This window comes from Sturnus vulgaris, chromosome 1, assembly GCF_052056855.1.
Source record: "Sturnus vulgaris isolate bStuVul1 chromosome 1, bStuVul1.hap1, whole genome shotgun sequence".
Taxonomy (NCBI): Eukaryota; Metazoa; Chordata; class Aves; order Passeriformes; family Sturnidae; genus Sturnus; species Sturnus vulgaris.
This window is the reverse complement of record NC_142243.1, coordinates 122,226,359-122,334,477: the sequence shown is the minus strand read 5'-3', so window position 1 is coordinate 122,334,477 and position 108,119 is coordinate 122,226,359. Positions and strand designations below refer to the sequence as shown.

The 108,119-nt window shown below is 41.4% G+C and overlaps 3 protein-coding genes across 11 annotated transcripts; all 3 read right to left on the bottom strand.

The window, feature by feature from the left end:
- Positions 1–1,512: 1,512 nt before the first annotated feature.
- VXN (vexin) lies at positions 1,513–20,369 on the bottom strand. 4 transcript variants are annotated; one of them, XM_014873095.2, is made up of 7 exons: positions 18,177–20,369; positions 16,640–16,812; positions 13,669–13,724; positions 7,177–7,324; positions 4,480–4,541; positions 2,749–2,834; positions 1,513–1,969 (listed from the first exon to the last, which is right to left on the bottom strand). In XM_014873095.2, the coding sequence occupies exons 2-7, from the start codon at positions 16,704–16,706 to the stop codon at positions 1,783–1,785; spliced, it is 606 nt and encodes a 201-aa protein (XP_014728581.1). In that variant the 5' UTR covers positions 16,707–16,812; positions 18,177–20,369; the 3' UTR covers positions 1,513–1,782. The 4 variants fall into 4 exon arrangements, with proteins under 4 accessions (XP_014728581.1, XP_088031885.1, XP_088031875.1 ...); XM_088175759.1 differs by having other exon boundaries at positions 16,640–20,369; XM_088175749.1 differs by having other exon boundaries at positions 13,669–16,812.
- Positions 20,370–23,723: 3,354 nt separating this feature from the next.
- On the bottom strand, positions 23,724–48,607 carry ADHFE1 (alcohol dehydrogenase iron containing 1). 6 transcript variants are annotated; one of them, XM_088175724.1, is made up of 15 exons: positions 48,187–48,605; positions 47,537–47,618; positions 45,643–45,680; positions 43,354–43,397; positions 43,126–43,179; positions 41,820–41,974; positions 41,453–41,649; positions 40,970–41,047; positions 39,703–39,808; positions 38,275–38,427; positions 37,018–37,116; positions 36,014–36,092; positions 35,776–35,872; positions 32,497–32,654; positions 23,724–28,900 (listed from the first exon to the last, which is right to left on the bottom strand). In XM_088175724.1, exons 5-15 carry the CDS (start codon positions 43,177–43,179, stop codon positions 28,817–28,819), a joined length of 1,260 nt encoding a protein of 419 aa, XP_088031850.1. In that variant the 5' UTR covers positions 43,354–43,397; positions 45,643–45,680; positions 47,537–47,618; positions 48,187–48,605; the 3' UTR covers positions 23,724–28,816. The 6 variants fall into 6 exon arrangements, with proteins under 6 accessions (XP_088031850.1, XP_088031836.1, XP_088031851.1 ...); XM_088175710.1 differs by lacking the exon at positions 47,537–47,618 and having other exon boundaries at positions 48,187–48,607; XM_088175725.1 differs by lacking the exon at positions 47,537–47,618 and having other exon boundaries at positions 48,381–48,605.
- On the bottom strand, positions 47,721–49,800 carry RRS1 (regulator of ribosome synthesis 1). Its single transcript, XM_014872995.2, has one exon. The coding sequence runs from the start codon at positions 49,724–49,726 to the stop codon at positions 48,638–48,640; it is 1,089 nt and encodes a 362-aa protein (XP_014728481.1). The 5' UTR covers positions 49,727–49,800; the 3' UTR covers positions 47,721–48,637.
- Positions 49,801–108,119: the final 58,319 nt, after the last annotated feature.

The window sequence follows — 108,119 nt, the reverse complement described above, 5'->3', positions numbered from 1 at the left end:
TTCAGTGGGTGTCAGCGTTGCTCCCTCATGCCAGAGCAGAGAACACAGGGTTGATAGTGGGTCACCACTGCCAGCACGAGGTTCACAAGGAACTATGCTCTCCTTCTTTCCCAGGAGCAAGAAATAAAAGCAGAGCAGATCATCCCTGTCTTGGGCAGCTGGGCCAGAGAAAGACTTTGACCACGGTAATGAAGAGGGAGAGTCTGTGTGGTTTTGAGGTGCAAAGTTTTCCTCTGACCAGTTGAGCACCTCTGAAGGAGGAGCCTGTGCGTGAAGCAGTGATGGACAGCTGAACAGGAGGGCTGACAGGGGTATTTCATGAAGGTACAGCGCCTCTCCTTGGCAGACTCTGGACTGACGTGACTCTAGCAGCACGAAAGGCCACAGTACCTTTTTAAGTTAGAACTTCCATCCCCATCCTACTACCATTTCCACCATGTCCAGCCCTAAACAGGTTTTCCCTGTCGCCCTCCTTGCAGCCATCAGGACCATAAGGTCTGTCAGGCTACTGGCTGCAGGCAAGCAAGTTTCAGATGAGAGCTCCTTCCCTCTGCTGCTGTCACAAAGTAATAAAGTAACCTTTATTTTTAATTTATGCTTGGGTGCACTGGCGGTTAGATAAGAGGCCATCATTACTATAAACAACAGGAGATACGCCTCCTCCAACTTTAAATATGAAGTTCTATATTTAGGGAAACCAGTGTTTTTTATGATAACTAGGAGAGCACTCACAGAAGGCAAGTACTGCTCATGACTAATATAATATTGTCTATAACAGTGGTGAAAACTTTTGTTGTAAAACTGTTTTGTCCTTTTTTGAGAGAAAAACTGAAGAGGACCTGACCAGCAATTTCTAAATTCGGAAAAAAAAAAAAAAAAAGAGAAAAAATGTTTTAAAGCAAATTCCTTTAAATCCATCTATTCATAAGCACAGTACTCTTACATGCAAATATCTTATATTTTGTTACCTACTTGCATTATTTACATACTTTCCTTCCTCCTAGTATTTTGTGCACTCAGCATAATATCCTTTACCACATGGGTAGAGGGCAAATTGCTGACTACCATTTCACTCATAAGCAGGTTCTACAGCAGACAGTATCCCTTGAGGTTACCCTGTTGCTCATAGTTTGATCTGGCAGGACACCTTAAAACACAAATCACTTGTCACATTGCAAAGTTTTGTATGTATGTTTGCAAACTTGCTCAGTCCCACTGTTTTAGAATTTTTGCATCCTTTACTACTCCTGCCTTGAAACATCAAAATTGAAGGAAAAGAGATGTTTAGGATGAGTCATTCAGCCAAGCATATCCCAAGATGAGGTTTTTTATCTCATGATATGGGAGGGGAAAGATGACAAGCAGTGGTGCACAACAAGTAGATCCCTGGGATTTAATGGCACTCTGTAATCAATCTGTTGCCTTGCAGGAATACACAAACCTCTTCGTAGGCTTCTCTTGTTGCAAGTCCAAGCTCATTTAGACAGGACACAGAAAATGGTGAATGGGTCAGCAGTAGTCTCAGCATTGAGTCAAGATGTACAACTAGTGGGATAGTTGGGATTTTAATGTAATGCAACAAGGAAAGGCCATTGAGTAACATCATATTCACCATTTTTACCTTTGTTAGCCTTTCTCTCTCTGTTCTGAGGCAATGGCATCAAGTAATAGAAAGGATATAATTTTCCTGGATGAGCTGTGCTGTGTCTGTTCCCTCATTGATCCTAAAGCACCTTGTCCTGCTAAAGGACCTTCTGCCTTTCCAAGGGACGCTGAGCCTTATCAGTCCGCCTCAAAGGCACTGTTTGTTGCCCCCAGGTACTCTGACTTCTTCTTGTGCTTCATCCACATCTTCCTCAGGAGGCTGGGTGTCCCACACAGGTTGCCTCCTGTCAGTGGTAGGGAAGCTTCTGCTCCTGGTGGCAAGGCCAGGTCATACTCTGCTGTCTTCCTCCAGCGCTGCCTGTGGCTAACAAACAAAACACAAGGTGTGTACAGAGTGCTCCTCCCTGGCCCTTCCTCCCTGCTGATGGCAACCAGCCACTGAGAACCAAGAGCTGCCTGGCTGAAAAGGTGTGCCTGTGCCTGGGCCACCCCTGGGATTGGCAAGTGTGGAATGAGCAGGGGCTCTGTGGGTCAGGGGGCTGGGATGCTGCACTGCCACCACTCAGCTTGGTGCCCTTGTTCCCTCACTGTCGGGGGGACACTCACACAAGGGGACATTCTGAGTGCATCCTCTCTAGCAATTGCCACCCAACAAGGAGTGAGGGATTGCCCAAGGAGAGAGCTAGGCCCTTCCACCAAAACCCCAGGGACCGTGTGGCAGTGCTGAGCTCCAGTGGCTGAGGGGAGCTTACATCTCTGTGTATGGAGTGTGAGGACACTATGACAATGAGCTAGCTACTGTCCCTCAGGTGACAATGGTGGCATCTCAAATCCTACCATGTCTGGTGATGACTGCATTTGTACTATGGTCAAGCTGTTCCTTAACTGGACTTTAAGACATAAATTTTTTTCTTCAATTAATTACATTTTCTAATTATATTTTAGGGCAATTATTACAGACTTCTTAGGGGGAAAAAACTTTTATTTTGAATTACGATGATTTTTTTTTCTAGTGATAAAGTAGAGCTGTAATGGACACTGAGATAGCTGTATAAATGGCCATGGCTGATAATAAAAGCAGCATAACCTTTGCCAATCTCTTCCTGCCTTTGAGGCACGTCTGGAGGGTGGGAAGGGACTTACTCTTCCATAGAAGTGCGGTCACGTGTGGGCGAGCCTGTGACAGCCACAGCTTTTACTGTGATATGGGCAACTGGAGACGGAGGAATCTGTGGGAGGACAAAGCACATCATTAGGAAATGCCACTGATGAGTGGGGACACCGGTTCATCTGAGGAAAGAGGCTGTTTTAAGCAACCCAATAAATGCTGTAAATCTCTTAACATGAGAAAGCAGGTTAAGGATTTGACTGCCCAACTCTCACCCACACAATTATCAGTTGCTCACGTGAATATTCTCACTGAGCTCAGCACAGGACTTGTATGAGAGAGAGTTACACCTCCTATCAAAGAAGGAATACTTGCAGAACTGTTTATTCCCTAGTTTTTATGTTTATCTTCCTGAGGCAGGGAGGTTTTGTGCAGAGCTGCCTGGGAAGCAGATGTCTCAGCCATCACAGCTTCTTGAGCACACAGAGATGTTGCCCTGGTTTGTTGGGTGCTGCTCTGTGATGTGAGGGCACCCACTTGGTTATGCTCCAGTTCTGCCATGGCCCCACAAGTGCCCAATCATCCACTTCCTTCTTATCTTATTTGATCATAAATTGCTCTCCAGAACTGACTCATGTTTTCCCATAAACAGATCTCTGAGAATAGCATATCCTCCAAGATGGTAAGTTAAAGTGTGAGTTGCCCAGAAATAGAAAAAAAATGTCAAAAATTGTGAGGTGATCTCATTATTTCAGGCAATAAGCACACTTATTGGTTTTACTGGCAATTCTGAAAAAAAAATGTTCATATTACTGTCATTACCACAACTGGTCTTAAGATTTCTAGGGATATTTTTATATTTTTCCTAGGATTAATCTCAGACTGGGTACATTTAGGTGTGTTTTTCAAGTATCCTAAGACTTAGAGATGTTTGAAATCACTTTTGTAAGCATCCTTTGAAATGTAACTGTGTTAATTATTGGTAAGTTCAATTAGATTCATTACACTGAATAGCATTAGTTTTAACCATCCTTAAGTATTCCACTGTCACTTTTCTTAAGTGTAGCCCAGCTACCAGCTAGCAAGCTTGCTTCAGCCACCCAAAAGAGCCCCTGAAACCACAAAATGACAGCATGGTCTGGTGTTGGCCAGAAACTATTCAAAATAGTTTTTTCTCCTTGAAAAGGTTAGTTTTTATTAAATGTAGGGACTTTGAAAATTAGAGGAACATTGTAAGACAAAGAAGAGAGGCAAAACATTTTAGTAAAGGTGAGTATTTTTAACCAAAATATTTTTTTCTTTCTACAAGAGAGCACATTTTGGGGGATCATATGATCATTTTCCCATCAACTCTTTGTTTATGTTTCTGACTTCGGGGATTATTGTGTCAGTTTGGCATTCTGGAGAAAACAAATTATTTGATGCTTGTTCCACTTGAGAAATTATTTTTTCCCCAATTTGTGAAATTTCATGAGAGACAAGAGGTTAATTTCTCCCAGTTCTAGCAGGTGGCTGAGCATCCAGAACAGGAGCCTGCCTATTTCTGTCCCTCCACTCTTCTTGGCTCCTGAGGGGCAGCTCTCTGTCCTATGCCAGTCTCTGCTCCCAGCTAAGGGATCTTCTGGTATAAATTATGTTTCAAGCTTTATCAAAGACTGTGAAATCTGCAGGTGGTGTGACAGACTGACATGCTGTTACTGTGGGACATGCTGACGGGTGCAAGGTTTTAAAATGCATTGGTAGCTGGTCTTGCTCTATTTGCTTACCAAAGATTTTCTGTCCAACAGATGATTATAGGACTTGGATGACTCTTGTTCAGCAATTCCCACTGCAAAGCATAGAAAACATGATATTAGGTGCAATTATCTCATTGGCATAGCTTGTGTGAAAAGCTTCCTTCTGTGCAGTGAAACCCAGATATGGACAGAGCCCACATACAGGTTATAGTCTCACCAGATTTGATTATAGCCAAAAGAGCAGAGTGATCATCTATTGTGATGTCAAAATAAGTGATTGTGGGACTGCTTAAGTCATTCTGGAAAGTGTCTCAGCTTGCTCCTGGATTTTTCAAATGAGATGATGAGCTGCCCTTAACACACCGAGCTAAGCGGGAGCCCTTCCCTTTTGTAAACACTCACGTATCTCGACAGGCAAAGAGCCCAAATGCTGCTCCTCAGCCCCACTGCAGATTTGTCCTGCCTAGGAGGTCATTCTCTCCTTTCTGTATTGCTCTGGAGAGTTACTTTAACCTGGGCAGAGATGTGTGCTATGTCTACCCTGTCACAAGGAGAGATTTCCACCTTTCTGCCTGTGGCTGAGTGACATCTCTCTTTCTGCTGTCCTCAACTCTGAGGGCTACCCTTCACTTTCAAGTAATTGCTCATCTGATAACTTATCCATGGATAAATGCTCACTGACATTCCTATTCACTGTGCCAAGGAAACAAATGAGTGAGGGATGCCAGACTTTTTCATGAGGCCAAATCCTCCTATTTGGCTTTGGGAATGTGGAGCTACTGCTGTGACCAATGGAATATAAATAATGACAGCAAATATGGAAATAGCCAGGATGCTGCTTATAGTGCTGTCTCCAGCATGACTTAGCAATCAGAACTGTCTCCTCCTTGTGGGGGCAATATTTGACTTTGATAAATATCCTAACGAGCTTCCCACTTCCCCCTCCGCCCCCCTCCAGTAATTCCATTAGGTACCTTACTGTATCCCTCACGTCAAAGTTAATGCAATTACCTCCTCTCATGTTGCATATTAGGCACTAACAGTATTCAGCAAGTGGATCATCAGTGCTTCAGCTAATGCTCATATTTTTTATTTTTATTTGGTTTTATTTTCTCTTACTTTGATTATTCCCTTCAGTCCGTCCCTCTTATTAGATACAGAAAATATTCTTGCAAACTTTTAGCAAAATATCTAAGCAAAAGAAAGTCCTCGTGGCTTCAGGTTTATAGTTGCTGCTCTCAGGGAAGTGGTGGCTGGATGCAGTGTGAATTCCACTTCCAGAAGTGCTCTGTCACAAGCTGGAGTGGACTGTCCTGCTTTGCTATTTGTGGAAGATTTCAGATGGTAGCAATAAACACACTAATGGCCTCATCTGTGTTCTTTTGTTTCTTTCTTTGTTTGTTTGTTTTTGTTCTTATTTAAACTTAGAAATTACGTTCTGCCTACTCATTTCCCTTTCTCCCCCTATGAGACCTGCTCCCCCCTTTTCTGCTCTTCTTTTTAGATTTCTTTTCTCTTTCCCTTTTCTCTTGAAAACCTCAAACAAGCTTTTCTCTTGTTTGCACCTATCTGTCATCTTTTCCCCTCATCTCCCCTAACAGCAGAGGCCAGCAGTCCCTCCTTTTTACCTCTCTGGCTCTCTGCCATCCTTTGCCCTGTAGCCAGTCCCAGCCACTCCTCCTCCTGTGCCTGCTCCAGTCCTGAAGCTCCAGTTCGTTCTTCAGCCATGTCTTGGCTCTGGTCCTGAGATCTTTTTGAGATCTTTTCCTATGGTCCCAGGCTCAGTTTCTTCCTTTCCAGTTTCCCAGGCCCTGCTCTTGTCTGGTTTGTGTTCTTAATGGGATAGCTTATGTGCAGTGTGGTTGTAGATCAGTGATGTGAGGAACATGGACCTTCATGGACCTGCTTTAGAGATTTAGCACCTTTTAACATCCAAGTGTCCAATGTCTCTTGGAAAAACATGACACTTGGGACTTCTTTACAGGCATATGACTTGACTGCATCTGGGTGATTTTTCAAAGGAGAGCAAAAGATGTGTTTTTGATTAAAAGGCCATCTCATGTTAAACTGCACAGCCCTGCTCCAGCTTCAGTTTTCCAAACATAACACACCAGTGTTGGAGGAGCTGAATGGCCACTTTGTTTATGTTTACTCATCTCCTTGGTTTTGTACTGGCAAGCTCTATTTTTCCTTCACGGTTTCTCACAAATATGCTGAACAAGCTTCAGTTGCCAAAAAATCAGGTCTGTGGCTGACATCTAGAGCCTTGAAAATCCATCCCAAATGATTATATTCTGGCTAATTTTAAGCAACTGAACAGGGATCTTACATAATAAGATGACTCAGGCAAACTCAGTAATTTACAATTTATCATCTCTAAAATATTGTCAGGAAGTGTTTATGTCTCTGAATAAAGCAAGTTTAAGAATAAATTGAGCAATGCCACGGTCATTACCTCATTAATTCCACTGGATATTTTAAGCGTGGAATTATCCTCCAGGTACATAACAAAGTGCCTGCTTTGCTGGAAGAGTGCAATATCTAAAGATGTTCTACAGCCACATAGATAATAAATAATTAAAAAAAAAAGATAACAAGTAAATAAAAATAATAAATAAAATTATTAAAATAAATGAAAATAATAATAAAAAATTAATAAAAATAGAAAAATAAAGAATAAAGAATAAAGAATAAAAAATAATAAATAATAAGTAATTCTGGACTTACCGTGCTGGGCAGTGCCCTTGGTGGGGCAGGCTCCCCGCTGCCCACCCTGCAGGCAGTGCCCTCCCCGTGCCTCCTCCTCACCCCTGGCCTGGTACAGCACATGCAGGAGCTCGCCCTGGTGGGGCCGCCGCTCTGATATGGTCACCACCTACAGAGCAGAGACAAACTGTTGGAACCCAGAAGCCTGAGAGTTTTGAGCTTTCTGTGCTTTCTGCCACCGACCCCCAGGAGAATACTGCTTTTGCCTTGAGGCCTTGGAGAAGGCTTCCAAATTTGAGTGATAGAGTTAAGAGTCACAGGTGTGTAATTTCACATGGTGAAAGGTTTTGAATTTGAGGTTTTTAGAATATAGGAATAGGTATGGGACAAGATGGATGTTTTTGGATGTTGTCTCTTTCTGTCTTCTTCCTTCTTCTTCATGATTTCAGGTAGTAGTTTTTGGTTGGACAGTTAGTGCTGCACTGCAGGTTACAGAGGTTTAGTTAATGGGTAAAAAGTATAAATAATATAGGTGTCAGTTCTCTATTGGACTGTTTAACTTTAAAAGACCTTGCAACCAGCTAGAATCATGCTCCATTTTGTTCACTTTCAGCTGGTAGCTAAAAGTGTTGCAGAACTCTCTGTACTTTAGATAAGATTTAATAAAAAACCAAGTCTGAACACGAGAAATTAATCTCCATGTTTTTAATCCTGACTCTGAGTGAAGACAGAAACAAACGAAGACAAGCCACTAATTAGGTGGTGCAGTTAACCCCATTTACTGCAAACCACTCTGTTACACCTAGTCCTGGGGATTAGGTGGTCTGTCCAGGCAATGGGGGAGCTGAAAGGCTGCTTGTTCTTCCTACTGCTTTGCTGTCATCCAAAGGGGATTTTGTCAGGTGGGGACTGTGAGATTGGTAGGATGTTGTTTGGCTTCAGCTTCTATGCTTGCACAGAAGTATGGGAAAATCCTGCTGGGTCTTTCTGGGACCCAGCTGCTTATTTGCACCTTTCTGTATTCTCCTCAGGAGACTGAAATGTGGTCCTTTCCAAGCTCTAGTGAATAGGATATGCCTCTGAGACAGCTCAGATTTATTTTCTTATTGCATCACATCTTGGGCAATCATTCAAACTTATGCAATGCAAATTACAAATGCTGTTTCCTTATGGTCTCTCCTGTCTTTTGAACTTATTTACATATTGCACCTGATGAATGATTACAGAGAATACGAGGCAGAGAGGAATTGTACTCCTGGAGATTAATTTTCACAAACATTAGCTCACACAGACAAAACTCACAGACAATTGCAACTTTGAGCATCAGCCCCCCCGATATCTCCAACAGTCCCTGAAAACAAGCATGAACAAAATCAAGTTCTTTTCCAATCAATTATGACTAAGCCATGGCACTCACTGTACTGCCACAGGCAGCTGGGGAGGTCAGAGCTAATGTGAGTTTGGAAAAACAGGGATACACCTCAAAGAAGTGGATTCATCAGGACTGGTATCCAAGATGGTCTGGAAAGAGTTTTCTCAAGAAGATCAAAGTTCCAACAGCAGGGACAGAGTGTTTCATACTTAGTTGTTTTTTTCTTATTCTTTCCTAAGGACTTGCTGCTGTCATACAGAGAACCACTGAAACAGGGTGAAAATCCAAACCAGCAAGGAAACAAGACATGTGGCAACTATTGAGACTATTTCCTATTAGACTTACTTATGCTGGAAGATCATGAGAAAAGCAGTTAGTTGCATCTGACTGATGACTGGTAGTTGCTGTCTAAGTGTTTTAGATATAAATATAGTTATTTTGTCTCAAGACTAAGACCAAGAACTGGCCAACATACTGTTGGCATAGAAAAAACCCTTAATTTTGTCTATTGCTCTACCTTCTAACACACGCTCAAAATAAAAACAAAACCCTATCCAAGCATGTCTCCCCAAGTTGTCCATTTTCTCTAATTAAGTTTTAATTCAGTTTGTCATTAATCCACAATATTCTGTGTATATGATTTTTTACACAGACATAACAACACATGCAAACCCATGTTTTCCAAAACAGGAAAGAAGAAAAATCCTAACCTAACCACTTTTAATTCTTTTGTCTCCATGTACCCTCAGGAGTTTGGACAAGGCTACATTACCTAAATCCTACTGACTGGTAGGATGAGGAGCAGAAACTGCCCAACAACAGGCAAAAATACTTCTGGAAAAGGCGGGTAAGGCAACCAAAGCCTAATCCAAGGCTGAACAGGGGTTTTTCCCTATTTCTGCAGATTTTAACACACAGCCTAACACGCTCCATGTGCTGTAAGCTACTTAAAGACATACTGAGTGTTCAGTTAAAGGGACTACTGTGCCCTTGAAGACAAGCACATGTTAAAGGAGGCTGCAGCTGGCTCCCAGCTCTACTGATCACAAATTTGGAGCTGCCAACAGAGCCGAGCCTCAGCGTTGCTCTGATGTTTCAGAACAAGGGTGATGCTGGCTGTGAGAGGCCTCCTGTTGCTGCTTGAGCTGTTGGCATTGGCTCTCTCCCTGCTGCCCCTGGAGCAGTTCCAACAGCTCCCCATCCCTCTGCAGCAGCTCCTTGCAGACTGCAGGCTCCTGTGTCCACACAGCCCTGACCACACAAAGCTTACAAGCTGCTCACCAGGGCATCACCCCCTTCAGCACGGTGACACCAGTGGAGACACCTGCCTTCAGGACTAATATGATGAGGCTGTGCCTGGCAGGGGTCTCTAACGACAGCCTTTGGAGTCTGCCTCACGTGAACCCAACTCTTCCAGCTTCCAAGGAATGCCACAAAGCTCAGCTTTTCCCACCATCTCTAGAAAAATGTCCAGTGGTCTTGGCCACACTCAGTCTTTGCTGGTGTGTGAGAGAAAATGTCATCAACCCTCTGCTACTGAGACACCTTATTTTGCATTGTCATGGAAAGAGCATTTTTGGTAAGTAGGATGCCGGCTGCAGTCACCTCTAATCCTGAAAGTGGCTTATTTGATCAGTGTAAACCACCATGGACTTGAAACTTAACATTCTGCCTATGTGTTGCACAGGATGAAATACAGTTTGGGGAAAAGAAGATGATTTTATCTGGATTAATAGCAATAATTATGTAGGCACAATGTCTGTGTTTTTGAGATTCCTTGTTACATATGATATCAGTAATGCCAAAATACCTTCAAGCAGCAGAACCTGTATAAATAAGTTACAGTGCCATTTTCCATTACATCTGGAGATAGCAGTGCAACCTCTATAACATATTTTCAGTGAACATCTTTGCAGCATTTGGTTGTAGCACACTTTGGGAGTTCTTTATCTCCTAATTCAAGATTTCACAGTGACTTTGGCTACCTCACCCATTACTGTAATATGTAAAGACTTATCTAGGTCAGGAAACTAAACCTGCTGTAGCTCGGTTTTGATCTAAATTGGAGCTGACATTTCTCTAGGGTACCTAGGGTAAGGAAGAAGGATCAACTGGGAGTCGCTTTTCTTTTCTAGACATACTAGGGAATTTAAATCTGTACAAATGGCAGAGTCAGCCAAACTATGCAGAATTAGCAAACTGCTCTATAAAAACCGACTTTTTTTAGAACCTGTGAATCCTTTGAGCAGGCCAGTCTGTTTGCAGGACACCGACTCTGAAATCAGAGCTCAGCAATCTCTCTTTTTATGGTCTTTGCCATGCACATGAGAGCACCAAGGCCTGGCATACCCACTGCTGGAATTAGCTGTGTTAGGAGGGAAGGGGCACAGAGGACACAGGACAGTCACAGAGAGGCTGTTCCAACCATCCTGATCCTGGACTTAAAATCCCACTGCCAACCAACAACCATCCATAAAAGGTGACAATTAAATATCTGGCTTTGGATAAAACTTTGACAGTTAGAGTCTGAACGAACAACAATGTGCTTGTTAGTGGAGAAAATTCCAGATTTGTAGAGTAAGTTATTTTGATGGCCTATTGCTGAGTTAATTTTTAAGGTGGAAGCTCTAGCATGAACAGGGGTATTTTCTACTTTCTTGCAAAGTAGACAGGTACTGGTGTCCAGTCAGTTCTACCCAAGGGATTTTGAGGCTAGCAGAAGAAGAGAAGGGAAGGATCTACTATCACTGGAAATAACTCTTAATAGGGCAATAGGAACTGCAAATATACATATTGGTGAAACACTCAGCTAAAAAAAAAGGTGCTTCCTCCTTTCTGGGAGGAAATCTTGTATGTGATGAAAGTTACCCTCCACAGTCAGTAATTTGAATGTTAAATCACTTAATGCTACACTGCTTGAGTATTTCTGCTGTGAAAAAAAAAGGTCTGGCAGATGTCCACGTTGGTTGCTATTTTTGTCCTTGCTGAGGATTAAAGTTGTGCATCCACTGCAATCACCAGAGCAGAAGATTTTATGTTAGCTGAGGCATTTCTACAGCTCTGACTGCAGGTGCAGATGTAAAAGTGAAAAATAAACAATCATTCTGCGACTTTTCTGTGGGTCTAGAAATTGGCAATCACAGCTTCCTCACAGGCACGTCTATTCCAGTATGTGCCATTTACTTCAGTGCTTGCTTACGAGCTGTAAGCAGCTGCATCCCACTGAAGAAGGGGAATGTCTAAGAGTTGATTGTGCCAGTCCCTTTGGTTTGAGAGCCATCCTTGTTTTTGTAGCTGGAGCTGCAGATCATTCCTCAGGCTTGGTGTTCCCACTGCTAATATGATGCTGCCTGCATCATGACTAAGAGCCAATCAAAAGGCATCCTTAATTGGGGTCAGGAAAGCCCCAAAGGAAAAAAACCCAATCCTCTTAAAATACAGCAACAAAACAGGGACTTTCTTATCTTATTTTCTTAGGCCTTTATGAGTACAGTGCTGCTACAGCAGCTGATCCAATCCAAATTAAATATTAGATGCTTCCATTTAGTTGAAACAACTATCTACTGAGATTTGGAACAAGATAACAGGCATATAATTTCCCCTGTTTTTGATGTAAGTCAGCTGAAATTTTTCAGCTGAATAGTTCTATGAGAAGTACTGTCAAAAAGAAAAAAAAAAAAAAGATAAATCAGCTGAGCATTTTGTTTCATCAAGTCAGAATAGTTCAATTTTGGTTTGGACTTTTCTACTCTTTTTATATTGTATGAAAAACAAAATATACAAAAGATTTAACAAATAAAAGTGGGGTATCTCAAAATGGCTTATTTTGAGTAACACTCCAGAAGTCTGATTCATCTTCCTTTGGAATGAAGAGTAATTTTGAAATCTCTGCCTGAGCTATGGGACAAAACCAACCAAACTAAGACTGACACACTTTGGGAAAATATACACATGCACAGTTTCTACCCAAAAAATGACAGACATGTGACTGACTCTTCCTGGGGACCACTTCAGGTGTCCTGTGACACATTGGGATCCTGTGATCTGCATTAATAACCAAAAGAGAGGGTGGGAATTAATGTGATGAGATTTTTTTTTTCCAGTGCACAAGTAAGCGTGGTAAGCAGGATGACCTACAGTTCTGTGGGGAGAGCAGGGAATCAGGAATACAAAGAAAAGGCCTTCTGAAAATGAAGATGGATCTGGAAAATAGGAAAGGACACGGAGAAAGGGAAGGCCATGGAGCAAAATACTTCAGCAAAGTGCTAGAGAAGAAACAGGTCTGTGGTGAGAAGAAATACTTTGGCAGAAGAGTCTCAAACTTGTAAGAAGTGCTTTGATATGCAGAAGAGACTGTCATTCCTGCAAATCAGCTAAAAGGACTGTGGAAGGGGTTGTGAACGGGTCAAGTGGATTTAAGGAGGAAAAACTGTCTCTGAAGACAAGAAACCTCACACCCATGTGTGAAAGCACCTGAACTTGCAAGACATTTACTCAGAGCATGACAAATGTTCAGTTATTTTTATTTATTGGGGGGTACCTCATCTGCAGGGAGTGGGTAAAGCTTCCTCTTGCCCTCTGCACTGAGGCTGAGGCGAGGGCAGGCAAGCACTGCTGGGACCAGGGGACAAACATCCACACTGGGTCTCTCAGTGCCAGCCTTAAGGGTCAAAGTTACAGTCCATTGCTTGGTGTTTTTCTCCCAAATTCCCTAGGATACTGGCTACTTGATTAACATGATTATTATTATTATTACTTGATTAACACTTATATGATTTGGTATGATTTGATGACTTTTCATTCCTGCATGTCTCTCTGGACTTACTGTGAAAGCTCTATGGATAATAATTAAGTCTGTGATTCCCTTAGATGGCCAGTGTTGACAAACCACTATGTTCTTTTTGACTGGCTCTGCATGGCAAGACCATTTTTTTTTTGTTTCAAAGCACTTCTGTAAATAAACTGCAGCTTTACAAAAACTCCCTCTTCTGTTTCCCACCCCACTCCCTGCATCAGACACGGATGCACTTCTTTACCCTGGAAGATCTGCTTCCCATTTACACACAGCACTTTCAAGGGTATGAGTGGCCAACTGGTATGTTAAAAAAAAAAATAGGGAGAGGGAAGTAGATTTTTCTTACACTCTTCGTTAGGATGTGCTGCGTAGCTTTGGCTCGTCTTCGGGCAGGACTACATGCTGCAAAAAAAAGAACAAGAACATGGTCAGGGTGCTGTGGAGGTGGACATGTGCCTCCAAAAGTCCTCTGTAAGAATTCACTGGGGGTATGGTGGGAAGAGGGGGAAGAAGAAAGCTGAAACAATCCAAAAGAAAGTCCCTTTTTATGTGATGTCAGAGACCATGCTCTAGCTATACAGTACAGAAATCCATGGCCACAGCCTATCCTGAGTTTCTGCACCACTCCCATAGGCTTCCAGGAGGAACAGTCCTCCTTTCTCAGTTTTGATCTGGCCCCCACCTGCCAGCATTTCCAGTATTTCAGTAGTGTATACATTAACTTGGAGACCATTATGATTTTATCTAGTTAGGGACCTTATCAATAATCTCAAACTCTCTCATGACATTATTTCACTTTTACTGCACGATGTCCAAAGCACAACATTTGCACTAAGCCTTCTTTTTCAATCCTCAAAATGACCTATTCAGCTCCTTAGCTTGAGACATTTTGCTTAAAGTCTGTTTCTCACTTTTATTTTTTAGACCCACGAAGACACCAAAATCATAGAACCACTAGCCAATAGACACACAGGATGCCAGGGCCATAAGCCAAGCTTTTGTCTGGACTGAAGTGATTGCTTTTGGGTGATGGTTTCACTGGACTAAGTGAAGGCTCTTTAAACTTTTATTGAGTTAGACTTGAAACTGGCCTGAAAGACTGTGATACTCCCAGCACTCCCTCTCATCATATCTTATCCTGCCTTGTGTTCAGGCTACTGGAGCTACAGGATTTAGCCACCGGTGACAGAAACAGGCTTGCAGAAAGCTGCCAAATGTGGAGAATTAGCTCCAATTCTAAAGGCTGACCCTGGGGGCAAGGCACCTGAATGGGGGTTTCCTATTCAGGCTCTGTGTATAATCTAAAGGCTTTGAAGACCCAGGAAGGTTTGTTACAGGATGATGAGTGACTCCTAGTCCCCAGGTGAGCTTTCTTTTACGTTGTTGGCATACATTTAACTTGCAATGCTTATAGCTGCTGTGTATTGCTGTTTACAGTATATTTTTGGATTTATTTTTTTTAAGAGTTTTGGAGCTGTAGAGGCAGCTGAAGGTCATCCAAGGCTGCTCATTACTGCAGCCAAACTCCTCTCCTCAGATGGCAGGAATAATAAGTGACTGGGCTTTCCAGGGCTCTGAACAAGCAGAGCTGGCAGTGACACCAAAGTCACTCTTCCTAGACAGCCTGTGTGTGTCTAACAGCCATCCCTCCACACCCCAGTGAGGATATAAGCACTGAGCATTTGGAGCCCACTGGAGAGGAAATTCTGGCCTATGCTGTGGCTGCAGTGAAACAGGACAGGAAAATGGGAGGGTCCCTGTGAGCAGCCCATTGCAGCACAGGGCACTTCCACACTGAGCTCGTCACAACTAAGTTATCTTCCTGCCTAGAATGTGCTAAGCTGTCAGTATGATTACAGTCTGTTCTACACTGTGTGATATCCTCAGGGATCTTTACTGTCTTCTCCTGCAGGTCACATTTTATATTTTAAACCATGATGAGTGTAGGATGAAAGTCAGACAAACATTATGAAGGTGGTTTGTTTTTTTTTTAATCTAGGAATATGCTGTAAGTTGTTTTCGAAGCTGTTTCTATCACTTTTATTTCTGGAATTTCACTGTGTGAAGACGAAACTAATTGCTCATAAGCAAAACATTCAAGTGCAGAAAAGTTTAGTGATGCAAGGAATTATCTTCTTGTCTCTCTGATATTTTAGGTATTTTACCACACAGTGTAAGGAGTGCAGTTTTTTAGAGATTTCTGCCAGAAGCAAGTGCTCTTGTGCTGTTATAGTTGCTACCTAGGCTAGTGAAAAAGGAATGTGCCTAACAGTAATAAATTCGCCTACTTTCAGAGTACATATGATCCACAGTCTCTCATCCCCTGTTGTCTGCCAGAACGTGTGGAAAAAGGCTCACAGGGACTGAAGAAAGGCAAGGCATGAAAGGGAAGTAACAGCACCAGCAAACATGCAATTACTTGAATAGGCATTGAAAGAAGGGTGACTCACAGAGGTAGCCAGAAGTGACCCACTTGCGTGGGAATACAATGCAAACAGTGCAATACAATGCAAACAGTGGGGCTGCGAGGCTGTCCCTGCAAACAGGAATTTCTGCAGAGAGCTGGCAGAGGAAGAGAAGAACGAATTCTTACAGATGATGTATGTGGATTTGCCTGCAAAAGGATGTTTGTATGTACAGCCCAGATTTCGGGCAACAAATACAATTACAGTGATGGTTCACTTTGTCATTTCCACTTATATTCCAAAATTAAGCAGCTGAGAGCTCATGCTCGCAGCTTGCAAGTAAAGATCTGATCTGGCCCCACAATTTGTTTTCCCTGCTTTTCCCTGCTTTCTTGTTGCTGAAATATGCAGCCATTGAGTTTAAACTAATTTGTTCAATCAAATGCAGGCTGGGCTTTGTCCGGTTCTTACTCTTCATTAGAAGCAATTAATGTTAATCATGCATTCATTTCCAGGGCATGGCTTTGGAAATGTTCCACTTATTGAGCCAGCAGACTTAAATTCAACATTCATGCACTTCACCCACTTCTAACTGCTCGCAGAACTTCATTCTCTTTTCTATTACACAGAAAAGCCACACAGTTGCAAGCTGTCACTTTAGCAGTTACCTCATAGGTACAGCAACACCGATTCCAGATCTCCCAATTTTGCCAGAGCTGAGATTTTGCAGAGCCACAATATTGAAGCACCTGCACGGATTAGATCGAGAAAGCAGCAGCGAGTGCTGGGCTGCAGGCAGAGCACGGCACAGCAGAGCAGATGAGCTGCTCTCTTCAAATATTTCCCCCCGCTACACATCCCATCCCTCTAAAAGACAACACTGTAGCAGTTGTTAGATTTTGATGTACTCACATTTGGAAGAAATCACAGTGGTGAAAACTTCTAAATTTTCATCGCTGCAGCTGTAAATCTGGTGCATTTTCCACCTCTCCCTACTGACTGCCTTTCAGCTTCATGCAACTGCTCTGAACTTCTGGTAAATAGGTTTCACTAATCCAATCTGGCTCTGTGATCATTGTCCAGATCTACAAAGGACAGACTGATGCTGTGATCTCATCTCATTCCATATTCTTCATTGCAACATTTTCTGCTCCCATCTGCCTTTCTATGAATAATATTAACACAAAGATTTAATTTAGCTCTTATTTAAGCCTCTACTCAGATAGGAGCATTTTATTTTACATTTCCTTTTAACAGTGTGGAGAATCCTCTGCAATAAATAGCTAAAAATTAAAGTCTAATCTATTGGCAAATGTTTACAGAAGTACTGCAAAGATTTTTAAATAAGTTGGGTTAAGTGTGTACTTTAACACATTTACCATAAAAATTTGCAACTTACATATAATGAGGACTTGATTCTAGGTGTATTAAGAAAAGCATTTCGTGCTTCATCTTTTCATTCTATTAACAAATACTGGAATCCTGGGTTTTTCAAAGTAAAATTTCAGAAGAATATGTCTAAGAAAGACAAATGTGCATAGATCTCCATGCCCTCTACACGTCTGTGGTTGCAAGGGGAGGAAAGGTGGCTCAGTCATAGATGGGTTCCTGACCTGATGGCTCTGGGGCCTAATCCCATATTTATAAAGGGTCTTCTTACCAAAGCTTTTAATTTCTTAATACTCCCATCAGAATTTGCTCCTTTCTACCTCTATGAATATCAGCCCACTCAACTTCTGGCGACTTAATGCTGCCATGGACACCCAAGACAGAAGATTTTGGCTTGCAGTCTCCAACAACTGATGTAGTTGGAGCACTTTCAAGTGTGAATAATGATATTAAATTATATCAGTCTAATGAATAGCCTTCATTACTACCACGTGTTTTTCTAATTAACACAAGTGTTGTCTTCTCCTATAGATGTCTGCCACCAACAGTCCCAGATGGAAAGTGCCAGTGAACAGGGGCCGTCACTGTCATATTGATGAACGTTTTTTATTTCAAATAATAAATATTGGTCAATCAAACATCCTGAGCCTGGAAGCATTTTGGTTGAGTGGAAGGTGTCGCTGTTTCAGGAAAGCAGTGAGCGTAGAGAAGCTGTTGTCACTTGTCACCTCCCAGGGCAGGCTCCTGCTGTCCAGGGGCAGCACAGCCTTTGCGGGGCTGGGGGCATTGTCCCAGGAAACCGTGCTGTGCTGGAAGCAGGCAGTGGGACGGCAATATAATCACCCAAAAGTTCAATTAGTTTTTGATTTATTGCGCCACATGTTCTGCTTGTATGACTGATGTCATTAACATCAGGCTCGGCTGGCGCATTCATCTGTCCCTGCCCGGCTGCCTCTGAAGGCGCACGCACTCAACAGATGGGGACTGCACGGGTGCGAAGGCAATTGTTTACCCCCCTATTGTCCCTGTGTCAAGCAATCAACCCAAATCCATTACCCACCGAGAAAAAGATCAGCGCACCGTCCATTCAGCGCTGAATGGGGCAGAGGCGGTTATGCAGGAGGCTCTAAAAGCTTTCAAAAGGATAAAAAAAAATAATGAAGACCAACACTGAATAGTCGATTAAAAAAAAAAAAAAAGCTATAACAAATGTAACCCACCCTTTATTTCACCTTCAGATATTCAGAGTCCTATGAGAAGAGGGGCACTTTTGGACCTAAGTCATTGTTTTCCTAATTCTAGGTGTGACCTACAGATATTTTCAAATCATAGATGGGGTTTAACATTTGAACAAGTATCGGGCTCTTCATCTTTTGAGGGTTGGTGGGATGTGGAAACTGAAGTGAGACTCTAGAGCTGGTCTCCAGCTGACATTCACTATATTACAAGGCAGGTAGGCTTTGGACACATCTTTACAAGGAATGGGATGCTCTGGGGACAAATCACCATAACAGAGAGCTGATGAAAGACACTCACATCACTTTCAGATAGAAAAATAGGGCTCAGGAGGACAGGTAGAATATGTGTCTTTTGGGATCCTCATCTGGGAATGAATTCTCCCCTGTCCATGAAAAGGAGTTGGCTTCTTAATTTTGTCCAGATCTTGCAGAGTAGTTGAGCACTATGAATGCTCAGTTTTGCATGAAATCTTGATGTGGCTTCAAGAGAAAACTTCACATATTGGATTACTTTTTTCTACCTGTGTGGGAAGTATTTTGGGCAAATGTCCAATGTTTGGTTTCGCTATGAAATTGGTGTAATTATATCTGCAGGAAGTGTACTGCAAAAGCTCTACTGCATGCTACCTGATAAAGAAGTGTAGACAATAATTTTAGACATAGAGGAGAAACTCTCCACAATGCCCAACCTAGGAGCTGCAGAGCTACATCAAACAATCTTACATGGTATCTACTTCCAACTCCCTACTCACCTGCAAGAGTCTAGTCTGTGGTGGGAGAAGAAAACCAAACAGTTTTTGACTCTATGAATCTTTTTTTGTTTCCCAAACTGCATAAAATGTCTAGAAACTGGGCTCAAATTTTTTCTTCTCTACTAAAGTGAGGAATAAACTACTAACTTAATTCACATGGTGCCACTGCAGCCATGAGAAGACCCTAAGGAATATTTGCCCTGGGTTGTATCTTTGACCCAAGATTCCCAAGTGAATATGCTGAATCCAAATTTCTCCCTGTGGGCTGTGATATCACAGTTTTTACCAAATATCCACTCTTGGTGCTGATAGTAAAGGATCAAAACATTTCTTGGTGCCAGAACAAGGTTACCAAAGGTGATCAGGGACAACTGGGAAAGAGGAGGAGGAGGAGGGGAACTTCACACACGAGAACAGACACATGCAGACACAAACACACATCTAACCTATCTGCAGGTCTGGGACAGGGAAAGTATTTGATTCTTGGGAATGTGGGTAGAAAGGAGGGAAAGGAAGAGAAGAAGAAATGTTTGTTGAAGCTGAAAGGAAAAAAAAAAACGGACTTGAAAACAGCAGAAGTCCCAGCAAACCTTGTGAAAATGGCAGAAAAATCCCATAAACTGGTGAAATGTCCCTCTGGGGAGTTGGCATGGGTGCTTTTTCCAAAGCCTGTATCTGTTAGGACATATTTTGAAGAAACAAATGTAGCTGCTTGTCCTGTTTACCAAATATGCCAGAGCTGGTAAATTTGAAAGGAATCAAATTTTAAAAATATGGTTACAAAAACCGTAATTAAAACTTCGAGTTATTTAAGATAAGAATCAGAAACCTCTAGACATTATTTATCCTGGTGTCTGTGAACAAATACACTTTTCAGTGCAGTATTCTTCCAGTGAAGTTGTTGGGAAGCAACCTGATGCTCTCAACATGTGCAAGGGGTATTGCCAAGGGATTCCCTGGCCCAGGGAGGACAAAGCTCTTCCCAAGGCACGTCTCTGGCTTCTCCCTGGATCTTGTACCTCTTGCATAAGAGGAAAATCTAATCTGTACTGAGCCACTTGAGCCTATTTCTTACTGTTAGCTGGGCAATATGATAAGGATAAACCCCAGGTATTTTTGGACTAGGATTGTGAACCAGAGGGATGTGCAGATACCCATTTAAAAATAAGATGGGATAAAACTGCACATGCATACTGCAGGCATCTACCCTAAACCAGTTCTGCATGATGCAATGCCAGCAGGTTTTTTTTAATTTTAATTTTAATTTTTTTTTTTTTTTTATTTTTTTTTTTATTTTTTTTTTTTGGAAGGAAAATCACTTTGTTTCGGTTGAGGGCCACAGAATTAGAACTGCAAATAACTGAAAAGGAAAACCAACCGTAAGCAAACCATAAAGTGAGTTTCTCATACATAATCTGTTATTTTTCTCTGAATGAAAGGAATAGAGAGACAGATATATTATCAGTAACTTCACCTTACACTCATAGCAGACAGCAAAACTAGTTCAAAATCAAAATAGCACTGCACAGCTTAAATAATGTGAATAAGTGAATAAGTGAATAATTTTCAAAAGTAACGTGAATTTTCATCTGTCTAGAAGCTGCTGTGACAGATTTTTCCTGAATGGGAATAAGATTGAGGCATTCAAAAAACATTTGGAACTTTAAGTTCTCTACAGGGAACCCAGAGAGAGAGATGCAAGAGCTGTGCAGTTTGAAAAGATGAGTGCACAGGCTTCCCTGCTAATCAGGAAAGGAAATACCAGCTAGACCTGGAAGCCAGGCTGGAAGCATCCCCCCACTAGTTACAGAAAGATATTGCAGAATTCTGAAAATAGAAGAAAAAGAAAAAAAAAGAGAAAAAATAACCCTGGTTGGCTTCTCATATAAAAGTTACATATTGATAATTGGGCATTCACAAATTTGCCCTAAGCTTGTAAAACACACTTGATTAAGTCCATATGATGATTAGGTAGAAACACAATGCCCAGCACCACAAGGTTCCAGTCCCACAGAGCTTGTGCCAGCAGCAGGGATTGCACTAAGCCAGTATTAAAGCTAGGGCCAGGTTGAGCACGTGGAGGCTTACAAGCTTTCATATACTGGTCATGTACTGGTAATCCATAGAAAGCATTAAAAATGTCAACAAAGGAGTGATATGTCCAAAGCAGGCTGTGACAACAATAGTTCATTAAGATGCTAATCTTTAACTACATTTGTCTTGGATTTATTAATTTTTCAAGCTAATTGATCAGTGAGGTCTTTATTCCCCTGAAAAACCACAATGATTTTTAGATAGAGTTTTTTCACTCCTAATTTTTTCCTTTAAAACATTTTGAGATTATTTCAACTATTGGCTCCTGCTATAAACATAACCATTTTTGGGCAAAAAAGCACATTAATCCAAGCTTGTCCTGTGGTTCCTGGATTTAGGCAGTGGTAGCCCTCTTGCTGCAACTGCATCCTGTGTCTTGCACCTTATGCAGTAAAATCTACTCTTGGATAACCAGGCACAAAATGCTAAGGATTTCTCCAATGGACAAGTCTAAAGAGTCAGGCAACCTGAACTGTCACCTTACATCTCTCGTGTATCCTCACACAGCCATCAAGCTCCTTTTACCACATGCAATACATGTGCTCCAATGGGGATGAAAGGTCTTTGGAGGGTATCAGATGGCATTGCCTACTCTGGCTTAAGCTCTGTGTGAAAATGAGATTAAATTTAAAACAAGAGCCATCATTATTTGGACTCAGAAACCGTGGGACTAGTAACTTAGAAAGTAGGAAGTTGAAGCTGCACTAAAGGCACAAAGGCAGGATCAAATGTATGAGTCCCCTTTTTGATCCAGACTCAAGTTCTGCAGCCTACATGAAGGAGCAAGGTAGCACAGGAGTTGGCACTGTGACAGAAGAGGCTTCAGAATTGCTGCGTCTTTGAAACGTGATTATTTTGAGGTAGCTTTTGTTCAACCAGTACATCAAATGACTACAGAGCATACAGGTAAGAGCCTGTATGGGGAGGGGGGAAACTCTGATGCCAATTATCCTGAAACAGTTTTTGCTGAGATGAGGTGATTGATCTTCCTGCTGGTTTGGTTTTTGTGCTCTCTACTGACGTTGCCAGTACGGGTGTCAAAGATCTTCTGCTGTAAGCACTTGACTTGTTTGTAGGAATCTGATTAAAGTAGATCACCTCAAGATAACAAGAGGAATTAATGCTGCAAATACATAGGAGAGGATTTTCAAGCTTATAAGCTACATAGAGGTCAGTACTTTTAAATAAGTCACGCAGCAGCCTCTGAGATCTCTGATTTTCGCAGAACTCATAATCTTTACTTGTCCTTTTCCTTTATCCTGTTAGCCTTTACACTTAAGTATTTGTCTTTATTACTTCAGTTCTACCTGTAATCTGATCAGTTGTTCTGTCTAGGGAAAGTACTGTACAGAGCTAACCCTGGGAAAAAAAGAAACCAAAAGGGAACAGGAGAGAGTTTTTGTGGGCCTTGCTATGGACATGGTACCTAATAACTACATAAGTCTAGATTCCTCATCATTCAAGTTTTTATAATATTTTTAAAATGCATATTCTCATCTTAGATGAGAAATCTGTTCCCCTCAACTCCTACATCCTAGCATTCCAACTTTTTCTCTCTGTAACGTGTAACCATTTTATATACTAAGGCTCAACATCTCAGCTGTGAACAACTATACTCATATGTCTGCCAGTTTTTCCCAAAGCCTGGCTTGCTGTGTGCATGCAGATGTCCCTGGTGAGGGACAGGCTCACACCTTTAGTGCCTGTCAGCCAACCCTGTGCTGCCTTTGTTGGGCACCTTAGTGTTTTCAGCTCAGCTCTGTTGGGCAGGCCCCCGAATTGGGCTTTATGGTTGGTGACATTATAACTTCTGACATGAGAAGTCACAAAGAGTTACTTTACAATCAAAACCTGCCTGCCAGCCTCTCTGCTCAGTTTTACCAACTGAGGAATCCTAACTTTAGATCTTCCATTTAAAATACAAGTACAGCAGGTATGAAGTAAACCAGCTTGACCACACCAAGGACTAAACCTGGAAGATGGCTGCATGAAAGCTGTGGGATGTGACATCCCAGGATGCAAGTGGTGACACTGTGAGTGTGCCTGAATGAGACCTGTGTGCTCCAGAGGCAGGAGCAGAGGCTGCAGCCCTCCAGGAGGGAACACTGAGGTGCCACCACTCAGAGAACAGCACCAACACGGCTTCAACCCTTCCTGGAGAGAGGCTGATCCACTGAAACACAGAGACTCTGAGATTGCAGTAGTGCAAGGCAAATGTAATGGAGGCTGTTCATGTTAATTCCCATTTTTCACTGCTTGGAGAAGCACATGGTGACAGCTTTCATGAGGCAGGGACCTGTCCATTGGAAAATGGATTATGACCACCAACTCCTGCACATAAACTGCAGAGCAATCATCCAGTGGTCACTAGTGAGACACCATGGGTCTGTGCTGGTGACCTAGGGGTGAAATGACTTTCTTTGTCTGTCTGAATCCCTGAAGCATTCAGACTCTGATCAGGGGGGATGTTCTAATCTAAACCACCATTAATCTTCCTTAAGGTGAAAAGGTCAGAAGAATAAGTTATTCAATGTTAACTGTTGTTTTTTAATTTTTTATGCCAGCAAAAAAAGTTTTTTATTCCCAATGCTGTCTCAAAACATAACAGCAACACTTAAACATGCAAACTTTCAGTCATTTTTTGAAAGTGATGCCAGCTTTTAGATAAATGACAAAGACCATACACTGTGTCAGACCCCCACAGCTGTGTCCATAGCCATAACAACAATGCCACACAATATTGTCCTTAAATCCCATAAAGGCAAGAAACAATGCCAGAGAATGAAGCGATAACGTATTGGAGCTGCTGACAATCAGTCTTTAACATGTGTTATCCATTTCACTGCAGGTGTAAATCAGCATTTCAATGTCAACTTGCTAATTTAAGGCTGTATGGTCAAACACCCAGAAAAAGCACAAATGCACTGTTAAAGTAGGTCAAAGTCACTGCAAGTCAGGGAACACAGAGGAAAAGTTTCCCATCAATAAACCATTTTGGGTTGTGAGATATATATTTCATGATAAAGTACTACTAGATTAAATTAAGCATTTAATGGGATCTCAGACTACAGTGTCAGCACAACCAATACTCCTTTGCTGCTCAGTTGACTTTGGTGGTATCTGTGCTGCCAGTGTTTGTGGCCAAGGAACCAAGCTGTGTGGCTCTACAGGGTGACACAAATTAACACGTGAATTATTTCCAAGGGATACAAATCACATTTCCTCTGCCTTCACTTAACTATGCCACCACATGGATGTAAATTGATTTTCCCCTTTAATTCCCATGTTCAGAGAAATAAGGAAAATATCTGCTACCATTGGCTGTACTTAGAGTTCTCTTAAAATGGGTACATGTAATTTTTCAATAGAAACCAAAGACTGAAAGTCCTCTCCTATTACTTGGAATGCAGTTAACTTAAGAACCCGATTAACACTCCATTGAGCTGTGTCAAACGGTTCTTCCTCTTATTTTTGGGCTGGAGAATATTTTATACCAACACACTCATGGCAGCTGTTTCAGTACTATGGGGAAAAAAAAGACACTGAATGGCATTTTCGTGGGTTAATGGAAGACTAGAACTAGCAAAGTATAATCTTATAAATGCATCTTAGGGAACTGTAGCCTTCCCAATGATAACCCAGGTGTGGGGCTTTTGTTTTTGGTCTCACTTTCCTTGAGAAATTCAGAGCAAACAGTAGAAGCTTCTGCTTATCCTCATGGACCACTACACCTAAAAATTATGCACTAAACATTTTATAATCAACTGACCCTGTGTGATTTCTCATACATACACTGCAGGTAAACAGAAAAGTTGAAAACTATGCACGTGCAAAGAGAGCTGAGACCTCTGCAAATCTGGTCACTGACAGTCTCGCCACATCACTGCTCAGAGGAATCTCTTCTTCCACAGGCGGCCAGGTGGTATGTCAAAGATGAAATCAGATCTTGGGGCAGGATTAGCAGAGATGGCTAGGTGTGGAAGACCCTCTTCTCACTGCTCAGGGCTGACACTGCAGCAGACAAGCAGCTTGTGCAATGCTGTGTGAGCTACGGCTGCTGGAGACATCAGGAAAAGGGTGGCATCATTTTCTGCATTCTTGCTGGTGCTCGGATTTAAATTAAGTTTGTTTTTATTTAGGAAGCACATAGGGACAGTCTGAGGAAAAACAGAGACCCTACCTTTAAGCCTTGTATCAGGCTGCCCTTGTCCCCTCTGCACAGACACGTTTAATGCAGTGAGGGATTTATTTGGTTGGAGCTGTTGAATCCAAGGCACACTGCACGTGTCCTGGAGCACAGTGATGCTTAAGTAGATTTACTCAGGGGTTATGGAGAGGGCCTAGACAGAGCTTGGCTGTGTCCCTTGACCATTGCTCTTTCTCATCCATTTTTTCAGGTCTCAGGGAGATGGAAAGCCAACCACAAGACGACAGCCACAGCACAAGACAGTTCAACAGGAATGGGCATACACTCTAACCTATGTGTAGTTTCTTCCAAGTTTATTCACACAGGATGCTGGTGCTTGTCAGGTACATATTTTTTGTTTCGTTCTCTTCTTAACCACTGAGAAAATCAGCACTGGTATGGAAAGAAGCAAGGGAAATGAGGGGATGGACAAACTACTGTACCAGCTGCTCTCAAATCTATAAATCCCAAGCAGCAACCCTGCAGGCTCTACTTTGTGAAGTGAGTGAGTTTTTAATTTTGTACTCCAGATAAAACTACACCTGCTGGCAAACTATTTTCACCAGTACTACATATGCACTTGTTCATACTTGCTCCCCAAAGCTAATCTAATCAATGTAAATGGACTGAGTGAGTGATCACACAGGCCAGGTTTTGGGTTGTGTTTACCGGCACAGAGCTCAGAGAATACAGAGTTAAATGCTGCTCTCAAACAAGCTTTTTTTTTTTTAATTTGCATTTCAGCATAATCTAAAATAACAGATCCATCACAGAGGGTTTGAGTAACATAGCAGTAACAGGAGCCACAAGAAAAAGCCTCTCAGATTTCACACACATGCCCAACCACTACTGGGCACTCACAATGACAGCATTACCCCAGCTCCCCACAGAACTACAAGTACAGAGTAATTTAGTGAGATAATACATGAAAAACCCTACATAGCTCTTCAGTTGTGAATAAAACTACCACTGCCCAGGAGCCAAGATGTGACACCCTGTCATATCATCACTATTTGAAAGACAGCATTCTGAGGCAACTTGAGCTCCCTTGGTTTTTCTTCAGAAAAATCTCTACTAGTAACTAATAATTGGTGGTGGAGATTGATGTCCATGGGAGAGATTTCACAACCAGTTTAAGCCAGTTGAAGACCGTGATGCAGCCAAAGGGGTGTGGAAAACAGAAATGTTTCTTCTTACAGCACCATCTCTGCTTGTGTTAGGTTAGGTATTACATAAACTCCTTTGTCTCATCTGTAGAACATTGGTATCAAAGGGGATATGAGGTTTATTTTATAAACCATCAGGAGCTGCAGGTTACCTGGTATAGGAAGTTAAGTGTGAGGTTCTGTCAGTTGAAAATGCAACCTGCCAATAACTGCCATACTGGCATAAAAGGCAGATTAAAAGTGTGCTGGAAGAAGTTATCCTACCTCCCTAAGCATCAAAGTGCTCTGCTGCAGTGATGAAATCACATGCTGCTCAGCTCTCCAGAGAGTATATTCCCCCCAAAGGCAGCATGACTGCCATGAATTAGGCTCCTGGAGAAAAAGAGTGTTTCTTCATGAAACTGTACTGCTACCACAGACCAGAGAAAGACAGGAATGGAAAGACAAAACAGGCCAAAAGTTTATATAGAACCATAGAATGTTTTGGGCTGGAAAGGATCTCAAAGATCTAGTTCTAACTTCCCTGCCATGGGCAGGAACAGTTTTCACTAGACTGGGCTCAGAGTCTCATCCAGCCTGACTTTGAACAATAGCGTGGGACAAGAGGTTTTGACAAAAAGCTGCTTTTTTTTTTTCCCAAACATGTCAGCTTTGCACCAAATAATGAAGTGAATCCCTTGCTATTACAACATCAGCCTTCACGACAGAGGTACTTGTGGGCAATTTCGACAGATGGGAAGGTTCAGAAGGACATGGAAATCACATGTGTATCACACAGTGGCAGTGCAGTTCCATGGCCACCAAACCCATTCTGATGCTAAAACCAACCAGTCTTCAACCAGTATCCATCCTTTTAACAGCACTGAAATGGATCCAGAGCAAATATCCAGTACACACCTGTCCTCAGATTCTAGGACAGCACTAGTTTGATCAGACAAATACACAAATGTAAAGGTGTAAGCACAGAGCATTCTACTTCAACAGGGTGAGTGAAAAGTGCTCCCCAGCAGAAAGAAATATGCACACCACAAGTCATGGGGTTCTTCTCTCATTTGTCTTGTGCTGTGGTAGCAGCAGGAATGAGATACTGAAAGAGTCCAACATGAAGCAGAATCTGATTTAAATGAACTGTACACACAACCACGTGAACTTTTTAAATAAAGGAAAATAATATTAAAATTTTAGTTTTCTTTCTCCCTTCCCCACTTCCTTTTCTCAGTTGACAGTCAACCAGCTGGTTAACTGCTCGGAAGGTGAATGCTCATTCCCACATTTAACCAGTGCTCCCCGTGGGGAACTGTGCAACCAAATGCTTCACCACCACTTTTAAATATTGAACCACAGCACACAGCCACTTCCTCAAGCTGGTGGCTGCACTCTGAGGGACAGCACCTGCAGGAGCTCAGCAGAAGCAATTGATTCACAGCAAAGCAAGATACAGTTGAGAGCTTCCTTCCACAGAACACAGCAGGAAAAGGGAGATGTTGCCTCCAGAGAGACAGAATGACCATGATGGATGCTGCCATGCTGTTATATGGTTCCTGTTGCATATGTGACCATGCTTTACTCTGGTTTTGCTCCTCTGATGAACACCTCATATAGAGCATAAAAGGAAAGATAAGTATATGACAATTATAGAGATTATAAGAGGAAAGATAAATATATGACAATATACGTCAGAATTTTAACCCAAACCAAATTTTCAAGCAGCCTTTTCCAAACAGCTAAGAAGTGTGTAGATTTTTCTTAACCAAACAATGAAAAAGCACCCCAGTTCAATAGCCTTCTTAACACAGCCATATGGTAAAAAGATGATAAAGCAGAATAGAATACAGTAAGCTGACATTTTTTGCAGGGAACTTCCCCTCTAATTAAAAATTACTTTCATTATTTCTTAACTAGCATGACTTTTAGAACAAAATTATGGATAATTTAAATAGAAGCATAATTTGCAAAATGGTTCGAAATATCCCTTAGAAAAATTTTCTACCTTTGACCACCTCTAAAGCACAAAAATGCCTTCAGTAATGCACGAAATCTTCTCCAACTTTTATGCAAGTCAATACCACTGACTACCGAGCAATAAAGAAACCACAGTCAAGTCCTCACTTCAAAGCACTTAAAGATGAATTATGTGACCTTTTGGCAGTGTACAATGGAACAGAAGTCAAAGGTACCCAAATTCTTCCATGCTCTAAACATCGTATCTATGAGAATAGACCTGTGTTAAAATAGACCACAGTTTCCAGAACAACATGTTTGAGCTAATAAAGTTTCATGGAAGCCTCAAAGAGAGCAGACAAGTCTTCCTCTGTCTGGGGACGTGGTGATAGTTTAGTCACTCTCTCCTGCAAGATGAAAGAAAAACTGGATTATAAATGGACACCAATAAAATTAATCAAACAGTAGGTGAACTATGTATCTCTGTACTAACATACTTCACAGAGAATAACAAGGTTTTGCAAAATAAGTAAGCAAGTAATTGAAGTTGAAGCATCATCAACTGTACAGTACTTTCAAGAATATATAAGCTAAAATTCCCAGTAATTAAATACACAGAAGCAAGATCAGAATGCTGTTCAGTTTCAGAGACAAGCACAGCAAACACAGGCCTTCTGCATCTCAGATGTCAGTACACTGGAGGACATGATCCTGAGAATACAGTCCATTTTAAAACTGATTTGTGAGCACTGAACTAGGAATTAGAGTTTTAGGGACCAAGAATTTCAAAATACTACATCTCTCAAGGCACAGGAGCTGCTGTAAATGAGGAGAATAAACAGCACTTGTAAGTCACACTCTGAAAAAGAGACACAGCTAGGGACAGTATGAAACTGCTTAATAAGCACTCCCACACCTAAGAATCAGAATTCAAAGGAGTTGTGGTTGGTCTTCATTTGGACACTGATTCAACAGAATATTTTCAGGTGCTAAAGCCCCACTTAAATGAAACTTAAGCATGTGCTTTAGTGCTCTGCTTGACAAAATAACCACAAAGGCAGGGGCTACAATTTACAGAAGCCCTGTGCTACTGTGGATGAGGAGCTGCATTAGTGTAGGTACTCAGTTACTACAGAAACATTCAGCTGAAAGGACCTAACATCAGTGTACTCGTACTGATTATGATTAGAACTTTCATGCTTTCAACAACCAACGATTTTAACATTTATTGAAATGCTGGGAAGAGTTAAAGATATGTGCAAAGACAGAGTTCAGGCCTACACTAGGAACACATTATCTTTAGATAAGGTGTGTTTTGGCAAAAGAGTTTCTTCTGCTGCAATCTGTTTCAACGTCTCCCTTGTGGAAGATGCTGCCCTCCAGCTTTAAAGTGAGACATATAAGACAGTGGACATAATTTGCTGAGGTTCCTGCCTCAGGCACAGGGTGGCATGCAGGGGAAGGGGCTCCCCCAGTGCCCTGCCTGGGCAGGAGGCTCAGCTGAGCCCCTGGGAGCAAAGCAGAGGACACCCCACTGCCCAGGGTGATGCTCCAGCACAAGGCTGCAGCTGCTGCGCTTCACCCCAGCCCACGGGATGTGCCTTGTGGGCAGGCTGGATGTGGTTACCCAGCAAGTGAGGCTGCCCCACTGCAGAATCAACGTGAAACAGTGGTCTAGCATGGTGAGAAAGCTGTGAGGTATTCACAGTTCATAATCGTGGTTAGCATGGCTTGTAGGGAGTCTGAAAAGTGCAGCTCTGCGTGCATAATTTTACCTACAGAAGAAGCTTTACTGGTGCATAAGTAGCAATCAAATGGTACCTCTTTCCCCATCCCTGACACCAGTGCTGCTAACACAGAGGTCCAGCCAAAAAGAAGACTAAGATTCCTCTATGCAGTTTTGAAACCAAATGAAAAATTCAAATAGCACTAGGGCAATAGTGTGTTGTTTTTTTCAAACTCATAATATGCAAAATATAACAACGCAGTGCTCAAGTATTCATAAATTCATCATATTAGGACCATCTGGGCCAAAGCCAGTTTTACAGCTCTGTGCACCAAGATGTCCAGAGCTATCTGTAAAATCACACTGGGTGACAGGAGACAGCCAGCCTGACAGCCTGACAGACTGGAGCACTTCCCAGCTCTATCGACAGAAGGCTGCAAACGGGTGCTCCTCCCGTATGCCTCGACACAGAGGCACCACCACTACCTCTGCACCAGCTTGCTGGTATTTGCTGGTGCCCAGACAGCAAGGCCCTGGCTCCCTCAGTCTGACTCAGTGCATTCTGGTCTTGTGCCAAACCAAGCAGCTCTGGACTCATCACTGGCTCAGCCCCATTGTAGCTGCCTCCAGGACGTCTGCAGGGGGTGGGGGCACAGAACACAGCCCTTCCACAATCTTTTCTTTTCAGTGTCCCCATCTCGTCTCAAACACCACCACCCAGCCACTTTGAACGCTGAGACAGCATCTTTGCTAGAATAACTGACGTCTGTAAGTAAGATCAATTTCAACAGACTCACTTAGGAGGGGAAATAAAATTCTGTTTTAACTTCAAGCATAGATGTCTGTCCCAACAGAGCTCCCACCCCAAATCTCAACAATCAGATTACGTTTTTCTCTGCAGCCTGCACTTCAGGGTATGAAATATACTTGGCAAACTTTTTAGTGTTATCACCACTGCACCAAATTGCTTTCCTGATGTGAATGGGCCATTGCTGTATTACGAAGCAAACTTACTGCAAGATGAAAAGTAAAAAAATTTACACCAAAACATAAACTGTATTGATTAACCTGTGATTGCTAAGAGATTGTTAAGGAACACTGATACATTTGCATCATGTTACAACTCATACAAAAAAATAAGGGCTGAGCAACTATTAAATCGTCTCATTTTACACAATACAATTAATCACCAATGCCATAAGAAGACAGAAAAACCCTTCAACATCTTTTGGTGAAGAACCCTCCCTCAGCTATGCAAAACCTGCATTCGGTCATTGTTTTAAAGAAACATGTTTATCAAAACTAACCCTCCAGATGCCCCATAACAATGTATGTGCATAACCTACTTAATGGGTGCTCAGAGACCTTAGTTTTCTTCCTGGCTTTGCCACAGCTCTGTTGTGTGTGATCCTAAGTAGTTGCTTTGTGTCACTTTCTCAGGTATAACATAGGAATATTAATATTTACTGTTAATGTAACTGTTCTAAGGTGCTCTGAGATTGATGAGTAAGAAGAACCATACAGGATGTGCTGTAAAAAGTGAATAACCTTTTGGCCTAAAAAATTTTCACTTTCTCTGTAGTATATATTTCCCTTGCAACTTGGTGGAAACAAGTACTAGGTCCATAACACATGAATCAAACTGTCTTTTTACAAGGAAGACTCTGGATTTTGCTTTAAGAGTGGTGTCTTGCTTTTTGCAGTGTCTTTGTAGGCACTGAAACAATAAAAGGGCATTACAAGTTTAATCTATACCATCCCAGGGGACCTTATTTCAAATTCTGATGGGGGTCAATGGAACAAAAAAGCCATCTGCAAAGAAAAATGCAACTTCTCAATATGGAAAGTTTAATGCAAAGTGAGTTTGGTCATTCTTACCATATAGCACTTGGTATTAAGGCTTTATCTATAGACCACCTGCACATATAATTAAAAGAGTTATGAAAAAGCAATATCTACTACAAATATCACAGGCCTATGAAAAACATCCTCTTTTTAAAAACTTAACATTGAAAAAAACCCAAACTAAACACTTAGCCCTTCTTTTCTGAATCCATGAAATATGAAAACTGCAGTATGCACTCCATCCCACTGTCCCACTGAAAAGAAAACCTAAGCTGTGGAGTGAAACAAAATACAGTTGACTATCCATAATTTTCTCAATTTAAATAGTTTTCATGTAGGAATAGAAATAAAACTTGCTGGAAAAGAAGCACTTCTGTTTTTGCCAAAATCTGATCTATTTCACAAGAAAAACTGTTTTGGTCTCTGTCTTACCTGAGGCAGAGTGCCTTTGACTAATGCAGGGATGTCTGCTTTGGAATAACCAATTGCAGCTAAGCCATCATCAACATTCAGATCAAATAGGAATTTCCGGAGTGTGTCTGCCAAAATAAGCCCCGCATCTTTGATTCTGGCAGTGCGGATGTCAGCTCCTAAAATAAGACATAATGCCTTGACTGTAGGGTGGAGAGAGCAGAGGAAGCCTGTCCTGGATTTAATTTAATCATAATATCAGCTGAATACATATCCATACATAACAGCCACTGCCCTAAAAGCAACATGAAGTAAAATGAGGAATCAGTCCTCATTTTACAGTTGGAATAGTTCGTGAAAGGTGAAATAAAACAAGATCAGAAGCAGGTTAACTGCTGCCAAAAAGACTAACTGCCACATGAGGTTAACTTCCTTTCCCTCTGTGCTTACAGGGAGAAGCACTTTTCAGTCTGACTAACTGCTGGGAGGAAAGAAGCATGAACGTCAGTGGTATTTATTTGTATGGACAGTGTGCCAAATGCTAACTTCATTTTAAAGCCTTGAGTTTGCTGACATCTAGAGGACTGTTCCATTCAATTACACATTCACAGAGAGGACTACAGCATGCAGGCTAAAAAAGGCAGGAGACAGCAGGGCAGTGTTCAGCGGGTTGAGTAAATTCTAAATTTATTGCTGTTTGAATATGTTCTGACTCGTGTAAGGTCCTGCAGAACTGAAGAGGAGGAACGGCTCTCTTTGAAACATCTACTGAGCAGTAATGAAAACAGTAACATAAAATGAAAGATTACAAATATTTCTTACGGAATGACTTGAGTTCCCTTCTTCAGTGAAATGTTCAGGACTTTCTTAAAAGTAATAATAAAAGTATGTCCAGACAGGAGACCCAAGTTCCTCCATATGATTTCTTTCAAAGGAACCCGAGCTAAATTGGTTCTCTGTGTAACCTCAATGATGTTACACCAGAACTATGTTAGGTCCCAGTGCCATTCTGAGAGATGAGCAATACATAGCTACAGGAAAAATATCTTCTGTGGTCCTCATGCAGCTCGGTGTAACATTCAAAGGGAGTTAAGTGAACAGGAGACCAACAAACTCACTTGAAGAGCTCAGATATTCAGGTAGTAAGACTGGCAGTAATGTAGCAAATAATGTCTGAGAAAAACTGATAAATAAGATATGACAGTCTTGTATGAAATCTTGTGCTATTGGGGCTATGCCATGAAGTCTGAGTTTATCCTGGCTTTTGCTGCAGAGGGAACATAAACCTACTATCTTCAGATAATAAAGTAAAAGGGAAAGGGAGGAGGATAAAATATGGCAGTAAATGTGATTGGCAGTTTTAAAATATTGCTATAGTTCTAGTACTTTCTTTTTGCTCCACCTAAAAGATACAGCAGTCTTTGATTGCACTTTGAAAATCTCTGGCCACATGCACACGTATTTCAACTGTTTAAGAATCCACTCAGGGAGGTACTAAGCTTTTTCTGGCTGTACCCAAATTCACAGCTGTACATACACACAACATCACTATTTAGTAATCTGCTTCATGTCATAAAATACCTTCTTAGTCATTGCATTTGGCAACATGACAGATTTGAATCAGCTACTGTAGTCAGTTAGAGTCTGGAGTGGATTAGAAGTAAACAACTCACATGGGAATTAATAAATTCAATCCCACGTGACATGTCTTCAGCAGAATCCCTTTCCAGCAAGGCACACAATGACATAGTTAAAATATCTACTGAGAAAATTAACATAACTTTTAGAGACAGAATTTATGGCAACAGGTAATACCACAAAACCTAAAGGAACTGCTTTTCAGTCACTTTTTTTAAAATCAAGAGCCAGAGCTGAAATTCTCTGATATGCTGTGCTGATTAGTTATCCAGACACATTTTCTTAATCTAAGTTTAGTTGTGTGTTATTGCTATAGGAACGCAGATATTTATTAGCTTAGTATGTGATTCCAGCTAGGTTTGTGTTTTGGTTTTGACCATAGACAGGACAGCATACTTCAGAGGAAGCCTGAACAACCTCACAGACTGTTCATGAAGTAAACAGAACTTTCACCTAATGTAGTTTTTCCCACCATGTTGTTTTAAACCCTCTATAAAATACTGTGATATTTCCATTGTCTATATAAAAGTCCCATTCTTTCCTGAGACGTCCCAATGTTTTCAGATTACTTACACGAGCAAGTCATACATGTGACTGGACTGCTGTGACTTGCACACAGAAGACTGACCATACAAGGCACTGGACACAAATTTTCCAAATACCAGGAGAGTTGACCTAACCACTTTTTCTCTACTCCCTGCACTGCTGTGCATGTGGCTGTGACTGCTCCTTAGCCAGCATGGGTAGCAGCAGCAGTGTAGCCATGACACAAAACCTTGTGCAGGCAAAACCCCTGACCTTAGACATAAATAAATTAGCTCAGAGCAGAGCCATGCTGTCACAGCTAGACTTGCTAACAGCTCTGAGATTACATCACTGCAAGCTGGTTTATTACACACAGAGGTATAATAAGGAGCTATCCTTCCTCTTAGGACACCCTTTGGTGAGGGGCTGCACACATAACAATGTACTATATGAGAAAATAATCTTTAAATGAGCTGTCAGCTTGCAACACTTGCTTTTATTCTGCTAAAAAGCAGAAAAGGCCATTTTGTTCATTAATCTCTCCTTGGCCATTACATATGTGTCCACAGAAGAGCTACTCCAGGAAAAGCTTTCCCTTGACATCAGCCACTGAGAAATTCCAACAGCTACAAACAAACTTAGGCCTACATTAGAAAGACCAAAACCCACAGCTGTGTGCCATGGAAAAAGAGTGGCAGTGATTCAGAATATCACTGTTCTAATTCACTGCCCCACAGGCAATTTGTTAGGCAAAATACTTCCTTTTAGCTAACAAATGGCCTGAGAACTGGTTCACTTTATGGTAACTTCTCTTCATAAAGCACCAAGAGTTGTGCCAATCACAGCTACTCCTGTTTGATTTCCAACAGACCTCCAGTTAATTTCAGCTGTCCATTTTTCTGGCCAAGAACCAGATTTCTATAGCTTGCTCCTCTAATAACATCATTCAATAGCAAAATTCAGCATTATTCTATCTTATTTTCATTACATCTAATTCCAGAATCTTGTTTTTTTAAACTTAAACCCTTCCCAACAAGCAATGATAAGTGCTTGCACACAATTTTTTCAATCTCAAAATGCCATTTTTTGGAAAGAATTTCATTTGTACATGAGAACTGTACCCACAGAGATTCCTACCTAGAATGTCTGCAGCTTCTAAATGCCGCTCAGGATGCATCTGTGCTGTGAAAGCAAACACTGCTGGGGATGTCAGCACCACAGAAAGGCCATGTGGCTGGGGAAAAAAAAAGAAAAAAAGAATAAAACACATCAACAGGACATGTACTTTTAACGTCAATGAACTTTAATTCTCATTAATGACAGATAACAGATATTTGAAATGTATAATAAAAACCCAAAAATAAACAAGTTTTACCACTAAAGAGTGATCCACATTATAATCCTTTGGTTTATAAGTTTTCACCAAACCAGAAATAGGGTAAGACATTCCATGGCTGGAACAGAGAGCAGAGAGAGAGTGGTTAGGGCAGCTCTCCCGGTATTTGGAAAATTTGTGTTCAGTCCCTTTTGTGGTCAGTTTTCAGTATGCAAGTCTCTTCAGTACAGACACTCAGAAGGTACTGACTGGTATGGTATGGATATTAGGTACAAGCAACCCTCATCCCTCTGCACCTCAGGGACTTAGCTGTAAAAAACAGTAACTCCTTACTTTGTGAGTGTGAAGTTATATTACTTCACTGACTGGACTGAAAGACGTTCAGTTCCTAAAGTAATGTAGGTATGCCAAAAAAAATCATAGTCTGCATACCTGTGTGCTCACACTGTCTGAGAAAAATAAACTTTAATTTTAAGATATAATTAACAGAGTAGACTTGCTCAAAGAAAAGAAATGAAAGGCAGATCTCTGAAGAGAATGACTGCTAATAATTTCTGCACACAATACACTTTTAGACTTTGCTTCTCTGAGATTTTCATCCAAATGAAACTATATTGCCTTGCAATATTAATTACAGCTCATTTCAGACTGCTGATTGCCTATCCCACAGACAAACTTACAGATAATTGCATCAGTTGAGGAAAAACTCAAGATTACATCATTGCCATCTCACTGTGGAACAGCTGGCATGAAATCTAGCATTTTAAATGTCATTGATTTTTTTACTCTTGTTTTTACTACCAAGGAAGGTAAAGAAGGCTGTGTTTTGTAATTTTCACATTATTGGTTTTGAGTATCAACCCAGAATACACAATCCTTACACACACAAGTGACAAGAGCCCATCAGTTCGTCACAACACACAGGTCCTTCAGCATCACAGGCCAGGCTGTGCTACATTCAGCAACAAGGGCAGCAACATCTTCAACAATCTGAAATAAACACTCTCTGTAAGCTGACCTCAGGTGCATTTCTCTGCACTCACCAGAGATGAACACCAGCATTGCCAAAGCCAATACCAGCAAAAGCACTTGCCAGGTGCATGTTGGCTCTTGCTTCACGGTCTTCAGGGTCTCTGATGGCTCTGTGCATCATGGAGGCAAACGGTACCAATGAATTCACAGATTGGTGATTCAGGAGGAAAAGGGGAAAGAAGGCTTCTTTATGGACAGATATACAAAAAATCTAAAAGATAAGCTGAGATAAAAATGGTGGAAATGGAATCAAGTCATGCTTTGGTAAAAGAACAATCCTGCATCTGGATCACTTAAGAAGATCATACTGGTTCAGTGAAGGGAAAGCTTCCTTTCACTTTTCCAAAAAACAAGTGAATAGAGTGAATTTAACCACATTCAGTTCAGTGGTGAATTAAAAAATTCTACTTGGAATCTTTGGTAATTCCATGTATGGCTCCAAGATCACTCCTGCTTCCTCACCATCTCATTAGGTGGTGCTCTAGACCCCACCACCTGTGTGGGAAGAAGACAAGATTCCCTGCCTTCCTGTGCCTCAGGATCCTTGTGTAGTTTGACAGTAAGGAGAAAATGTCTCATGAATAGATTCCAAAGGAACAAAACCCAACTACAACCCAATAACTAGGTACTGTGAAAAGTTTTTTACAAAAAAACCCCACATTGATCTTTAATAGAAGTCCACATGGTATGCAAAGGCTGTGAAGAGGTTAAAACTTTATTGACACAAATCAAAACCAGCTCCCAGCTAAGTCAATACCTATTCTAAACTGAAGGTCTCCTAAGAATGAGCAGGTTTGCAAAAAATGCATAATTTTGCACATTCGTAAGTGCATGTAACTATCTTCTTGATGGATGTGCAAGTATCTTAATTTACACTGAAGGCCACAAAATAACATCAGCAGTATTTTATTCAGTTTGTTACATATTCCCGTTATACTGTCATAGAAAAGAGATTCTTGGAAAAATGTGTAAATACTGCTCCCATATTAAATGGGCTTGAAATACCTTTAACTGAGCACCTCTAAAATGGATTCACATAGGCATTAAAAAGCTACCTCCTCAAGACAAACTACTAATCCCAATTTTACTTTGAATTTCATTTGAAAAATATTTCACTTCATTTAAGAAAAATCCAGGGTAGAACACAAACGCTTAACCTTGAGGTTTGCCTCATTCTAGCCTGAAATTTACATTCTTGCAAGCATCCCTTTTAGGGCAGTGGGGACTGAACACAGTGAAGGGGAGGTGGCTGTTGAATGTGTTGTTACCTTTTCAGATATTTAGCGACAACACGCAGAGCGTGCAGAGCCCAGACATCGCTGATGGGGTTGCTGCCCTGGTAGGCCGGGCGGTCGATGGGGTTGGAAGGGCAGGGGCTGCGCTTGTTGTAAGGGAGAGCAGTGTATGATTCCAGGGCATGGCTAACAGAAAGATTAAGAAATTAATTATTTAAGGGGGAGAGCTTCATTTTACTGTCCTGCTGTCCTTTGAATGCAGGTTCTTATTTATTTCTGGTGTCCGACAGTTGCTAAAACAAGAAATACAACTCACAGACAACTGGAAGAATGCTGGGCCAGTAGCTCCAGAGCACTTCCTCTCCAACAAACACACAGAAGGCAATCTAAACACAGTCTCTTTCTATCTGTTCACACTGTGCTAAAAGCCTGGTTGGATGCACCAGCACCTGTAGAGTTTATCACTGAAGAGGGCTGTACATGTGCAATGAGCGCATCTCCTTTCTGTAGGACAGGAACCATAAGAGGCTTTAACACTGGAAGCTTCATAAGGTACTGAAAAAATTATGGTTTTTAGAAGCACTTTTCTTTAAGAAGTACTGAAAAAATTATATTTTATGATATATGTATGATATTAAAGCTAAGTGGAACTGTCAATAGTCTAATCTCCCAGATACGCATGAATCTGACCACATAAAAAAGGAGCACTGCCTACATGGCTCCATTAAGATGAACAAAAGTACAGACAAACCATTTTCATTGATGAACAAATGCCTTTTTTCCATTACAGACATTGTAAGCCAGGGTTCTTCACCACGCTTGAGAAGTCAGTTTCATTACATATCTATTACTTTAATATACATAGCACCCAGAAGCAAAGTAAGCTCTGGCTCTCCAAATAGAAATGTCAGTGCATTTTGTGCAGGTAAGCTCTTGATTTAAGATTAATAAAATTTTGTGCCCAGTGAAAAGCAAACTATGAGATTGGTTCCAAAGATGACCGTAGCTGGGTAAAGACCTGCTAGTATCTCACAAGCTTTTACAAATTTTTATTGACACATCATGGCTTTTGTTAGAAAATTCTTGTTCTCTTTTCAATGCTATGTCTGTGATTCATGATAAATGCTATTACAATTGTGATTAATTATCTATCTCCATGATCCCTTAAAAAGGAACATCCGGACTCTCTTCCCTGACAACAGCTATTCTGGAAGCAAACAGTTTTTCAGTGCACTGCAAAAACATTCAAATTTCTGCAAATGCAGAATTTGTTTCCATACATTCTGAGGGAGGCAGGGAAACTAAGGAAGACAAAGACTGACAGAGCTCACCTTAAGAATAGCAAACAGAGAAAAAAAGATCATCCTCTTGTGCTCTCAAAATACATTTTTTCTACAATCATCATAGTAAAAAATACAAAATCTAAATAAATTCAAGTAGCAGCCTATGCAGAAAACTCACCAAAGCACATCAAAGCCACTGTTGGCCACGATTCGTTCAGGCATAGACAGTGTATGTAAAGGATCAATGATGCCTAATGTTGGCTTAATGGCTCTTGAAGCAATACCTGCAATGTGTAAAGGGAGGAAAGTCAGTTAAGGATGACTTGCAACAAGACAGGACAAGGTAAGTTTAATGTTCAAAACATGACAATGAGGAGGGAAAAAATATTTGAAACTATGAACATGAAAGCAAAGAGAGAGAAGGGAGGGTAGAGAGTATTTATGGATGTAAGACTGATGATGAAGTCTCTCTAAAAGAGTTAAATTATTTGAGACTTTTGCCTGAAGTGGATTCTACCAGACAATGTTCTGTCTCTGTTTGCAACCCTCCCTGAGCAGCCTTGCAAAATGTCTGTGGCATCTGCCACAGTATTCTTAGATTTGTATCTTCTGTGTACAGTCAGAGGGCAAAACTGGTTTGCATCTACAATCAATTGCTATTGCCAATTGCTGCCTTCAGCATCTGAAATAACCATGTCTTTGTATTTCGGTTAAGGGTACAAAGATGTAGCTCTGAGAGAGACAGACAGACAGACTGACTGACTACGTATAGACTAGAATACTCTTGAGCAATTGTCAAACCTCCTAAGCACACCCATCTGGGTCTCAAGTTCTGCAGACTGTGTGGTATATAAAACCCACATGTTTAGAAGCAAAAGCTTAAAACAGTTATGGAGCTCAAGATGACATTTTAGCCTTAATCTTTATTTGCCAGGAATGAAAAGGCCAAAGGAAGACAGTGTCCCTCACTCACACAGCATCCCAGGCCTGAGGTTTCCAAAGTCAGGAAAAGGAACATTTGGTTGTAATTACACAACAAAGAAACAGAAATCTTAAAAGTAGAAAGAAAAATACAGAGGAAATAAGGAACAGTTGGTTGACCCTGAATATAAGTAGAAATTTCCTTTGCAATTAACATTTTCTGCCATTTAAGGACTTGAAAGATTTTAGTTTCCTGTTTTGCCTTCAAACTATAATCCATTGTATTACATAGGTATTTCATTATGTTAATATGCTATAAATTTGATTCAAGGAGGAAACCTTTAAACTTTTAAAATCTGCCTGTGGCAGTTGAAGCAAACAAAATGACACCTGAAATGACATGCATTATCCTTTCCTTTCAAGGCAGGGAAATAACAAAGACATTGGAAAAGCAATTGTCTTGAATAACACACAAAAAAACCCACAAAACAAACAGTCCCCAAAATAAAGCACCAAAACCTCACCGGTTTTAACTTTTAGTTCTTTGAAGTCAAAAATGGCAACACCAGTGGTTTCACTTCCAGTGCCAGATGTCGTAGGAACTTAAAAGGAAGAATGGGGATAGCAACAAATAATAAGAAATATATAATATTGCAAAATAAATAATAAAACCACAATAGTAACACCACCCAAAATACAGGACCCAGGAACTCTTGGAGGTATGCCTGATCCAAAGCCAACAGATCAAAGGGAAACTACTACTTTGATCTCTTTTCTCAGTAAAGGAATCTAACTGAGCTAAACAAGACAAAGTAATGATAAAACATCTGACTTTACCTCCACTGAATTAAATAGCAAAATGACTGCTGAATACAACTAGAGGAGAAGTAAGCCCAAAGGAAGCTGAAACAGTCACAGAAAACTGATTTCAGTAGAAATATCAGCGAGTGTAGAATATTTCACCTTCCCCTTGCCCCAACTCTCCACACACTCTCTATATTATTTACCTGCAATAAGTGGCTTGAGGGGCACAGTGACAGGCTTCCCTTTCCCTATAGGAGCATTGACATAATCCAGGAATTCTGATGAAGGGCTGGCTGCATACAGGTTGGCAGCTTTACAGGTGTCCATTACAGACCCACCTCCAACAGCAACATAGGCATCAAACTCTCCCTTTTTAGCAAATTGAATGGCATCCTGGAAACTTAGAACACAAGAGAGATTTTCCAATTAGTCAGGACAAAACCAATACATAGGGAAACTAACTATTAAGACCAGCATGCAGGCCACAAGGAGGTGTTTAAAAAGCCATATGGAATCCTGTAAAGGCCTAGGCACTACTTGGAGGAGTGCACTATCAGAAGTAAATTGTACCTTTGGTCTGTTGGCTCCACACGGACATTATCATACATTTGAAAGTTTATACCATATTTTGCCAAGGAATTCAATACTGCATTTACAGGAGGGAGTTTGGAGAGGTTTTTATCTGTCATCACGCAAACTCTTCTAGCACCAAGATTCTGCAGATCCTACAATAACAAATCAAAAGCCAAAAAACTGGTATAAAATCATACATTTCACTATTAAAACATTAATCCAAATCAACGGAACCATTTGATAATAATAAAACACTGACTTAAAAATAGTTGGTTATTGCAAAATTTTTAAAACCGTATCAGCTGAAGAAAAAGCATTAACCACACACATGTAGACTACAGAAAGCAGAATAAAGTTTAAAGCTGCCAAATTTATATAGTTGAAGTCCTATGATAGAAGAAAACAAAAGTTGTTGAACTACATGGAACCACTTTAAACTATAGTAAAATATAAAAAAATTTAAAAATATTTTTCCTCAGTTCCTGTGAGAATAAAAAAGGCCTTTTCACAGGTTGTCTCCACTAACTGCCTAATAAAGCACAGCATTAAAATCTTGAAGATGTAATGCTGAATATTAATTTATTGATGAAAAATCAAAACGAGGTGGCAAAAGAAAAATAATGCTACATCCTAACCTTTGCTAAATTGTCACAATTGCTATACAATAGGTATAAATTATTCCAGTGCTGTTTAAAGACAGGTTCTGTTTAATTTAATTTACTGTCTGACTATAGTCTTACTTCATAAATTTTCAAATTAAAAAGAGATCTATTAATGCTAGAAATGCCAAAAAGGAGGAAAAATGATAAATTAAAAAAGCCAGTGATAAAAGCATACTGGAACAATATACTTAGGTGAACCATCTCACACTGCTGAAACAAAAATTCTACACTTACACAGGACAAGCTGAGAGCTGAATGAATATTTAGCTAATTTAATAGAAAGTCTCTGATTCATTTAAATGAGCACTAGAAAGATGAAAGTAACCTTGAAAAAATCCTGGTGAGTCACCAGGATACAAAACTTCCTGAATTAAATTCCCTGTCAGACAAAAAACATTGTTGTGTACTTCTAGAAAATTATCAATGACCCAATTATCCCCCGAGCTGCATTTCATATACTGCAGCAGCACTGATACACCATGCTTCTGTTCTTTAACCAACTGTTTGCTCCAGCCTTTCTACATTGATACATAGGACCACACCATGTATAAGCTGTCCTTTATTAAGTGGACTGATAGCACTGGCAGCCCTTTAGAAAATAACTTTTCACCTGTGATGGACTTACAACCATGGCAGCTTACCATGCCAATCTCTTTTGTAACTCCTTCTCCATATCGGATGTTTGAAATGGCCATCTATTTAAAAAAAACCAGAACATTTATTTTTCTCAACAAAAATTGCATCTGCCCCTACTCATTCAAAGTGAAATATAAATATTTAATAATGTAAATATTTGTGAAATGCCATATTTATCAAGAAGTATTGTTTATATTACTGGTAAATGAAATATATTTTATTATTAGATCTACCTCAAATGCATAGTCTGTATTCCCCAGGGTGGGCCGTTCAGGGACTGGAATGGAAATAAAACAGCAGAATTAGGGAACAATAAGTTATTTCAATCTATTTCTCAGAGTTGACAGATTCCCTTGCTTTTAGAATCACTAACATATTTCCACAGGTCATCTTAGCTTGTCTGGATAACAGTTGCCCATTTCATCCCTTGCTCTTTATGAGATTAAATGATGCAAGTACTTGATCTGACCCATATAATTCAATAAAACAAGTGAGTTTTTTCAAGTTCCTTCAAGAATTAAGTATTTCTTATAAAAACTGAATAAATTAGCAGGAAGATTGCATCAGAGTTTGTTTGCAGTCTACAAAGACCAGAACAGCACATAAAAAGTAGAACTGAGTATGTGTAGAGCACTCGGACTGCTACATACAAGCTGAGAGGTGCTAGAAATCTATAGGGGCTACATAATAACCTTCAGAACAACGTTTAAGACAAATTAATGAGACATCCTCTTTATGCACCTGGATAGAAAACACTTTATGTATGCATGGGAGCAATACTTACAGGTGTTTACACTTCTATTTACTTCTGCCTAGTCCTGAACTTGAAGGTGAAACTGAATTATTTGCTAGAAAATTACCATATGTACTGCTAATAATAAATAAGAATCAGTGTGTAACTATTAACTTTAATTAGAAGTTATTTATAAGGACAGTATTTCAGTCACATTTCTTTCTGCCATGTCATTTTTGTGTGAATTATCACAAAACTCAATTTCTGGCATATTCTGATTTTGCCACAGAGTGAAGTAAAATCAACTGAAATTGCCCATTCTTCTCCAAGAAAAGTTCAAGCAAAGCATTCTGCTCTTCCTGCTGAAGCCAGGCCTCATGTTTGCTATATTAATTGGAAATATGCAATTTGGATTCCGATCCAATGAGTGAAGCCATGGTAATGAGTCTTACAGACACGCTGGGGTGCACTGAAGCACTGACCCACAACAGTAACAGATAGATGTATTAAAACCCTTTATGTACTTTCTATTCAAGCACAGGCCAGCTGCTATCAGCTCTTTCATTGCCACCTCTTGCCAGGCTGTACATGTTTGACCTCTCCTGGAGCTGGAGTCTGCTGTACGTTCAGTCATTAATTTGACAGGCTAAGGACATGTCCAAACCATTTACTCTCTTGCTTTCTAATAGTATAATAGACACCCTGCTGTTACATTCTTGAAACAAACTTAACTTTCAGGGCAATTTTTACCGAGTTCAAAAATTGCACTATTTCCTTGAACACTGCCAAGAAACACAAAGAACTTTTTTTTTTTCCCTAGCTATAGTCACTGTTCAATCAATTCCACTATTTAGAGATTTACTGAACTGATATCATCTTGCTACACTATAGATTCTATTGCTGCCTAAAACTTTCAGAGGAGGTTCTTAACTCAGGCTTCAGTTTAGCAAGAGCTTAGTTTGAATTGATAATGACTGAGGTAGGTCATCAAGCAGAAAAGCAAAAGAATGAAATTCTATTTCTCAGCACTATTGTCTTTCTGTATGACGGTCTTGGGCAAAACAAGTATCTGAACATATAAATAGCTTTTCCATATGTAAAATGGCAACGTCAATTCTTTAAGACATGTTCTAAGCATGTGAAACTGTGCTACTTAGAGTAGTACTTAAGAGTTACACATTACTGAAATTGTGGCCCAAACCACTAATTTTCAGTGGATCTGAAGACTTATCAAATATCTAGAGGCTGACAGATGCAAAGAGAAACTCCTCCCAGGGTGACTTGGGCTACTCAGTGGAGCTTCCCTGCTCGCAGTCCACAATCCTGGCCTAAGTGAGATGCATTCTTGGGACGGACCCTATATAAAGCCTACAGATACTTTATTCCCCAGGTCAACACACACCTTTGTGAAAAGCTACTTTTTATCTATATCACTTCCTGTTTCTTTTCTGCTGTAACAGGGGTGTATCCAAAAGCAGATCTAAAGTTGAGATGGTTCAGGGGATGACAGCCAGAGCAAAGTTCAGATCAGCTGGCCCCAGGGTACGGGGAGGGAGGGGACAGGAGGAAGAGACAGTAACTGTGGTTTATGTGGGAGCAGTGCCTCTCTCCAACAATAACCACTACCATTGCACAGCTGCAAAATAACATGTTATGTTTACCTTCTCCTTTAGATTGCCCCTTCCCCCTGTTACCTGCATCCTCTGCCCCGGTTTTATGGATACATACAGCCCTCTGCAGGGCCATGGTCTCCTACAGAATTATTTTTGAGAAACAAACTAAGTCTTACCTTGGGAATAAGTATGGCCATGGCTCGGGCACCGACAACTAGTTAAAATGTTAAAAAAAACAAGAGGTATGATTAAAAAGGGAAAACTGAAGCAGAAAACCAAAGCTTTACGTCCTAAAAGTAAGCACCCATTCCAAGGGCCTGCAGCTGAGCCCGGCGGTGCGCAGCGGGGGCGAGCACGGTGAAGGGGGGGAGTTCGCAGGGGCGGAGCGGCCGCCGCTTTTCGCTTTCCAGCACGGAAAAAGCTGGAAATGTTCCCCCGGCCCGCCGCCGGCCCCGGGAGGGACCCCTGCACTCACGCTGCCCGCTCCAGCTGCCGCAGCAGGCGGGACACCCGCGCCCGCCCCGCCGCCATCGCCCGGATCTGGGCACGGCAGGGACGGGGCCGGGATGGGGCCCGGCACGGGGCCGGGGCCGGGGCCGGGGCCGGGGCCGGGGCAGCGCCTCCTCCCGGGACAGCGCCGCTGCCCGGCCCCGCACCCGGCACACGGGTCACCCAAACGGGCATCGCACCCCTGAGGCCACAAGTGTCCGCAGTCAGCACCCCCAGCCCACGGTTCTACATCGTCAAAACACAACTCACGCCTGTTTTAAGGCAAGCAAAATCTGGTTGCTAAATTATACAGCGCAGAATGCCAATGAAGACCGACTGAAATCTAATTAGGACTAGCCTGTGTTGCATATTTGTCACAGAAAAATACTGAAAGTAATAGAATTGCGAAGTGAAAATAATAAACAATCCCCATGAAATTAAGTGAAATAGTTTTCTGACTCTTCAGTTGTGCCCAGTGACAGGACAAGGAGGAATGGTCCTAGACTAAGACACAAGAAGCTTCACCTCAGCATGAGGAATTTCTTCACAATGAGGGTGACAGAGCACTGGAACAGCTGCCCACGGAGCTTGTGGAGTCTCCCTCTCTGGAGACATTCAAAACCCACCCGGACGTGTTCCTGTGTCACCTGCTCTAGGTGACCCTGCCTTAGCAGGGGGCTTGGATGAGATGATCTCCAGAGGTCCCTTCCAACCATAATAATTCTGTAACTCTATGAAACCACAGTTAATTACAGTGCAGGATGGATCAAAATTTTATAACCAAATTTTTAAGCTGTAAACTGCCAGCAGAGTAGAGTATACCAGTATTAAGCAAAGGAAACATTGGATTCTGACAAAAAAAGCATCATTTTTCTATTTTAACAGAATTATTTTGCCTTTGCATGCTCTTTATGTCTTACTAGATGATCTTTAAGGTCCCTTCCAACCCACACCATTCAACGATTCTGAGCAGATCAGATAAGCCTAAAACTCACGATTTTGCAGGTGCTGAGCTTGGGACAGCAGGTTAGTGGCCTGCTCAGGCCCCCACATGAAGCTGCAAAACCTTTATCCACTTGTGAGAGTCAGAAAGTGGCAACACCATAAGAGCACCTGCACCTCTGCTCAGGTGACCACTTTGCTACTGGAGATGAACATATTTTATGGGATATTGGTGGAGAAAATTGACCAGTAGCCTTGTGAGCAGCACAGAATTCTCATCAGCTGTGTATATGTACGGGAAAAGAGCCCTTCTCTCTGGCTGAGCATGTACAATAAATGCTATATGGAAATGCCTGGAAGATCAGAGGTCTGAAAGGTCTGTGAAAACCTTTTCCCTCTGTCCAAGTGTTTGTTGCTCCAGCTTTGCCTCGATACTTACACTGAAGGGTTCATAACAGAGGGTTGTGCCCACAAGACCATTCCTGCCACTGACAAGCCCAAAGCAGCCTGCAGTGCTGCAGACTGCTCAGCACACGGCCAAGAAGCATCAGAGAGGGGCAGAGAATACACCTTGTGCAAGGCCATAGGTTGGGCACTGGTCAGTCTATCAATGTCTTCCAACCTCCAAGGTGTACTTACCCCTTCTGCCCTCAGCAGCTCCCCTACATAAAAGTTTTGCTTTCTGATGCTTTTTACTGAGGTTGCCATCCCATCTGAAGTGCTACAGAAAAAGACAAGAGAACTGCTAAAGTCACCCAGCTTTTTCAAAAACCCACTTGCAATGAGGCATTACAATATCATTAACCACTCGAAAACCTCAAAGTTTGAAAACCTAATTTAATTGAGAATACTGAAACTTTACTAACTTTCTTATCAGGCAATAGCATCTTCCCTGTAGCTAAGCCACACACTGCGATAGCAAATTCTTTTTTTTCTATTCCAAGTGTACATGTGACACTACAAAATTCAAAAGAATAATGGGAAGAAGTCTGAGAGAATTTCTACTACCTGCTATCAAACTACTAAGTAGACACTGTGAGATTATGTCTATAAAACGATGGATTATTGTTACTACAGGGAGAAATTTGGGTTTTAACCTGTACAATACAAACGTTTTTCTGCTGAACTCAATGGCTGGTCAGCAGCTTTGACTTCCTTTTTTGATCAAAAAAAAATTCCCTAGAAAATCTGTACAATTTCTTAGGCCCTGCAGTAAATCTTAAGAGTAAGTTTCCATGTTTGTGACTGAACCTGAATACCACAGAGCTGAGCGGCAGAAGCTGACTTACAGAGCAAGAGCTCCACCGTCAGGCCACTTGCCCAAGGCAGAGAGCAGCAGCCACATCCTTCAACTGGATGCTGCTACTCCATCAAAACTCCAGGTCACGTCTGCGGTCCACTCCCAGCTACCCGAAAACGGGACAGCTTTGCTCAGCTTTTGTCCTGGCAGAAGTTCTGCAAGCCAACCGTGAAGCAACATTACCTGTGAAACAAAGTCACTGTGAAACACCCAGCTCGGGGGGAACAGGGGCTCCCTTCACAGGACACCGATTTCCCTTGGACGGAGAACACAGTCCTCCTTGTCTACCAGCTAAAAGCCAAACGCAGGATGTTTTAGAAAGGTCAGAACGCATTTATTGACAGATACGTGTGTGAATAGAGCACCGGGCAGGAGGCTGGCAGCGACAGTCCCATCCCACGCCTCGGTGGGCATCCCCAGCCCGTGCTGCACACTGTCCCTCACGCCTTCTTTCTCCTGCCCCCGCCGCTGCCACCTCCCGCAGGCTTCTGCTGCTGGGGCTGCCGCCGGGCTCCGCTCTTCTTGCCGCTGCGCCCGGGCCGCTGCTGCCGGCGGCCGCGCTTGCCCCGCTTTGACTGCTTCTTGCCCTTGTTGGCGGCGGCCGCCTCGGCTTCCTCCTGCCGCATCTGCTTGTTGACGGCGCGGGTGATGTCGAGCACCGGCTTCTTGCTGCCCATGTCCCGCAGCAGCTCCAGCTGCCGGCTGCGCTCGGCCGCCAGGTTGCCCAGTAGCGGCTCGAAGCGGCGCTTCTTGCCGCCGCTGCGGGAAGGCGGCTCCGCCGACTCCTTCGGCAGGCGCGGCTGGAAGCGGCCGAGCGAGGCGGTGGAAACTCGGGCCACGCGGGCCACCCGGCGCAGCTCGTCGCGGTCCTGGTGGCCGGTGGGGTGCAGCGGCGCGGCGGGCACGGCGCTCCCGGCGCGGTGGGCTCGGGCCAGGTTGCGCAGCCGGTTCAGCTCGTTGCGTGCCACCCGCTCCCGCTTCTCCCGCCGCAGCCGAGCGAACTGGTCCTCGTCGGGGTCAGCGCCCGCCGGCACCTCTGCCAGCCAGGCGCGGGACGGGTCTCCGCCCGCCCGCCGGTAGCCCCAGCGCCGCCGCCACTCCTTGGCCTGCTCGTCCCACACCAGCGAGGTTTTCTTCTTGCGGCGGATGCCCTTCAGCCGCGCGAACTGCTCCCAGCGCGTCGGCGGCCGCGGCTTCGGCGGCGGCTTCTCCCGCGGCAGGCGGAACGTGGGCTCGGGCAGCTGCGCCACCAGCGGGCCCCCGGCACCGCCGGCGCGCTCGGCCGGTAGCTCCCAGAGCCGAGACACGAGCAGCTGCGTGTTGTCGCGGGCCAGCGCCTGCAGCAGTGCCTCCCGCCGCGGGCCGGCCCCGCGCAGCGCCGCCGCCGGCGGGGGGTTGCGGTCCACCGCCAGCAAATTGCCCAGGTCGTACTCCAGCTCCAGCTCCTTTTCCACCGTGATGCTCCGCCGCTTCTCCGCCTCCTGCTCCTCGGCGGCCGCCAGCACCGCCTCCACCCGTACGGCCGCCATGGCGGCGACTCCACGTGCAAGCGGCGCCGCCGCTACCCTGGGAGTGCGGCAAAGCTCAGCCGGGTCAGCACGCCGGAAGCGCCGTGCCCGGAAGCGCCCTGCCCTCGGGGCGAGACGGGCGCAGTGCCCGCCGGGAGATGTAGTCCCGTCGCGCCGGCCCGCTAGAGGGAGCCGTGGATCCCACAGACCCGCCCGAGTCCGCGGCCGCCGCTGCGGTGTCACCGCGCCTCGGCCGGGGCAGCCTGGGTCTGCCGGGGGACCCGCCGCCGTGGCTTAGGGGCATGCTCTTCCAGTCACGGAATCACAGAATCACAGAATCAATTAGGCTGGTAAAACTCTCCGAGGACATCAAGTCCAAACTGTGACCAAACATCACCATGTCAATTAGACCAGGGCACTGAGTGCCACCTCCAGACTTTCATTGGAAACCTTAAGGGACAATGACTCCACCACCTCCCTGGGCAGCCCATTCCATTTTTTTCTGTAAAGAAATTCTTTCTAATACTCAACCTGAACCACCCCTTGTGGAGTTTAAGATTATATCCTCTTGTCCTGTCGCTGGTTGCCTGGCATAAGAGGCCAAACCATTCCTGGTTACAACCTCCTTTCACCTAGTTATGGAGAAGGATAAGATTACCCCTGAGCTTCTTCTTCTCCAGGCAAAACAACCCCGGTTCCCTTGGCCGCTCCTCATGGGACTTCTTCCCCTTCTGGACCCTTCACCTGTAATACTGATGGTCACCAATGATACTGGTGTGATCCCCAGTGAATCCCAGGCTGGGGTTGTGTGGGGTTCAGGGTGTCCCCAAATCTGTCTCCTGCTGTCACCATGAGTGGTGCTGAGGTGGAAAATATGTGGGAAGAGTCAGCAACATGAGGGGAGGCAAATGCCAAAAGCAGAGAGGTAGGACCGTCATAGAATCAACAGGGCCCTGTGGCTTCCCTTGCCTTTGCCTGCACTCAGGATGTGCCATGGCATGCAAAAACTGAGGCTGTGACACAGGAACATACTTTTCCTGTGCCTTTTTTTTTTTTTTTTTTTTTTGGTGTGTGTGGTTTTATTTATTTTGTTTTTTGGTTTTTTTTAAATGATTTTTTTAAAAGCATATGATTCTTTCTGATGCTCTTTGCTGTAGAACAGTCCCACTAAGTGCTCCTCGCAGGATCAAAATTCAAGTGCTGCATTGCAACTCCACCGAGACTGACACAGGTGTTGTGGGTAAATCTCCCTGCAGAGAAGGGAGGGGAGGAACAGCATTTGGGAAGCAGTGTCATTTGGCAGATGTCTCAACAGACATAATTATAAGTGAGGTGATTGGGGCGATGTGGTGTGCTCCTAAAGGTCAGCTGGGTCAGAGATACCTCCATGCTATTTTTAAACAAATGGGCTACAGAAGAATCCTTTTATAGCTCTACAGTGATTTGGCTTGTGTGACCATGATATTTTGAGCTGATCCCTGGTGCCCTAAAAACAAGCTTATGATAGCACTTAGCTGTAGTGGAGGGAAATTATGTGTGTTTTTATACAAGGTACAGTTCTCTTCTAAGTTATTATCCCATCTTTACTTTTACATTCCTTTTGGAGTGATGGAAATGATTGAGTGTAATGCCACAGCAGTATTGTTGAAATAAAAAAAATCCGTGTTTGAAGGTGAGGACAAATAGCTGATTCTCAAATTCTAATGGCTAGCATAACACAAATTACCCACAGGCTAATCAGGAAATTTTTTTTCCCCAAGTCAGGCGTTTTGAGTATGATTTGTGTACTAAGGAGCAACAGAATCCCTATGTATTTAAATCCAAGCTGGTTAGCATGGACTATTTTCTTGTTTACCACAAGATGGCAATGGATAATATTTTGTACCCTGTCTTAGAAGGCTCATACTTTCACTTGGAATTTGCAGATAAAATTAATTTAAAAGACAATTCTTTGAAGAGGTGCATAGGCACTCTCCAGATTTAGGCATAAATTTAAACTTTTGAACTTCAAGGTCCATTGTTTTGGCAGTTTATCCTATGCAGCAAACTCTCAGAGTTCTTTTGGTCTGTATTTTTACAAAGTCCAGAATGCTTCAGGTAGATGTCTTGGGCTAAGAGGACATAATTGGTACTATCTAGTGCACTTCCAAAGTTGCTTGAACTGTTAATTATTACCACTGGAATAGCAGAAGGAGTGCATGCCAGGAATGTATCTTCTTGTTTTACCTGAAAACATGTAGAGGAATCTCAGAAAGTAAAAATTGCTTTCTGGAAGCTGCTGTGTTGGTCTGAATCCCAGCCTTTTTATGTATCCCAGGAATCTGCACCTCAGAGTGCGACCCTGCTTTTGGTGTTTTCAGTTTTTGATTTCATAGTGTGGTTGGGAAGGTGGTAGTTGGAAGACTACTGTAAAAGATTTGTAAACAGAGATTTATTTGTAAATAGTCGTGAATATTTTGGGAAACTGTCCCATTCTGAGGAGGGGCTTCTGAGCTTCCTGTACTAATCATAGCCATACTTTGAGCTTGTACTCCCAGTTTAGAGCTGGGGATTACAACCAGGTACATGGCTTCTGTAAAGGGAATAGATGTGTTTGTACTTCTGGAAATCTGGGCTTTCCAAAAGATGAAAGGGTAATACCAAGGTTCAGTTATAGAAACAGCTTTTAGGAAATGAATATTTTTATTATCTCATGTTTAATTCAGCTTTTAAAAAGACTTTCCCATCAATTTTTAAAAGAATGAATTTTTAGAAGTGTTTATTCATTTTGATCGTCTCTGTTCTGGGTTTCCTGTGTTCCTTTCGGCATATCTAATATCACATTTCACAGAATGCCTGTGGGTTGTGCTCAGCTATAGGGCCTGACAACAGCTAACTGTGGGCACTTACAACCCATAGATAATGAAACAATTTCATCATTGCTCTCCTTTTCCCTGAGATACTTTACCTCTTCAGGCTGAACATAGCAATACATGTCACAGTATGTGCATATATGTGCTTAATACTGTACTGTTTGCTTGCTTTCTTTACTGGAAGGTGACCAGACAGAGCTTGAATGCTCTTGCAAAGTGCAGTTTTTCTTTAGGGTGAAGAAGGCTGTAGAGTTTTGGGTCTTTTTTAAAAATATATTTATTTTTATTTTTAGCTTTTTTTAAAATTTTAACCACACGAAAAATTTAGCTGCATGAGAAGCATAAGATGGCAGAGTATAATTTGCAGAAACACTTGTCCAAAAGATTATTTGAAAGCATAATGCAGGATATATGTGATGCACCAAAAAAACCTACAACATCAACGTGATATACTGTCAGGTTTGTTTTTCTTGTGAGAAAGAATAAAGGATTATTCTACTTAACTTGTATTTTTGTAGTTTCTATTCAGCTGGGCTGCAGCTTGAATTTTGTGTTTGATAGGAGCTGCTCTAATGTACAGGATTCATGTCTCACTGTTAGTGATACCATTAACTTAGATTTACTCTTCAAACTTTTGCCAATTACCTCTGGATGGCAGTAGATGTAGTTACAAGATGATTCAATCAATTCATAAGCCTGCTGTGAGGATTGTTATGAAGAACACTTTTATCAGGCAAACTCAAAGTGCTGATAATTTTGGAAAATAGTAGAAAGTGCCCTTAAAATATCCACACTCTCCCCGAATCATTCCCTTCCACTGACTTTATTCAGTACATTCTGAAATAAAAATCTGTGCTGTAGGATTCTTTTTTGTATAAGGAAGGAGTTGTTTGTTCACTGAAGCTATATTAAGTAGAACAATTTATGGACCCGATTCTGCTTCCTGATACATTTTTTTTACCCCTGTAAGGTTCATTTCATGTATGTTATGTATCAGCATGTATCCTGTCTCATGCGACATAGAAGTGCTTTTCCAGTCCAAATAACAAAACACAAAAAGAATGCAAATTTTGCTAAACAAAAACTCTTTCCTAGTTGCTAGTCCATAAAATGTGAAAAAAACTGTAAGGCAAAGATTTAGGGCACTATCTTTTATAAAATGTGTGAGTTGACTTCAGCAGTGTAACAAAAATACATCTGGTAATCAGAGCTTTTCCTATTACAAGAGCTATTCCTATTACTCAGTACAGATAATGAGGCATTCCTTTTCATGGTTTCACCACTGTAAGGCCTTACTAGGAGCCTCATAGGGGACATGGTTAATTCTAAGCAAGTTGTATTGATGGTGATGATATTCTCTGTGCTCACACACTGCAAAACATTTCTGGTTTGTTTGTAAATGAGCAGATTTAAATTTCCTGTCCAAAGATTTTATGTGATTATAGCAGAATGCTGTGAAAAAAAAATGAAAGATTTATGAAAAAAGCATGCAGATGAAACTCAGGAAACTGTAGCTCTTGTTCCAAAATCTAAGGCTAGGTGGTTTGGAATGCAGTTACAAGTGGATAACTAAGCAGAGCCTGATCTTTGGTGCAGAAGCCAGGACACAGATAGCTGGTGAGATAGCAGGGAGATTTGGATGACTGCAGGCGCTGTGGAAAGTCATGGGTAGACCAGAATCTATTTTCATCATTTGACTGATTGTGACTCTGTGGTTTCACTGAACTGATTTTGGGTAAACAAAACAAAGCTAAGCTAATTTGAGGCCTTCCCAAGTGCTTGATGCCTATCTTGCTATGCATTAGGGAATCAGACTGAGAACAGATTGTGATGTGGTTTGCTTTTTTTATGAGCTTAACTGTGACCTGATTTTTGTTTGAGAAAGTTTTCTTGTAGCACAGTCTTAATATTAGAAATACCAGCAGTGGTGTGGCTTGGTTTTGTTGGGTGTTTTTTAGGATCATTTAAAGAAATGAGAACTTTCAGGCAGTGATGGAAAGAATGGCAACATAGTAACACATTCCTGTTCCAGGGTCAGTCCTTCTTATCATCTGTCTAGAGTAGACCTACTTTTTGGCATAAGATTACTTCTGCAAGTTAAAAAAAGCCAATGAACACATTTCCTTCTTTTAGAACAAATCTGTCATGCTCAGAGATTTGTCCTTGATTAAGTCTGCACTTGTAAACAGAAGAACAAAACAAGTTCCTTTCTTCTTGGGTTAGGTTCATGATTGGAATTATCTCTGACACTGGAAGTGAGAGGAAGCATGTAAGTCTTCATCCATGACATAAAAGATGTGCCACAGTCATTACTGATTTTTGTTGACAGAAGGACACAAGACAAATTAAATGGAGCAAGAGGTTCAATAAGATGAATCTGAGAGAAGGGTAAATGTATGTCTGCTGGCAAAGACCATGCCAGTTCCTGTATTCTCTTGCTTTTGTGAGTCAGAAATAATCCATGTCCCAGCAGTGGCCTGCTTGGGATGTGCTCTCAGTAGAAAATCTCATCCTTTTATGTGCATGTACAGATACTCTATGCATGTGATTAGACCTTTGCAGATAAAGGCATTCACAAATGCAAGAAATATAAATATTGATTTTGGTTAAGGAAAACATATGAGACCTGATCTTAAAGCAAGACAATATAATGCACTCAGGACCATGATTCTTCAGGAACATTTTGGGGGAATTTGAACTGAGGCTAGACATAGATCATTTCATACACACACCACAACCATTTCACACACCTCAGATGCCTGGATCTTCCCCCAACCCTTGCTGGAGGACATGGAGATGCCTGCTGAAGTCCTGCTTGCCTAAGGTGTCTTCAAAACCTCAGCACTACTTGACAGCAAGAGAAGGGCTTCCCAAACAAAATTTGTAACCTTTTATCCTCCAATTTTCCATTCATCAGCAAGACTTATCTGTCAGGATGGAATGTTGTCTTCAGTTTGTTTTTAGACCATTTTGTTCTTAAAGGTACATTAAAGACTTCAAGCTCTTGATACTACATTTCCAGTTGATAGTTATTAATAAAATGGGAAAATAGTCTTGGTTTAGATCTTTCTATACTTATAAACAGGGCACTTTAGAGGTTCAGTCCAAGATATTAAGGAGGATTTCAATCACATGTAACTACAAATCACTTTTGTAAGGCGAGAATCACCTGTAAACTTCTGGGAGCTTCTACCTAGGATGTATGTTGTGGCTTAGAGTAAATTAGGAGAAATTCTGTTAAATATTATTCATTTTGAATGTCATACAGCCTAGGGCTGTGGCTCTACATCATTACCAAGTGACGACAGATTTGGTTAAAATAGTTCTTATGCTGGAAAAGAAGTCCTAGAGATTAACATAGTCAATTCACACATTTTAGGCCATGCTCACAGGGTAGCTGAATCAGCATAGCTTCTGGGGTGGGGTGGGAGTGTGAATTCGTGGCTAGGCATTTGAGAGGGAACAGCAATCTCTCAAACTGTTTGTTTTTCCTGAGGGAATTAGCCACAGCTTGACTCACAATCAGGGATGGCTTTCCTTGGAGAAGCAATCATGGTTTGTACCTATACAGCCTACCAAACCACTTTTTGAAGAAGTCTATCTTGTAACTGTGGCTTAACTGCTCATGTAGCTGGAGAGATCTCCCATACCTCTTCCTGGAGCAGCCAGAGCTCATAGCTTGCTCTGTTCAGGGAAAATGGCAGCAATTTGCTGTTACCTTATTATAATACACTATAAACTGAACAAGTTGCTACATAGGCTGCTCAGCCATTCCTGCAAAGGGTTTGGGAACATATCATATGGGTGGAGTGGGAATAACTGGATGCAGGAATGACGTTGGCCATCACAAGGCAACCTCCCTGTTGCTGCTGTTGCTGCTGAATCAGAACACTCAGAGCTGGGGCAGGAAATCCCTGTCCTAATCTGCAGTCAGGGCTCTTGAGTCCTTGGAGGGGATGAGACTCCAAGCTGCTCAGAGCCTCCCTTGTGCTGCCACAAACCCAAATCAGCTATTCTGCACAGTGCATCCTTATTATTTCTGTTTTCTGCAATGTGCCTCTGTTCCTCAGCAACTGCACTACATGATAAGGGACAAAACAGGATAGATTCTCGGTTTTTAGAATTCTACAGGTACTGTGGGAACTGCTCAATCTGTAATTTTTCTGAGTTACTGAGGGAATTTTAAAGGAGGGCAGGACAATTTTGTGTGTAACAGGAGTTAGAAGCAACAAAATGAAAATAAATAAATATATTCATACAGTAAAAGAAAGGGGCAAAATAGAAGGTTTGCTTCTTTAGCCAAGGGTGCATGAATGACTTAATTCACAACACTGTTAACTGTTGGTTTTAAACCTGCAGATTTCTCATACAGTTTGTGTTCAGTCTTTGCTTCTTGGACTACCTGTCAGTGTGAGGTACTGTATGGAAATATAAGCGACTGCATTGTTGCCCCTTGTTGCCCCTTTCTCTATAGCATTTACAGGGCCAAGCATGTACATTCTCTATCTGCCCAAATATCCCTGGCTCTGACAAGGGCCATATTCCTTTTCTCTTGAAGGTGATGCTACACCTGCCTCCTCTCTGGGTTTCCAAATACTTGCTTTGCTCCATCCAGAATATGCTATCTGGAGTGCCTCGGAGATTCCCCATAAAAGCAATCACCTGGAGCTTTGTTTTCCTCTCGTCACCTTTCCTTCTGTTGTTCCTTCTTCTTCACTGCATTAAAGCATATGAAGGATTATAGGGTAGTTTGGGCTGGAAGGGACCTTGAGAGCACACCTAGTACTTCCTGCCTGCAATGAGCAGGGGCATCTTCAACTCGACCTACAAAGCCCTTTAATCCTACTGTATTTACTTACTTGCCCCTGTATTTGAAGCTGCTCTTTATAACCTATGCTCTACCCTGATCATGCCCATTAGTGTTTCTAATTACTTCTGTGATGCACCAAGCTTGAATTCCCATGATCTGTGAGGAAATCTTGCTGCAGCCTATCTCTGGGCTGGTTTGTTGGTGGGCAGAGCAGCCATTTTCAGTGTCCAGGTGTGTCAGAGCATGAGTTTCTGGTGCAGGTCTACAGAGCACTTCTGGGGACTGGCAAGTGTGCATACTAAATTGTATGAGTAAGGCAGGCTGAATTTTCCTATAATACACTGATATAAATGCATGATAAGTGTGAATGGTGTGGTAAGTGTGAGAAACTGGTGTTGGTAAGTGTGAGAAAGAGCTGATGGTAAGTTTGAGAAATAGTTGAGTTATGAATTAAGCTTGTGACTCAACCCTTATTTATGTTACTGGTCAGTTACAGGATCATGGAAAATCCCAGCTGTACGTTTGCTGTGGGCAGTGTTGTGTATTGGAAACCAGTTGCTTTCCGCTCACTTGGTAAGGCCTTTCCTGGGTTTTGTAGCCTGCACCAATGAAAATACAGACAGCTACAATCAGAGAGAGCAGATGAAAGAAGAGGAAAGCTACATGGAAAAATACTTTATAAATGCCTCTTAGAAGATCAGTAGGGAAGAAGGACGTGAGCAACATCTCTTTAAATAAGTGGTTTGCATGATCACAGCTTTTCCTTCATTCCAATTTACTCAAGCTGTGCAAAACAGCTCTGAGTAAAGAATATTCTCATTATATTTTTGCTGATTAGAGAAAGAAATAACCAAGCCAGTTGATGGTTTAGGACTGGACAGAGAATATTCACAAATTGTGTTCAGGCTATGGATTATTATGATGGAAGCATCTGACATAAGCCTGTCTTTTAAATAAACCCTCTAAATTCAAACAATGTGAACAAAAAAAAGAGTAGATGATACTATCGAACATCTTATTAGACAAAACGACTGGATTTGGATTGTAAATTCAAAGATTTGTTATCATCATCTAAATTGATTTAGTGGTTTTCAAGGTGGCACCAAATCTTTGTTTTACATATAGGGAAAATGCACTTTGACTGCAGTATTGATTGCTGTGCTCTAGGGGTAAAGATAGATCTTGCTTCTATGCTTTTACATATAAGTTTGCATTTTCTGTGTAAATCACACTAGTTTAAAATTACATACATATAAAAAGAATATATCCTCGCAAACCTGTTTTCCTGCCTCCCTTCAGCTAGCTACTTTTGTTTTGCAAGTTAGCCACTTGTGTTAGCCCAAGCAGACTGTATCAAGCATGAATTTATGAACTTTATGAACTGGAGCTTCAATCCCTTCCTTTTAGAAACCCACCAATTTATTTATATGCAGATTAGCTGAGATGTGATCAAACAGGACACAGGTTATGATTCTTTGTTGGTTTCATTATAAATTTGGAAAATTCAGCAGATTGTTGCAAACTTGCTCTTTGCAAAAAGCCCAGATGAACAAGCCCCCGAAGTGACTTGAAATATTCCTTTGTTTTGCTGTCTTTCAGGGTGGTGGCATGGCAGCAATTTTAAAGGAAAAGTTTCTATCACATTATGCATCTGTCTGAAAATAGGGGGGATGATAGAGCTTTCAGGGTCCAGAAAACACATTTTGCCATTAAATGTGTAGCAGACTTTTGCTGTAGTAGCACTAAAAGCACACTAATAAGTTACCGCTTGTGTTATATAGAGAAGAGCAAAATGTAGCTAGGTTTCCCACATGTTGTGGGCAGTGAGTGGGGGTTTACCAAGATAATGAGAGCTAATGCGAGATGAGAGCTGTTTAGATAAATCAAAACATACTGACTGCTACCTTGCTTCATCTCTCAGCTTCATCTTTAGCTAAACTAGGTGGGGAAACTCCTCTGTTTGCAGCCTCATTCAGGAAGGTACTCAGACACATGAAGAGTCCTACTGATTTAAGGGTTTGAAGTGAAGTTTGTGTTTAACTGGATGTTTTGAAAGCAAAATTCTCCCGTAGTGTACATCACTGAGCACAAAATCATAAATCATTTTCACCATGATATCAACATGAAGGAGCTTGGGTATCAATAGAACACGGATTGTTGGGTGTATGATTTGTTTCATTATGAAAGCCACGTGGCATTTTTATCCAGAAAGTTTTTACAAACCAAATTCTCTCATTCCTACTTTACAGGTCAGCAGCCTGAGGCTTGACAGGTGTAACTTGGTGTTACCTGGAGTTACATCAGCTTTGCCAGCTACCTGAGCCTGCTTTTGTGCACAGCCTTTCAGTGAGATTAATTAGAAGGCCACAGCTTTACAGCATCTGCTCAGAGAGTTGCTCTGTTTTGTTAGTTTCTGAGGGTACAGTTAGGGCACAGTTAGGTACAAAGATGTAATTAATTGCCTGAATATCTGCAAGATGCAGGTAGGTACACCCAGAGAGTACAATTAAGCTAAGCTGTTGAAAAGGATGTGGAAGGGAAAAAAAATCACACAGATACTCCAGACAATTTGTAACATCCTCGTAACTTGCATTACATACTCACAGAGGTACTATGAATGAGACTTCAGGAAGGCAGCTTTTCCCACCTATTCCCTACACTTTCCTGAGATTTTCTTTAAGTTTTCCCAAGAGAACACACTGGTGGTCTTTGTAGGATAGAAGGATTGTGTCAAGAATTCAAAAATCACACATTTGCAGCAATGTGAAAGGGAAGGACCTCCAGAAGTTGCAGTGATAATAATGGTGCCTCTAAGCCATCCTCATTTGTGGTTGATTCTCCGCACTTTTTCTTCTTTGTGCTGTCCCCAGAAAGCTCTCAAATGTGCCTACATCTTTCTTAGGCTTTGATATCCCAAATGAAAATCAGTAACATAGCTCCCAAGTCTGGCCATGGACGTCCTGCCTTCCTTTTATAGTACCCCAAAGAGTAAGAATGGTTTGGGTTTGGTGTTTTTTTCTCTTTTTTTCCAGCATCATATACTTGATTCATATTCAGCCCATGAGACACTATAACATCATTTTGTGCACAACTGCTGCCTAGTGAGATGTTTATTCAGGGTTCCAACAGTGAGAGGTTCCCCCTTCTAGAATATAATATAGTCCATATTAATATAGTCCATATTAATATAGTCCATATTAAATTAAATTGGAAACAATAAGATGAGCATCTCCATCTTGCAGTCCCAACCTATATGAGATGACTAAGGCCTCATGGAATTGGAACGACATTGATTTTTCTGATATTGTACTTGCATTGTACAGATGAATAGAAGAATATTGAGCATATAGATCAAGTGAAGAGTAAAATAGCAAACAGATCGAGTGAACCCATCTGAATTCTTCACTCAGAAGTGAAACTGGCAGGGAATTGTGAAACTGGCAGAGAAATGGGAGAAAGGACTGTAAAGCTTCAGAATTTTCTAGAGTGCTGCCTAGAAAAGGCAGGGTGAACAATCCCTTTGGCTGCCAACAAATGGCAAGTCCTGTACTGGTGATCAACAACACTTTTTGTGGAAACCTGAAGTAGACCATAAAGTTCTCAACAAAGACATTTTCAAATGTCAAGAATGCTGCAATTGACAACAGAATGTCACTTGGGAAAAAGCACATCTTGACACCAAAGCAGATGGCAGATGAGACAATTAAGCACTATGTCATATAGCTGTACAATAAAGCAAAGTCAGATGAATTTGACCAGATAGCAGCCTAATTTGTGGTAAATAATTTATCTTCTAACATATCACCAGGCGAAAACAGGGTATGGGATTCTCCTATACTCTGAATAGCTAGGGCTGGCACGACCTAATGAAAAACTGTGCTCCGTGCCTTTTTATAAATTCAGAATTTGTACTGGAGCTGTCTTTCAAGAAGAAGGCCTAAGCTGTCAGAGTTTTGAAAAGAGTGTGTGAACAAAATACTATCTATTCTAACTCTACAAAGCATGTAGCCATTTAAATGTGGAACACTGCTGCTCATCTAATCTAATTTAAAATTTTCTAACTCTGTTTTCCCATTTGTACAGTCCCGTGGATTTAAATGGATTTCTTTGTTTTTCACTTTTGTGTAAATGAAATGGGAATTGTCATCCTGAAACAGGAGTGAAAATTTGTGTGCAACGGCCTGATTCTCATTTAGTAAGACATCATTTTGAACTTCTCTAACTGTGTAACAGCATTGTGAAGCAAATGTGAATGTAATCTATATAGTCAATCTATATGAGATGCAAAATAGATTTTGTATCAGAAAGCATTAAGGCTAAAAATGGCTTTGCTCCTTAGGACCTGAGCGTAGATGAATTAATTTCTACTCACATATGCACTGTTGTGGTAAGCCAAAATTTGACTGGAGGCCTGGAGGCAGTTAGAATTAGAAATCAAAGTATTTACATACTCATAAACTTAGTCTGAAAAGAAAATGAGATCCACCTAGTCCATCATTAATTTCCAGGTGTCTTCTTGTTAGTTACCTTTGTTTTATCAAGTACTTTGTAAAACATGATTAGTCTTTACAGAATACTGAAATTTTATTAGGATCTACCTTGAGCTTAATTTGCACAATAATTCATTTATTGGGAAGTATTACTGAGAAGCATTTGACAATAAAGATCTCTAAATATTTAAAATTCAAGTGCCGGAGAGGATCTCATCACATTAGGAAGCAATCAACCATCTTCAGACAGGTTAATAAAAGCATCTTAAACTCATCATCAAAAGGCACTCTTGATTTCCATTATTAGGCACAGGACTCTGAATGATTCATTGATCACATTTTCTCTGTTCAACAAAAATATAATGAGCTGAAAGGTTTCAAGATATGCAACATGAGAGGATTTTTTTCCTGCCTCACAACTACATTTGACAGATGACCTTTAGTCTTTCTTTCACATTAGTGAGATATTTAACAAAAATAATGTAGATACATTTTTCAGTGTTATCTGATGCACATGCTCACAGAATCCTCTATTTGGTACCACACAGTAAACAGATATAAGAGTCTTCTGTAAATGCCTTCATTATAAATAAATGCCCTGCTTTCAGCTTTCCTCTTCCAGTAAGATCACAAGGTTTAAAAGCCTCTGAATGATTCTATGAATGCATGTAGTTAATCTGATGCTGTTTCACAGGGAGGTTGGTGCATGTGTAGATACACAGGGTGTTTTCAGGAGGGTTTTGTATTTGTTTGCATTCCTTATATCCAGCAAGCCAACAACTGCACTTGGATCTCCAAAGTACCAAGAAGTTCCATGCATTTTGGTTTACACCTTTGCTATTGTGCACCTCAGGAGTGGACTGTGGCTTGCTTTTCCATCCTGAAGTTTCCTGGCTGGGGTACAAATAACAAGGGAGCTGTGATGCTGAGGACATCCTCAGCCAAGTGCTCACCCAGGGTCCTGGGAAGATTTGCACAGTCTGTGCAGAAATATTGCTGTCAGCACCAGAGCTGGCAGCTGAAGGTGACTCAAGTATGAGCTGCAGTCACACCTCTGGATCATGGCAATGTTCCCATTTTCACTGCTTCTTCAGCCCTGGCAAGTATCTTATCCTGCTGAAACTTCAGGTCACAGATGTTGTAGAGGGCACAAGATTGCACAAAAGTGTTAAGAGAGCTACATCACTCCAGAGCTCCTCACTAGTATGTCAGTGGTGCTCACTGCACAACCTCACTCTGTCTGCTGTGCAGGTAGAAGCTGAATTATTCCACTGAAGTCAAAAAGCTGGAAAAACGTCGCCTTGTCTATCTGAAGACCTTTCTCTGCAGAGTAGAAGGGAGCAAGGGGAGTTGTTCTGCTTGAATGAGCTGACACCCCTGCACTCTGCAGGTGGGAACAGGGAGGGAGGTGAGAAGTAGGCAGACAGCATCACAGAACAGCTGGCAGAACATGGTGAGCTCAAGGTCACTTGGCTGTTGGCCCAAATCCATCCAAAAATACCAAACCTCAGCAATTAGTCAGTCTGTCAACTCCAAAACAAACAAACAAACAAACCAAAACAAAAACCCAAGGAAATAGCTGAGCAGTGTAATTGTTCAGTAGGGGTATCTGGGTTCTGCTAGCACCATTTGGAAGGCCACCATGGATAGAAACTGGGTCCACCCCTGTTCGTTGCCTAGCTAATAGTTGTGAATTGAACTCCATGTCATTTTACTTGAACACCTGCCTGCAAACGGATTCAAAAATATGTTCTCAAACAGATTAAGGATTCCTGGTAATTTTTCAACTTCTCTTGGGATGAAGAGGTAGAAGGCTGAAGGCAGCAAAGCTTTGATGCAAGATGCCTGCTGGAGTGTATAGTGCAGGCTCTGAAGAGAAGCTTTTCCTGTCTCTGAGCCTTTTACAAGGTTCCATCAATTCTGAGACATTTGAATCTTTCTTCCCCCCCTATTAATAAACACAAATGTGTGGAAAATTACCCTAATCTTCTTCCAAAGAGGATGTGCCTCCAGAATCACTTCCAGTACCGGGGACCTCAGAATTCTGCTACCATATTTAGAGGCAATAAAAACAGTCCTTGCATTTCTGACCAAAATCCAAATATAGCCTATTTCTTTCTGCCAACTGAAAATGCACCTTTTTATTTCATTCAGTTTTGTTTAAATCTAACTTTGTTCCCAACTTTTCATTCTATAAATGTCTCTTTCACTACAATTATTTAAATAAATTGGGACAGTGCCCAATTTAGTGAACTGAATCAGTATGCTCCTTGATGTGCCTGCTATTGTCATTCTGCTAGAGCTTGTGCTCTGTTCCCGTCACAATTTCTCCCTGACTTCGGTGTATTTACACAAGATCTGAATCCAGCCTGTGAAGGACAGTTTACCACAGGCAGCTGTATTTAACAAATTTAAGTGGACATAGTTGCTATTCCTACATGATTTTTCTAAGTTTTCATGCTGGAGGGAATACACTGGTTTTTACTTGGCCAGGCTTTTTGGTTAGAAACTGGCAGTAGGTGTCAGTGATACCCTGAGACATCTAAGCCAGCCTGTCTTGTGTCTTGTGGTGTGCCAGGTCCTGGTTTCCAAAACATTCAGCTGATCTTCAGCTTGGCAGCATGGCATCTTTTTCTGTGATGGGCACCTTTCTCTGGGAAGTGGGAAACATGGAGCTCAAGAGTCCCTGGGAATATCAGGAAGCAGAAGAGACCACGCAGGAGCGTGGGGTATGTTACTGTGTTATTAACCTCAACTTGCTTTAGGTGCCTACACTCTTGACAGCCTGGTTGTTCAGGCTTCTTGTAGAGCCAGTGGAGAGAAACAAGAAATACCAAGATACTCTGGATGACTTCTTTGAGACAGGACAAAGCTTGTCCTAGAAGTGCTTGTTTCTCTTCAGCAATCTTAGTGACAATTTGAGTAACCCAAGTATAGCCCTCATAAGTGGGTGTCACAGGTAAGTGAGATGATCCTCTTTGTTTTGTGGGACCTCAACAGGTAGAGACCATTCAAGGTACAATGTATATATTCCCTATCCAGAGTATTTTTTTCTCAGTTCCCTCTTTTTATTTCTTCTGAAGAAGCTTTCCTGTTTCTTTTCATCCCTTGTTTAAAATTTTTATTCATAGTCAATTTTTCTGCCACACTTCAGTGCTTTGAGATGATGATGAGTCTATATAAATGGGCTTGGCAATGAGGTTACTTAAGGAATTCCTTGAAGATATTTGCATATCTCCTGAAGGTTAAAGGCAAAAATCAGGCCAGTAAACTGGACAGACTCACTTGACTGCCCTTGCTGAATGCTCCCCTCTTGCCCCACCTGTGTGTCACCTACTTTCAGTCCTTGACCTGAAGGTTCCAGATGCAGCTGATCATCCAGACTAAGATCTGGAGAAGATCTGGGCTGCGCACAGCAATGAGACTGGTCTTATCCAGTGTGCCCTCCTCCAAGTGATCTTCTGTCCTACCTGGAATTTCTCATGGCAGATTTATGTATTTCATCCACTGCCAGGAGACTCATGCACTGGGACTAGTGGGTGTAGTGATGATAGAGCTAAACCCTTCCTCTGGTTTAGGGGCTGGGTGCTGCTGAAAGAGGGTGGTGGTGACATTTCTGCCCCTGTCTCCCTACCTGTGGAACTGTGCACTTCCCATGCCCCAGAGGCACTTGTCTGACCTCAGAATGAGTCAGCTCAGGGGATGGACCAGCAGAAAATCACATTAAAAATGAATGAGTTTTTCTTGTGAGGGAAAGAGGAGATTTCTGCTCTTTGTTCTCTTTGAAGCTGTGGGCTTTCAGGTACAGCACTGCTGTGCTCTGAGAGAGAGTGTAAAAGCAGTATATATGTCTTGAAAATGTCTGTGAAGAGGTAGTACACAATGATCCAGGTCAGCTCCTTCAGAAATTTCCTGTTGTCTTCAGTGGCTCTGGATTTCATGCTGTTTCCCTGCTGCTGTGTTTCGATAGTGCTGTCAGTATTCTCCTGCTTACTCTGCATGGCCAAAGACCAAAATACTATAAAACATTTCTGCACAATACTAAAACCTGGGGTGTCCCTGAGCTGTAAAGCACTTATACAACTATGCTTTATGTATTATTGTAACACCAGGCTGCACTCTGCTCCTGCTCATGCTACTGAAATTCAGGAGTGATTCCTAAAGCATCTGTAGATAGGTCTTTGGATCCAGCCATGAAAGGAGTATGGGGAAAAAAGGGTTTGCAGTAGTTTTTACTTGTATCCTTTGAGGCAGTTGTTCAGTGTGACTTGCCTGAACAATATTGTGCTGCTGGTGTGTGAGGGCAGATAGCCCAGGGCTTTGCAAAAGGGGAAATCAGATGCTGTCAGTGTCCTTACATCCCCAGCCAGCTCCTGTTACATGAGAAAGGGTGGGCAGTATTAAGATGGTTGGCCAAAGCCTCTTCATTTCTCCCCAGCAAGTCTGAGCCTGCCCCATGCCTAAAGCACAACACTCACTGCTCACATTTGCTGTTGCTTCTCCTTAGAGAATTCATCAGATTATTCAAAGATAAACTAGGTGTGTAATCCCAGTGGATTTGTTCACAAATGCAAATCAATGCAGGGTTTGTTTTTTGGTTGCTTTTGGTGTTGTTTCTTGTTTTGTTTTGTTTTTGAGGGTGGCTAGTAACATTTGTTCAACTGTAATCTTTACACTTGAGCTATAAAAATCAGCAAATTAAGGCTCAGCATGAAGCCACATAACATAAAATCAAAAAGTGACAGCAGAAATGTTTCAGTATTCATCCACCTCTTGAACAAAGGGACAGGGAATAGTGTCTTGCTTGTTTCAGAAAGACAGTTGTAATGCTCCAGCCTAACAAACCATAAAGTCCAGTCCTCTTTAGAGTCCTTTACAGTTTTGCAAGTCAAAATGCTTGTATTTTCCTAGAGTTGTAAAGGAGGATTCAAGGTGGTACAAGACAGTCCAGTTTAAAGAGAAAACACTGTAGTTCTTCCTTCCTCTGACTCTAAAGGAAGGCTTTTGAAATAGTCAATTGAGCACAAAAACTTTGAAGATGTGGACTACCACAAACATAGAAAATTATATTATGCTTGTCTGCAACTTTCACATTCAATCAACCTATTTGCAGATGTGGATGAACATTATCTATGCATTTAGCACATCCTGCTTTCATTGCAAATCCCCTGTTTGCCTAGTTTCTGACAAGATCTAGGTGCACACATTTTGGGATAAAGATCCAACAACTTGGTTGGAACTTGGTTCCCCAGTAGGGGCAACTTTCTTTTAGTCTGCCAGATCTTTCATTACAGGTCTGTGATGTGCAGCTGTGAGTCAGTCTGCATTTTGGGGATGTCAGAGCTGGACACACAGGGGCATTCAGCATCTACCACCTGGACAGTCTGTCCTTGACTCTGTTCCCTTTCAGGAGAATTGCATATATTTGAAATTTTTCATTTCTTCCTGTTACAAAATCAATTTCCATATCAATGTGTTTTGTGAATTAGTCATTTCTCCCTAGCCCTAAATATATGATCTCTCTCAGAACTGAGATGCCAATCCCTTTAATTTTTACAAGCTAGTCTTGTTTCTTTAGTGTAGGGATGTGTTCTTATCCAAAGTCTCTGGAAGTAATTCCATTCTTCATGCATACATCCTTCTGAAGTGTCAACTGCAAAAGCCATTTGTCTTCATCTCCTGTTCCAAAACCAGAGGGCAGTGTTACTGTGTACCAATTACTGCCTTGTTCTGCTCTCTACCTCTCAGGTGCGTTTCAAGTCGACCTTATAACTCTATTTCAATTTAGAAATGGTCCCAGCAGCTGTTGCACGTTTGAGGTGACAAATGGTAATCTGTCCTCGCTGCTCCTTAAGGGCCAGCCTAATGGAGCTGAAGGCAGCTGGAAGCCACTGCAGCATGCCTTACATCAGGTTAAGGCCCCAGCTGCACGGGGGCTCCTGCAGCTGGAGCTTGTTTGTGTGACCTCCCAGCACAGGAGGAACTCATACTTTTACAAGCTGTATGAAAAAAGATAAATGAAGCAAAGATTGTCTTCTGTAGGAGCAGCTGTGCTCACAGGAGAGATGAACCAAATGGTGAGATTTTGCACCCTGAGCAGCTCCTGCTCTTCTGGGGCTGTTTGTGGTGATGCCGCCAGGAGCAGCCTGGACTCCGTGACACTGCTTTGCTTGTGCTGCTGCCTGCTCAAGCACATCTCATGCCTGCTGCTGAGGTTCTGCAGTTTCTTGCCACACTGTGCACAGAACTGAAAAAGTAGAGATGAGTTGTAATTCTTGTAAATTAACAGAGTTATAGAACAGAAGTTAATGAAGTTCATAACAAATGAAATCCCTCTTTTTTTTTTTTTTTCTTGAGTATACCTACTTTTGTATTTGGGATGTCCTGGTTTAAGAGCCCCTTCTGTCAGTACTGGGCTTTAGAATAAAAAAATCCATATAAATATATATTATTTTCATAATATTAAAATAAATTATCTATTTGAAAATAACAATTATAATTTTTCATTGGATAATTTTAAAAAAGAGTTGTTATATTTTTTCACTGGATAATTTTATCTCCCTTTTAAATTTTTGTTAATTTTTTTTAACTTCAGAGACAAAAGAAAAAACATCCTGGAATATACTTCTAGGAAAACAATCCAAAGTTGGGGATTCAAATGCTCTGTTACTGCAAAAAACAAAGGGGAATTAGCAGAACTGTGATGGCACCATTCATCAGAGGTAAAGCAACTCAAAACCTCACAACGTAGCAAATTATTTAGATGCATCTGACTTGATGGTTATGCCTGTACTGTGGTCTAGACCAAAAATAAAAAAAACAACCCCTAACTCTGTCCTCCTACGATTACTTCTGAAGTACTTTAGTATTCTCACATCCCCCTGGCTTTGCTGTTTGCATTACTCCTGACAGAACATTTGGGTAAATGCAAGAGAAAGAGGTTATTGTATAGCAGTTTGACAGCTCTAATTATGAATATTTAAGAGCTGCTTAAACGTGCTCACTTCTATCACCTAATTTCCTATCAATGACAGCACTGGAAGCACTTGTCTCATTTTTCAAATCAAAGCTTCCTCAAGCAAAATGCTTGGAGACTGAATAGCTTATGTATTCTATTAATCACAGAGGGTGGGAAAAGATCCATCAAGTGCTTCAGATAGTTTGAGAGTGTTCCATCCTTGTAGAGCTTTCACTTCCCATTTCTAACAGATGAGTGCATTTGCCTCCTCTGAATGATCTTTGTGATTCTTCCTCATCCAGAAACGGTTTCAGATTTATCTTCCTTCAACATTGCGTCAAACGATAGCTGAATATTTATAAAAAGAGTAAATTCTGATTGGGGTTAGTCATAGATAGGAGGAAATAGAAGTCATATATTGTTTTCCTAAAGAGGGATAGCTCTTACTCTGCTTCCAATGAGTCAAGTTTCATTGAAAAAGTGTTGCAGTTTAGATGGAAAAGTGTGACCACTACAACTTTGAAATGAACCTTATTGATTTGAGACAGAAACAGCATTGTTGGCTGGTGTTTATTCTGTGGTTACTGTTACTTTCTGCACTTCAGTTTGACTTTGGCCATAATGGTAGAATGACCCCAATTAATTTTATGGGAGTTCTGTTCTTTATGCATTTAATGGAATGTCTTCTTCTTACTACATAATGCCCACCAGACTCTCCCCAGTAATGACATAAATTCTGAAGGATGTGCTTAACTGATGCAGCTGGAGAAGAGAGAAGTCTTCAAAGATGTGGGGGCCATACCTAGCTAAGTAACAGCTAGGCTGGCCTTCTGCCTCCTGTGGAGCTTGTGATGGCAGAGCTGTGTGATAACTTCCCCAACTTTTTGAAGGAGTTTGTTTGCAGTGCTTGTTTCCTCCTGTTTTCCTCCTCTTATTTCCTCTGTTACAACTTGTGAATTTACATTCCACGTGCTACTGGAAGATGACACAAAACCAAAACCTCAAAACTTCACTGAGCAACACCTTGTGATATTTCCTACTGTTACTAGGGGAGACTATAATTCCTCCTAGTCTCATCAAATATAGGAAGATGGCAGCAAGAGGAGACAATTTCCAGATGAGAGATGTGTGGAACTCAAAAGTCATGTCAGCCTTTGTTAGGTAAGAGCAGGAGGAAAAAAGATTTAAATTGGGAAGCAGAGAAAAGTAGGAAGAATAAAAGAAATGGTTTGGAAAAATGAAAAGCAGATTCAGAACATTTTCACATACACTGACACAGCTGGATAAAAATATCCTTGAGCTCAGAAATGCCTAGTTCCACAACTCCCATTTAAATGACTAAGATCTGCATCGAGTCACCTAAGAATGGACATCTTACCAAAGACACCCACACCTGAAAATTTCAGATTTTTGTTTTCATAAAGTTTTGTTTTATATCCTATATTTAGTTTTCATCTTCATGGATCTAAACTTAGAAATATTTTTGTCCAGCTACCATGCTAGAGGGAGCTACAGAAAAATAAGAATGAAAATCTTTTAGAGCTCTGCTATTAACTGTTTCTAACACTTAGGCCATTGATTATGTTTCTACTTTTCCAGAAAAATGATTGCTTTAATTTGCTTCTGATTCACAGTCAGCTTTCATAGCACAGAAGTTTGTTTCTCACCAGTTCTCCCTGTTTAAGAGGGAATCTGTGTACAATCCTGTACTCCTATTGCTATGTGCCTTGCTGTTAATGCATCCCTTCAGAATGTCTTTTAAAACACCTTAAAACAGAGCTACAGTTTTAATTATGTAAGGCTTTTGTTATTTTTGAGGAAAGGAAGACTGCCTAACAAAGCAAAACAAGATGCCCTTTGTTGGAAGGACGAACTGTGTCCTGAAACAACTACCAGGATTGTGGATTTCCTGCTGAGTGACAGGTGAGACACTGAAGAGGGCAGTTTGCAGCCAAATACTGAGTTTGGCCTCAAAGAGAGGAGATAAACCTAACTGCACTTCATGGGTTGACAGAAATTAATAGAGACCCTCTGCATTTGGCTGTGAGGAAGAATATGAGTCTGCTTACATTTTTCAGTCAAAATTATTAGTTTTTGTTAATTGAAATGATTAGCACCCAAGGCATATTAACTGCACTCTTCAGCCTAGTGTAAATGAGCTCACAGAATCATGTCCTTTTTACAAAGTTTAAAGTGGGTCAAAAATAAATTGAATCAGTGACCTTTTCCAGTAGTTTTCCCAGGGGCAAAGCAGAATTTGTCACGTACCCAAGTCATCTATTTTCTTTTTACAATGTTCTCTCTTCTGTGGGGATTTTCAGCAGTCTCCAAACTTTGGCACCCGAGTTCTGCTGGTCACAGCTCATGTTGCAGCCTGGAAACACTTCAATAACCTTACTGACACAATGCAACTGGTGCTCCTTCAGGCCCAGAGAATGAAATAAACCCAAGCTCACAGAATGGCTGAGGTGGGAAGGGACCTGGAGGACACCTGTACAACCCCTTGTTCAAGCAGGGTCACCACATTGCTCAGGACCATGTCCAGATGGCTTTTGATTATCTTCAAGGATGAAGACTCCACGACCTTCCTGGCCAACCTGGGTGTAGTCACTCTCATAGTCACTCTCAAAAAGGTTTTTCCTGATATTCAGAGGAACCATCCTGTGTTTCAGTTTGTGCCATTGCCTCTGGTTCTGGCACTGGGCACCACTGAAAAGAGCCTGTTTCTGTCCTTGTTGCACCCTCCACCTTTATATCACTTCATGCCAAGATATTGTATTGTTGTATTAATCACCTTAACAAATTTCCAGTCCTGATTAGTGGGGGTGTGTGATGCAGAGAGCAGGAAGAAATATTTCAATAGGCTTTTGATGAGTTGATATATAAAGAGGCAAATGAATTATGTAATTTCTACTAATTTTTCACTGGAATCCATAGTTACTTGGGGTATAAGAACAAGAACAAAGAACTTTGATACCACAACACTCTGCCAATTAATGTTTGTGGTTTATATCAGGCAGCCATTTGATGAAGTAAATAATAGCTGATGCAGAAACTGAAGTGCTAATTTCTCCTCTCTCAAGTGTGTGCTCTACACATCTGATTAGAGGCTCTCATGTATTCTTTCTGTCTATGCTTTCTTCTCTCTGCCTTCAGAAGGGGCTCTGGAGAAATGGTGTGTAGACCTGAGAGTGGGTCACTGAGCCCAAGTCTCCCACCTGCTGACTGATTGTTGCTTCAACTAAATTACTGGGAAAAAATGAGAAAATTTCTCCTCTTTTCTGTTTTTGTGGAGCCCTTTATGTATTAGGTCACACAGACATTTTCTTGAATGATTCAAGTGCTGCAGACAAAACAGTGGGCTGTTGGTTTGTAGTTCCCAGGAGGATGCAGACAGGAGCCAAGGAGCTGGGAATTAATTTGTCAGGGCTGGGGTACCTCAGTATTAGTTAGACCTTACACTAGGAACTTGCACTAGGATCATGTGCTGTATTCTTTAGTCATCTCTGGCACAGCCACATCTCTGAAAACAAATGCTGGGACAAATCCCATCCCACTTTAGCTGGTTATTAGGTAACTATATTGGGGCTAAGACCAATTGTATGAGGTTCAGCAAGGTAAGCTGCAAGGTCCAGTATGTGGATCACAACACCATGCAATGCTACAGGTTTGGGGCAGAGTGGCTGGAAGGTTGCCGAGAGGACAAGGACCTGGAAGTGCTGGTGAAAAGCAGCTGCATGTCAGCCAGCATGTGTCCAGGTGGCCAAGAAGGCCACTGCATCCTGGCTTATAGCAGGAACAGTGTGGCCAGTAGGAGGAGGGCAGAGATTGTCCCCCTGTACTCAGCACTAGTGTGGCCACATCTTGTATCCTGTGTTCAGTTTTAGGCCCCTGTCACAGTTTAGCACAGCTCCTCACTACAGGAAAGATATTGAGGTGCTGGAGCATGTCCAGAGAAGGGCAATGGAGCACATGAAGGGTCTGGAGCACGTCTGGTGAGGAACAGCTGAGGGAGCTGGGATTGTTTAGCCTGAATAATAGAAGGCTTGAGGGACCTTATAACCCTCTTCAGCATCCTGAAAGGAGTTTGTAGTGAGGCAGGAGTTGGTCTCTTCTCCTAGGTAATAAGTGACAGGACAAGAGGAAATGTCCCCAAATTGTACCAGGTGAGGTCTAGATATGGCACATAGAGACATGGTTTAGCTTTAGGTTGGATGGCAGTGCTGGGTTAACTGCTGGACTCTGGTTTCAGAGGGCTTTTCCAACCTTAACGATTCCATGATTCTATCTAGGTTCCTCTACAAAAGATGGAAGGCACCACTACAGAGGCATTTTGTTCAGCTCACCTAAAATGAGCTGAAACTGCCTCTGGAGCTTGTCTCCCACCACTGCTGGCAGAGGGAGTGCAGGCAGTTAGCTGAGCAGGTCACCTGCACTGGGATTTAGGTGCCATTACAACTGGGTGCCTACCAGTAGGGCACCCTGTTGTGTTGCCTGGTGACTAAACTTCTGTGTATAGCTACTTGAAATCCCTCAGAAAATCAGATGCATTTGCCCAGGGCTGGCAGATATGCTACAGCATCTACAGGAGACATGAGCCCTTCTGAAGCAGCAGCTGGTCATAGGACATCCTAGCATAACAAGATGTCCATCCTTGGATGGACAGAAGAATCAACCCCCCACTGAGAGCAGACAGTGTAGGTTACTGTCAGGGATCTGTGCAAATCCCTCTGAATCCTGGAGATTTGGAAGCCTGGGCTCAGGACCAGCTTAGATGTGGTTATCCCTGAGGGATCACAGTCTTTAATGCTGGTTTCCATTGTCTGCTCAGCTCCTCTTTCCTGGATGCTCCAGAAAAGTGCCCAGTGTCAGCAAGGCTTTCACTCTGCCTATCCTGCTGCTACCTTTGGATCTCAGCTCCCCTTCCAAAGCAGACCCACTCTTGCTCTTCCCTGACACTCACGGTAGTGATTTAGCCCACCAAAAAGCAAACAAATTCTGTCTGGGTAGGTCTTTACCTCCCCTGACTGTATTGATTAAAGCTCTACTGGCAGTGATGGGAGGCTTAGACACTTGTCTCCCATGGCAACATCTGTCACAGCTAAATTCAAATGTCTGAAGCCAAAGAGGAATTTCACTTTTACCATAGACAGTCAGTGCTCAGTGTAGCTTCCTTGGCATGGGTGTTCAGAGATGACCCATTCCATGGAAGGGCTGGAGGTATCCTGCAGGAGCAGTGGGGAGTCCATGTCTTGCTGGAGCAGTGCAGGAGGCTGGGTGGCAGAGCCTAGGGGACCTCATGTGGGACCAGGTTCTCACATTCAGGCAGATGGCTTCTGCCCTTAAAATCAATTGAGGTGAATCTCTCATGGAAAGCCTAATGCTCTTTAGCCTTGAACTCATGTGCTTCTATGAAAACTGAACACAAAATGCCTTGCACTGGCTGCTGTAGGTCCAAATCAGAATGACTGTGTGGGGCCATGCAGTGGGGAAGCAGCTGGGGACCCACTGCCCCAGCCAGGAGCCCAGTGGCTGGGGGACACCTGGGCTCCAGGCACATCCCTGGGGATAGCTTGAGGCTGGGACAGGTGTTCTTCCACAGTGGGGCTCAGGATATGGCCCAGTGGGGGAAACTAAACACGACCCAGGTTGGCCAGGCTGTGTTCATTGCATCTCCCATGGGCATGGGAGATCTGTGTTGGCTGTGCTGGCACTGAGCTGCCCTGGTGGCAGCACCCAGAGCAGGGGATGCCTCAGGGGGTGCTGCTGCTATCACTGCAGTTCCTTGCAGATCTACAGTTCCTTTCCCAACCATCCATATATGCCCACTGCCCCTTTTAAAATACCTGAGCAGCAAATTTCTGCCCCAAAAATGCATCTTCTGTTCCTTTCACACACAGTGAATATCAGAGTAAAATCACAGAATCTGCTTTCTCAAATGATAAACTTGATTCAGACACATTTTGTTGTTACTGACATAAATGACAGTGTGTTACAAGGGCATGTACTTGTTTGATGCCCTGTGTGTGTAGAAGAGTGCATAAAATTTGAATTCTGCTTCATGATGATTTTTGCAAAAGGAGTGCAAAACCCACCATCAGTCTGCATAATTTCCAGTTGTATATTTCTGCATCATTAGTGAGATTTTGCAACAGTTCTCTAATGAAGATGTTCCTAAAATAACTGTATGGATCCTGCATCTTATCCACAACTGCATCAGGGGATGTGTGGGAGGTGTCAACAAAGAAACTAGGTGGATTTGAATGTCTAATTAGTTTAATGGGAACTTTGTTAATAATTTTCAAGAACGTAACTATTCTAAAAAATGTTTAAAATAAATCTTCCATGTTTTTTTGTATCCTATATTATATACAAGATAATGGCATAGAGGAAATCGGCTGGACACCCACCAAAGGCACTTGCTTGACCACGAGGGGATCATCTTACTCATTCTTGTGTATAGAACAATGTGTTGGTTTTACTTTTGTATTAAAACATTTACTCTACTTCAGGATCCTTCTGTCCTTCCTTGGAAAGGAAAATAAAGGCAGTCTTTAACATAATTCAAGAAATAAAACAAATGAATCGAAATATCTGGGTATTTGGACAGGAGATAATTTCAATATTTTATGTAGGTGTATAAGCTGTATTTGTAGCATTTGTAACATTCTCTTTTCCTTCCAGACCTAGATGCTGAAAGACCTGACCTTTAGCTCTTTTTCAGAATAGGGCAGTTTTATTACAACAAAAATTTGTAAGACAAGTGAGGTAATTTTTGTGGGTTTAGGTCAGGAAAAATGATAAAAACTTTCATAGCTAACTTTTCCCAATGCATGAGGTTTTGAGTAAATGATTCAACAGTGTTATGATTTTTCATATTTTTAAGCAGTTTTTTGCAAAATTTTTTTATATCGGAGATGGCACAATATCCTTTGAACTTCTTTGATTCCGATTGCATCAAAACTAGTCTTCAAAAGTGGTCTAAATTAATGTTTTCTACTGGGGAGTTGTGGAAGATGCTATTTTTAATGTATTTTTTGTTCTTAATTGCTAGTTTAAATAGGACTTTTTCAAGCTGACACTCTCTCCAGTTTGGGTGCAAGTCTCCATTTAGATTTGGTTGGATTTTCAATTAGGTCTTGTGCAAGGTTTTATGAAAAGATTTGCAAAATCGCAATAAATGAAATGATGAAGTGTTAGAATCAAGGATAAAGGAAAATACCTGGATTTTTGGGATGATGGGCACATGGGTGAGCTAAGGGTAAAAGAAATCAGAACACAGGTTGCTTAGCTGGCCTCTGGCCAGTGTTGCCCTCCATCCTCAGGAACCCATGAATAAGGAGTGACCCCAACTGATGTTGTGACTTCAGTTCTATCTCCCATTTTGGGAGGATGTGACAGACAGTGAGAACTCACATTCAAAAAAAAAAAAAAAAAAAAGAAGATTTATTAATGCCAGAAAATCTGGAGAGATCTGAGAGTGCAACCTGCAAGTTCAGGTGAATGAGAATTTATCACTTCCCAAGTGTGATGTTTCCTTTTTGTTGGTATTGGCTGCATTTTAAAAAAGTTAATTTTCATGGTGTGCTTGGCACTGATATGTAGCAGTCATGTTCAGTCATGCTGCCTAGGTTTAATTCAAATTGAATTTTCTCTGACTAGTCTTAAGTATAGTTTTATGTGTTTGCTCTTCCTATTGCCTAGGCTGAACTCATTTGTTTCCACATCTCTTGGGTCCACAGATCCATGCCACATTGAAGCAGCAATCTATATCCAGTTGTCTATTATACCTCACATGTAATTACTTGTCTAGGGTAAGAGGGAAGGTGTGGAAGGACTATTACTTATGGGTGAGTCTACAAAATAAGTTTTTTCTAACCTTTTCATTTCTTGATTTCCAGTTTCTTCTGCAGTTCGAACACAACCTTTGCTGGGCTGCTGACACTGCTAACAGTGTGACCCTTCATTGCTCTGACAGGTCCTTTGCCTCCTGGCTACTTCTCTGTATCCTTTGCTTGTGGAAAAACCCTTCTTTTCCTCTGCTGAAAGGCGTTTCTAGTCATCTTGCTGTGTTTGGCTGGAATTTGAACAATAATCAAAAAGGTGTTTATTCTTAACCCAAGCTTTAATTATTCCATCAAGAACTGCCTGTCCTGCCCCACCAAAAATAAAGCAACCCAACAAACCCAAGCCCCCACAAATTCTAAAAACCCCCTAAACCCAAAGCAGGAAATGTATTTAAACAGTCACATAAGCTAAGGGAAGGTTAGAAAGAAGTAGGGGCCAGATGAAATGTACATTGGCTTTGCTGTGTGGAAGGTCTTGTGGGCTCCATGCACTGGCAGTTTCTCTGGCACGTAATCCAGCATGCTCTGTCTCATGAACAAAATCGACAAGAGCATGTGTGTGTAAGAGGTCATGAGACTGGATGTAGCAGGAAGGGGCTGCAGGACTTCAGGAAGGGGAGGCAGCAGGTCACAGACTGCTAGAACAATTTCTCTGACTTCCAATCTGACCCTGCCACATTTCTGTGTCTTTTGCAGAAGATGGATTAGTCTCCAGGCTGGCTGGCTCTAACTCAAACATTCTAGGCCAAGTGCCCCTGCTATACATCATCTGCAGAGATGTTGAGAAGGTCAGTGAGGCAGGCAGTTCCATACCTGTAGTAGCCTCTGGTCCCTGATTGCAGGCTCTCAAGTTGAGACTCCCAAGGATACTTGTTCTGATGTCGTGTCAGGATAGGGAAAGCACAGATCCCTAATGCCTGGGATGGCCTTTGCAGGTGGTCAGGGTTAGCAGAACAGTGCTGATTTACAGTACTTGATAATCTGATGCCCCATAAACTGGAAAGAGACTTCCATGGTGACAGGATAAGACACTGCAGACACAAGTTGTTTCAGGGGAAATTCTGTTTGGATGCATGAAAACAGAAGTCATGATTAGAACAGTTGAACATTGGAAGAGGGTGCACAGAGAAATGGTGGCAGATCTCTCACTACAAGTGAGTTCCTCAAGCCTTGACTTGTTGGAGACTTTGGCAACCTAATCTGAAGCCTTGTTTTTGAAGGGCACTAGGATCAGGGGATCTCCAGAGGCCCCTCACACCTTGGTTTCTGTGTGTTTTGCAGGTGCACCATAATCTCTTTGAAAGAGGGACAAAACTTTTGAAAGTAGAAGGAACAGACCAGGAATAAATCAGACTAGTGAAATGAAAAGGACAATATTGCTGTGTGACTCTGAGCATGGGATAAACTGAAGGTAAAAGCAGACATAACTGTGCAAAGAAGGGTTCAGAGTTAAATATGACATTTCCCTGACCGTAACAAAAATTATTACCCAAAGTTAAAGCAAAAGCTGCTTGATAGGATCAAGCCTCCTGCGTCACCTAATTAATCTTTATAATCTTCTGCTCTTTAGATGCTGATTCTGTCATGGCTTACATATTTGCAGTTGCAGCAAGACCAGATGAAAAATTGAAGAATGAAAGGGATGCACAGAGAAAAACTGCCCTTTTCTCGGGAAGAGTATGTATGATGGAAGCCACTTTTGATTATATTGTCCCATTGCTCATGTTGAGTCCTGTATCTAAAAATGGAAATCTCATTAATAAAGATAAATAAGTGGCATGCTTAACACAATCAAATTAAATGTATAAGTCTTAAGCAAAGATCCTGGTAACAATGTTAATTCATTAAACTACAGGTGGTCTCACCATGAGGACATTATATGAAAGTGTCATTCATTAAAAATCTTTTCCTGTCACTTTTGAATTAAATAATTTATAGGGCTCCTGTGCATTTCCTCTGCTGATTAACCAACTTGCTATTACATACTACTACAGGATGTAAAAGTCCTCAATATTATCAAACCTGATTTCTGATTTACCTGAATTGCATCCTGTTCTTCACGTTTCATATTACCTTGCTAGCAAACTACAGCTGATACAGGCTTAGATTTAGAACACAAAGACATTTTCATTTTAAAATATGAAAGTTTTCAGAATTAACGCTTTCTTCATCTAACTGACAAATTTCCAGAGTAGGATCTCAGGTAGTATAAATCTAAGCAGCTGCTATTTAATCCAGTAGATCAATGACAGCTTACTCCTGCTGAGTGACTGTCCATGCTTAGCTTACAGCTACAGTCACAAGCATAGCATGAGAAAAGAGTGGGAAGTGAGTTGTTAGTGGAGGCCAAAGACAATTTGTTATTTAAAAGTTCAAATGCATTTGTAACAGCCCTGAAGTTACACCCTGATCGTGCTGATGGACCTACAGCAGCTTGGAGCTCTGGAGTGAAGTCAATGGCATAACCACTGTGGGTTTCACCCATGACCTAATCACTGAATTACAGTTTGAATGGTGCCAGCCATTGTTCTGCTGCTCTCCTCCCAGCTGTTTGCTCTATTTCCACTTCCATGTACAGCTGGCACCAGTTTCTCTTTCTGTAGCTTCTTCATGCCAATTCAAGACTCACTGACTGTAGGTCTAAACAACTTCACAGCATCTACTAAATAAACTGTTTTATTCCACCACTTCCCTAGGCAGTCTGTTCCAGTGCTTTAAAACCCTTGCTGTGAAAAAAAAAAATTCCTAATATCTAACCTAAACCTTCCCTGTTTTAACTTGACAGTATTTCCTCTTGTCCTAACATGTGTTACCTGGGAGACCCTCACCTGGCTACAGACTGCTCTCAGGTATCTGTAGAGAGTGACAGGGTCCCTTCTGAACCTCTTTTGCTTCAGCCTAAACAACCCCAGCTCCCTTAGCTGCTGCTCATGACACTTGTGTTCGTGTTCCAGACCCTTCACCAGCTCTGCTGCCCTTCTTTGGACCCACTCCAGCATGTCAAATTTGTTCCCTGTAGTGAGAGACCTAAAACTGATCACAGGATTGGAGGTGTGGCTTTGCCACTGCCAAGGACAAAGGGGTGAAGATGTCCCGACACTTTGCCTGTTTTCTCCAGCTCTCACAAACCCATCTCATGAGAATTTTAGCTTTCCTGCCTGCCAGGGCCCTGAGACACCTGAGGGCTGTCCCTAACCCTGTGGTCATGGAGATGATGTGGCCAGAACTGAACCAAACCACTCTGGGCACGTCTGACCCTGTTTACACTCACTGGATCTGATCTTGACCCTCACCTGTGGGCTGACATCCTGTCCTAATGCTGGCCCATCCCCAGGGAGGTGCCCAATGCCTGGAGCTGAGGCTACCACAGTGTCCCCTGACTGCCCTGATCTTGTCTGGGGTGGGACAGGATGGCTGCCAGGGTCTGTCCTGCTGTGCTGGGAGACTCCCACTGCTTCCCAAAGAGATATCCAGTCTTTTAGTGCCCTGGCAGTCCCCAGTTGTCATCTTCCATGAGCTACATTGCAAAGAGACAGGAGTGGGGACCACACACATCAGCCCTCCAGGCCCACCTGTATATGGCAGAATACAATACATAATAGTGGTTATCATGCAGCCTGAGCGGCCTGGACCTTCCTCTTCCCCCACCAGCCCTGCTCAGTTTGGCAGGCACCCTGAACTACCACTGTCAAACTCATGAGTCCACTTGTGACCGAAAGGAGATGGGGAAAGTTCATCCCTGTCACCTCTTTATCAACAGCAATGACACATTGTAGGAAACTGCTGTCTGTCTCCAGCAAGGTGGCAAGAAACTCATGAATTATTTATAAGTTCAATTAGTTGACATGGGCAAAGAGTGGTGAGGGCTGTAAAATAATTACTTATTGATTTCTCTTTTCTTCCTCAAACTGCCTCACGATTTTGGCGTGAGACAGCAAAAGCACAAAGGCTTGGGAGCCTGGTTGCTGTCCCTTCTGGTTACAGTGCAGCTGGCATTACAAATAATGAGTCTTCAGCTCTGGGCATGTCCAAATATTGGTGCTGGCACAGCAGACAGAATAACTTTATTTGCTACAGCACAGATGCTGTTACCCCATTATTTTCTACAGGCATGTTAAGCAACAATCAATAACTCTCTGTCTGCTTATGGCATTTGGAAATCTCCGGGGACTACTTATGACACTCATTTGTTTTCCACACTTGCCATTAAATCGTATTCAAAATGCCCCAGACCTTCAAAAGGTGGCTACAACTTGGCAGCATATTAAAAGGTATTTTTGGTGTGTATTTAAGAGGGGACTCATTCTTGTGCATATTGATACTAATAAAAAAAATCTACCCAACTTCCGAATGTGACTGACTGTGACACTCTTATAAAAAGAGCAAGGAAGGGCCAGTAGCACACTTTAAGATTATTCAGAATTCTGCATGACTTCAGTAAACTTTTACAGCTACTTCATTTTTGTTGCTATAGGTAGAGGTTTTGTTGCTGTAGGTATAGATGTGATAGGTATAGATAAGTGATGGTATAGATATCACAAACATTCTGTTGCTGATTTGTCACTGTAGGCCACTGCACTTGGCTGTGGGAGCTCTTAACTCAATCCTTTAATTAACTCTTTTGAAATTTAAAGTAAATTGCAAAACAAATAAATACCAAATGATGAGTTATTTCAAGGAAATCTGAAGTTTTTAGAACATTACTGGAAGAAAAAAATCAAGTCATCTTGTAATCCTGTTGGAAACTCATGTCCTAGGGTAATGGTGTGACTAAGAATTTGTATCATGGCTCAGGACTTCCTGCATTTTGAAGCACAACAGTTCTTGAAGTTTTTGACTGTTGTCAAACTGCAAGTTAGAAAATGACATTAGTCATCAGAGTCTATGGTCAGGAAAACGTCAGGTTCACTGAAAATCATTTCTAAGCACTGAAGAATATGGAAACTTTTCTATCATAGGACTAGCCTGAGGTGGGCAAAAGTGGATGTGACAAGCACTGACATTTAAACCTTGAATCAAAGTTATAGGTTTGAAGAGGGAAGCAAGATTTTCTTTAACTGGTGACTACCATCTCTTCTACAACCTATTTACTGGTTACTCAACTCCTAGATTCCAGTAGCACAGGGATGATTGCTCTTCTGTGCTGGTCAAAGAAGTGTCCTGGTCAGATTTGGCAACTTGTATGAGTAAACACCAGCACGGTGGATTCTCCCCACTGGCTTTTTCTTGATGCTATTGTTGGTGTGGTGCAATGATGAATGACCACCTTGCATCCAGCTCTTGCACTAGCTAACCACTGACATCAACAGGAAAATCAAGCTTAGGACCTTCTGTGTTTGGTTGATCCTGATTAGCAATTAAGTCCCCACCCAGCTATTCACTCTCTCCCTTCCTTCAGTGGGATGGGGGAGAGTAGAAAAAGTGAAAAAGCTGCTAGGTTGAGATAAATACAGTTTAGTCAGTGAAAGGATGAGAGAGATAGAGAGGGGGAAAAAAAATGATGTGAAAGATAATCATCCCAAAGGTGCCAAGTCAGTCTCTGAGCAATGGCTAGCTTGGAAAGTAGCCATTTGAAAACTGGTCTTTCCAGGTTTTATTGCTGAGCATGAAGTTATATGGTGTGGAAAATCCCTTTGAGTAATTCAAGTCAGCTGTCCCAGCTGTCCCACCACCAAGCCTCTTGCCCATCCTCAGCCTGCTCCCCAGGAGGCTGAGCCAGGAGCAGAAAAAGCACTGCTCAGCAATAGCTAAAAGATTGGTGTGTTACCAGAACTGTTTGAATTTGTAGTCACAAATTCAGACTACAGCACCATGTGAAATGCTGTGAAGAAAGCTACCTCTCTCCCAGACCAACCCAGCAGAATTTCATACCAGTGCTTGCTTGTGAAATGCCTGGACTGAGATTCTGCTTCACCTTCAGCTCTCTTGTTCTCGTGCTGCAGGGCCAAGTCACAGCCTGACCAGAAGCTGGAGCTAAGGTGGGTCTGGATATGAGCTTCCTAGAAATCATGTTTGTTCCTGTCTTGTCTGGTGACTCTGTAGTGACTGTGGTCCTGCTGATGGTGAGTATCACTGTGAAATAATCCTGGAGAATTTCCAGCGTTTCAAGCAGAGCTAGAAAATCACATATAAAATAACTGAGCAGAATACTCCGGCTGGAAGATTCAAACGTCAAAAGATACAAAATTACATGATTAGGCTGTCCATACAATCCCTGTATGGAGGATTATCACAGTCTTCTTGTTTGCCCTATGACTGTCTTCAGTTTCAGAGTCATACACCACTTTTTCACTTTTTAATTCAAACATTTTCTTAAGTGCTTGCCTGTGCAACATTAATGCTCTCAGCAGTTTCTATTTAACATGATGTGGATGAGCTCTAGATATTTGCAAGAGGTTTTTATGCTTTTTGTTTCTTTCTTTTCAATAAAACATGTTTTCAGGAACCAGAATTGAAAAGCATTGTGTTAAGTGGGGTCAGAATGAGAAATGTCAAGATCTTATTAAAAAGCATTCATAGTCTGGCCATTCAGTTCAGCCAGTAGGACTAATTTTTTTCTTGCAATATGCTTGGGAAGTGAGCTTCTTCAGAAACTAAATGTTAGCAGGAAATTAGGGGAAAGTTTCCAGCAGTTAAAGACTCTTATGTTCAAGTGTTATTTTGAAAATATTTCTGGTTAAGTGCTAACACATTTTCAAGTGTCATTTAACAGGTATGATGGCATTTCATGTGGGAGGTGAGCGTACACCAACAACAGCACTACTCCCTCAGCATGACACATATGTTCATTTTGTGTGCTGGAACAGTATGGTTTTATGGGCACCTTGTCAATACCTACATTGGCATAGTTCACAGAGTAATCCTATGGGGATTGTAAATTTAATTACTGTCAGAGTGCTTACAGGCATTTTTGCACATCAAATCAAAATACATAAATAAAAAAGTAAGGCAAACTTTTCAGTGAAGACACTTTCTAGCAGCAGTGGCTGCAAGTTCTACTGTTGACTGCCTATCAGCTCCCCAGTCCCCATCTGTGGATCTGGATGCAGAAGTAAAGCCCAGCACACAGGTGGACAGGCCAGTTTTTGCCAGGAACAAGGTAAACATAGCTGCCAGTAGATAAGTTTGGTCTGGAAGGGGAGTTCTGACTGGCTGAGAGAAAAGGTCAGAGCCTTCAACAAGACTGTCCACCAGTGGTGGGTGTTTGACAAAGCTTAGTGTACCCCTGAGAAGGATTACGTGGCTTTTGGAGGAGTGCTTTCCCTGGGGTCCTTCCTTTGTTTTTCCCGCAGTGGCAAAGGACAATCTTTACATCATTCTGCCCACTACCTTTTTTCCTCACTCCTTCTTATGTTGACACCATGGCCTTTTTCTTCTTGGCAATTCTTTACTTATGCAGTTTAGCAGCTGGTAGTAGTGAGGTGTCAGAGGTCACAGCAAATACGTAAATTTTACCTTCTATTCTGACTGTGGGATTTATCCTCTTAGCGTTGGCCTCTCTGGAACACCAAAGAGGCAGTAAGTTTATCCATTGACTAGTAAGTTTATGTACTTTTTTCTGTACCAGAATTCTGCTGCTGTTTAGGTAGTTATAAACCATGACAGCCTTTATTAAGTTAATATAAACACAGCGCTTTGAACAAGCAAACCTTTGTAATAGTTAATGCTTCTAGCACACTGTATAAAGTAATATCAAAAGTGACACTGCAAAAATATTTTTCCTCCTTTCTTACTTCTAAATGTCTTTGTAATTTTCTCTGAACTCAGAGTTCTTGAATAAAGATGCTGTAAAAATAGAGGCGTTTGCTAATGTTCAAAATTAGGGCTGCATGATGACTGGCAAAATGGGGAACAAATTGTGTTCAGGTTGAACCATGTGTAATTGTCCTCCTTTTCTTTTCATGGAACTGTAAAACCTAAGCATGTGGGTGGCAGTGGCTCCTCTTTAGACCAGTAACTCAAGGGCAAGAGCACTCTCTACCACAGCTTTAGCCTCTGCAAAGCAGTTTTGAAATCCACATTTCTAAATGTCTCAGAGATTGTTTTAATGTGTGGATTTTTTAAGCTAGAGAGGCAGGTAGGAGATGGTGGGAAAAGTTTCCCAGTCGCTCTTGCCCCTGTTATCCCCTTGTGTACAAATAATGAAATACCAACAGAAACAGGAGATAAACTCAGATGCCCTGTCACACTGTTGGGACAGCCTGTCACTTGGCTGCCCACCGTGGAAGACTTTGCCCATCAGGCTACAGCCTCTGTCTCTGAAATCACTTACTGCAGAACAGACCAGCCTGAGAAGGAAAACTGCACGGATATCCTTTGCCTACTTTTTAGGCCATTTGAGAATAGTACAGCTGAAGGATATTCATGTCCAGTGGTGGCCTTATTAAGGGTAGGAATTTAAAAAACCTCCTCTTTTTCTCTGTGGGCACTCTGGCTACTTCCAGTAGAATGCTCTCAGGTAGTACAATCCCAGCTGGGAGCAGGACACTGGGCAAACCTATGCAGAAAGAAACTAATGTGCCTCGTGTTTAGGTTCACTAGAAAGGTGAAAATGGAAAGATTTTCTTCCTCCCTCAAAAAAAAATGTAGTACTTAGCAGTAAAGTTATACTGGGACTGTTCTTGCCTTCTGCACTTTCTTCCTTTCAAGGGAAGCCTCATATTTAGGACATTCTCTGGATTCACCTCCTGTCAGACAAAGAAGATAACTGCAAGTTGGATGTTTCATATCCAAAGAAGAATCTTTAGAGATCCCAGTCTAATTGATTACAGACTAGTGTGTAAGCACTATTAATAATTTTAATTTAAAAAATTGGGCTGATTGACCTTTTCCCTCTCAGAAGTGCCAGTCTTCACTATATTTTCTGCTGTCTGAGAGGTCTCATAGACTTCTGCTGAAAGGGAGCACCCCACCACTGTATGAAAGGGAAGAAATCCAATGACTTTGAGATCAAGAAAGTGTTTTCATCTGTTTGAGGGATTTTGCACAAAGCTCCATGGTAGGTGATGTTTATGTATCACATTGATGAATGTTTTACCACTTGATTTATGCCTGAAATAAATATGCTTAAACCCTGGCTGTTGTACAGCATGAAAAGTATACCACACTGATTTTCTTCTCTCTTAACATAAATTCTTGCTGGTCATAAGCCTAGTGATGTTACTGGTACTATACACATACCTCACTGATGCAGAAGAACGAAGAATGAAACTTATGGACTGATTTATATTAGTTGAGGACAAAACTGGCATGCTTTATTTTAACAGTTCAGATGCAGAAGTTCTCTTCATCTTTAATTAATAAGTCACTTGTATTCAAACATTCACCACATGAAGCCCCAGAGGAAAATTTGAATAAATCTGTTATTGTTTCTATATCTTAGATGCATAAACATTTGATGACATGAAATCTTCTGGCAATTTAACATTTAATACAGAGAGTGCTAATATATTTTCTTTAAATAAAAAGCATTGCTGCTACCTTTTAAGGTTAAACCCATTTAATTTTCTTTTTCATCATATCTTAATTTATTTCAGGTTATCTCTTTTTAAAAAATTATTTCTACCATATATTCATCAGCATCAGAAAATGCAAGGCATAAATTAAAACATTTCACTTACATTTTCTCAAATATAAAAGGAATTATAAATATTTATCAGCAAATTTCAGTATCTTGCGAAACAAAAATTTAGAAGGCCATTTTTTAAAGGGCAATGTAGTGAAATGCTTGTATAACAGCATGAATGCTGCTGGTCTAAGTCTACTTTTAATGACTTAATATCTCTAGCTTTGTTTTCCTTCTCCTTGCTTTCCATACAAGATTTGGTCTCTTTTCTCCATGGTGATCCCCAAATGAATTGTTCGAGAGTGAGATACCCAAAAGATGCAGATGTTTTAATATTCAATATCCTGGAACTGACAGGCAGCATCAGAAGAATTCTGTATGCTTGACCTCAGGGCAGCAGGGGCTCCTAGTCTGAATTTTGTAGGCATTAAGACAATAATAGTCAGCAAGGATAAATGTAGGGAGGGGAGTAGTGAGGAGTGAATAGGCATGCTAAAAGATCTGGGAAAGAGAATTTCAGGGAGCTTCAATTTGATGTGACTCAGAAAAGCTCGCAAGGTAAGTTAGGATTGCTGATGAGAAGACATGAAATACAATCTAAAGAGCCATTCATTGACTTGCAGTTTCTGCATGGCAACGAAAATTTGGGCACCATCCTTCTCTGCAAAACCCAGTTTCTGGTAATTTCTTTGGCAAGCTTTGAAAAATCTTGGTGTTTGGAGTAATTTTAATTGAGCATAATAATAACATTTAATACACGAACAGAAACTAGTCCCTGTGAGTAAAAGTGTTTGGTTCTGATGCTCAATGAAGTAAAAACTTTTGAAACCTTTGCTTTTTTCCTTGTATACTTTGACAAAGCTGGTGAGGCCTTTTTTAAACAGTGCATATCTTAATACTGGTCAAAGACCCATCAAATAATCTGAAAAGGTTGCAGAGCTATTTTTTTGTAAAGTGCTATGTGCAGGAAGTCTGTAAATACAATACTGTTGTTCAGATGTCAGGAAGCATTCTTGAACATCATGATGATGGGTCAGGAAGAAATGGGAAACTGGGTCTGAGTAAGGAGTCAGCTAGGGAGGGAGTCCTAGAGGATTTATTAACTTCAGGATATGCTGAGTCACCTGCTTGATTTCTGTGGGTATCAGTGAGAACAAAGTCTTCCCAGTATCTTAAAAGGCAGATCAGTGCTGAATGTTCCCAAGAAATCTGGGAACCTTTTTGTTTGGGTTGGGAGAAAAACAGCAAGGATTTGCACAGACTGCAACAGATAGGTAAGTTCTTCACCCCTCTAACCCTAGATGGGAAAGAGAAAACCATTAGACCACTGGAAGATGTTATGGATATATTTAAAGTAAAGGTCACTGATTTAATTTATTTCTGTTGGGGACTGAGAGCCCTCTCTTTCAGAAGTAGGTACTGTAAAAGTCAGCTTGAGCCTTTCAGGTAGAGGTGTAGTGCATCATTCTGAGAAAGGTCAGAGCAAGCAACAGTTCCTCTTCTTGAAAGGTATCAAGAAAGAAATAGGCTTCTATTAAAACTTATTCTGCAAAGTTTTGCCTAGAATTTGAGCAGAGTATGTTGAAATGTAAACAGGAAGTTTTTCTCATGGGAAAAATTTCAGTCTTTCAGGTGTTCTTAGGTATGGTGAGCCAATCTGTTAGACAAGAGCTGTCTAATGATAAACCCGAGCTAAACCATTTTATAATGAGAACTTAATATTATTACTTGCTAAAGTTACATTTGTTTTTCCACCAGTAAATGAACATGAAACATTTTAAAAATTTTTAAAATTCAGATGGAGCCATGAAAATTAAGAATTAACAGTGCAGGATTAACAGTACACGGCTGGAAGAGTTTTTTACTCCTGCTGTAGATTAAATAAATATTTATTAGTGCAATTCAGTAAACATGGAGTACTTTTTATGTCAGTGGTTACTTTCTTTAAATAAAGTAATTATTCTACTACTGCCATTTTGTAACATTAGAAGTAATGAGTGATATTAAAATGGTAATCTTGAAATGTGCCCACAGTTTGGTATAAGCATGTGAAAAAATTATGAGAATGTGATTCAGAGGTACAAAAATCAGTTCAAGAGAAGTGTATCTGTCAACCTACAAGTGCTTTTTTATATACAGATTAAGAAATTTTGTACACAACATATAGAACCGAGTATTGTGAGCTGGTTGTTGTTAATTTGATCTCTATGTTAAATACAAAGGATATTCAAGGGCAGATTTAGAATCTTTCAGGAGGATATAATTTATAGCAGCACACCTGTACATTTTGAGTTCATCAGATTTCATTTTCTGGGTAACAGTGGAGTCTATTGTAAATCCAATAATTGTTTCAGGAACAGGGTGAAAGATTCCAACTAACTTATCTTTTACAGATATTTACATCAGACAGAATATTTATATCTGTATCTATAAATATAAATATAAATTTCTGGCCCAATTGTCTCCTGTTTTCATTCACCTTTCGGGAGTAAAACCATATGCTATCACAGGACTGTTGAGACAGAGAATCCAGCATTTTTTCTGTTTGCTTTTCAAATCCAACATTTCTGGCAATATGGATCATAAAGACTCTATGATCTGCTGATGATCAGGTTATGTCAAAATTAACTAAGAACTAGACTGGTTATGACTTTTAACTGGAAGAAGAGCAAGAAATCTGTGCAAGCATGTTTGTCTGATTGATGGTCAATCTCTTGTCTCAGTTGAGTTAATTTTAGTAAAGCTGAACTTCCCTTTTGTCACATCCTTCTTTTTGCTTCAGACTACTACACTCTCTGAATGAATGATGTCCAAAGCTGCTATCAGAGCCTGCCCAAAGGCAGTTGTTCTGGTGCAAGATTTATTCTGCTGAGAACTTATCCACCTTAGAAGACTGTAGTTCTTGAGCCATCATGGTAGAGGGACAGTGACAAGATGATCCTGGTGTAGTTGCAGGTGGGCTGATGGAGACTGGTGCAGGTCACTGGAGAGGTTGTCCTGAATCTGGAATGGGAGTAGGTGGCACTTGGATCTTGAGTAAGGCCAGCCTGTATCTGGTCATTTGCATCACTTAATGGGTGTCCCAGGATTTGCTGCTGGCCTCTTCCATCTCCCCAGGTCTTTGGCACCTTGTTTCATCACTTACAGCTTGTCTGAGGGATTGGGTTAATCCAATCAATTTACTTGGCAATCAGTGGGCACGGGTTCTGAAGGAGCGTTGAGATACCCAAATCCTACAGAATTTCTTTGGAGGTTGGGTGTCTGCCTCCCACAGGCTCTTTTGAATATCACTTCCATAACTTCTCAGTGAGATATAAGGGTGGAGGGACCGGAGCCCAGAATTGGCTAAGAATTGCGGTAATAACTTAAGTAACTACAAGTGAGGTAAATACTAAATATAAATTTCCAGTTTGAAACAGAATCCACTGACAGCACCATAATCTCAGATCCTTCCATCATGCATGATTATAAGCAGTCATTGGCATGAGGCACCTATCTGTCACATTTATAGTTAGAAGCAGTGGAGGCAGCTGACATCTGACAGGGATGAGGCAGACCTGACAGGCACCCCCATCTTGGCTTGCTGCTCCCCTCCCTTTCATTCCTGTCTTTCAGAGGCTGGTACAGCATCTCCTCCCTATGGCATAGGCTCTGCTTGCCTGGGTCTCACTGCCACTGGATGGAAATGTGCCTATATGGGGTTATTTCACAGCCTTGCTCCTATTGTCAGGGCAGGGCCTTTGAAATGGGCAAGTAAGTTCTGCCCTCATTCTGTTTACTCGTGGTCAGGGACTTCTCTGTTTTCCCTTTAAAAACTCAGCAGTAGGAGATTTTTTTCTGAGCACAGGCTTGGGAATGGAGTTTGCTTCAGCCTTGTGTACTTACCAGCTCAAGAATGCCATAATCCTTCCAGACCAAGCTTGGTGCCAGATTTTTGCTTTGAGGAACATGCAGTCTCTGAGCTGGTTAGCACTAAAAAAATCAATCCTATGTTATTGTGGGAGAAGAATAGCTGAATAATGACTAAAGAAGTGTTTTAGACTCTGTTTCTTGTTTCCTTCCTTGAAGAGGAAAATATCTGCCTGCCCTTTTCCTGGCAAAGCTCACCTCTTTCCTCACACTTGTTTACTGCTCAAAGTATCACCTTGGTGGAGGTCATTGTCCGTCCACACCCACTCTCATGATTCACACAATTCTCATCAGCAAACAGAGAAAAGAATCAGTCCAAAAGCTAGTGGTATCCTGTTTCCTGAACACAATTAATAACATTATAAGAGTTTCTAACTTTGCTCAACATACATATAAAATAGTCTATAAAATAACTTCAACAAACCAAGGAACCACAGTGGATGCAGTCAGTGGTGGGTGGATGAATGAATGTTCAGATCAACATTCATCTTATTTCTAGGATCTCCTCGAATTTTTTGCTAAAATTTGCTGTGAAAATGACTTGGAATTTCTAAGAGTTGATCTCACTCTATTAGACTGATGTCTAAAGCTGAGAATCGTCAATCAATTTTGTCTTTGATACCTAACAGGCAACTGTCGTATTTATTCTCTGAGCTATGCCATAACCATGACATTTTTATGGTCTTCTCATTGCTGAAACAAGGAAACAGATTCCTCCTATTTTCTTACACCAGCATAAATCTAAAATTACACTACCATTGAAACCAGTGGCAGAATTTGGACTGTCAACATTTTACGAGTTTTAAAAACAGCAAGGAATAGAAAAGAAGTCTGTTGCCTCTAACTTTAGTAGAGGAACTTTATCTATCAGGCAGCTTCTGTAGTCTACCTGCAGTTGATTGATGTTAGCTTAATAATGATGATCGATTAGATCATCAGTGTCATCCTTAGAAAGAATGTACTTTAGCTAATGACATCAGTTGACTAATAGATTCCTGTTTAAATGTCAAGGGGCCAGAGAAAGACACTCTGCTAAGTACTTACATTATACCTATTGAAAAAAATCAAATCGAGTCTACCATACAAAGGACTTTTGTGCCATAGTTATAAGCCTTGTATTTCCTCTACTACCCACAAGCAAATGCTGCTCTAAGCTACAACAGTGTAAAGCTGAGGGTTACTCCATTTGTCTTCAAGGCTTGAATCAGTCTTTCTGGACACCACAAGGTATAAATCACTAAGCTGTCACCTGAATGTTTCTTTCTCTGCTGTCATTACAGAGGGTACATATCCAGCCCTGAAAGCAGAGCTGTGGAAGCTGGCTCCTTTGTCCACTGTTGCCTCAGGAAAAAAAAAAAAAAATTGGCTTAAGTTTTTCTCTTCCAGACTGCTTGCTTTTGGATAAATTCAAATGCCCTTCTTCAAATTATATACATTTCCTATGAGCATTTAGAGACTATCTTCCATCACTGTTGCTGTAAACAAACTGATTTTCACCTTCGCCTCAAGCAGAAGATTCCAGATGGATTTTACATTAATGTTACACACAAGTTAATGACTCCAGTCAGCTATATTATGCAATGAAATTTCCAAACATAATATCCAATTGATTTTAAAATTAGCATTCAAGGAAATACTTGCTTAATGAGGATTTAGAATAGGTAAGTATGAATGGGAATGCCATTCAATGACTACCTATTTTATGGATTCCTTATGGAGAGGTACAATTTATGACAAGATATGGCTGACCTTCAGCTAATACCAGGAGGTGGTTGAATGAAGGGCTCACTGTTCTACATGCAGAGGTGTAATTGCACAGTAGAAGAAAAAGTTGTACTTTGGACTTGAAACAAAATCTGCAGAACTGTGAACAAACCACTTAATTTTGATGGTAAGCCTAACAACTTTCTTTGCTGAAATTTAATTAGCAGACAAATTTATTCCTTTTCAAAAATCACTGCCACTGTAAAAGTAAGGTGTAAAGCTGATAAAGGCAGCATTACAGATACATATGTAGATTTCATTGTTCCCAAATATGTGTGCATTAAATTTAGTTGCCCACTTGGCAACAGTTATATTTTTATAACTGGAATTTGAATGTGCTTAAGTGAATGTATTATTTTCACAGCTCTGGCTCACTTGAGTCAAAAAACTTCGTCAGAAGTTGACTACAGATGCTTCCTGAGAAAAACAAACAAACCAAAATTACTGAGAGAAGATATTTGCTTAGAGATCATCACAAATTTAATTGCTGCTGACATTCAGTTCGCTTGACCATGTTCATTCTGGAGCAGGCTGATCCAAGGGGAATATTGCAGACAATGGTGAAGAAAAAGGGAATTAGCAGTGCTGATTCCCCAGGGAATCAGAGGAGGGTCTCTACCTGAAGCAAAATCTTTAGCTGCCAGTGAGCTCCCAGGGAGGTGGAGCAGGGTGAGAGCTTTGTGGAGGAGAGACACTCTTCCTTGTTTATCACTGACCAGGGCAAGGGAGGAAGGAATCCAGGGAAATAAATATGCAGGACAATATTCCATTGTGCCAGCAAAAATCAGGAGGATGAAACACAGAGGATGGTGTGAGTATTCACAGCATCTAATTTTACTTAAATAACCTTTTAATAACTCAAGTTGATAAGGTTATTCAATTCAGGATCACCCCAAAAGACTTTTATTGGACTGGACCCTGACCAGCAATGCACAATCTGCTACCTCCTGAATTTACTCCAAGGTTTTTTCAGCTGACATCTTTGGCCCTCAGTCATCCTCCATCACAATGTATGAGCATTACAGATTGGTGCTAACTTTTCTTTTCTTTCATCAAACTACCTTGCACTGCTGAGAAGGCAAAGGCAATCTAGGGACTAATGCAGCTATGACTCTCCTGGATGTTGAGGAGGATTTTTTTGTGGAGGTGTGTGCTTTTCCTGGGGCTGTGTAACCTGGAGAGTCCTGAGAAAGTTTTGAATGAACTAGAAAAGCTCCTTTCCACTCCCAGAAAGGCTTAGTTACAGCAGCATGACACTCAGTAAGAAAGGCTGTGGGAAATTTCTCCTGGATGTGACTCTGCCAGTAGAAGATGTATTGCCCCAGGTTTTCAGTGCTACCACTCTTGGGGATTGCAGCTCTGATCTGCTTATCCAACCACCTGTGCAAGAGCTCCCACCTCAGTGCAAATGAGCAAAATAAATCCAAATCTGATGTCTAAATTTGTTTTTTCAATTGACTTGGCTAACACAAGCAACTCTGTGGGCAGCAATAGTGAAGCCATTTCTGTGACCTCCCAGTCTCTGTAAGCTGGAAAATCATGGAAAATGGTGAGCTCTACCCACAGTAATGGGCTGCAAGGAGCTTTGTGTCTCTGGCTCCAGCATCCCCACATACAGACATGGGCTTTCTCTTAGAGAAGGGCTGCAGCTCTCTAAAGATACTCCAAGGTAGGCTGGAAGAGTTCAGAGTCCTATTTGTAAGAGTATGACATATGGTTGATATGTGTCTGAGTTCAGCAGACATTGAGCTGAACCAAAATCCATCTGGTTTTGGTTCAAAGATGCTGAGATTCTCCACAACACCAAACTTCTAGAAAAATCAGCTGGGTACTTGATGCTTCTCAGGCTCTGCTGTGACCCAATAGAGTTCAGAGAGGAAATAAAATACTGCTATGAAAGTAACAACTCAGTAAGTGCTGTGAGTTTGAAATTCAACCAGCTATCATTATGAAAGTGATTATAATATGGCTCAAAAGACCTAGCAAAGAGCTAGAGCTAGAGCTGTTCTCTTTGCAATTTCAGGATAAAGAGATGCATTCATTGGCTTATTGCATGTTTAACAGTTTCACCTTTATCATTCCTAGGAAATAGGAGCATACTGAGAATGTCTTTTTGCATGAAGAAAAACAACTTGAAAAGATAATTTCTATTGCTATCTAACTATCTGTTAATTTAAGTCTTTAAAAGAAAATCATACATTGCCAGCACCACTCTAGGCCTATATAACATATGAAGAATTTGGCATTTTTAGGTTTTTAAAATTATTATTTTTTTTAGCATTTTATTTCCCAAGATGAAAAATTAACTCTTAATAGTGGATTTTGCAGAAGCATTATTTTCAGATTTCCTGCTCAATGCCTCATGCTGTGACTCACAGTGTGCAGTTGTATAGGTCACATCAGACTCCTTTCTTTAAGGAAAACGTGATGTCACATGTGCGGCCCAGTGGGATGTGTCAGAGCACATGTGGGGTCATGCCTGAAATGTGACAGAAATAGTTCTCAAATTCACTTAAAATCTAGGGACAAACGGCAAAGTGCTAGACAAAGCTGTCACATGATATTAATAGTACTAGTTCTTATGCTTTTCTATAGCACTTTTAATTCTGAAATGGGACCAACTCTGAACAAAGTAATAATTTTCTGGTTTAGGCATGGTATAAAAGGATTTTTTTTTTCTCTAAAAAAATAATGACTAAAATTGAATCTCTATTTAGTGACCTATGTAGATTTAGTCTAAAACATTAAAACCTGTGAGCTTATGAGACTCTTAGGTTTATGGTTTTCATTTCACTTGATGTCTCGCTGGTTTTGATTCAGTAATAAAATGAAAAGGAAGGTACCACCTGTGAACCTCTCTTCTTGAAGATGTTCAGAAGTTGCCTGGACACATGACTGGGAACTGACTCCAAGTGGCCCTGCTGAGCAGGGGGGTTGGACCAAATGCTTTCCAGAGGTCCCTTCCAGCCTCGACCATTCTCTGCTGCTGTGGAATCAGCAGCAGTACATTGATCCACATCTGCAACTAAAGACACTTCGAAATTTTTTTTAGGTTTAGACTCTCTTTGATGATCACCAGCCCTGTGCAATTCTTGGGTCAGGTATTAAATACCTATTGCTGTGGCTTTCCATGCACTTTGAGCAATGTGTTTGCTTGCAGGTTGATTTTTTACAGAGCAGCACCAATGACAAGAAGATTTGGGTTAAAATAGACTGACAATAACCATATTTAAATTATTCTCCCTCTGAAATTATGAGCACATGTATATACATGCATTTCATGAATTAATAAAAAATTTACTTTTATTTTCCTAAGCATAAATATGTAGTTCTCCATAATATGCTTTATGCAATTGGTCATCATCTCAATGAGACTTTATGGTTAATATTTAATCCCAAAGTTTCTTACAAATGAAAGGAATCCACTTTACAATCCTGCATTCTAATAAATCTTTGACCAGATCTGCTCAAAAGTCTGGACAACATTTGTCTTTGCTTGCTTCCAGGTCGGCCCAGTTGCATGCATGCTATAAATTAGTTTCTCTATGTGGTAATGAACTGTTTCTAATTACTCATCTAGATAAACAACTGCAGCTCTTTTTTCTCTCAGTTGTGTTGCACTGATGCAATATTTTTTTCCCCTTTACTTGCACTGTGGCAACAAAATTATGTACTGTGCCCATGTCATGAGTCTATCCAACAATATAGCATTATTGTCTTTATATTTAAAAATTTCACTCAGGATTTCTAAATATTCCTTAACACGGCAACTCTTAATGGGAACAGTTGTCAGATGAAAATTATTATCTCTAAGTTCTGTGCTTATTAGCATTTAGCGGCCTCTTTGGAGTAATTAATTGTCCTTTCCTATTGAAAATCTCCATTGTTTGGTAGAACTGCCAGGTTTTTTGAAGTGTGGGACCAAAATTCATGTGATCTTGTTGCCTAAAAAAAAGGTCTTTAATTTCCTGACTCTTCTGTGAGAACAAGTGTGGTTAAAAAGGGCTGATTGCTCTTTTCTAGTACTGCCATTGGAGCTATGTTCAGGGAGATGCAAGTCATCATTTCTTCTTCTCCTAAGCTCTTCTAAAATGTCACTCTTGACATGTACTGTATATACACTGCAAAGTGTGCCCAGATTCCAGATCCAGGCTTTTATCCAAACCTCTGGTCTGGCCAAGTTTTTGGGGTTTATTGCACACAATCCACGCACGTTCTTTGCTTCTATTCTGGCGCATTAGTTCAGAGAGAGTTTGGTGCAAAGGAGTTATAGAAACATATCCCAGAGTCCTTAATACCCCTTCACTAGACTTGGACTAGCTCATGGGAGAACCTGTCTGCCTGTCAGCCACCTCAGCCTGAGCCTGCCTCTGGTGTGTCCCAGGCTGAACTGGGGGAAGGAATGTGATTCCCATGGGACGTGACTGGCTTTACTGGGCTCCCAGCTGTCTCCTGCTGAGATGAGGAGGTGGCATTCTCATTCTGTTTCACTCTCATGACATCCAAGTTTGCTGAAGCTAAATCAGAAAAGGTGCAGAAAGGGAAAGCCAGGCTCTATAGGGGCCAGCAGGCTGTGGCACAGCTGGTGGCAAGGCTGAGAATGAGAGTGGGACTGGTCTCCTCTGCTTACCAGGCAGTGCACAGTAAGCACTGTGTGCTGCATTAAAATTATTTATGTGCTAGCAAATAGATGAGTTCATACAGCACAGGCTCAGTGGGAAACCACCTGGGCCCATGCCCAAAGAGCAGCAGCCAGAGCTGTACCCCAGTTTATAGCTGAGGAAGGACCAGTGCAGGCACATCTGGCCAGGAGGCAGGGAGTTCTTGGGCTACAGACTGAGTCACCAACAGGTTCCAGTCTGACCAGTCTGGCTACCATGGGCCTAGTGGTTTCATAAAGCCACGTTACAGAGTCAAGAAAGGTTAAATCCCAAGTAGAATACATTCACTCCTTTTCAGAAGCACATCAGTCATCATGAATAACACTCCATCCCAAACCCTTGTTTCTGTTTGTTCCCTGCTCCTATCTATATTCAGAAGAAAGGGGAAGCTAGCTCCTTAAAATATTTATGAAGCATTTTGTGCAACTAGTCTAAGTTCTAAATTTAACTTTCCCCCTAAAGCCACAAGACACTTTTGGTAATAAATTAGCTCTTTCTTTTCTATTTGGGAAGGAAAAAAAATTGTTTATTTTTAACAATTCAGTTCAGAGGAAAAATTATAGCATGGTGAATAGCAAGTAAATTAGCAATTCTCTCTATTATCCAAACCAGCAGGTCTTCTATTAACAAGGGCAATTTGTGGCCCCTGGATTATAAAATCTATCAGGGAGTTAATTTTCCTTTAATTTCAGGGAATTAAGTAATTATAAATGAGTCAAAAGCTGCATGTAGGACTTGTATTTACCTGTGCTGCATTGATTTAGCTGATTTAATACCACTTTCTTACTCTTTATGATTTATTTTTTGAAGCTAGGTTTGCTGATTTTGTGTAATTTATCCCAGATTAAGGACAGTTATTAAAGACTCTCCAGCAAATCTGATGCAGGCAGCACCTTCATTCTTGCTTTAAGAAATGTGCTTAGACAGCCTGACACTCAGCCAAATTAGGAACACAGGCTGGGAGCTACTGCATCTCTTCTGTTTTGTCTGAAAAGTTCATGGAGGACTTCTGGTGTTTTAATCAGGTGTGTGTGTTGGAATATGGAACAGATAATGGGTCAGCAGGACAAGGCAACTCACATGAAACCTAAATACAGGAGGTAACATCCCTTTCTGAGTCTGGATTTTATTAAATTGTAGTGGAAAGGTTTAAGTAGTATGCAGCAGAGGCCACCATTGTGCACCAGGTGGGACTGAAGAGAAAACATCCATCTCCATATTTTGCCTTTTTTTAAAAAATGACATAATTGAATTTTTATTTACCAGTAGGTTTTGACTATCTGATGGCCATACACAGGAAGCAGGAAACCTTGCATTTGTTTTCTTCTGGGTCTCTTGGCTGCCCATGAATATTTGCTGCATATCAGCCTCCAACTCTGTGATCCCTGTGAAGACAGGAGCAGCTACACATGTACATGCACCTAGAGCTCTTGCTCTGAGTGGGTGCTATTGAGTGGAGTCAGATTCAAATCAGTCAGTGCTGGGAAGACAAGAGTGTGAGCCAGGGAAAAGAGGAGCATGAAGAAATGACACTATGGCCATTGGCTTTACCAGCTCCTGCAGCCCTAGAGGCACATGGAGCCCTGCAGAATTCAAAACTGGCTTGAATTGCAACATGGTCTAGGCCAGTTTCTTGGAGACAGAGGAAACCTGAATAAGTGTGAAGGCATGTTGGTAAGCTCTAGGGTAATTGAAGGTCTGTTTTATGACATAGGTGCAGGCCTAGAACTCTTCATAAATTCAAACAGCAGTCAACGGCACTGCTGGTTGTGTCGTTCTTCCTTTGAAGATTAAAAGAATTGGGTGGCTGAGATGAAAGTATACTTTTACTGTGTGAAGGCATACAATCCACCCACTCAAAGAATTAGATGAGTCATTCAAAAATTCAGTGCATCCATACATTGCTTTTTAAACACAAACAAATTCTGAATTAACCATGGCAGTGAGTTCAAAAAGACTCTAAGTGGGCACACACTTATGAGCATTTGGTTGAAAACATTTATGGTGAAGCTGACTCGGTACCATCAAGGGCAAAAAAATTATGAAGATGGGTGTGAAAATGGAGAATGAAGATGAGTTAATGACGATGATAGGAAAATAGGTTTGAAGATTTAAAGCCAGAGAACTTCTTTAGATCATCTAGCCTGAAACCCTTTGTCATCACATGCAGTTGCAGGACATGCAGATCATCATCACCTCTAGGCTGAATTCAGCAATATGTTTAATGAAAGACCTCCCAGAAATACACTGAGTCCTGCTTTGAAAGCATTTGAGAATTGGAGAGCCTTGATCTTGACTAGTCAGTCTAGGACCACAGAGGCCTGGTTTCATGATAAAAAGAGTGTCTCTGCTCTACTGGGAGTTGTGTGGGCCACATTTTCCTCCTGTGCCAGCTCTCAGCAAGGTGAGCAGATGTGGGTGTAATGTGTGCAGTGCTGCTGGTTCCTAAATGTGCCCAGCCCAGAGGGATACATACCCTCCACAAAGCACCTAAATCAATTTGTTCAAAATCCTGTGCTCAAGCTTTTAGTCTAATAAATGTCAGCAGCCTGTTGTCTCTGTGATGAGATACAGATGTGTTGTTTTTGAGACCTTTACTACCCTGTTCTCTTTAAGGCATACATACATGGACTGTGCTGCCTGGGCCTCATCTGGAAAAGAAGAAATTTGGTTGCACATGTGCCAGTGCTTCTTCAGTGCTGCTGCCTTATCCTCGGGATGACACACATTGCAGGTGATATAATGTTTTCTTCCAGACCTCAGGAGCAGACTTGTTAGTCACTGGAGAACTCAGCACAACTCAATTAAATTTCTTCCACTACTTAATTGACATTTAGTCAGCTGGGAAGCAAACAACACCAACAGAAAACAGTCCTTCCAGCCAGTTAAGATCTTATGAAACTTCATAACATTCCAACTGGCCAAATGTGAGGAAGAAATGAGGAAAATCTAATTAGACATTGCATGGCCTCTCCTTCAAGATTAAATGTAATGAATTTGTGGTTTCAGCTTCCCTTGAGGATCCTCCTACTCATGTCAGGCACGCAGAAGTGTTAAAACATCTGTGACAGAATGGTGCATAACATAATATGTAATCTGTGTCACAAGATTTGGGTTAACTCTTCCAGCCAAAGAGGGTTATGTGTCTGCTGAAGGCTTGAGGCTCTGAGCATCTGTGATAAACTTAATCTCTGAAAGTGAGATGGGCAGGGACAGCCATTGCCACAGTGATGTGAGGCACGCCTCAGCTTTGGATGTTGTAGGAGATTGGTCTCGAGGGCAATGCAGGACAGTGTGACCATCTCTGGGAACACCACCTTCTTACAAACAGTTTCCAGCACTTAGCAAATAACACCATTCTTTGAGCCATTGTGGTTTATTTCCTAACAATGCCTGAAATCATGCAAACTTAGGAAACATACAGTTGTCAGGACCCTGCTGCCTCTTAGCCAAAGTGCTATGATGTTGGGACACAAAATGTATGAAATCTCCCTTTCCTCCAGAACACAGAGAGGGAGTTAATCAAGAAACAATAGATGAAACTTGACTCCTACAGATTTTTAATACTCTCTCAGGGGTGTTTGTCTTAAGCATTGTAGAGGAACTTGGTCTAGTGCAAGTTTCTTTCTGGTAGTCTGTGGACTGATCTCTGGCCTTTTGTAACCTACTAGAGGAGAGTTGCAAAATGGATGCTAACAACTGTTAAAAAGAAATGAGTGCACACTCCTTGTTTGTTGGGAATGCAACATGAGGAAGGAGGACAAAAAAGCTTTCACCTAGTTTTCACCACACCTAAATCTCATGTGGTGTCATTGCACAAGATGGTCCACGGATTTTAACTTTATTTTATTTTTCAGAAGGGTTGACTGGTTCTTGTTAAATAAGTTTGAAGAAGATTGCACTAAATGAAAATGCAACACAGACAGTGCAAATGTGGTTTTAAAAATCTTGTTCAGAGAGATGTTATGATTACCTTTCCAAATGAGGAGATGCATTTAAGAACTTATAACTTAGGCTTGATATTAAATATTTCATTCGTGGTTCGGATGATGGAATAGAGAATATACCTGTTAAACCTGCATATGACTCCTATCTGGGAGGGGCAGTATGAATGACAAAAGACGGAAGTGTTCTTAACAAATTTTTTAAAAAGCCCCACACTGGGCTAAAAAGCTATAGCCCAATAAGCAAAATTTTATTTTTGGGAAGAAAAAGACACAAACCTAAAATGAGAGTCTTCAGTAGACACGTATCTACTAAAAGAAGCCTAGGAATTGCAACAGATCTCTATGGAACTTGTGTGACTTTTTTTGGATTACAAAAAGCAGATAACATGCTGGGATGTATGAGAGGGAGTGTTCTATTCACTCATGATAAGGCATCACTTTAGACTTGTGTCCAGTCTCATGTTCACCATCCCATGAGAGAGATGTAGAGTCTAGAGGAGAATAGTGTGGGGGATGCAGTCCTAGGAAACAAAGTGTGTGTGGGTAGATGAAAGCAACCTAGAGGGGTTAATACAAAGAAAACCAAATGAAACACAGTCACAGTCTGCAGGTAATGTTTTGATAGGATGAAAACTCATGGGCTATGTTGATGTTGTGGTTAGGTCTTAGGAAACCTCGGCAATGGTAAGGAAAGATTAATGCGAGATGCTGCAGAGTCTCTGATCCTTCCTTGATGCAAGACAATGGTGTGGTGTTTCTCAGCCAGGACCATCAGACAATGATGTGTGTGGATGCACAGCTGCCAGCTGCATGGGTGTCCTACCCAACTTCTGCTCCACCACAGTCAACAAGGCATAATTTGTGGTGTATTTCATGCATTCTGCCTTCCATTTTCTCTTGGATTGAGCTTCCAATATCCAAGGTGCTGAGTTTTCCATCTCACACTTCCACCGCTTGCCTCTATTTTAACTGCTAATAATCTGCTTGAGAACACTTTTCTGTACAAGTTCTTTACAGTTTCATACAAATAGGAGTTTTTAACTCAGTTTCTGAGGCTGAATTAGCAGCAGCAGCAAGGAAAAAAAAATCTATCTTTCACCACATGGTTTAGAAAGCAGGTTTAGAAGGAGAAGGCGTCTACCATTCAGATATTAGAGAACGTAGTAAGTATTACTGACAAAACTGAGGTTCACAGTGCCTGTAAAGCAGGTAGGGCTGCTGAGTCTGTGGGAATCCATAATGGAGCCCAGTTGCACTATGCAGAAAGTGGAATTTAGGAGTACTCCCTTGAGATAAGTACATTTATGGTGGTGTAAGCCAGGTCTGGCTGAGGGGAAAAACACGCCCAAATTATAACTTCAGCTTCAGCCCCAGCAGTCTTCAGCTTCTCACACTGATATTGATTAAACTCTTGTCACATGAAGTATTGATTTCAACTGAATTATTTCTCTTCAGACAATAAGAAGGAGGCAATCTGTCCCTATAGAAGGTCTATGTGTCCTTTGGAAAATATATAGAAGTAGCCTGGCCTTCCAGCATTGATTATTGTTTCAATACATGCAGGAACAGGAAAGCATTATGCATGTGCATTTCCCAATGGCTAGTTTCAGCACTAAAGGGAGAAGTAACATTTGCATTCCTTAAAGAACTGATTGAGATTCTAAAAACAGATTGGAAACTTAATGGTAAGAAAGGCACAGCTTGAAAGTCTTTACTTTTTGGCATGAAAGTGTGGACCAGATTGACACAATCTGTGACGTAGTTTCTAATGAAGCATTTGTAATGAGACATTTAAAGCAACTCAAGAGGCCTCTCTATCCTGTTAAGGAAAGAACACAAGGAGCACATATTTGAAATTCATTCAGCAGTGAATACATAAGCTGATCTTGACATGAATTTAGAGTAGGATTCAATTGTAGATAGGTGCTTGGGGAAGAAGTTGCTTGTAGAAAAAAAAGAGAAGAAAAGAGAGAGAGATATAAATTAAGAGCTAAAACAGTTGGAGGAAACTCTTGGGAAAATTACCAAGAAGAGAGAGAGAGGGGTTTCTGCTTATTGAACTGTTGAATCATGGAACTGATTTCAGTTGGAAAACTTTGTGCTGAAATTTCATGCAGAGACAAATTTGGTTTTCTTAGTAGGTAGGTGGGAAGAGTGAGACCTTCTGATTTCTGTTTGTCATTCACATCTTGTTTACCCCAGGCAGGAGGTGTCTTTCATGCTCACTAACACACTGTAACAAGCCCTTTTTAAACTTCTGATGTAGCTGGGATGAGTATGATCTACAGATTTTTTCCTTGGTGTTTAAATGTTTATTAATTAGGCAACTCAAAGCATCTCCCTAGGTCTGACCTTGACCCACTAACATCTGTTAAAATCATAGCTTACCTTATTTCCCTGCTGAAAAACACCTGTTTCCCTACAGAACATCAAAACAAATGAATGGCTGTGCTCTAGCGATCTGACCTTGATTCTGTAGCTCTGTTTTCTGATCCTAAAATATTGTTATTCCTTGCTTCCTTTGCTAATTAGTTAGGGATTAATTTTCTACCTAATCTGCTTCTGTAGCTTTTTGAATATAAAGTGTTTATAAGTGCCAAATATTGCTGTTACTGCTGATTAGGTTATTAGGTAATAATCAGTAGCTGAAATAGGACTTCCCGGAATGAGAAGCAAGCATGGCACTCTTCCATCTCCTTTCCCATCTGTGGAACGGCTGACTCGCTCTGAAGCACCCACACAACACTCCTGTGAGCACCTTGCTGAGGTGTCTGTGGCTAAGAGACACAGATTAATTCACAGATGCATTTTAATACCCCATCACAAAGGAAACTTTTGGATGCAGTAGCAGCCATGGCTTTCAGTGACGTGAGTGGCATGTGCCACTCCACAACTGTCCTTTAGTTCCATAACCCGAAATCACCAATGCTTTGGTTCACATGGCCTGACTTTTGACCCAGTTTCTGTGTCTAACATTTCCTCTTGGCTGGCTGTAGGCCTTCAGAGGTGCTAATTGAAAACACCAGGCAGGAGGAATTAGGTGGAAGCTGGGCTGAGTGAACCTGGGCATGGGCTGTCTCCTGTAGCATATGAACGTCAGAGAAATGTCTCATTAGAAAACCTGTCATCTTCCTCAGTAGTGATGGGCTGACAACTAGCACGGGCACGAGGGAAATTCTTGTTCTGGATACATTTTTGAATTGATTTTGCTGTCAGGATCTATGTCAGGAAGGCATTCCCAACTCTAACCTTCAAGACTGGGTCTGCAGCATCCTCTATGTCTGGGCTGATGTTACTCTGCTGAGCTGTGTGAGAGAAGGAGCTGGCTTTATGTTGTCAAGTGTAATAAACCCAAATGTTAGCATGAATTTTCTAACAAATGAAGGTAATTGGGCTCTTTAGGAGGGAATGAGATGACAGCTTTTACTGTACTTCAAATATCAGTCCCAATTACTGTAAATACGATCACGATGCAAAACATTAATTAGGAAAATCTGAACTGTTTGAAAAGTGGAGTCCCATATGAATGATTAACTACATGCAAAATATTGTGCCTGATTAGAGGCATTCTACTGAGACATCCATCTGTGAGCTCAGAAAAACCTGGTAGAAGGCGAGGAGAGATCACAGCACTGAGGGACTGGCATGGCTGAAATGAACCTAGAAAGGGACAGTGTCACATGTATCTCACATAGGGTCACAGGGTTTCTGGGACAGGAACATCTATTACCCTCTATTCTTCATTGTAAGCATCTTCAGAAATAATATTTTAGGTTTAAATAAATCAGGCACTGGAACAGTACATGGCTTGCTCACAGTCACTGAGGACAGCAGGACCAGAAAGGAAATGAGCATGGGCCTTCTAAGTCTTAGCTTTAATCTAGGTCTTATTCCTTACACAAGAGTGGAAGTGGCTGTCCACAAAAAGATGGGAAATAAAACTTTTCAAAAAACACAATAGTGAGCAGAAAGCCCAGGAAATACAAAATTTTCCCTAGACCACCCCAAGTGCTCTTTTTGGAGCTGGTGGTTCTTGTGATCCTGCATTAGCAAGCACGCATCAATTGCTAGTTAAGAACTCACCTGAAAATGCTAGCTCAGGTATTTCTGATAGAATAAACACCTCCAACAGTTGTGTCCACTCAGTCATTTAGGGCGAGCCCTAAATGGTGAAGGACATTCTACTGTAATAATACCTATTATATATAGTACACACATGCATACACCTATATATATATGGCCTTTCAGACATAGCTCAGTAACAGAATTAATTTAGGGGGGAAAAGGAAAGAAATAATCTCCTAATCTTGTGACTTAGTTTTATTCATGTGTTCTTTGGCAGGGAGAGGCACCATGAGAGCTCAAAACACTTTATCTGTTGTTTTGTGTCTTATTTGAAATGCATTGGTCTTCTCAGTTAATTTAAAATACTAAATAACTATGCTATTGCTGTTTTATTATGAAACTTGGGTATATGTTGCCAAATAGGCTATTTTAAGCAAAATATTCTGTTGTAGTCTAAATGTACTATTGTTCCCCATTTGGACAAGTGTCCATAGCAAATGAAAGATAAAAGCTGACAAAATGGTGTTTCTTTGTCAAAACCTTGGTGAAAGAATAAAGCGACAAAAGATAATTGTTTGTACTTTGGACTCCTTTTTCAGGCAGTTCTCAGTCTGAAAGCCCCGTCTCTTTTTTTGGTGGTGATGCCACATTCATTGCTGGTAGAACTGCTCACCACCAGATCACCCACTGATCCAGCTGGAGCATGAATATATGCTCCCATTTCTGTCAAATTACTCACATCACGTGCCTTGGTATTTATACTGCCTCCATCTTCTGTGCCAGCTTTTGGGGGAACAGATGATACCCAGAGCAGCACAAACCCCGCTGGTACAAAATTAACTTGCTTTTGAAGAATTCAGATCCAGCAGCACTTTGCACCAGGTGGCTGCAGCACTTTTGATCCAACACTGGCAGGCGCCAGGTCAGATTTGCAGTACTTAGAGCTATGTGCCCAGAGCTTGCTCTGATCATGGCATGAGCTATTCAGCTTTTCTTTCTGAGCAGCTTTAGTCTTCTCAGCCTCTTTCAGAAGAATAGCCTTCCAAAACTGATGTCTAATAAACTTCCCCTGCTTGTTATACTGGTATGTGGCATTATTGCTGAACGTTCTGGGGACAGAAAATAGTATTGCTCATTGTCTGATTCCCTGGAGTACTACAATTGATGCTTCCATTTATCCCAAAATGGAAGGTGGCCATTTGTCCCAAAGAAAATGGGTCTAGTGCATAACAATGCAATATTGTAAAATGATATAAGACTATAACAATGACAAACTATGTAATGTCCTAGAATTTGAATTTGTTATCTCACTATGCTCTTTTTATGAAGAAATTAAACAAGGCTTGTTCATTAGCAGATTATGAAAATTTCACTTCAAGTGAAATCAGCTAATTGTTTAGGAGCTCTTAAAGAAATTCCCTAACCATTGACCATGATACTACATTTTATTAGCTACCTCTTGTTGATTCAGAATTAACAGTCTTTTGTGGTCTATTTTCATAGATTAAAGTTGATGAAGGAGGTGCAATTGCCCAGATTTTAATGGAGTTTAATATAGAAAATGCACTGTGAGCTGCAGGAGGAGGGTTCTTTTGGAGGCCTTTTAAAATCAGTGACTAAAGGGTTGTGCAGGTAACAAGTCATAAGTGCTGTTAGTTCATTATGAAAATGGCTATTCACTGCTCTTGTGGTCTCTTCTTTGTTTGGTTTGGAGAGGTCTGTGCTGCAAATCTGCCACTGAAACCTCATTCCGGGTTTCTCTCAGCCGAGATGTACCTGCTCTACCCATCATTGCTCAAATTTCCTCCACAGCGTGGAAGTTTCTCTTTGAGTATGGTGCACAGAGGGAACAATTCTGAGGATTGATTTCTCAGTTCAGCCATTCACCAGCAGGTCAAGAAAAGCCTCAGCTATGGCTGATGCTCCTGTCAGTGGTGCTGTAACTCACTCTGGCATTGTTCTTGCTGTCTTACTCACGGTCCTTAACCTGAAATACAGTGCAATTCACTGTCACAGAAAGAGCTTCTGGTACTTCATCCCTGGCACTGATGAAAGGCCTGGTGGTAGTTTTAGGCATTATTTGACTCAGGCATATTTGGTAGTGTGTGGCTCTAGTGCTCAGCTTAGGGACCATGAGATGGGATTAATTAATGAATATTTCATTTGCGGTAGTTGTTCTCATTATATTGATAATGGGTGCTTCTGGATGTACAGTTTCAAGAACTTCAAGAAATGAGCAGGAAGAATTGAAGGTGATTGCTTTCTAGAATAGCTAGACCCTAAAACTACAAATCAGGTTATAGCCTTCCTAAAAGCACAGAGAGCTGAGAGAAAGGGTAAAGCACAAGGAGTCCAGCCATCTTTTACCTCAAAACCAAATGGAATAGATGTTTGCTAGGTACAAGACAGCTGAGTTCTAGCACCACCTCTTGGCTCCCACCTGTAGGTATGGGAAGATTCCAGTCAAATAAATGAATAATGGGAAATCACAAAGCTTAGCCTTTTTTTTTTTTTTTTTTTTTGATAAAAATAATTCCATTCTTCTCTTTTTGGAGAGATATTATTTCCTCAGCTATAGGCACAAAGCAAGTAACATACCAGCCTTACAAAGCACTGTTGGAATTTCTGGTATTTCCACTGGAAATGTGAGCTTGGATGATGGTATGTATTGTTTATGTTATGGAAGAATCAGGACTTCTAAAGTCAATTATAAAATCAATTCCTTCATTTTTCCAGTGTAAGGACAGCAATGTCAGATGCAAAGATATATTTCCTAGGAGAAAAGGGATCTTGCCAGTTTTGCAGATGGGTTGAATAGCTGCAGTTCTCTTTTTCCTATCACAGTCATGTACGTGTTAGGATCTGTTATGGGGCTTGTTTATTTTTAATGCAGATGTCATTCACAGTCAGAGCACTTCTCAATCAATCTTTGTTCAGACAGGTTTACAAAATAAAATTCTACACTCTCCTATTAAAATTCTATTGTATTAGACACAAAACCTGTCTTTGGATTGCCAAGTCCCTAAGCCACAGACTGCTTGCCCTCAGAGCCCCAGAGCACAGAGCTGCACGATCAGACCCTAGGACACGGAGGAGAAGGCAGAAGGAGATGTTTGATGGAAGGCTCTGGCAAGTGAATGACAGATTGTATTTGTGAGATATGGTAAGGACCACTTCGACAAATAATAGTTGTTACTTCTTCAGCACTAAGAAGCATGGCACGATTGAAGACACATCTAGTTTATGGCTAGTAAGTGAAGCATCTGTTAGTTCCTGAGGGGAAATCCAGTTGGGAGATCCAGTCTGAGATTGGCGTCCTCAGAAGTGAGTGGCATGATATTGACACTGTGCTTGACAAATTGGAGGAGGCCAGGTTATTTAGAGTGTAAAATATGTATGTGCCCCATCTGAAACTGTGCTATCAAAATATTTCTTTATTTCTTCAAAACTACTAGGAATTATACATGTCATGATATCACAGCATTTACTGTCAGAAGGGAGAAGTCACTGAAAGATTTATTTCAGTTTAGATTCTTGAAAACATCT

Bases quoted from the DNA above. Each gene is read 5' to 3' on its own strand.
- ADHFE1 (XM_088175710.1), bottom strand. From the start codon at position 48,242: ATGTGGCTGCTGCTCTCTGCCTTGGGCAAGTGGCCTGACGGTGGAGCT. The intron at 41,650-41,819 runs GTACAATTTACT...TTGTGTTCTAAG, and splicing joins GTGGAGCCAACAGACCAAAG to TTTCCAGGATGCCATTCAAT. The intron at 39,809-40,969 runs GTGAGGTTTTGG...TACACATTGCAG, and splicing joins AGAACTAAAAGTTAAAACCG to GTATTGCTTCAAGAGCCATT.
- VXN (XM_088175746.1), bottom strand. From the start codon at position 14,055: ATGGTCTCCAAGTTAATGTATACACTACTGAAATACTGGAAATGCTGG. The intron at 4,542-7,176 runs GTAAGTCCAGAA...TATGCTTTGCAG, and splicing joins CAAGGGCACTGCCCAGCACG to TGGGAATTGCTGAACAAGAG. The intron at 2,835-4,479 runs GTAAGCAAATAG...GTCCTCCCACAG, and splicing joins TGTTGGACAGAAAATCTTTG to ATTCCTCCGTCTCCAGTTGC.
- RRS1 (XM_014872995.2), bottom strand. From the start codon at position 49,726: ATGGCGGCCGTACGGGTGGAGGCGGTGCTGGCGGCCGCCGAGGAGCAG.